At 35.7% G+C, this 144,179-nt stretch overlaps 1 protein-coding gene and 1 long non-coding RNA gene across 5 annotated transcripts; one reads left to right on the top strand and one right to left on the bottom strand.

Moving 5' to 3' along the window:
* Window positions 1-32,424: 32,424 nt before the first annotated feature.
* On the top strand, window positions 32,425-141,150 carry LOC123565271 (deleted in malignant brain tumors 1 protein-like). Of its 2 annotated transcripts, none has more exons than XM_053550153.1 (43): window positions 32,425-32,812; window positions 46,059-46,216; window positions 52,680-52,845; window positions 58,732-59,067; window positions 60,543-60,670; window positions 61,557-61,746; window positions 62,235-62,393; window positions 63,657-63,821; window positions 70,559-70,873; window positions 72,169-72,354; window positions 72,888-73,025; window positions 73,431-73,584; window positions 75,273-75,433; window positions 75,959-76,123; window positions 76,608-76,772; window positions 77,662-77,829; window positions 78,228-78,371; window positions 78,873-79,058; window positions 80,896-81,033; window positions 82,428-82,736; window positions 83,107-83,289; window positions 84,090-84,224; window positions 90,308-90,706; window positions 102,022-102,177; window positions 102,883-103,044; window positions 103,566-103,898; window positions 104,625-104,915; window positions 108,335-108,439; window positions 111,924-112,133; window positions 113,294-113,434; window positions 114,070-114,252; window positions 115,585-115,917; window positions 116,790-117,122; window positions 119,763-119,881; window positions 120,584-120,800; window positions 122,852-123,211; window positions 123,665-123,850; window positions 124,852-124,980; window positions 126,798-127,127; window positions 127,948-128,295; window positions 128,905-129,078; window positions 134,500-134,646; window positions 138,300-141,150. In XM_053550153.1, the coding sequence occupies exons 1-43, from the start codon at window positions 32,734-32,736 to the stop codon at window positions 138,734-138,736; spliced, it is 9,021 nt and encodes a 3,006-aa protein (XP_053406128.1). In that variant the 5' UTR covers window positions 32,425-32,733; the 3' UTR covers window positions 138,737-141,150. The 2 variants fall into 2 exon arrangements, with proteins under 2 accessions (XP_053406128.1, XP_053406129.1); XM_053550154.1 differs by lacking the exon at window positions 90,308-90,706 and adding an exon at window positions 85,286-85,660.
* Window positions 39,441-41,820, bottom strand: LOC128559096 (uncharacterized). Of its 3 annotated transcripts, none has more exons than XR_008372162.1 (3): window positions 41,716-41,820; window positions 41,147-41,256; window positions 39,441-39,502 (listed from the first exon to the last, which is right to left on the bottom strand). It is a non-coding gene; the product is annotated as an uncharacterized LOC128559096 (long non-coding RNA). The 3 variants fall into 3 exon arrangements; XR_008372161.1 differs by lacking the exon at window positions 41,716-41,820 and adding an exon at window positions 41,516-41,674; XR_008372160.1 differs by lacking the exon at window positions 41,716-41,820 and having other exon boundaries at window positions 41,147-41,698.
* Window positions 141,151-144,179: the final 3,029 nt, after the last annotated feature.

Raw genomic sequence — 144,179 nt, 5'->3', positions numbered from 1 at the left:
ATCTACATTGTAGAAAAAATTCTATTCGCGAAAATGTTACGAAAATTGTGATTTTCCCATAGACTCCCATTATGAAAACTTGTGTGATGTCCCAATTTTTCAAATAAGTCTAGCAGAAAAAAACAAGCACATGACCCTATCTTTTTTATTAGCCGAATTTTCTAAGTATATTCTGAAGTTTTGAAAAATCGGGGTTTAATCAAATTCTACATTGTAGAAAAAAAATTGATCCAAACGTGCAGAACTACCTTAAAGGAACTTTTGCCACGTAGAGTGTAACAATTCTTGTATGTTATTTCAGTCAACTTTTTTCTGCTTGTAGCATTGTTAAACATTAACATTTTACGATGGGAATCTATGTAACTTTTGTTAAACTTGAACAATATTTATGTCCGGTTAAGAAATGCAGACAGGTAAGTTGCATTACTGTTGGTCGCAGATCTGTTTTTGTGTGGTTAAGAAAGGTTTTAATGTTATACTATCTTAAAAACAGCTCACTCAATCTGGATGATATTTTAACCCTTAGCCTGCTGCAGGCGAATTTAACAGCCTTTGCAAACAGCTTGCAACCAGATCAGACGCCGATTAAATCGGCGTCTGATCAGGTTCCAAGCTGTTTGCTACTATGACAATATTTCTTCCAATTTTGGAGCAAATTGAATGAACTTTACAATTGTAGCAGACGACATTTCCAGCAGACGACAATTTATCTAGCATGCTAAAGGTTAAAGTACGGATAACCCGTTTTTGCTCAAATAGGCGATACTTTTTTATATAGGGGTGGTGCAGTTAAATAACAACAATTTGGATACTAATGCATCACTTTTACATCTCTCCATGTATTGTACTATTTATTTGAACTGTCAAAACATGTTTCTGGCTTTCATGTTAATCTTATATAGGTGTGAACAGAATATAATGAAAGCCGGGAACATGTTTTGACAGTTAAAATGAATAGTACAATATGAAATTGATTAATGAATAATCATCTGCTTGATTATTGTAAACGTCCCCTTTTTATACGTGGATCTTACCCGTGCAATCATAAGTAATGATCAATAAATCAGATCTGCAAAAGCGAGACATCATATTGAAATCTGCAATGAAAATTATCATTATGTTACCTATTGAACCCCTTTGAGTAGAAGTACTACCGTTGTCATCATTCTACAAAATATGCAATTATGTGAACATGGCCGTTATGGAGTTATTATTTGTAAACTCCGTAAGATTCTTGGTCATGGCAATTTTCCAATTACATTTGGTAAAATAATTAAACGTTTAATTACGACCCGATATATTTGCAGATACAGTGCAAGTTTGTTGTTCAGCCCCATTACAGCTGAACGCTGCACTTCCCTTTTAGATCGTGTCTAACAAAACAGGTTGAAGACGCAACGGTGTGTTCTTAAAGCCCATTTGAATTGAGCTGCTTTGATATTTGTCTACTGCCCTGTTTCGTCGGTCCTTAATGGTGGATCCTTAATAGTGCTTCTGCTGTTGCTCCTCCTTCTGCAACGCGTACATGCTTCAGTATCTTTAAGAGTATCAAAAGAATAAAGCAAGAGAACAGCAGACTCGGTTTGATTGAGTCTATTCTTGGGAAGTAAAGATATATGCAACACCCCTCACGCAACACCACCCACACGCCTATCACCGGCTCTTGTTTGTTTTGGGTTTAACGCCGTTTTTCAACAGTAATTCAGTTATGTAACGGCGGACAGTTAACCTAACAAGTGTTCCTGGATTCTGTGGCAGTACAGACCTATTTTCCGCAAGTAACTGCCATCTTCCTCACATGAATCAGAGGTGGGGGACGAATGTTTTCAGACACAATGTCTTTTATCAAATCGTCACGGAGAACATGATCGAACTCACGACCCCGCGATCCGTAGATCTGCGCTCTCCCTACTGAGCTAAGCGGGTGGGTATCACCGGCTCTAGCGGAATTCTATTATGATAATACTGAACGGACTTCATCATCACAAAGAACCAGACGTTATTATGTAGTTATTTACAACAGCAGTTCTGTGGTTTATATTATCATGCCATTAGCTACCATTGCATTATAAGGGATTCACCGGCCGGGGATTACTTTAACGTATACAAGGATGTAGGATGAAATTTTTTCTACAGTTAAGAAGTTTTTCAGACTCTGTGAGCTTGAAGAACATTAGTTTCTAAGACAAATAAGGACACAAAAAAAACAAGGGTCACCGCAAACGTTTTTATTTTATCGGGCATTTTCTTCACCCACTATTTAAGAAATTCTGAAATTAAGTAAAATTGAAAAAATGGGGGTACTTTATAACATATACTATCCCACTTAATGATAAAGGGATTTCAGGTCTTACAATTTAATAAGAATACAAGGTGATATCAGTATTATATAAGCATTAATGTCGCTAACAAATCTCTTTCTTTTTTACATGTTGGCATAAATACCCCACCCATTTATTTTTAATGGAAGAAAAGTATTTCAATTAAAATAAAATCTGTTAAGAATTAAGAATATTTTGCTGCTTCAGTGAACCACAGCAATGCTTGAAAATGGAACGAAAAAATGTTTGGGTCACCGTGCATCTAAGAAATATATTTATAAAAAAAAATTGAAAACCTAGTGAGTTCTTTTTGTTTTAATTTATTCATCGTAGATAAATTAAAATGCTATGTTGAAAACTTTTATTTCAGTTGTAGCCTATCATTATAATGATTATATAGATACATATATCAGTCAGAAAAATATCAGAACCAAACCTAATCTACATTTAGATATTTGAAATTACCAACCCCTACCCTATTGTACATCTTACGTCAAGTTTAGGCAAATGCCAGCGAAAAATAAGGGTGATTTTTTTCCGCAAAAAGTAGTATCTGTTTGCTTAAATGGTACATTATTAGACATCTGTTAATTATCTAGCATTATTTGTTTGGCATTATTTTGTTGGAAAGAAATATTCGAAGAAACTGTTTTCAAAATGGCGGATATCCTGAAAAAAAAAACGCTCGTACATATTTGATAAGAAGAATATCAAAACGATGTATCGACGTGAGAAAAAAAGTATTGTAAATTATGCGAATGGGATGCAACTTAGTTGAATGGATTAAATATTTTTTGAAGAATGTGAAATTAAGCATTTAAAGTACCGCAATAGTTTGTTTCATGACATGGTTTCTTTCTGTTGATTTCTTGAAGCACTATTTTCATAAATACGTAATAATTGTTTTTGTTTTAGACCAAGAAATAAGTTGTGGCTATATTTCTCGATTGTTTTCGAGCAGGGCTACAAATGGCATTGCACTATAAGATCGTCCTTTACGACGAGCACCTTAAAGGTCAAGAAAAACAGACTAAACTTCTTTACCTGCAAAACGTAAAATAGTAAATGAGTGACAATTTTATGTTATTCAGTTCATTAAACATTTGTTTTCCTGGAATTTTAAGTGCAACAAGACATTTGATATAGGCACGTTTTTGTTGTTTGTTTTTGTTTTTTTTTTTGCTTTTCTCACTGCCCTAGCCATGCTAACACACTAACAAAATTGCCAGTGTATATGACTGCACTATTTCGAATGCGTATAACTGTTTCATTTCTTCCCCGATTTCCATGAGCTTTTCGAGTTTCAGTATATCCTAAGGCGTCCTTGGGCGTTTATTCCCCGGATGGAATTGAGTCGAGTCGGATCACGTAGCTCGAGTAAAACGCTCTAACACCGGGAACCGTAAGTAGGGTTTACAGCCTTGTTTACGGTGCTTTTTTACATTATCGACGGGGGTAAACCAACATTTCTATAAAAGTAGTGTAATTTCTTCATTCAAATAATATTTTATTTGGTCATTTATTTATCATATGTTTATTTGCTCTGCAAATCGTGCACGAATCGTCTTCACCTTCTCATTCCGCCATATTGTTCTCGCATTGTTCGCGGTCCTCCCGATTAGGAGGTGGTGTGAAATTTTGAACCGAGAACAATGTTCTTTGGCCTTGTTCGTGTCATTAGGGCGATTCTATCTCGGGTCGGACACAGAAGAACAAGAAGAACGAAGCGCCCAAGGACGCCCCTAATACCTATTTACACGCACGTAGAAATTAACATGAAAATCATGTACTTGTGTATGAAAGGGTATCAGTAACAAAACCTTTTAAAGCAACCTCGTATAACAAAATAATCAATTAAGTTATATATTCCCATGCACTTAAAACTTTACAGCGCTTTACTGAATCTTTTAAAACAATACAAAGATAACAATGCTTTCAAAATTTAAAATATTTTATTGAATCCAGTAGTAGCCATGATTATAACATTTATTCTTTATAAATACATTGTATAGCAAATGTTTATTTACGTTCTGCAACACTCCGTTCTATCTTAAGGTACAATTTTGTATTACATGTTGCATCTTAACTGAAACCCCTTTTTTCTTTTTTTTCTTACCAAATTGTGCACTCTTCAGAAAAGTGACCGAGTAAATTAGAGTTGCAAGCATTGATACCTGACTCTAGTCGTGGAACTATTACTTGATCCTGTTTATATGTCTTACTGGTGATTAATTCACTTGCATTTAGGGTAAGCGTGAGGTAGGCTAGCAACAAATGCGTTTAAACCCCAAGTTCTCTTTGCAAAACTTTCTGACCCAGTGATCGTATTTTAAACTTTGTTTTAGTTAGGACTGTTTTATATGATATGAAAGTGGATGTGAATATTTATGATTAGCTACATTCCCGAGAAATCTGTATGTTGATTCCATAACTCTGAATTCCATGTTTTTATTTACATTACAATGTCAAGATGTGAGTAGCTCGGTGGGCAATAAATGGTTCTGGCTGCGTTTGAAGCGCTGGTTTCTCCTTGATTTAATTGTACACGTCTCGTTAACACCGTATTCTGCATTTATTTATGGCTGCATAATTCATAAAAATATATCACCTGGTGAAAGAGAGTTCTGTCTTACAGTTCAACAAAGAAAACACCATCCATGAAAAATTATTTCCTGCTAAAATATAGCATATTAAACATCAGGTTTCGCGTTAATCTCAGAGGGTGATACTTGGATTAAAAGAGACGAATACGGTTTGGAATGTTTACCCCATGACTTCTATATGCATGTGGCCAAATATTTTCAAAATCCAAGTCACGCTTTGAAAACTCATAAAAAATACCTCTTATCTATTTCCAACATAATTTTCCATCGAAATAAGACCGATCTGTGTAAAGATAATAAGCTTTTGGCATGGTTTTTAATAAAATCTGAAGCCTGCCAATGATGGAGTAAAGCAAATTGTTTTTCTGTAAATAAATTATAATAGCCAAGACGGTTTAATTTATATTTATTATTTGGAAGATTCTGATAAGTAATAACGGGTACATACTATGTTTTATTTAGGAAAACCTACGTCTAGATATGACTGCCATTCATCGGCATACCGTCTTCTCTTTAAGAATGTTTTCCATTTTAAGAAATAGTTACAATCGCCGGCTATATGCATGCTTTGTGGTACAGAAATTGGCATTTGAAACTGAATCCGATAATGTTCTTGGCACCAAAATGATTACATGAGAGAATTGTTTTCCGCCTTAGAGAAAGAGAGTATATTATATTCCCGTTGCAAGAAAAATGAGTTTGAATCAGCATCTGGTTTTAGAAATGCAACATTATTTTTTAGAAATTGCAATATTTGAGAGTCTGATTTAGGACCATAGTAACAAGCATACACCGGTACAATGATCTACCTCACCTCACCTCACCCATATCATATGGTGACTTTTCATGGTGGAGGAATACCCCAAGTGCCCCTCTGGACATTATTTAATCCCGGGCGGACATCTGGGTAGAACCACTGACCTTCCGTAAGCCAGATGAATAGTTTCCTCACATGAAGAGTTCAACGTCCCAAGTGAGGCTCGAACCCACATCGGTGAGGAGCAGGTGATTTGAGTGTTCAAGAATTATGTATTAAATGAACGCTTAAGTTTTGAAAGTTTTATTCCCCATTCTCCGTACCCCCTCCCCTAACCGTCCCACATTCTTGAGTAAGCAAAACCAGACTATCAAATCAAGGTTTAGAAAGACTAACTTGCTTTAAAAATCTTAATGTACTAGTTGTGTACAGACTGTTTTTAACACTTTATTCCGTTACAATAGATTTAAAGAAGTCTGCTGTTTGTACAGAATTGCAAACTATGAACTCTGGTATAGTAAATGATAAGCTTGATAGAGTGGTATCTTTTCGTGACAGATGAAACATTGTTGATTTAGAAGAAATTTACATATTCTAGAGAAAATGTGTACGTATGTTTTGGAGCAAGAACATTACAATTTCTGTAGATCAACACAATTTATGTAACGAGTTTGTTGCTTCACCTGAATTAGTTGGACAAACAATATACCCATCTTTAGAAGGTACATGCATTTACATCTTTAGGAATTTTTAAATTTCAGCTTGTCTACCTGTTAACCTTGTTTATTTTGTATATTTTGTTTATTTATTTTATTTTTTGCTTGTTTGCAATACGCTATGTCATCCTCTGTTTTATGCTAATAAAATGATCATGGGAAACATGAAGATCGTCAAGTAATTAAAGTTCTAAGGTCAGTGTTATCAAGTATGTATTACGCGGGCTTTCATTAAACCCAGCATATTCCTTTTTAATAAAATTGTGAAGACTTTTTAGCGAATGAACTTCATGTGTTTTCATTAAACGAAACTGTGCTTGAAGTATGAAATGAAATGTTTTGAAAACCCTTCTTTAAGATTTTACCAGTTGTATACTAGTAAAAGTACTTGTAAAATAAATTGAAATTACGACAAGTTTTACCTTTTAATGTGACTTGTCCATTGGGTCAGATGTATTTCTTGGATGTTAAGTATTTTCAAACAAGAAGTTAATAATTATGCACAGGTCACTATATAGAGGATATTCAAGGTTTTTTTGCATGAATATGGTTTTTACGTTCATCTCATGGTATGAAAATAAAATATTTCAAGAGCGGCGTAGCCATGAGTGAAATGTGTGTTTTTTCAAACCATGAGATGAAAATAAAAAAAACGACATATCCATGCAAAAAAGCTTGAATTTTCTGTTAACTATATACACAAATGATTGAAAACGTCGTCTGTTTACATTTAGAGCGAGCGAGCGACAACAACAATAATACATTTTCGAAATAGCCGAAATTTAGTCTTAGTTTGGAAATCAACTAAAAAAGTTACATTTATAGCATCCGCGAAGATATTAAATACGAAAGTGTAGCTGTACGAATAGTGTACAAATAATTTTGAAATATAGTTGCGGGTTTTTTTTTTCTGGCGTTTTCAAACGGTCTCCCGAGTATTGTCCCTTTGCGGAAGGTTAAATGCCTTGTACATATTGCTCCTCTATCCATATACAATTTTTTCACTAAAAATGAAACCTAAGTTACTGCCCAAGAATACTAAAATAGTTCTGAAAAAAAAACAGTGAAAATATAGAAAAATATGTTTCACTGCAGTGAAAAATAAATACTGTTGAATATATGAATTATATTTCATCTGTATTTCTCATATTTCATTATAAAGTACATAATAAAACAAATACCTTCCTTCCTGTACGGCAGAACATTGAGAAGTGCTAACAACTGAGCTATAACAAGACTAGTGCGTCAGTCATTTTATTGAATAAAAACAGTTCACACATGACATTAAAATGGAGTCGTCTAAAGATGTAAAATGATTGTCCTGTTGTTTATATATCATCTACATAGAATAAATCAACAGTTTTATGTCAAGTACAACACTTAGTATTCTATTATTAAGTGTTCAAAACCGCTATTTGTGTTTAAGAAGGTAATTTGAATACGATAATTCAAGGCAAAATGACAGTAGTCTTGCCTGGAACAATCGCATAGAAATAATGGGTTGGATATGGGAAATATAGCTTTAAAATTACAAGACACACATGTGTAATAGAAAATATTACCTTGCAAAAAGAGGGGATGTCTAAATACTTTTATGCGTAACTAATGGAAAAATACAGCTTTAAGTTACCTAAACTTGTAATTGTAATGGATGGAAAAAATATTGCTATACTAATATAGGACAATATTTAGTACATATTATATTATACCAGATTTATATTGCACCCTTTTCATGATAAACACGTTCAAAGGCGCTTTGAATACAATGGTTACTGCTCAGGGCGCCAAATTCATCCTCTACTAGAAGACACAAAGCGATCTGACCAGAGAAAGCCTCCAGAAGAGAGAGAAAAAAATCAATTAGATACAGGTCTGGCCGCTAATTATGTCTAGCTCTTTGCAAATTCTCAAACGAGCCCGATGTGTAATCGTTCTTAGTTATGTGGAAGACACTCGAGAGCATTTCAAAAACATTTCAGTACCTGCACTGGGATACTAGTATAACTAACAGAAAACATGTAATTTTATAATTCGCGGTTGAAGTTATTATACATAAGTGATAGACAGACAAATATATAAGATGATGATAAAAGTATAAAGCCAATCTGATAAAAATTTGTATTTATACACTGACAATTTCATTTTACTAACCGAACTGTGTTTTCAATGTAACATTTATGAAAAATAATTCTAATGTTTTTTTACGTTTATCATCATGTTACTCTCTATCACAATTACCAGAGTACTATGTGTTAAAGGCATTTATTATATCTCAATTTTATCTACAATGGTAAAATCCCATTACCAGAAAAAGAGATATATTGACTATCAGAAACATTTTCAACATTTTTGACACGTGACCAAGCCGGAGTGACTGTCAGGTCATGTGACCACACTGATATTTTGAATGTCATATAAGGGCAAATAACTGCTTCAGGTTTTTAGTCAAATGATTGCCTCCCTTGTACACAATGTCATATAGTAATGACGTCACTATATTAAATGTGTACACAGGCGATTACCGCGCTTAAGATGAAACTGTTTAATTAAATGAATTAAACACATTTTTTTAAAAAAATTATGTGCTTAATTTTGTTCGGTATAATAAAATATATATCATATGGCAGCGTGTGTGACATTGATATTGTCAACCCTCGAAACAGAATGTCACCACTCGGCTTTCGCCTCGGGTGACATTCTGTCCTCGGGTTGATAATATCAATGTCACACACGCTGCAATATGATATTTATATAATGTCACTCGGTTGGACCAATACAAGGAAACACTAGAGGGACATTATTAATTATTACTTCTTTTTTCTTCTTTAAATATGAGTAATTACTTGTCGGTGATTACTAATTAGCTATACTTTGAATATTTAGCGTTATTTTGAGTTAGAATTGTTTTACTGCTAACATTAGCCTGGTGGAATACTCTTACTTCGCAACACGATATCAGTAAAATTACATTGGAAGTCCTAAAGGATACATTCAAAGCCGGATGTGTGCCTGGATATGGAAATGATATCTTGAAGAAGAAGCCTAAATTTTAACTTGTGTACTTAACAAACAGAAACGGAAATTAAATCGTACAATGATAGCAAGTCTGTTTACTAGTTATTTTATTCTGTTGTGTAATCATTCATCATTTACACAGTTCATTTATATCACTTGACATTAATAAACCGTTTTTATTTTATGCTTTCCAGTGAATTATAGAGTTTTCTCAGTGAAATAAAAGTGATAATCCACAGTTTTGAAACAGTAGATTATCATTTTTATTTTTCACTGTTTTGCCGAACTAGTTCCGGTTCTCCGTCGCAATTGACGTCAAATTGTATACCGAGCGTTATGAATACCGGGGACCATAATGACGATGACGTTGTTAAAATGACGTCATTTGTGTTATGCTTTCTGTTGACCTTTCCCGCGATTTTCGACATTTTATAAATTACGCACAAAAGTAGAGTTTTACACATGAAATAAAAAGAAAATTTGTTTGTGTCAGTGAAATATCAATTTTATTTCACTCATGAGCACCAAAAACGTCATTTTCACTCGTGGCTACGCCACTCGTGAAAATATCAGTTTTTGATGCTCACTTGTGAAATAAAATTGGTATTTCACTGAAACAAACAAATATGCTCTATGTATCAGCTAGGATTACAGAAAACTAATATTAACACTTAATTAATAAGCTAGAACTACAGACAGCACTGCACTCACAAACCTATGTTCAGAAAAACATGCCACTCCACTGAAGTTTTCCAGTTAGTTAGGCACATAAGAAAAAACACTGCTAAAGCAACCTTGACCATCAGTGCTCAAAATACAGTATGTACCACATTTAAAATAATAATCAAAAAAGAAGAAACATCTTTGTTTCATCAATATTATCTCCTGTTCAACAAACGTTATTCTTGATCTCTAGTCATGGCTTTAGCCAAAATAAAGGAAATGAAGCTGAGAAGTCAATGGAAATGACTTCAAAAGAAGAACAGGTCAGGTGTTATAATACTTGTATCTAAAAGTCTAAGAAAACAGTCATGCAGATTGTATTTTGTATTTAAAATTTAATGTCTGCAATTCGTGACTGTGAACTACCGTGTCAGATATGATAAGCTAAAGCGCAGTTACAGTAAGCAGTTGATTACAATATAATCTGGCAGTCCAAAATTTCCACAAAGTGGCTTTTTCTTGTGACAGATGATGAAAGCTTTTCGATTAAATAGAAAATAACGCATTCTGGAGAAAATCTGTCTGTAAATAGATGAACAAGTATAGATCAATGTTAGAAGGAAGCCTGAGAATTCTATAACGAGGATGTTGCTTCAGAAATTACTCTAGTTGGAAAAACAATATCTGCATTTAGGCAAAGATACATGTATTTTCCTGCTCAAGAGTGTTAAAGAATTCTAGCTTTTCTTTGTTACAAGTCATTAACTCGGCCATTCAAAGAATAGATAGAGGTATTGGACTCACCCATGCGTCCCGATTTGGTTAAGTTTTTGTATGTAAGCTGGTATCTTAGTAACCACTTGTGGGAATGGATCACACACTCATTCACAGTGATAAAATGACTTACACTGCTCAGGCCCCGTGTTCACAAAACATTTTCAGTCTCAGCTGAGTTTGATAATGAAACTTTATTGTTCATTTATATCTAAATAGCACGTGAAATTTAATAACTATTTTCAAGTGACTATTTACTACTGATTGCCAGTCTCATTTGGAATTTAACCATGTAGATTTAGTAAAACTGATATTAAAATTTCAAACTCAAACTCAGCTGAGACCGAAAAATGTTTTGTGAACACGGGGCCAGGTACTATAATTTTGTTTTATCTTTTTACAAAATTATGCCTCTTTTTCGACTTTGGTTAAATTAAATTAAATTTTGGTTAAGGTTTTGTATGTAAGCTGTATCTCAGTACCCACTAATGGGAATGGATTTAAACTTGACACAGGTTCCATAAATCTGCCTTCCATTTTTACAAAATTATGCCCCTTTTTCAAGTAACAGGTTTGGGTTAAGTTTTTGAATGTAAGCTGGTATCTCAGTACACGATGACTGAAATGGATTGAAACTCACCCACTTGTCCACTGCCATGAGCTGATATGCATTGTACAAGTTACATAAACGTGTTTTGCAATTTTACAAAATTATGCCCCTTTTTCGATTTTTATATTTATTCACAATTAACAAGGCTGTTGAATAGTCGAGCGTTGCTGTCCTCCGACAGGTCTTTTTTTATATTCTAGATATCTTACTTGTATGCAAAATGCTTTGCTATCCTGATTTAAGGTATGGCCAGTGTAATAGTGTTTCTCCTTTTTGAAGAGTATTCAATTCCTACAATAAACCTACTTTAACTTAAAGTTTTCACGCGGGGGGGGGGGGGGGCATAAGTTCAAGCCCCACAGGGACCAACTTTTTACCCCTTATTTTTCTTTTTTCTAGTAAGTTTTTACTTTTTTCAAGACTTGTTATTGATTTATTGTACAAAAGTAAATTACACGCGGAAAATTTCTCTATATTGCCTTTACTCTTTAGATTACATATTGTGGTAGAAATGTAGGTAAGTTTTACTTCTGTCCCAAAGTTATTTTTGAATGAAGTGAGCAAAATTTAAAACTGTCCCACATGACTCGACCTTAAATGTTCAATGTTGGAGTTAGAATTCTGTCTCATTAAATCCTTTTACTTGAGGCACCCTAGAAAAAATGATATTCACAGTTTTATTTTGTGTTTTATAATTGTTACCAATAGTCTGAAGTTTCTTTTATCAAAATTGATAGTATAATGAATTCTCTGCAAAGCTTTTGGACAGTGGCCATCACTTTGAAATTTGTCAAGACATATCATGAATGATGCAAAATTTATAATAAAAAACGGCACGATAAAAATTGTTTAAATTTTGCATACAAGTCTCTCACTGGATACAGTATATTGCTGTTACATTGTTTTGAACATTTGAAATATTCACCATTAGGTGGGTCATACCTTAATTCAGATTATCTTAACAGTTGCACAATTATAACTGGAAAACATTAAACTATGATAAGAAAATGTTTACGTTTTCAATGAACAAAGGTCAGTGTTTTTTAGTATATTTAAAGGGGTTTATTTTTTTCTATTTTTATTACACCTAGTGAACTTCTGTTTAACAAAATCCTGGCGGCATTATAAAAAATCATTGAAATATAGAATTGTAAGGCTTTTGAAATGAAATGAAATGGCTTTGTACAAAAACTCTGAAAGCCCTTTTCTATATTTAAGCAGCTGTATCTTAGTTAAAAGTTCATATACTGCAGAACAGTAAGAATTACTAACAACTGAGTTATAACAATACTATTATTCTATTCATTTTATTGATTAAAAGTTTCAAATAAATTAAAATGGGGTCTTCAAAATACATTAAATGTTATTGCTTTTTTTTGTCATTTACATAGAAATAAATCAAATATATTTAAATTTTAACCACAGAAATAAATCTAAACTCATTAATAAACAGAAACTATCTTTGAACGTAGCTTCTCTGTATTAGTTACGTTGCTTGATTACGCCAGTTGTGAATAATTGATTGACCAATCGAGTTATAATGTCGAATTATGAAATAATTCAAACGCCTTCGTATAAAAAACATAGAATTTACTGAATGACCCTCCACTGAAATTATGCAAAGCTACCATTGTGACACCATACATTTTCTTAAAAAAATATATTTGATTCAAATATGACTTCATGCAACCTTTTAAGAATAAAGTAAGCGGCAAACAATTATTACAGTTTTATATTTGTGCATATGAATAATTACGGCCAAAACAAAAACTTTAATCTGCGAATGAATTTAATATCTGAGGTTTCAAAATGTACGAAATGTGTAGTAAAACTGGCATCACTGATGTACAATCAAGTTAGATTACAGAACTGTATTCTCAAAGCAGATAAGCTATAATGTTATATAATGATTATCACGGAAGTATCAATATTGACACATTAGTAGAGAAGAGCTCCATCAACTGTTTTCCACATGGGCAGTAAAATATCAAGTACACTACTTAGTACTGTGCTAGAAAGAGTTGAAAGTCTCTATATGCGATTTAGCGAGGCAATTTGAATATAGATCTAGCAATTCCAAGACGACAGTAGTTCAACCGAGAATAATCGGCGTATGGAAAAAATGGGCCTGAAAACGTAGCTTTAAAAAATAAAAGCCAGAGTTACCAAACACTTTTTAGGATATTTACTAAATGGGACAAAACTTCTTTCTGATTCTAGAAAGGGAAATAGAACAATATAGCTTAATGAATAACAGCAGACAATACTGAATGTATGTAATAGATAAAAGACATAAATAGGATGAACCTGAAAGAAATATACCAAAATCAATTCATATTGTTACACCGACAATGTTGTTTCACCGGCCGGACGCGTTTTATTGTTTATTAAAGTCTCATCAAAGAACACAAATCAATATTAAAATATCATGAAATTCTATGAGGTTGTACTTTGCCACTCTTTGATAGAGTTATAAGAGACAATTAAAGACATAATATATAGAGAATAATAGGTTAGTGCCGTAGATGAGAAAGTTTATCAGGCGAGGTGGAGGAGATTATCGTGTGAGCCGAAGGCGAACCTGATAACGTCCGGAGCCGAGCCAGATAAACTTTCTCCATCTTAGGCACTAACCTATTATTCTATTTATCTTGTCATTACTTCATTCCGATATTTTACGGAATTCCGTTAGGGCCATCGCCTTTGAATGTGTTGATCTGAAACGCGATACTCGATAGTACGATGGTGAAAACGCGAAATCACGAAACTACGATAACGAAAACGCGACAACACGATGATGATAACGCGATACTACGATAACGAAAACGCGATAATACGATAGTACGATGATGATAATGCGATATACTATCGCGTTTTCACCACCGTACTGTCGTGTTTTCACCATCGTACTATCGCATTATCGCGTTTTCGTTATCGTAGTATCGTTATTTCGCAATTTCATTATCGTACTATCGCGTTATCACCATCGTACTGTCGCGTTATCATCATCGTACTGTCGCGTTATCACCATCGTACTTTCGCGTTATCACCATCGTACTGTCGCGTTATCACCATCGTACTGTCGCGTTATCATCATCGCACCATCGCCTTCCGGTGCGCATGTGCATGCTAAAAATTAGAAGATTTTAAGTTATGGCTCAACCCTTGCGATAGGGCGATATGCAGATTCGAACGCGGGTCCTCGTGTGTAAAAATCATGATTTTATTGATGATCCTACTATAGCCACAGCTGCTAGTTAACCAAAAGCAACATTGTTAACAATTTATTTTGTACCGGCAACTTAAAAGACATTTACAGAGAATGAATTTAAGGAGGCGAAGCGTGTGCCAGGGATGTTGATTGTTGAACAGGTTCAAAATGCTATGCAGATATAATTCGACTGCATTTCTCATTCCTGTAAATCCATTATTAAAATTTCTAAGTAAAGGGGCGTTAATTCTGTCACTTTTGGTTGGAAACCGCTTTATTTTTTATTTTGACAAGTGTAAATCGAAAATGAAATGCTATCTATCTTTGCAGAAAATTGCCAGACTTTGATGCCTTAAAATGAAAGTATATGCCATGAAAACTGCAAAAAAAATATTTTCGAATGGTGTCTTCGATGCTCCGATTTCAGTAGGGTTATGCGTCTTATGGAACTCAACATCGATGAGTTGAGATTTACAAGGCGTTCTTTTGCTTCAATTTTCAGTGTAGAAATAAAAGCCATCATACTTGTGAAAATATTCATCATCATATTTGTGAAAATATTCATGTCAGACAAAAAAAAAAACCCTCTGATCATGATACAAATGAGATTCTCTTTTGTTGTTGTTAATTTTATACTATATAGAAAACTCAAAGCGATTGACCTGCAGAGTTTTTGCCAAATTACATATTTGGTTTTACCTGAAAAACGTTTAACAACCCATGAAAAAGCGATAGATATCATTTTGAATTCTAACAGTATTTAAATAACAAGACAAATAGAAACCAGAACACTGAAGGGGAAATTCTTCTATGCGCATGGGTACCGGAAGGCGATAGTACGATGATGATAATGCGACAGTACGATGGTGATAACGCGACAGTACGATGGTGATAACGCGACAGTACGATGATGATAACGCGACAGTACGATGGTGATAACGCGATAGTACGATAATGAAATTGCGAAATCACGATACTATGATAACGAAAACGCGATAATGCGATAGTACGATGGTGAAAACGCGACAGTACGATGGTGAAAACGCGAAAGTATATCGCATTATCATCATCGTACTATCGTATTATCGCGTTTTCGTTATCGTAGTATCGCGTTATCACCATCGTGTTGTCGCGTTTCGTTATCGTAGTTTCGTGATTTCGCGTTTTCATCATCGTACTATCGAGTATCGCGTTTCAGATCAACACATTTAAAAGCGATGGCCCTAACGGAATTCCGTAATATTTGGCAATTTATTTTACAAAAATAAGTGTGCGACAACCGCTTTAATGACGTCATATTCGTAATGACGTCACTTATATAATGACGTGATTACCGGCAAAATCGCAAAAACTTCTTCGTTTTTGAATAAAAACTCCTTATTTGACCACTCATTTTCTTAGTTCGGACATTTCCAACACAATGATGATGGTTTCGTTGCAAAATTTCTTATGACAACTATATCGATCATAAGGTCACATGATCAACTGACCGTATATCACTGGTCACATGATCAACTGACGGTATATCAAGAAAGATATACGGCACCCTGATATCGGGTCGAAAATACTGCAAGTGACAGGATAAAATACTATTACAGTTTTCAATAATTACACACACATTTAAAGAAAGACAAAAAGGTATTAAAAGCTGCTTCAATGGAGAAAAAAAAACACCTAAGAAGAAGTTGAATTAATAACCAAAACCCCTCGTAGAATTTGAATATAATGCAGGGATTTTTAAAACCCAGAATTTGATTAACATGTAACATATATTACATATACTACAGTACACATTATACGCGTATATTGTTTAAAGGGATTAAATATTATATGTTTACTAAAGGCATAGTTTGACTATTGACATTGTTTAAATTGGATATATTTTGAGTTAAAAAAATGCAAAATCTCGTTCATGGTTTCCCTAATTTATATACATATCATTACAAGGGAACATAATTATATTAATATAGCAGACCATGTTTATATCAACTGCAACGATATTTCCTACAATTTATAAACATTAAATGTGCGACAGTGTTTTCAATTTAACAAAGCTGAACAGGTTTCCGCAGAAAATGTAAATATGTTTTTTTTTTGCGGTTTACCGTCATATTATCTTTTGTCACTACAACCACTGTACCACGTGATATTCTGTGACCAAACTACGGAAGTCCTGAATGGACATTATTAGTTATTACTCCTCCTGTCATTTATTTTAAACATTAGTTAAAAACTCATCATTTATCAATGATCAGTTTTTAGTCATAACGTAACATTTTCCATTACTTAGAAAGAGTACTTCATTGAATAAGATAATAATTAATACCCCGAAAGGTTTCCTCACATGCTTTGACAAATATAGATAAAACAAGAGCTGTCACTATTTGTGACAAATGTCCCCGAAGCGTGCCCAAGAATGATACAGTAACTGTTGTCTGTGCATTATAAATTAACTCATTATGGGGAACAATTTTGCCAAGTAATTTTAAAATCCCTTGATAAATGGCCGAGTTATCGACGAGATAAGAAACATACCATGTTAACCTTTGACTTCTAAGCGTGACCTTGACCTTGGAGTTAGGAGTCTGGGTCTTGCACAAGACACGTTATCTCGTTATAGGGAACATTTATGCAAACTAATTTCAAAATCCCTTGATGAATGTCAGCGTTATGGACCGGACAAGAAACAGGCCATTTTAACATTTAACCTGTAAGTGTGACCTTGACCTTAGAGCTAGGTCTTGCGCATGACAGGCCGTCTCATTATGGGGAACATTTACGACAAGTAATTTTAAAATCCCTTGATGATTGGCAGAGTTATGGATCGGACACAAAACAGGCTCTGTTAACCTTTGATCTCTAAGTGTGACCTTGACTTTGGAGCTAGGGGTCTAGGACTTGGGCATGACACGTTGTCTCATTACCGGGAACATTTATGCCTAGTTATTTTAAAATCCCTTTATGGATGGCAGAGTAACAGCCCGGACAAGAATACCCGGACGCACAGACGCACGCACGCACGCACGGACGGACTGTCCCACCTTCATGGCATAAGAAACTAGATATTATTTTGTATCATAGTTACACTTCATGAAAAACTATCTGAACATTTTTGGCTTCTAATATATTAGGGCCGTTCCAAGAGAAATCCTGTATTAATGTTGAGTCACGGCTGCAAATAAATATAACAAATGGAATTGTGATGTCAATGAACACGATTTCAAGAGAAGAACAGGTTGGGTGTTATGTTGCTTGTATCTGAAAAATCTAAAATATAACAGTCATGTAGATTGTACTGGCTGACCAGTCCTAGCTATATCTTCTTAATGCTGAGCGCCAAGCGTGGAAGCTACTAGTACCATTTTTACGTATTTGGTATGACGCGACCAGGGATCGAGTCAACGACCTCACGCACTCAAAGCGGACGCTCTACCACTAGGCTACCGAGGCGGTACTACCCTGTCGAATATGATGAACTTAAGTGTATTTTCAGTAAATAGTTGATTACAATGTAATCTAGCAGTCCAAACTTTCCACAGAGTGGCCTTTTCTGGTGACACATGAAAGTTCCGGAGAAATTTTGTCTACAAATAGTTGCAAGTACTTAACAATCTCTGTAGATCAATTTCAGAAAGAGGACTGAGAATTTCATTTCTATACTGAGGTATACTGAGATTGTTGCTTCAGATACATTAATGTCCTCAGAACTTATTCTAGTTGGAAAAGCAATATCTGCGTTTAGGCAATCATGTTTATAAGGTGTTGAAGAAATCTATCTTTTCTGCTTGTCAGAACTGAAGACATTATTTCTCATTTTTTATATTCTAATTATTTCACTTGTAAAGCAAAATAATGTTTTTGCTATCCTGATTTAATTCAAGTTATATTAACGGTAGCACGATTACTCCTGGAATTTTTTAATCTATGACAAGAAAATGTTTACTTTTTAAATGTTCAAAGGTCAGTGTTATTAAGTGTATTTAAGGCATATTTTCTCCATTTGTATTACACTCTACGAACTTCTCTTTAACAGAATCCTGGCAGCTTTATTACGAATCATTTAAATATAGTATGGTAACGATTTTGAAATTAGAATGACGCTGTTGTTACAGGCGATGCTTTTGAAATGGCATTGTAAAAAATCTTTGAAAGCCATTCTCTATATTCAACCAGTTGTATATCAGTGAAAAAAATCAAATACTGCAAAGCACTAAGAGTTACTAGTAACTGAGTTACAACAACACTAGTCATTTTATTGATTAAAAGTTTCAAATGAATTAAAAATGGCGTCGTCGAAGTGCATGAATTGTTCCGTTTTTGTTTTGGGTTTAACGCAGTTTTTCAACAGTATTTCAGTTTTATAACGGATGTCAGTAACCTAACCAGTGTTCCTGGATTCTGTACCAGAATAAACCTGTTCTCCGCAAGGAACTGCCAACTTCCCCACATGAATCAGAAGTGGAGGACAAATGCTTTCAGACACAATGTCTTTTAACAAATCGTCACAGAGAACATACGCCTCGCCAAGGGCACGAACTCAAGACCCCGCGATCCATAGATCTGCGCTCTCCATATTGATCTCAGCGGGTGGGCTGAATTGTTTCGTTTTTCTTCCATTGATTATGTAGTTTTTTGGTAATTTACATAGAAATAATTCAAATATATTTAAAATTTACGTTTTTCTTCCATTGATAATGTTGTTTTTGGTCATTTACATAGAAATAAAATTTTACCACTGAAATAATTTTAAACTCAGCAATAAACACAAACTCTAGCACTGAACGTGGCTTCTCTGTATTTAATTTGTACTTTAATAATGATTAATCTACAAACAAATTTGTAATGTCGAGTTATGAAATGATTTAAACGTGTTGATATACATATAAAAAGACATGGAATATACTGAATAACCTTAAACTGAACTTATGCAATACTACCATTGTTTCGCCAACTTTATTATTATCATCATAATAAGTAAATAACAATCTCGAACAATTTATCAGATAAGGTTTTGTTTTGGCTGCACAAATGTAAAACTGTATTCTTGCATAAAAAATACTTTTTTCACTGGATCCGCCCATGTATTAACAGGAGAAAAATCGTGTGCAAACAAGGCAATTCACGTGCTGTTAATACATGATTTTTATTTTTGAAATGCTTTGCCAGGGACATATGTATGTATTTCTGCGCAGACTGATATCTGGCATCTGCGTTTTGTTTCTTCCATAATAACCTCTTCTTGTAGCATTATAGATACAATGTAATCCGTAGTATGTTTAGCTGTATCAGTTTCCAGCCCCAAACGTACTGCCCCCATCAATGTACGCTCTCGCCTCTCTTAGAGTTCACTCCCTTTACAAAGCGTCTGTTCAGTTGTTATAGATATCGCGTGTAACATGTGCTATTGTTCGTTTTTATATTCAGGACCCATTTTAAATGTCTGTAACCTACATTTTCTTGAAGAATATTGTCAGTGCTAACTAAAAATCAAAAGAAAAGTGGGGGTCATGTTTGATGCAAGAAAAATATTTTCAGTCAAACACACAAACTGCAAAATCAGCTAAAAAAAATGAGACCCCAAATTATACTGGTGGTGTATGATCTATGTTTCCATGAAAAAAAATGTCATGTTGTTATTTCATTATGAAAATGCTACCTACATGTCAAGCATAGATCTGCCATGTGATTTTAGCAAAAAAATGCAAAGAAAGTAAGGTAAAAAGCTCTACAGAGCAAAAAAGCTGAGGACTATTTGTATCCGCCATTATGCGATACCATTTTTTTTTCGCGCCATTTTTCTATTTAGTGTCTGTATGCCTATAATAAACCTTGAAAGCTAGTCACTACCTTCGTACTCATCCATACTCTAAATGTGTTCGTACTCAAAATAATTCGAATGTAAAGTTATTATTCTTAAAATTTGTTGCTGTTTATCAAATTTTTAAGTAATATGCTAAATTATGGGTAATGTCATGTTTGTAATAACGAGAAATAAAAATAAAATGCGCAAAAATCTTCAAATCATGCTTTTGGTAGTGTTGTTGATATGTGGGTCCTGGTTATGGATATTTAAAAAACAAAGAAAAATATCAAACAGGGAATGCCACGCACCAAAACCGCAGCCTCCCCAAAACGAAACCAAAACACGTTTACCGTTTCCAAGAACAACAGAATGGTAAATAAAAAATGTACCGGAATCGTTAGGTCATCACATATGAAAACAATAAATTTAGTCATCGTGTCATGTTTTTTATGCAAGAATAGCGACAATACACGTTTGGTTTGTGTATTAGCGTCAGCAGAAGCCCTTGGGATATGTTACAAATAATCCCGCGGGCTTCTGCAGACGCTAATTTTAATACACAAAAAAACGTGTATTATCCCTACAGTAAACGTTTGTCACTATCGTTTTTTTGTGTACAATTTATCTGTAAAAGGTCTCATAAAGTCAGATTTGAATCAGTATTGTTCGAGTATTTAGTATTCTGCTAAAAATAGTTGAAAGCCTGTGTCTGCGAGAGTGGGTGAGGTAATTTGAATATAACCGTTATTTCAAGACGAGATGACAATAGTCCCGCTGACAGCCATCGTGTGGAAATAAGAGGGGAATAATACTAGTACATTTAAAGCGAATCTGAAAGGAATGTGATAAAGTCAATTCGTACTTTTACACCCACCATATTGTTCCACCAGTCCAACGTGTGACAGTGTCTTTAATTTAACGTAGTTGAGCAGGGTTTCAAAGAAAATGTAATTATGTTTTGTTGCGGTTTACCTACATATTACCTTACGTCACTATATCCACAGACACGTGCTGTTCAGTGACCGAAGTCCTTGATGGACATTATTAGTCACGACTTCTCCTGTCATTTGTTTTAGATATTAGTTATAAACTTACCATTTATCAATGACACATGTTTGTCATAACGTAACACTTAGCACTATTTTGAAAGATCTTGAATTATTCTACTTTCGTAAGTAGCCCTCTGAATCTTCTTTCTTGACAATAAAATGTTGAGTCAGTAAATATACATTGGAAATATCATAAGGTGCATTTAGATCCGGTTGTGTGCCTGGATTTTGAAGAGAAAATGAGACCTAAATACAGAATCGGTAATTTAATAAGCCAGCTTTCATTCTGGTGATATCCATTGTCTTAATTAAATTGGTCTTTTTTCATTGTTAAAGGAGGAAATGCAGCTACAGTGATAACGTATAATGAATTGTCTTACAACTTTTTATTCTGTAGTGTAATATCTAATCTGTTACACGGTTCAGTTCATGTGGCTAGACAGGACAAAAACTCTTTCAGCAAAACTTTACAATGAATTCGAAAAGGAAGTGAAATTTCCCCACAAACATAGTTAAATCATCAAAAATCATAATACATCATTTTGCACTGTTATCATTTTTGTTGGTTTTAACGTCACAGTGAAACAATTATTGGTCATATATGGTGCCATCGCAGCTGGTACTGCCCTTTCGTGCATTGTTTTAGTCAAGGTCGGAACTACCGACCTTCCGTAAGCCAGCTGGATGGCTTCCAAACAGAATTCTTCACACAAACGAAGTTTCGAATCAACAGTGATGAGGACAAATGATTTGAGGTCAATCGAAGTCAGTGGCCTTAACTACTTGGCCATAGAGGCGTATTAGTATACCTTTTTGCTTTGAGTACATTTACTTAACAAAGTGTCCGCATTTTACTTTGACATGATCTTTTATTACCTTTAACTTTTCGTACTTACTTATGTGACCGCTTTTTGTGTGGCCAAATATAAAAAAAAAAATCCCAAACTGTGATGTCTGTAAAAACGGCCGCAAGACAAGAGCAGACTGTGTTTTTATTAATTGTATTTAAAACATTTAACGTTTTTGCGTAATGAAAAGACAACATTGATTACATCATTTCATATTTGACATACGATCAAATGGCCATATGACCTATATTTATATCGGTATGACGTTAAAGCCAACTTATGGGAACGAATATGCATGAATTCCGGGTTATAAATATATAACTATGTTTGAAGCTTCACTAAAATATTTAAAATATTGTGTATAATGTTATGAAAAATATTTTTGAAATGGAGACACTGCATTAACCAGTTTAGCTAGAAGAGAAATCCTGGATTTTGGGCCTAATCTTGGTAAGCCGGACAAAAGCATTAAACTTTCGAAGTTGTACTTATGCATTGAAGCTAACTAACTCCAACACAGTGTTACTTCCCCTTATCGGTAGAGTAGACAATGTCATTACGTATAAATTAGACTGAATTATATTTTCATTATTTTAAATTTTGTTGTACTAAGTTTGTATCTTAATAAACAACAAAATAAACTAAAAAATAATACAATAATACTAAAGTTCTGTCATTTTTTTTATTAAAACAGTTTAAAATTGACATTAAAAATGGCGTCAGATGTTTCTGCATACGTTTTTTTTTTCTTTCTTTTTTTTTTTAAGCCCGCCCGCTTAGCTCAGTAGAGAGAGCGCAGATCTAAGGATCACGGGGTCGTGAGTTTGAGCCCTGGGCGAGGCGTATGTTTTCCGTGACGATTTGATAAAAGACATTGTGTCTGAAATCATTCGTCCTCCACCTCTGATTCATGTGGGGAAGTAGGCATTACTTGTGGAGAACATGTTTGTACTGGTAAAGAATCCAGGAACACTGGTTAGGCTAACTGCCCGCCGTTACATAACTGAAATACTGTTGAAAAATGGCGTTAAACCCAAAACAAAGCAAAAAAATATCAGAAATATTTAGTAAACTAAAATCAAATATAACTAAATTTTAACACTGAATTTAGTTTTAGTCTTAATTTATTAATAAATACAATTGCTTGTGCCAAATATAGCTAACGGTAATTAAGTTAAATAGTGGAACTGCGTCCCTCGTCAATAAATTCCAGAACTAACCCACGATTTCATTAAGTCAAATTGGAAATACATGTAATTGGACAGTTTTGCTTTAAGTTGTACAGCTTACTTCTGATTGAAATCTGTAAACAAACGTCATAGTAATGACGATGGTTATCCTTCCCATACCGGAGAGAATCGGTCAGGGGAAAATGATAACGAATAAGACCAGTGTGCAAAAACAACAACATGCTGAATTTACTTATCAAATAGTCAAGAATTTAGGTTATTTATCGTCTGATTTACCATGGTTCATGGTTCAGATGCGCAGAAATTGAACCAAGAGCGCGTTAACATCTAAACGTTAAACAGTGGTAAATCAGACAAAAGAACAAAAGACATCCTTGTCTATTTTCATTCGCATACGCTAATTGAAATGTATTGAAAAAATATTATGTTGAACTTTATCTATTCTAGTTGTAATAAAATAAAAAGAGGAGGTCCTGTGATTATTTGATTCATAAGTGACGCCGTAACGTTCTCTAACCGGTCCGCGCCAGAACCGTTGTTTATGTTTATCTCAGAATATAAAATGCCTGTTTTTCTAATTTGTTTAACTGAAAACGATATCTTGTCATGTTAGATTTCACATTTATTTTAAAACGAAATTTATGCATTGCCATCATTCTATCACAAGATTTTCAACGTCAGTTGCACATAGTTGGGACTAATAGCACTTTAACTATTATTACGAAACCGCGGTTATACAAAACGTGTCTTTTTAAAAATATAAGACATGCAAAATTACTGTTCTATATCTATGCATGAAACTAATTTATGCCTACACAAAATCTTTTTATATGATAATGAATAAAATAGCTGAGGTTTGATAATACATAATATCGGAATAAAAATCCTGTATTTTCATTATTTCCCTTGATAGCAGAAAAACACCTGCAGTTTTCCACAAGAGGTTAAAGGTCACTAATGCAAATCCTTTTTTGTTTCATATAGAAAACTACAAATCCACGCCTTATTTACATATAGTTATACAATATCACTTTTTCCTACACCTACTTATCATGAAAATTTTATAATAAATTAAAGAAAGAAATGGAGCGAAAATAGAGGAGTGGATGGTTTCTAGAGTGAAATGCCAGTCAGTGGTGGTCTGCTTCCTTAAAAGTGACGCATGATTGCTCCTATCTACACATTAAAACATTACTATTGGAGTTTACACATAAAACAGTCCCTTTTTCATGCAGAATCATTCTAGCAGTGAAAACGTGTGACTGAAGCACCCGTTCTACACGTGCAAAAAAGATAATATTTTCGACAGAATTACTAACATTATTCACATTTTGTTGATTCGCCTTTAACGTCAAGAACTTAACATATTTGCCCTTTCAAATTAGTACGCAACGGATGTAATTTGAACACAAAAATGTAACCAAGAAATTCATGACAAATCCAGAGTAATCCCGCTAAGATTGGTCGTGTGGAAAACATGATAGTATCATCACCGTGTCCAACGTATACGTCGCATTTACGGCGAGTACGCTACATAAACGGTATATTGTACGCTCCATTACCGGCATTTCCTGTTGATTTTGTCAACATTCTGTATGGTGAGGTAAGAAACACTACTTATTTTCATTGAAGTTCAACGTGTTTAAAGAAGCGATATATTCAGTACGAGCTGCAGATCATTCACGCTCCCCATGGTAATGTGGTTTTGGCCAGTAATTCTCTAATTACTTCAAACATTCGAGTAAACTGAGGTGAGAAGTCGGTTTCGAACTCGGACGTTCACTTTCAGGTTCATTTTCTGTCTCTTAAAATCATTCTGTTAACTTCACCTGTTTAACGCGAGAATAGTATAACAAGTTACAAATAAAAATACATATCATGGCGTAAATTCATGTTTTAGGGGAGCTTTATGCCAAAATTAGCGATGTACGCCCTATAAAACGGCGCGTCTACAGAAGTACGCCACATAAAAAGGCCGTTACCTTTATCTAAAATGCAACAGTTACTATCATTATTGTAAGGATTTTCCGGGAAAGATATGTAAACCCCACCACTGCGTACTATGACAAATTCTTAGCAAATAGTCTGTTTTAAAATATTAATTTTAATATCGAGTGTTATCAAATAAACTTGACTCAATATATGAAAGAGCTACATTCACAATAAGATATCGTGTATAATAATTTTCAGTCAGTTGTCAATAATCATTTACCTGGCACTCATTAATCTTCGCCAATATTTTCGGGCGTTTACGTTAGCTTACGAAAGAATCATATCCTGAAAATAGTTACATTTGTAGAAAACACATTACACGATGGGGTAGTGGTGTCTACGCTCGATACCATGGGTTCCAAATTACCGGCGTGGACCATTTTATCGGCATTGATTTTATTCTAAGATTATTTCACGTACATGTAATATTTTTTACGAATTTTAATTGTTTTCTATTGTAGACTTGAGCTGCGCCATGAAAACCAACATAGATCCTTATTTTTCCATTTTTCACGCATCTGCGCGTAAATCGGGGGTCAAATGGGCATTATTTCACTCGTGGAATGAATTGACATAAAATAGGACACTTTTCATGCTAATATTCGCATATTTTCGAGTTGTTTCTTGTGTAGGGTGTTTATTCTGCAAACCGCTTTCTGAAATGCGGAAACATGAGGGTACCTGACTTAAGTTGACTTGTATTTCACTGCATACTTTTCAATACCCCTTTTTCTTTTTGTTTTCAAATGTATGGATACCTTATGGAAAAAAGGTCAACGACGGAGTGAAAATCTAGAAACTGTAACAAATTGTTCTGAAGTAGCTGAATTTTATATGAAACAAAGAACAATTTCTTTTATTGGTATATAGCCAGCATGGATACAGACCAGCCTGCGAATGCGCGCATCCTGGTCAAGATCCATGCTATTCGCTAATGGTTTTCTAATTGCAATAGGCTTTGAAAGCGAACAGCATGGATCCTGACCAGACTGCGTGGATACGCAAGCTGGTCTGGATCCATTCTGGTCGCAACGCAATTATGTTGGTTTTCGCATGGCGCGACTCATTTTATTTTCTGGAAATACTTATGATATAAAATCTGTCATTCATTTTTTCTAAGATACTTTAAAAGAAAAATCGACAGTTTCTTCTACGGTTATCTTGAATACAAGTGTTATTCATTCAGGAAATAAACAAGAAATGATGATTATTAGTTGATCAGGTAAGTAGGGGAGAACGGTGTTGAATGTGCCATGGGTTGGTAGTGCCACGGATGACTTCCCATCTTTATTGAAGAGCTTAGACGTCATTTGCAAATATTTTAATCGCGCCATTTTTCAAATACATTTCTTTGGAAAGCACAGACATTGTAAACAAAAGGACAACGAAACTGTGTTTGAAATACCGATTTGGACCACTATAAGTAATTTTTGACGTAATACACATTTGTGTTCTGACAGTTCGTTAAGATGTAGATATATCGACATAAGATATATTATAAATTCAGCATTTGAGTTATGTGAATTCAGAAATACGAAAAGGTAAATGCCATGTAGTTTTTAAGATGCTTTACCATACTGTAAATAAGTGTGTAGAGTTGTGACGTTTGACAGGCCATGTTGACACTAGCAGTATTCTTAAACTAAAGATTATATCCGCTGTTGTTACATTTCATTTTTTAAACGGAAATGTTATTTCATGTAAACATAGTCTTAATTTACTGATAAACTGAAACAGCGCTTGAGAAGAAGGCAAAATGTGAAAAATGGCACATTCAACCTCCCTTATGAGAATTTTCTTTCCTGTTAAGTCTGCAGATGAAATTTGAAAAAGAGATATGGTCAGATGTAAGCACCAAAAACAAAATTGCGAAATTAGGAGCGAGAAACGTTTTGTCCGCACTGCTACCTGTATATTCAACATTGTGTTACTTGTGAAATACATTTTCAGTTTTTAATTCGTTTTAGGTTCAGCACACGAAGATAAATTTACGAAAATATATGGAATATTCATGATTACCAGGTAAAACTCTATACGTACTGTTTATACATAACGAGCATGTTTATTTTATCTTCCGAATAATAATATTACTGTTATATTATGTAATTCCAAAGCCAATTATATATTTAAAAATGTAAATAAAATGAAAAAAGATGCGAGTGAAGACATATGTAATCAGCTGCTATAAATTTAACGGCCTTTTTATGTGGCGTACTTCTGTAGACGCGCCGTTTTATAGGCGTACATCGCTAATTTTGGCATAAAGCTCCACTAAAACATGAATTTACGCCATGATATATATTTTTATTTGTAACTTGTTATACTATTCTCGCGTTAAACAGGTGAAAAGTTAACAGAATGATTTTAAGAGACAGAAAATGAACCTGAAAGTGAACGTCCGAGTTCGAAACCGACTTCACGCCTCAGTTTACTCGAATGTTTGAAGAAACTAAAGAATTACTGGCCAAAATCACATTACCATGGGGAGCGTAAATGATCTGCAGCTCGTACTGAATATATCGCTTCTTTAAACACGTTGAACTTCAATGAAAATAAGTAGTGTTTCTTACCTCACCATACAGAGTGTTGACAAAATCAACAGGAAATACCGGTAATGGAGCGTACAATACACCGTTTATGTAGCGTACCCGCCGTAAATGTGACGTATACGTTGGACACGTTGATCATGTTAATAATATAAGTATTTGGTGAAAATACAGCTTTAGAAATGGAGGTCAGTTACTTAAAACTTGTTCTATTAATTGTGTTTGATGGCAAATGGAGACTAGAAACATAACAAGATATTAGTATGAGTAATAAATAGAATAACGAGGCTTCAAATAAAAACAAAAAAGACCAAGAGCACCGCAATGCGAAGCAATATACGCCCGAAGGTATGACCTTTGACCCTAAGTGTGACCTTGACCTTGCTCTGGACGCTGTCTCGATGTGGTGAACATTTATGTCAAGTTTCTTAGAAATCCTTCAAGGAGTTCAAGAGTTACAGAGCGGACACGAAATTGCTAACGGACGGACAGACGGGCGGATAGCGGGGGTATAACATAATACCTCCCTTTGGGCGTATAACAACAGTATTGCCTTTAGCTTGTGCATGGCCATACAATCCGTTTTAGTTTTGCCTTTAACTAGTCCCTAAGCCATGCCATTCTTTTTTGACACATGTAATGTTAAAGGCCAACAAAAAAGCAAGAAATGTTACACCAGCCATCTAAACAACAGGAGACACTAGTTTCGGAGAAAAGCGTTTACTTATTTTCTTCCGTTGAGGTTTACTTTCGTATAACATTATAACTTGTTATACGTGTACGTCTACATCTACTTCGCCAAAACACAAAATTACGCCTAAAATGAATTTGTCTTCTCAGGGAGATTTCATTAGGGTACTCATATGGTAAACGATTTTTAGGTGTTACAGTTATTTGTTAAAACGCATATGTACACATACTTTGACATGTCACGTACACCTAACACAATTCTTATCTGATAACTTCAACATTTCAGATATTCATTTTACTTTAGACACTTTTTCGTATGTATCTTACATCTAACTGAGGTTGCAAATTTGTTATTTACAGGAAGCGTTATAAATAATCGAAAGTTTCAGGTCAAAATGATACTTTTTATATCAACACTAAATCGGTGCTAGATGTACAGTACATGTACTTTTTAAATCCGTTACTTAATTGCTTATTTTATCATTAGCTGTAAACGTTATGACCAGTTTATAAATGCTTCAGATCAAAAATAGTTGAAGCATCTATCCTTTCATTGCTACTTCGAGTATTCGTTATTTTTTGATTTGAGGATTTCCACTTGGTCTACATTTTCTCGAGCACAGCCCCTGGATACTAATGCTAAAACATTCTGATCAGTTTGCTTAATATTGAATTATGTCATTCCCTATTGTGTTTGTTTGTGTGTTTTCAATATAGGTTAGTAATATTATCAAATTTTAATTCATTTATTTCATATATATTTTATAAGATGTTCCAAATAACAAATCAAATCTATAAGAATATCCTTACTAACCTATATTTACCTATTATAAAATGCTGATAAATACTGTGTTAATGTCAAGTAATATGCACAACTTCGATAAGAATATCATCCTCATGTAGCTATGCAAGTTGGGTACACAATGCAAAGATCAAAGATCACGGTTACAACACCTGTAAGTTTGGCATAACAAGTAACCAGGATATTGATTTTAGAACATTTTAGAAATAGTGTAAAGAAAGTCCAAAATATAGCATAATTATGTCTTAACCAAGAATGTCATTTCACAGATTAGAAAAAGAAAATAACAAATTGACTAATATACTAGAGGATGCATACTCTTTTATCATTTAAATTCCACATATACTGAATAAAAACGTCGGTATTTTAGAAAACATAATTTGTTTCATCATTTTTATAGTAACTGTATTGAACAGATTAAATCTAAAATGTAAAAATAATCAACTTTTGTATTTGATGCATTTGCTTTTCAATTATTTCTTTAACTTTTATTAAAATGTGGCAGTGATAGCTGATGAGCAGTGCATTAGGATACTAACATCAATCGTTTTACCTTCAGCAGTCTAAAATGCGACACCCGGGACAGGAAAGACCTACCTAACTTGGTCAGCCCAGCCAGTTACTGCCTTAAAGACCCAGTTAGCCAAGGTCTGGTTCTATATCTAAACACTATGAGTCAGTTTTACGCCGAGTTTGATAACTGATTTGGGCTACTTCATCGAGAATTTTTTCTATAGGCGTATAAGTTTCGTTATATTAAAACAAAGTTCCGCGGTATGATATTTCTTAAAACACTTATGTACTATAACCACAACCAAAGCTGGGTTAAAAGACAGTCATTCATATCAGTATGATTGACGTGCAACGTATATTTTGAGAAGTTCGAGTAACATGTGACATTAAAAAATGAAAATTAGCCATAGTCTAATGGCAGCTAGACAGCAAATATAGTATAAAATGACCGTCATATTGTAAAAGGCATTATTAGTTGTACTGATCAGTTTAACACATAATGTGTTAAGTATTTCACAGCCAAATTAACATTTTTTAACAAGCGCTTCTTGATAAGATCACAACAAAATAATTTATAAAATGCTGAAATATTTTTAATAATAGAGCCGTGCCATGAGAAAACCAACATAGTGGGTACGCGACCATCAAGGATCCAGACCAGCCTGCGCATCCGCGCAGTCTGGTCAGGATCCATGCTGTTCGCTAACGGGTTCTCTAATTGTAATAGGCTTTGAAAGCGAACAGCATGGATCCTGACCAGACTGCGCGGATGCGCAGGCTGGTCTGGATCCTTGCTGGTCGCATACCCACTATGTTGGTTTTCTCATGGCGCGGCTCATATGTAACAGGGTTTATAAATATAAGTTCGTTTCCTCAGTGTGTTTATTCGACGTTTTATTGTGTAAGTGACATTGACTTTCATATCGACTAATATATAGTAGAGAAATTGAGATTTCATATTTTAAGAGGTAGTAGTATGTGTAGGATGCTCTTCTGTATATAAGTAATATGCAGTCGTACAAGTTTAGCTGCACCAGTAACACCGTTACTACACGTTTTAAGGTAATGGACCCGTAATGACAATCCAAAAAAAACGTTATTTCGATATTTTTCGGTATTTACGGAAAGTTGTGTGCGTTGAGTCAGATTTTACGGCCAGAGAGTTCCGAATTGCTTATCGAGAATACGTAATCACACGGAAATTGCCGATTGTCATTACGGATCCACTACCTTAAACGAGTATTTTAACACTGATTCATTCTATTGGGCAATTTTAGCAGCCGCTTAATATTATGTAACGTACGCGTACATATACGAGTGTAAGATTGTAACGCCTGTTTACTTGTTTGTTACTGGGATCTACGTTGGGTTTAGACCCTTGCTTTGGGTGTAGAGATTCTTCATGTGGGGAAGCAATCCAGCTGGCTTCCGGAAGGTTCTTACCAGGTGCCCGGCCTTGTCTTAAACAATACTTGGAGACGCAACAGGGTTCTTCCTTCACCACCAACAGATAAAAGAATCGCATATGGTGCCGGTGTGACTCTTAACCTCCACCCCCGCCCCCGCCCCCGCCCCCACCCCCACCCCCCAAAAAATGGATAAAAGAAATAGTATTTGTTTTATTACTAGAAAGCGCGCAAAATGCCAGAAGATATCAGGCCAGACACGAACAAAAATAAAAGTGCACAGCGCAAAATCTGTTACATTTTCTTGAAATATTAGAGCGACAAGTAAACCTCCATTTCTTAAAAAACCGATCCCAGAGAAGGATGTCTCATAGAATGTAGATGTTTTTTTTTTCTCATATGGCGAGCTACGTTGACAGCTAACAATTTTTATTTCAAGACAATGCACTAATATTTAAAGTTCACAGTTGTTGGAAGTTTCAGTTACAGCGAAATGGCCTTTATGTTAATGCCCTTGAACATCTTTACCGTCATCATCATCATCAAAAACAAATTCATTCGGTGTTATTTCCTTTTCAATCTTTCGCAATCCATTTTGTATGTTTTCTTCCAGTTTTTAAAATGTTTAATTTAAGGAGATTCGTTGTAATAAATGACAAAGATATAGAGCAGCTAAAGGCTTAAAATGCTGCAATCCATCTTCATTTGCGCCGTTCTTTTTCTTCGTAAAAAACTTTGAAACAAAAACGTTTAGAATATGAATTTGTTTATAATGTAATTACAAACGCGCATTCAAATGGAGTACCACGCTGTAAATCTGTTTTGAGTACACGGAACGTTTTACGCAACGTTGCCTCCGTAAAACCCTGTATGAACTAGAATGTACTTAATATAACGCGTGCATACGCCATTTCAGACGTTTTTGTTAAGCGTAAGACGTTGACATATGACAGTGTACAACTGTGTTCAGCTAGAGTCATTTGTCCAGGTTTTAACAAGTATATGGGCATATATAGTTGTTACACAACTGAATGACTTTACATGCCTTAAGCTTTGATATTTTTGTTTGTGTCTGCTTTTCTTCAACGGAGTTCGCCAAGGAGGTGTTTTTGTTCGTGTGTTGTTTTGTGTATTTAGCATTCTTTCTGGATGTATCCATTTAAAGGGTGATGAATAGATAATTGTTTGAAGTTTATATCCGAGTGAGTTTTCTCCTATTTAAGAATGTCATCGAAATCCAAAATGGGTTATTTAATAATTCCGGCGATACTTTTAGCAAATTGTCGGATAATTATGTCTGCAGGTTAGTAAAAATTTGGTTATATTTTTCTTGATATATATAAATAACAGTCATCATCTGTACTTTGTCTGTTTATTTCCATGTAGCAAAAACATCATCTGGTCGTTGTCGAACAAAATAGCAACCGACCAACAAAAATGTAAACATGTATCATTACGCATTTGTGGTGGACGGATAGCTCAGTGGTTTGCACACTGGCCTTCCAATCCTGAGGTCGGGGATTCGATCCCCGGCAGCTACTCGGGAATTTTCAGAAACGCTTTTCAGTGTTTCCCACCCAGTCCTTGCGTGTATCAGTGCTATACACTGGGCACGTTAAAGAACCAGGCTGTCTATTCGCAACGAGCTAGGCTAAGTTAGCCGGACAAGCCTGTATCTGATTTCTGATCTCTCTGTCGTGGGGGCTTTGTCTCACTCTGTCCCTCTGGTCAGATCGCTCTGTGTCTGTACTAGTAGAGGATGAATTATGCGCCCTGTGTGGCTGCATTTGAACTATGTAAAGCGCCTTTGAACGTGAAATTGATCATGAAAAGGGCGCTATATAAATCTGGTATAATAATAATAATAATAATAATTTCCTTTATATCGCGTTTAACGCTGTTTTCTGGTAAGTGTATAAGTTTACTGCTTGTTTAGACTACCATCTAAATGCGGACAACCAGTTTTTTGTAAATGTAATTTTGGCAAAGAACATTTATCTTGAAAGGGTAATTGGATAGTCCATCTTAGAAAAGTGGACCGGTAATTCATTCACCTATTTTTACCTGGCAAAGCGGAACGTCTTGTTTCACAACGTAAAATGGGGATTACTAGTCTCCACTTACAGATGTAGGGATAACAATTACAATATCACATGTGTATTGTGCAACCAATGTTAAAAATATAGCTCTATGTAACTTAAGGAAAGGGCAGCCGCAACTGAATGTTAGAACACAAATGAAATTAGTTAAACTGTTAAGGAAAATCTTTGTTTAATCGTTTCTAGTTTAAATAGTGAATACATCCTGTCAGCAACCAGGCATTTCCGAATTATAGATCACTTATCGGTCCCAATTCGCTGCGCTTCGCTTTTGAAAAACTTAATTCTATTAGAAGATCAGTAAATTATGTATAACGTATACGTCCGAACGCGTTAAATGATTCTGGGTCACATTGATATGCAGTTTTCGGATATATGAGCCGCTACATGAGAAAACCAACATAGTGCATTTGCGACCAGCATGGATCCAGACCAGGATCCATGCTGTTCGCTAACGGTTTCTCTAATTGCAATAGGCTTTGAAATGCACTATGTTGGTTTTCTCATGGTGCGGCTCATTTATTGACAAGCGCATAAATCATACTTTTTCACTACTGTGATATCTCGCCGCTGTATCTGGTCGTTATTATTGTTTTAAGGGAAAGAACAATAGGTTAGATGATAGGGATCTAGCTGTAAACATGTCTTGATGAATGTGTTACTTCAAAACCTGGACATTTGAATTTACAGTCAGGTCTTCGTCAATCGCCCAACAAAATTAACTACAGCTCCTGAACAACTGTTTTAGAATTTTACGACATAATTTATGTCAAAGAAAATAAATGAAGATCAAGTTTACGTTTGACTAAACCTTAGACCATATAAATGGAAATTACGGCTCTGTTTTACGTGTTCAGAAACAAATAAACGTTTGTACTTACAGCATCTGTTCGACATCTTACCAAACAATACGAAAACACTAATGACGCATGCTAATTTGTGCAATAAAAATGTCAATGTCAGTAGTGTTTGTTAGCGTAAAAACAAAAATGATAATATATTTATTATTTCCCATAAGTATATCTCATTCACTTAATACAATGTATAATGCAATGATGCGTTGCATTATACTGACATTAATTGTGTTCTTTGATAGAAAACAGTTTTTGAAACGGAAACAAATCCTTTCAAGGAAAGTGATAATGTATTTGTTATATTGCCATCGGTTACCGACTAAAGTTTCGCAGCAGTTCAAGTCAGCTCAATGACTTGTTCGTCGGTATCCGGTTCTCAAGAAAATATATACGACACGTCCCATACATCCTGGTGCAGTTTTGTAAACGGTAAGCCAACATTTTTAAAGCAAGAGGAATGGTAAAGTTTAGATGAGTTTCCGGTTTAAAGAAAATTCAGTCTGGGTAGAGACAAGTGTTCTTTTTCGACGGATTTTTGCTTTTCAAGGTTTTCCACTTTTAAAATGTTTCAGCTTTTCTGTAGTTTCCGTTTTAGAGGTCTTTACGCTTTCCATGGATTTTCAGTTTAGTGGAGTTATCGCTTTTCAGGGTGTCCGGTTTAGAGAGGTTTCCACTTTTCAGTGTTTCCCGTTTAGAGGGGTTTCCATTTTTGGGTTTTCTAATTTAGAAAGGTTTCCACTTTTCAGGGTATCCAGTTATGAGAGGTTTCCGTTTTACAGGGTTTCCCATGAAGAGGGGTTTCCATTCTCAGGGTTTCCAGTTCAGAGAGTTTTCTGCTTTTCATGGGTTTCCGGCCCGAGGTGTTCTACTGTAGATTGTTTACGGCCTACTTGTGAAGTATTAACCTTAACTGTCGTACAATGAGTTTCTAATATGATTACTATGGCTAAGGCTTAGGGCTTCTGCTGAACGGTTATTAATGCGTTTTGCATGAAAATAATACATATTAAATATTCAATTACCATAAGAAAAACCTGAGAAAGTGATTTGCATGAAAATGCATCTTGCAGGTATTTAATAATGCATTTGCTGATAGCTTGATAAGTGAAAGATAAGCATGAAGTTAAGCTGTCAAACTATCATAGCTGTATGACAATGGTCTGTTTCAAATAATTAGTGGGCACGCCTGTCAAGAATATATCCATACATCAGTAAAAATGTGGTATATACACACTATGAGACCAACAAATGGTGTGGTTGATTCGTGACGGCTTTTTTTAGCTCACCTGAGCTGAGTTTTTCTGATCATTCGATGTCCGGCGTCTGTCTGTCTGTCGTCTGTCTGTCCGTCAACATTTAGCTTGTGTATGCGATTGAGGCTGTATTTTTCAACTGATCTTCATGAATTTTGGTCAGAATGATAACCTTGATGAAATCTAGGCCGAGTTCGAAAATGGGTCATCTGGGATCAAAAACTAGGTCACTAGGTCAAATCAAAGAAAAACCTTGTGTATGCGATAGAGGCTGTATTTTTCAATTGATCTTCATGAGTATTAGTCAGAATGATAACCTTGATGAAATCTAGGTCGAGTTCGAAAATGGGTCATCTTGGGTCAAAAACTAGGTCACTAGGTCAAATCAAAGAAAAACCTTGTGTATGCAATAGTGGCTGTATTTTTCAATTGATCTTCATGAATATTGGTCGGAATGATAACCTTGATGGAATCTAGGCCAAATTCGAAAATGGATTATCTCGGATCAAAAACTAGGTCACTAGGTCAAATCAAAGAAAAACCATGTGTATGCGATAGAGGCTGTATTTTTCAATTGATCTTCATGAATATTGGTCAGAATAATTGCCTTGATGAAGTCTAGGCCGAGTTCAAAAATGGGTCATCTGGGGTCAAAAACTAGGTCACTAGGTCAAATCAAAGAAAAACCTTGTGTATGCAATAGAGGATGTATTTTTCAGTTGATCTTCATGAAATTTGGTCAAAGTGATTGCCTTGATGAAATCTAGGTCGAGTTTGAATATGGGTTATCTGAGGTCAAAAACTAGGTCACTAGGTCAAATTAAAGAAAAATCTTGTGTATGCGATAGACTGTTTTTTTCAATTGATTTTTATGAAATTTGGTCAGAATGATTGCCTTAATGAAATCTAGGTAGAATTTGAATATGGGTCATCTGAGGTCAAAAACTAGGTCATTTGGTCAAATCAAAGAAAAAACTTGTGTATGTGATAGAGGCTGTATTTTTCAGTTGATCTTCATGAATTTTGGTCAGAATGATTGCCTTGATAAAATCTAGGTCGAGTTTGAACATGGGTCATCTAGGGTCAAAAACTAGGCCATATCTAAGAAAATGCTTGTTTTATCGCAAGAGACCAATTTTTTGGTCCTATCTTAATGAAAATTGGTCAGAATATTTGTTTCCATGAAATCACTAGGCCAAACATGTTTTACACTGTTATGGTGTGTTTCTTAGGTGAGCGACCTAGGGCCATCTTGGCCCTCTTGTTTCGTTTATTTGTGTTTTTTTTTTCTTCTTCTTCTTAATGCATGATATCTACATACATCATATTTATATTTCACATTATGACAACTGTATAAAAGTACATAACAATTCTAACATAATTTGACGGGACAATTTACAATGTTATATTGATATAACTCCCAACATTAAATTTATACATACTTAAGACTGGAAAATGTTTGCAAATCTGTTTATAAGACTGCCGTAAAATAATGAATAGTATAAACTGCTTTATTTTATTTTTTTTTTTTTATAGTATAAAAACAATCGCATAAATGCGCAAATTAAACTGTTTTAGATTCTGTTCAGTTAAGATTAGATCTGAAGCCACATCTAAATGACATTCACTGAACTTAGTATGGATCAATGCACGTTAGAGAAATGCTTTGATTATTTTTGTCTTACTTTAGCAAACCACCATACCTTTGAATTTGTAATGATCATTTATACTAATTAAGCATGCAAAATTTTATGACGTCTTTAAAGTGTTTGTTATATAGCTAATTGGGGCATTAATTTGCCCAAAGACAATTATTCAAAATAACATATCAATAAAATGTGTACTGTACGTCCGCTTATTTTCATGCTAAAAAACATTTTTACTGGATCGCGCTAGTTCACATTTTTATTTCATTTTTATTAGGACAATTAATTTGTTTATTAAATGGAAACAAAACTGCTCTAACGATATAAAACAGCTGTGAGAGGAAATGAAACAACGCAAAATCTGGAAATGGACCTCCAGTAAGAAAATATGAGACCCCACCATTAGATAAGGTAGCAGGGTACACCGTCAATATTTGTTATAATTAGAACTTCGTGATTTTGGATGTCTGTAAATTAAGGTGAGAGATAATGATTGTTAATTCTTTAGAAAATTTATACAGTCGACACATGTAAAATTCCGATGTCAGTTGTAAAACTAACTGCTGGTAGCTTTGTATGAATCAATGAGGCACCTTTTCGCGGAAAATTCAAATCACGGAAGGGTTCTGTGCTTGTTGATTGATACTCAGGAACATTTTCGCTATTTTGTGGAAAAAAAATGAGCTGGATGGGTCCCCATTCCGTTTATATCCCGAAGTTCAGTAAGGACTATTAAATTGAGAAATGCAATATAATTTGGTATTGTTCTTGCAGTGGAATCATTGCAGGCTGTTCAAAAAGTGCAAAATTGATGATTTTGGCATGCTATTTTTCATGGATAGTGTAACACTTTCGTTTTGATAACTTTCTTTATTCTTGTATGAGAATCCTGATCTTGCCATTAATTAAAAGTACAAAACATGCACGCAATTTATAAAATGGCCACCCTGATTCTGCCATAAGGGAAGTGTAATATTGCGACTCGCGACATGTAAGACTGTCCGTGCCAAAAAATTTCGAATCTAAGTGCACCCTGCTACCTAAAAACGAAAATACGAGTTGTGTCCGCTGAAACAGCCTTCCCTCCACGTATGTTTATTAAAGACGGGTTAGGGGCAGGATCGGAAGGGTAAAAAATTAGATCCCCGGATGAGGTATTTGAACCTTTTTACAGTTATGAATTGCGTGTTATTTAATGTTCTGAAATTATTTTGTGTGTGAAAGTTGTCACATTATGTGTGATACTGTTATAAGAAATCTAATAACACAAAGTAACCAATTAACGGTTCCAAATACCTCGTGCTTATGGCGATCAAAACACGTGCACAAATAAGTTAGTTGTCTTTGCGCATAATGGCTGATTAAAATAGATTTCGAGCTGAATACCAAAGTTTGCATACACATTTATAGTTTATTATTTGACCAATTTGCTGAAAACACACACAGTTTAAAACTTTCATTTCTATAGTGCAATGTTAAAGAAAAGAATTCGACATATTGATGCATTAAACGCATTTCTATTATAAACTGCAACTGTTGTGGGATTCGGGTTCATGTTTGAACTTGATGCTTATGGACATGACGGTGACGTCACTTTGGATCCTGTTGACAATGCAATATATCAGAAAAAAATAGCAAAAATAGCAAACGTTGTAATATATCTAGATAGAACCCGAATAACAGGATAGTGTTAGACCCAGGATGGTGAGTAAGCATCATACCGACATGTTGGAGCGTGTAGTAGGCATCATATATTGGACATGGCGTTTGATAGACTCTTTGGCTTTCGAAAAATTAAATTACTAATTTTTACAATTAGTGTTCTATGAACTTTTTTCACTTGTTCATCTTTTTCTGTTTTCTTTCTTTCCTTTTATTTTGGCCAAATATCAATAAACTAGTAAACGATGAACGATAGTAAAGATGCAAAATTGTAAAACACTTTCATGTGAGAAACTGCAATTCCGAAAAACTAAACACTGTACAGTTTGAAGACTTGGGATGACATAAAACACCTGCCGAAAGTAGACGTTTAACAAGCGTTTTAACTAAGGTAGCAGATGGCGGTTTTTTCTAGTACTTCAGACTTCCGAGCGATGTGGCCAAGTCAGACGGCTTCCGATATCTTACGAGATGCAGACCTGAAAATAAAAAGATACCGGTTTACATCTTACTTGAAGAAGAAATAAAATACATAGTAAACTTCATACAAAGCATAGATTTTTAAATCCACAAGCCACCTGAAAGATAATTTCAGCCCGCGAAAATACATGACATTTCAGCCCAAATTAGCCATATCTCCAACTGGCCTTAAAATGTTAGGGGAATGGATAGAGACAAATGGCCACTTGCATTCTGTACTCAGTTTCAAGTATTACTTGCAGAGCTGGACAAAAATACCTGTCAACCGATTACTTTTTTCACTATTTTCAACTGTGTGAGGCCTATAAGACATTTGACAGTTCACGAGACGCTCAATGCTGATAGTGGCATATATGCATTTCAAGCAGTTATATGAAAATGATGCCATCAAGCTTACATTCGCATCTGCCAGAATTTCTGCAACATACCATTCTTAAACTTGTTAATCACAAACTCACATCAACAAATATTTCAAACATCAAAACTGCCTTCACTTCAAGGTTTTATCTCTAATGACAGATTTTGACCCTGGCCAATTCGAATCTGTGGCTGGAAACTACCAACTGCTACCTTAAGGACCAAGACATGCATCTCCATGGACTGTCTGGCACCTGATTCTAAGAAAATGATCTATGACAAATAAAATCTTACCAATATTTAAACAATGCTTTGTTCTTCTTGCAAATTGCACATGTCCAAACAATGTCTACAATATTGTGGATTTGGCCCCATTTTACACACATATTTCTTACTGCATCTATCTTTCTGACATTAAAAAAAAGACTTACCTACTATTACATGATGGCCATAAATGTACTGTATTAGCATTGTGCACAGCCCTGCATACTTGAGGAACAGAATTAAAAGCAGCACAGCTTACTTACCCAAGACTAACTGTACTTCAAATCCGCAAGCTCAGGAAAAGCCGCCCCTGTTTACAAGTACTTTTTCATATTACCTTACATACAGTAAGTATAAAATAGCTTTAAATAAATATTTTACAATGCACTTTTGTTGTTGTTGTTGTTTTTGTTGTTGTTGTTGTTGTTGTTGTTGTTGTTGCCAAACTTACCTATTTTAACGAATTCGAGCAATCTCCCAGTACATCTCCGAGAAACCGTATCTTCTCTTAATTAAAAACAAATATCTGCAAATGTTCCCTCACTCCAGGACCTTAAATGCACCCAAGATGTATCCACTCTCTACACTTTTCTTCTGTCGTCATGTCCTGACACCGATAAAGCCACAATAGAAATTTGTAAGAACTAAAATCATACCTGCCACTCGAGAAATATCTTCGAAAGAAATATCACCACAGAATCCAGTTCCGAGCCTTGTGAAACAGCCATGTGTTTACAAAATGCCAAAAAGTTGCACCTATATTTCCTTTAAATAGTCCTTCTTCCTTTAAATTTGATATAAACTACAAAAGAAATGTGTTTCCCGCTAGAAATTTTAAGAAAACCCTACACTACAAACAAAAATAAGATTTACTTACCCGGTAAAATCAGAGTTACCTCCCCTTAACTTCTACCATATCAAACAACATCTGTCTATGTTATGAATCCATTCAGCTCGGATTTTTAAATAACACATACTGGAGAGCTTGAACAACACAAAAGAAAGCATGAAATAGTACTTACAAAAATTGACAAATGTCTTAAGGTAGCAGATGGCGGTTTTTTCTAGTACTTCAGACTTCCGAGCGATGTGGCCAAGTCAGACGGCTTCCGATATCTTACGAGATGCAGACCTGAAAATAAAAAGATACCGGTTTACATCTTACTTGAAGAAGAAATAAAATACATAGTAAACTTCATACAAAGCATAGATTTTTAAATCCACAAGCCACCTGAAAGATAATTTCAGCCCGCGAAAATACATGACATTTCAGCCCAAATTAGCCATATCTCCAACTGGCCTTAAAATGTTAGGGGAATGGATAGAGACAAATGGCCACTTGCATTCTGTACTCAGTTTCAAGTATTACTTGCAGAGCTGGACAAAAATACCTGTCAACCGATTACTTTTTTCACTATTTTCAACTGTGTGAGGCCTATAAGACATTTGACAGTTCACGAGACGCTCAATGCTGATAGTGGCATATATGCATTTCAAGCAGTTATATGAAAATGATGCCATCAAGCTTACATTCGCATCTGCCAGAATTTCTGCAACATACCATTCTTAAACTTGTTAATCACAAACTCACATCAACAAATATTTCAAACATCAAAACTGCCTTCACTTCAAGGTTTTATCTCTAATGACAGATTTTGACCCTGGCCAATTCGAATCTGTGGCTGGAAACTACCAACTGCTACCTAAATAATATACATACCAACAAGTGAACCTAGTCTAAAAACTGGTTTACGTTAACTAACAATTAGCATTTGATTAATCGAAAGACATCTGTCATTTGAAAAGACACAATAACAGCCGTGATTACGTTAGTATCCGCTATCGATCAAAATATTAACAATTCTAATTAATTTTGTTGAATTTAATTCTAAAACTTTTGTTTATAATTTCTGCATATATTTTGTGAATATATGTGACACAGAACACACCCAAAACGAAGAGTTTGAACGGTAGAGTCCTTAGATAAATGTGTTTGTGACGCTATTTAGGTTGGGCCAAGGTAAAAGAGATGTTTGATTCCAAATTTCAATTTTATAGTTGCGCACTAAAACTATCATGAAGGTGATGACAAAAATATCCTTTATGTTTGTTTTATTCATAACCGAAGTATACTAAATGCTATTAAATATTGTTGTGTATACAGTCATTATTTATTTTTGGTGTGAAGTAACTTTCTAATATGAAAAAATGCTAATTTCTCTTAATTAAAGCATGACCCTATACTGACACCATGCCAGCAATACAGGCACCGAGAACGAGTGATACATTTTATATGCTGTTCAACATTTTCAGAATCAAAATGATATAGCAGAATTCTGCGGTGATTATCAAATAAATCAATATGAAAAAAAAAACAAAAAAAAAACGATTGCAAATGTAAAGAATAAAAACTGTGATAATGCAAGAAGCAGCTGGAAATGAAAGGCGTTCATGATGACATTCGGCCTTAACCCTATTAAGATGTACCTATATAACCACAGTTTATTCCTAAAGAAGAAGTGCATAATGTTATAACTCGGTTAAACATTAATATTTGCTAGTACTTTGCAGCATGATCAGAGACGCACCCACTTGGAAAAATATTGTTGGTGATGTTTACTCTGAAGTGGCAAATGTACTAACAGCCACGGAAAGGAAGTATATCCTCACCAAAGGTGTCGTCTGCAGGGGTTTTATTTCCTGTAATATTTGTTTCGAATTTCGAATTTTGTTTACTTCACTTTTTGACCTTTCTTTGTGCTAAAATGTATATGCAAAAAGAACGCCGTTGACTTTAATTGTGAATGCATTTCTAAAGCAAAAAGTATAAATTTTTGACAATGTTATGAATTACATTTAAGTTTGTAAACATAATTAGAAGTCCCGTCACGTTTAAGCCTCTTCGGCTGAAATATGATTGATAATCAGGTTGTTCTGAACTTTTCATTTTAAAATTTTAACTGATGATAAATTTACCCTGCAGATTTAGAAATGTTCATAAAGATTTTGTGCACATTCAAATTAATCTAGTGATTTGCTTACGTCCGCCAGTTCGTCATCACGCGCATGCCTGAACATTTTGTATGTTTAAGTTCACAAATATTATTATTCACAACCATTATTTACTGGAACTGAATTTTTTTTTCAAATGTGATCCCACACGTTGTGCATATTTACACGGAGAAGGCAAATGTTGCCAGGGTCAATGTTTGCTGTTAGTTTTGTGGAGGGCGTCCTTGTTCATGAATACTTTTCTAGTTTATTTCTTATACTTGGTCTCTTACTTTGAACAGCCAGGTCTAGGGGTCCGTTTCATCACCATTCTGGATACTTTGAATCAAGAGCGCCATATTTTCAGTTTGCAGTATCTAAATATATATTTCTAACTCTATTCTGTCAGTTATTTTCGGAGCTGTCTGTATTTGTCGGAAACACATTCCTTTAAAATTTCATCCGAGTAACACAAAAAAATTCCACCTTGAATCAGTCGAAGTCTCTTATTACCATGGAGATTTCCAAAACTTTCAAATATCAAACACACCATACAAACTAGAAGCCAGAGAAAAGAATACCATAACATCACAGACACGTTCTAAAAGATTCTCACAGTCGAAATTGCAGGAAGTAAATCATCTAATCGTGGTGCAGAGAAGATCTGACAAGTTTGATGTGACTGAAATACTGGATAAAAAAGAAATTGACGTTTTGACAGATTAACCCGATTAAAGTTGTACAAAGATAATAATAGGACGAGATCAGTCAATGACATGAATAAAACAATAGCTGAGTATACACAGTAGGCCGAAAATAATTAGAGTGGTTAAAATGGAAATGAAAATACTTTGAACACTCGCTACCATTTGCATTTTGATTTTTTTATTCACTGTATTATGCTGCTTCGTATGACCACATTCATTAAGTTACACGTGTAATAATTACCGGCTTAATTATTGAATAAGTAATTAAGTATGACGAAATATGCTTGTATTGTTTACTTTGTAGTCTGGTTATTAACTAAATATTCATTTAATTCTAATCTTAAAATATTTTCTTGATTTCTATTTTTAAGATCACTTTTAATATCCCCTGACTCTGATTACGTATTGCATTTTGAGGGAAAAAATGGGCATAATTAAAGAAAATCTTATAACATCCTGAAATTTCTCTTATGAACAAAACTCAAGCGTCACATGATGCACGAGATTCAAAGATAACAGTGCTTTATTTTGAACACTACATATCAAGATGTGATAGTGTGTTATTCATTCTAAAAACCTTCCCTTTTATTACACTTGATATTGAAATAAACATCCAGGTGACAATACCCGGAGGCAGTAGATGTCGACATCGCAATACCGGTCACCTGTTAACAATATATGTTACCAATACCAAATAGCTGTTGTCTCCCCTGATATCGATTTTCTGCAATATCGGTCATGAGGTCAATTCTTCCTCATGCCATGAGGCGGCCGTGTTAAGTCGAGTGCTCCAGTGATTTGTTCCGGCAACTGTCACTGAGCACACTTTTTATAATAATACCCCGGGTAATTTTCAATTCCAAACCCCTGTACCGCGACAAGCGTTCCACTGAGTCCATCTAAATCAAATGAGTTCTTTCTATTCCAGCATTATACCCCCTTTCGAAGAGAAAAAAAAAGAACGTGGTATTCTTAATAATGCTAACGTTGTCATTCGGTAATTTATCGGGGTGTGAATTTGGGTATGATAAAACAAATTTCGCAGGCCTGTTTGTGTGGCATAGGATATTGTCAACTTTCAAAAAAGTAACACTCGGTTAAAACCTCGAGTGTTATTACTTGCATCAGGTTGACTATGTGATCCCAAATCTGCCTCTGCCTGTGTTATTTAAAAATTAGTCACAAAGTCTGCTGGGCATTTTTGCGAATTAAAGTCACGTGATGACACAAAATAAATGCCAAGTAAGTTCAAGAATTCGGTTTATTGTAATTTGAACACATTTATCATACTAAAAGTAGTTTTGATACTTTTTGCAATTTTTTTCTTATGATATTTATTAAAAGCGCCATGATGTCGGTATTAACTTAAAGAACGCAATGTTAAAGCGAAAATCATATGTCACTCAAAACTTGCGTTAAAAGAAAAAAAAATGCATACCAATTTATTTGTTAAATTTACAGCATGCTCCTTGCACAGCAATACATCATTATATAACGCAAGACTAAGCAATATGACATATCCTAAGAGCAAACGCCTAGCATTTTTTACACATTGCTGTTTAGAGTTTAAAATTTATATGCCAAAATGATATCAAAATTAATGAGGTACTGTTGCTTTACTTAAGTTTTGACAGTCAGTTGAGGGTCTTACATTAGCAAACATGGCAATGGCAAGTGGCTACTATGCAACGGTTACGCTATTTTAATTCCATGTCAGTTTCATACGTATTCGTAAGAAGTTTACATTAACCCTTACCATGCTGAACTTGTCCATCTTTCAATTCGGACAGTACCTTTAACTGTCAAAAGAGGTGCTTATCCAAAAGATACTGGCTGAATAGTGAATAGTGCAGATCATGATCAGACTGCACGGATGTGCAGGCTGATCATGATCTACACTGGTCGCAAAGGCAGAACCAGTCGTGTCCAGCATGTTAAGGGTTAAAAATCTGCCAGATATTCATCCATATTGTAGTTTTGTATTCTGTTGTAAAGAAGAAAGAAAACTTCTAAAATCCATGTTTAATAATTGCAATAATGTATGTGTAAGTGATTCGTAAATTAAAGAAAGCTATAGATATTTTAGATTCAGTTTTGATCTTACGGGTAATCATTGACCAAAAGCGGTCCCTTGAAATATCGCTACCGACAGTCAGGGCTATGACCGATATTTTACACCTGTCTAAAGTTTTATTGTCTAAGTGGTTTTTGTTAATTACTTTTGCCTTCTTTTCAGCAAGTATCGCACGTTTAAGAGGTGGTGTCGACGGCCGGACTACTGGTCGGGTTGAAGTCTCTAGGAATGGAACGCACTGGGGGACGGTGTGTGATGATCTTTGGTCAGACAGGGAGGCTCAAGTTGTGTGCCGGCAACTTCACTTTCAGTGGGGAACTGTAAGTTGTCGTAGTGTTCTCTTCTTTATCCTTAAATGAAGCTTATTTCGATAACACATTATGATAATTAATCTAAATCGGTTAAAAATTATTTATTATTATTATACCAGATTTATATAGCGCCCTTTTCATGATCAATTTCACGTTCAAAGGCGCTTTACATAGTTCAAATGCAGCCACACAGGGCGCATAATTCATCCTCTACTAGTACAGACACAGAGCGATCTGACCAGAGGGACAGAGTGAGACAAAGCCCCCACGACAGAGAGATCAGAAATCAGATACAGGCTTGTCCGGCTAACTTAGCCTAGCTCGTTGCGAATAGACAGCCTGGTTCTTTAACGTGCCCAGTGTATAGCACTGATACACGCAAGGATTGCCTGGGTTCCTGACCAGTACACCTCTAGTTGGGTGGGAAACACTGAAAAGCGTTTCTGAAAATTCCCGAGTAGATGCCGGCGACCGAACCCCCTACCTCAGGATTGGAAGGCCAGTGTGCAAACCACTGAGCTATCCGTCCACCAGTTAAGACGATTCAATTCCGTGAGCGACCATTCATACGTAAGACCAGCAGTTAAGACGTTACGAAAGCCTGTACTAATTGTTTTGTTTTCGACAATACATACACATTATGCCCCCAGCCATATATCTTTTTTCAACAGCCATTGACAGTCATGCTACAATCTGTGTTATGGTAGGCCAATGCTGTCGTCTGCGCCATTTTGTCCGATGGAAATTTGATGTTGTTCTAATCCTGTTACCTTTTATTATTTATTTTGGTAATGAATTGAATACTTTTTATCACTCATGAATTATTTAAGACAAACCTCTTTAACTTGATCATGGGGAACTGTGAACTATACTTGCATAGTGACTTCCATGATTGTTTGTAACACCAGTGTGGCATCTTACCATGCGATCATGCGAAAATGCGCACTTTTTGAAAAAAAGTAACAATATACATTACATAGAAATTCTGACCAAAGACCATGTAAACATGTAAACTGATCAGGGTTGCACGAATTGTTCGTTTTCTAGATATCCCAGTTCACTAAACTATATTCACTCTAATAGGATGTAGTACTGTAATGGCGTTCCATAAGGTGATTTTATTGCAGAGGTTGTAGTAACTGCCCGGTTGTCCAGGATCAACCTTGGGACAATGTTTACTTGTTTTTGTTATAACCCCAATATCACTGTCACTCAAGCAAGCTTTGAACTTAAATCTTTACCAGGATAATTTGTGAGACTATTTAGGCCTTTTGTTATGTTAAGCTATAGGAGTTTCCTCCATGTTTCTACAACTGTTTGAGTGATAGAAATATATAATGTCAATATGCGGAATTTGTTTTGTTGTCTTCATCAAGGTAAACTCCTTAAAGTTTGCTGGTTTTTTTGGGGTTTTTTTTTGTTTTATTTGTTTTTTTAAATTATTTTTTAAAATAAGTCATTTTACTCTCGTCTGAGTTCCTTAAGGCACTTTAGCTCGGCTATTGGAGCTATTGGACTCGCCTATTCGTCGGCGTCGGCGTCCCGATTTGGTTAAGTTTTTGTATGTAAGATGGTATTTCAGTAACCACTTATGGGAATAGATGGAAACCTCTGTGAAGAACTACTTACATTGCACAGGTTCGATAACTTTGCTTTGCATTTTGCAAAATTATGCCCCTTTTTACTACCTGGCAATTTTTGGTTAAATTTTTGTGTGTAAGCTGGTATCTCAGAACCCGCTAATGGGAATGGATTGAAACTTCACACACTTGTTCACTGTGATGATCTGACATGCAGATCATTTTTACAGATGTATGTCCCTTTTCCGACTTAACAATTTTGGTTAAGTGTTTGTATGTAAGCTGGTACCTCAGTACCCGATGATGGGAATTGATTAAAACTTCGCACTTTTGTCCACTGTGATTATCTGACATGCATTGTACAGGATCCATAAATATATTTTTTTCAATTTTACAAAATTATGCCCTTTTTTGGACTTATATTTATTCTGTTGACAAGTCTGTTGAATTGTCGAGCGTCCTCCGACAGCTCTTGTTCCGACAACTCTTGTATATACTCAGTATACTGTATACATATATAGATATAATATCAATTTTGTTTCGCTTTCCGTACCATGCATATGTCTAGTATAATGTGGAACTTATCTAAATTGTTTAATGGATAGTTAATAACTATATAAATCACATACCTTTAAATGCAAAGTACAAAGCTACTTCGGGTTAACCTTCAAATGAGCAAGATTCATTGATTTGGTTTCCTCTATCGGTCATAAATTTTGTTACTGAGAGAAAAAATACAGTTGTCATCATACTGCATCAAGTGAACTTCACAATTTATATCTATTGATGCAACCTCTGAATTTTCAACACCAGTGTGCCCCAGTCAGTACACAATAGTGGGAAAATGAATCTCCATATCGTCTGAGGACAGAATATGGTAGTTGTGGAAGCGAGGCAGGGATGTGGGTGGGAAGCTTGCAGTAACCCTTAGAATAGATTCTAGTTTTTTTTTTGCATACCAACTGGAAAACTCCGTCTTAAACCTCGGGTGTAAGATGACTCTCGTGCTGTAAATGACGTATAATGTACTACATCTGTATAGTAGATTTGTTTAGTAATAATTATGTTTACGTAAAATAGAATAAAATCAGATACATTGATAGTTTCTCTTTGATCTTTACAATATTTCTCGATTAAAAAAAAAAAACACGTCATTTTACAGAATAAACATAACGTTTCACTGCAGATGATAAAACAGAACCGGAACTATTACATTGTTTTCGTCTTTGTAACGTCATGACGTACTTCCTGTTTACGCTACTATAAGAAAAAAGTGCTGTAGGACAATCATTTGTTTGAATTTATTTTTACTATCATTTGTTGACTATGGCATGCAAGAAAAAGATTCAGTCACTGGTGGTAGGTGCAGATGGAAATACTCGGTTCTCGGGTAACTGTTTAAGCGGTAACTCGGCAGAACCTTACCAGTTAGCCTTGTTACCGCTTAAACAGTTACCCTCGAGCCGGATATTCCCATCTGCACCTACCACCAGTGAAGGAATGTAACAGTTATAATACTGGAGCAGAATTCTACTGCTGGTAGATCCATACGATTATTCGTGACGGACAACTAAATACCTTGACAGGTTTCTAATTCAAAAACAAAAACTCAGGCTGAAACTTTCATGCATGACTTAAGACAAGAGGAGAATTGGAAAACGCTTGAAGATAGAAGGCGCGATCATAGAATTATTATGTTTTTCAAAATGTGCAGAGGCACCGCTCCTTCGTACCTGATCAGTCTCGTCCCTCCAGTCGTTAATTCAGTTTCCAACTACAGCCTTCATAATTCCGATGATCTCCGCTCGGTGGCATCTCGCACATCGCAATACTTCAATTCCTTTCTTCCTTTGACTGTGCACAAATGGAACGATCTTTCGGATGACATCAAAAATGCACCGTCGCTTAGTCAGTGAGTTAAAGAGGCGTCTTAAGGCCGACCAACGTCAAACTCCCTCTTATTATTACTGTGGAAGTAGAAGAGCACAAATTCTTCATGCTAGACTTCGTATGAAATGTAGTGGACATAGTTATCATCTGTTCTTACGAAATATTATTAACGCTCCGCTTTGTCATTGCGGGCAACCCGAGACCAGCTCACATTTTTTGTTTGAATGTAGACTGTATTACCTTCCTCGGCATGTTATGTTAACTTCTATTGGTAATTTCACCCAGTCTATCACTGTTAACACCTTACATTATGGTGATACTTCTCTGTCTGATACTGACAACAGACAAATCTTCACAGATGTTTAACAATTTATCCTTGGGAGCCATAAGTTTACTTGACTTGCGATCTGAACCCAACACTGTTCTGATAAGTCTCTCTCTCCAGACAACAAAACTGCTAAGTATATAAAGCTAGGAGTGGTTTGGGGCAGCTGAGCTTTTCCTCTACATTTCTTCTCCCTTCCCTTTTATTCTAATGAATATAGTTTCTTATGCAGTATTTTATACCGTCACCTTTATGGTTACCTAATTTTGCTAAAATATTCTAAATACCGATAAAGCAATATACTAGTACTTTAATTCCATCTTTACCTTCCATTTTTGTGCATTTTGTTGTGTTCGCTTTTTTTTTTGTTTGTTTTTTTTTTTGTGTTTTTTTTTTTCCTTTTTGCTTTTTCCTTTCCATGAACATTCTCATGTTCCATGAATAACTAAGCATGTGTTACACATAAGTATATCAGCCATCCATAAGTATTGTAAATATTATCTTTCCGGAGGTTGACTCGATAAGTATTCCTATACTTAATAATAGGTCAATATCATATTGCTTGTCAACGGTTGTTATGTCTGTATGTATACTATATGTATAATTGTATCTTGTGTAACATTTGCAATAAAATATTCTTAAACTTAAACTAAACTTTCATGTTTACATTTATGATATAGCATATGCAAATATTCAATTCAGGGTTTCTTGGGTTAGATAACACCTATTAATTGAGCATCTTGATATTTGTCTGTAAGATAATTAAGAATGCAAACACACGTAGTGACCTTTAACGTTTGTACAATAAATGAATGTCAGAAGAAAATGTGTGTATCACATTTTGCAGACATGACTAAAACAGCAGTTAAACTAAAAAGTATATATCAAAGTGTCACTTCAAGCAAACGTGTCTTTACATTTTGGCCTAAAATCACAAGCAATGTTGATTTGTCGACAGCCAGACCAGGGGCCGTATTCATAAAGCATCTTAAGTATAAGTTTTTACTTAAGTTGAAGATTGTACTTAAGTTTGTGGTGATTTCAGCTTAAGTCTAAGTAAAAAACTTAAGTCCTATTCATAAAACGGCTTAAACTTAAAATACGTAAGAAATGACTTAAGTCAGAAAACTAAATAGCGTCGTGAGTACGATTAAAGTGTTGTTTTTCAGATAAAAGCACTTTAAACATAATTGTGCATGCTGTATCTGTCTGAAATTAATGTTATTTTCTTTAATGTTTTCGTCCACAATAAAAGCCAAGAATTACTTATTAAGTTGTTTTATGAATAACAAATATACTTAAGTAAAATAAATTTCTTACTTAAGTAATACTTAAGTAAATAATCAATTTCTTATACTTATACTTAAGATGCTTTATGAATACGGCCCCAGATCTATGGTCCTTGACTTAGGCAAAATATGCATAAAAAGGGTCTAGAAGTTCGTGTCGCAAAAAGCATTTGACCTAGGATTATGAAACATTACATGAATATTATTTAGCATGTGAAGTTGTACATCTTGGGTTTTGTTAGAGATTTCATTTAGTCGGAGGTGTCATTTAGTCATTTAGTTAGAGGTGTGGCCATTGACTAAGTCAAAATATGCGTAAAAGGACACAAACGTTTGTGTCGCATGTATCTTTAAACGTATTTGACCTAGGGTCTTGAAATATAAAAGGAATTATTCAGCATATGAAGTTGTGCATCTGAGTTTTGTTCGGGATTTCTATCTGTCAGCCCAGAGCTATATATGACCCTTGATTAAGTCAAAAATATGCATAAATGACACACAAGTTTGCTTTGCTTGTAACTCAAAATGTATTTGATTTAGAGTCACAAAACATTAAAGGATTGTTCTATAGCATATAAATTGAAATTGTGCACCTGATGTTTTGTTTGGGATTTCACTCGGCTAGACCAGAGTTATGGTCCTTGACTTAGTGAAAAATACACATGAAGTGCTTGAAAGTTTGTGCTGCATTTGTCTTAAAAATATTTCACCTATAGAGTCATGAAATCATGTATAGTTTATACAGGAAGTGTGTGAATCGGTATCCTAAGGACACACATCTAGCTCGTATATTCACCTATATAATAGGGTTATCATAATAGTAGCGCGATCTGGGATGCTGTATTCGGCTTGAGTGGATTTTTGCCAGATCGGATCTCACGAGGCGCGCAAGCGCCGAGTGTGACCCAACCTTGCAAAATCCACGGGAGCCGAATACAAAATCCTAGATCTAGCTACTGTAATAATGACCCTTTTATTATATAGCTCCACCTTTTTGTTTGTTGTTTTGTTATTTAAGGAAATCTTCAATGTTTATCGATGTTAAATTGGAACTTAGTGAAGTTTTTATGTGTGCTATTTATAGAACTGTGTCAGGTCATGCATATTAATGAAAGTAGTCCGGTAACATACAATACAAAAGGTACAATACGGATTTTTTTCTGCCTGTTCATATTTACTTGTGAAAAACAAGCCGAATTTTTTACAGAATTTATATAGGTATATAATAAATACGCATATTGTCAATCCGGTACTAATACCAACATTCAGAGACCATAATACGCCTATTCGTAAGAAACCTGATTGAAAGCCTATTACACACGGAGGTCCGTACTATTTTAACAGCTTCAGTCAGTTTGCACATGTATATTTTACATATACACTTACAGGCCTTTTCTGGAGCAGCTTTTGGCGAGGGGCAGGGTGATATCTTCCTCGACAACGTGCAATGCACGGGCACCGAATCAAACCTCGGTGATTGTCAGCATAATGGGTGGGGTAACAACAACTGTCGACATTATGAGGACGCCGGCGTTGCTTGCTATAACAGTTCAGGTCAGTAGCAGTATTCAAATCTACAACTGTTTTGGAATGAAAAAACTATTTAAAGCATGCAAATATCAAACTAGTTTCTAGTAACTCTGTCAAATTGTTCATTTTGTTTGATGACTGTTGTAATCCTGTTACCTGCGCCGATTCATTGAATGAAAAAAACAACAACACTTCATGAACATTTCACAAAAGCCGAAAGGCGGAAAATAGTGCAGAGAATGTCCTTCCTCTCCATGAATGAAAAATCGCTGTCTCCTATTTACATATAGTTAATCATATAACTATTTTCTGGTTCATAAATCTGTAAGGAGTGTGAGATATTAACACATCAAAAACCTGTTAAGTATTGTTGATTGTCATATAACAGGGCGGTTGTGAGTCATCATATATGGACACCTTTATATAACTTAAGTGTAGTCACATCGTTTATTGACCTGTTAGGCATCATTTTATACAATTACATATTGCCGTAGTGCGAATATAATAATAAAAATGATAATAATAACAATAATAATAATAATAGTAAAAAGAAGAACATTAAAGAAGATTTTTGTTGTGTGCGCCAGAATGTCAGCGTTGTTTGATCACGTTAGTCAGCCTCGTTTCCTTTCGAATTAACTGTTATTTATACGTTTACGTTTTTTTTTTTCACGGAATGATCACACATAACAAGGTGTGTAGCGTGAGCTCGAGAATCCCACTGGTAAAATACGTTTTCTCCCCCCCCCCCCCCCCCCACAAGAAACAAAAGCAGCAGTTTTATGCCGGCTAGAATATAAAAATAATCTTTGTACAACATCCTCGACTCGCGTTTCTAGACACTGTCAAGTTTAAAGTGTGATAACATATATTTGAAAACAAGCTTAAATTTCGCTGGCCGCATTTCACATGATGACATTAAGCATGTGACCATGTAACATTAGAGCAAGCAGCAGCCTTTGATTATCATACTTTACCGTCTTGCCGGTCATTAGTCAAAGATCGAGTGACAAGCAAACCATTCAATGATGTTTAATAATATGAAGCCTCAAATAAGATTTCCCAATTACTTCAAGTTTTGACTTAAGCCTAACATGTTATCCGGCGAGTGGCATCAATTCTTATCATAGATCTTTATGACTGGTAAATATGAAAACATTTTTTTCAAGAAAATACCTTTCTTGGAGATAAGGGGGGTTAACGTCACACCAACACAGTTACAGTCGTATCGCGACTTTCTTGGGTTTTGCGGTTGGGGAAGACCCCATGAGCCTCTCAGTCGTGCATTACTTCTGGCATGGACGGCCATCAGAGTACAACCACTGAGAGACAATAAGCCAGCTGGATGGCTCCCCGACATGAAAGAATTATACACATCAATTGAGGTTTCGAAAAATAAGCTGTGGTGAGGGGGGCTGCGTGCTTTGAAGACCTTTGAGGTCACTAAGGTTCAGTTAAGAACATATCAACACTTGAAATGGATGTAAAGTCTTTTCTAGTGGAAATGAAATTAAAACAAAACAATCAAGGGGACCACGGTATATTTATTATAGCTGATCATTTTTAAACAAAGTTGCGTCCCTTTAGAAAAATTGCTAATATTACAAATGGCGTACTGTATATAATGTAACACGTTATTTCCCCTGTATTTGGCGTCTGGTAAACTTCCTAGATAGTTATAAATTATAAACAGGTTATAGTAACTCTTTAAATCACATACAAAATACATATCTGGATTATATTTTCACTTTCTGTTTATTAAATGTCAAAAGGAATAGCAGATTCGTTCAGAACTGATTGTAGCATTAGAATTCGCGACATTCAATCATGCATTTGCCATATTTGTCGGTATATGATTTAGATATTTTAGTTTGAGACCATTCACTGAATCACATGTATTCACTCATCCTTCTAATATATCTTCACTTGTGTAGAGACTAATGCTGCTGTCAATCCTCCCGTTATCTTTTCTCTCCACTAAGTACACATCATGCAACTTTCTGGCTAAAAATAAATCAGTTTCAAAGGTATTAGATGTCACGGTATACCAGGGATTTTTTTACCATTTAGAAACTGGGGCCCGGGGCCCATTCAGTTGGGAAAAATGGAGCGTAAAACCTGAAAATTGGGAAATACAAAAAATTAGTTTTACCATCATACGACCTTTATTTCAGCATTGTTATTGTTTGATGTCATATTACAAGTCTTTTGTTTTATATTTTTTTGTCTTTTGAAAGTGTCTACTAAATTTTATGGTTTTTCTTCAGTGAGAAACTCGCAGACACTCAACGGTCAGTAAAATTTTGGAAAATTTAAACCTAAGAATTGGGAAAATGAGCAAATTTTTGCAATTGGGATGGGGCCCATATTCGGCCCCAAAATCAGCCTTAAAAACTTGACTTGAATATTAAAATGGGGAGAAAATGTGTAGGCAGCCCGGCTAGCTCAGTTGGTAGAGCATCGGAACGGTATTCCGAGGCCCCTGGTTCGAGTCCTGGTCTGGCTGCACATTTTTCTCACTCTGTGACATTTGTCACCCAACGGGGGACCATGACTGAATATACTCTGAGATCATGTTCACCTTGTTCTCTGTCCCGACGAATTTCGTATAGCAGGGGAGTATGTCACGGTATACTATAGGACTTGAATATTAAAATAGGGAGAAAATGTGTAGGCGGCCCTGCTAGCTTAGTCGGTAGAATATCGGAACGGTCTGGCTACACATTTTTCTCACCCTGTGACATATATACAGTTACATATCACAAAAATTCTAATATTTCTAAATAAATTCATAAATATCAAAAATGCTGATCTTGTTATTCAAAAATAACCATGTGCTACACATGAGCTTCACGTTAGGTCAGCAGTTTCTCACGGGTCAGTGAGCAGATGTCGTGGATCGACATTTGTTAGGTAAGCAAATGGGGTTAAGCCACTACTTAATGGGCACGACCATCAGAAAATAAAAATAGTTTTAGTTAAGTGGTGGTAGCCAGAAGTGTGATTGAGTGAATGTACCATAAAGAAGAGGATATGCAAAATTCTTTTTATTTCCTGTGTTTTCGTTACTTTAGCTTGATATTTATAGGTCATTAGATTTGTATCGAGAAATATACATGAGTTCTGCAGCGAAAATACTGCAGGACTTTAGGAGTGCAATATTATTCAGCGAAAAAACAAGTACATATTTCTCGATGCATCTCTTTAAATAACCCTTACAGAAGCAAGCCTCTGTGGCGTACATGCTGCGTATTTGCTGTGTATATGCCGCGAACACAGTAGTACGCCAGAGGAGTACATTTTACATACACCGCATGCCGCGTACATGCCGCGTACTATTTCAAGGAGTACACAGCATGTACGCAGGAGGTCACTAGTACACTTAAAGTACGCAGCACAGACTCTGAAAATTTAAGGAGTACACTGCATGTACGCAGGAGGGACTTGTACAAGAAAATAGTACACTGCATGTACACCGCAGATACTTTGAAATTTGTGCAGTACACTTCATATACGCGGGAAAGACTTGTACAATTTCTTTTGGCATTTATACTTAGTTTTTTTTTATAAGTTAAAGTCTGAAGTAAACTTCATATACGCGGGAGGGACTTGTTAATTTTCTTTTGGTGTTTATACTTTGAATTTTTTTAGGTAAAAGTCTGAAGTACACTTCATGCAGGAAGGATTTGTACATTTTTTTAGAAGCAAGAACTTGATTTCCGAGTAACTTTTATCTTAATAGCATAGAATAGTTCAGATTACCGGTATTCTGAACAATGAAAATTTGCCAAACTATTTGCAATGTTCATTTGTGAAGCTTACATCTTAGTGATTTCTGAGCTGCACCTTGCATGCAGTGTAAAAATATATTCTTTTTCATTTTGAATTAATCCTGGAGCTTTCTAACTTGGATAATTGAAAAGCCTTATTTGAACTTCGTTGCATTACATTTTGTAATACATGAAATAATTACCAAGATAATGCCTCAACAGGGCCCGAATGAGAAGAATTAATAGCTCTCACTGTTATTTGAATACTCTTAAGCAAAACACCATTCTATCATGTTTTATAAAGGCTTTAATGCTCATTATGTTAACTCATTAAGGCCTCACCAAATTAAAAAGTTGTTCATCGGATTTGCCGCTCGTATATTTTCAGAACGTTTTTGGCTAATTGTGCTCGCCCCATTGGAAAAAATCAATCCAAAATTTTTTGGTGCGCTACTTTTTACAGACGTAAAAGTGTATAAATGCTTATATAATTCCAGTCCTAGATTGTTCTCAGATGGACTTTAATCAAAATAAATACATACTACGCACACATCGTCTATAATAAATCATAACACTTATATTTAGTTGCATTAAAGTTGTTTCCCCTTGATGCAGTTACGCCATTTTCTTCAAATGTTTACCAAATTACATGCTACAAAAATTGATGTATTTCATTGAAAAGTGGATGAAGAAAAGCATACTAATTTATTTGATAACATCAATCTACATTATTTTGGTAAGGGTAAATACTTATTGATGCATGTCACTTATCTTTTTTCTGTTTTTTTCTGTCCAAATGATCAGCATTTGCATACGAAAGTTGGGGGGTAAGGAATTTACATTATCACAGCAGTTTCGCCACAAGAGTACACAGCATGTATGCAGCAGGAGTACACAGCATGTACGCCGCAGGACTCGGGCCAGGAATACACAGCATGTACGCCGCAGGAGTACACAGCATGTATGCCGCAGGGGTAGTACACCGCAGGCTCATTTGCATGTGAAAAGTGTATGTGCCGCGTACATGCTGTGTACTATTTCCCGCATACTAAATTCCTCCAGCGTACATCCTGTGTACTATGTAGTCCACAGCATGTACGCAGCAAGTAGTACACGGCAGAGCTCATTTGCATGTCAAAAGTGTACTACAAACGTACTATCGGTGTATGTGCGGTGTATATCCTGCGTACTATTTAAAGCCCTTGATTTCAGTACACATCACGTACGCATCATATACGCTGTATGTACACAGCAAGAGTACGCAGCAGGCCTTTTTCTTCTGTAAGGGAAACTAAAACTTTTAATTGCATACACATTTATACTTATTTATTGCTGACACATTTATACTTAAAACTATTATACAAGATGTCAGTGGCACAGTGGTTAGCAGGTTGGACTACAACGCCAGCGGTCTGGGTTTGATTCCCAGTCGCGGCTGATATCCTGACTAGTGTTCAGTGCTGGCTGATTTACTTAAATTGGTACTGTCTCCAGCAGTATCGGCCTAGACTGGATGCTGGGGAGGTAATTATGACACCTTTTGTGGGCTCGGCTGGAAATAAGTTGTTCCAGGTGGGGACTTTCGTCGACCCATGTTAAACAAGAAACTTTACCTTTATCTTAAGCCTGAGGGAAATTGAAAATATCGTCATTAAAGAACTTTTAAATGCGATAAGATACATGAAACTGACGTCAAACTGACGTCACAAATAACATCACTTACTCGATATGAAATTTGAAAATCAGTATGTAAAAATATTGACATTTTAGGTTCCATTGAAACTTAACAGAGTTTATAAATGTAATAATGTGATTTATCAGCTGCTTTTAGACCCAATGAGGGCACTAATCAAAATATAATACATTCTGAATTATAGCTACTGAAGTTCTAAGGGATCTTTGTATCAAGAATAGGATACTTCTTACTTGGTCATTATATTGAAATGATGCATTGAATTTTACATTACTTGCTTGAGCATTGATAGATTTGGATCCTGGCCTCACTTGCAATTTTCCTGATAATTCCAAGTTTGAACTTGTTTTTGCTCATCACGGTGCGACCTCAAGCAGTCAGTGGATTACGTAATCCATATTTCGAAGGTGAATGTCTTATAAAACTATATATTTGATTCTGTTTCAGTTCGATTGAAATCCAGAGGAATGACAAATGTAGGTACTGTTGAAATCCGTTTGAATGAAGGTTGGGTCGAGGTGTGTGACCAGGACTGGGACAATGTAGACGCTAAAGTATTATGTCGGGAGATGGGCATGGTTGATGGCCTTGCCCTCTGTTGTTCCACTCTCGGAGTAGACCAGTCGGACTCGAGCCCCAATAAAGCTTTTACAAATTTCAACTGTGAAGGACCAGAAAAAAGTTTGCTGAAATGTCAAAGTCAAGAGCTAAGAACAAAATGTGCATCAGAACACAGAGCCTCGGCTATATGTTATAACACCTCAATCAGCCAAGTAGATATGTGTAAGTAAGCGTGAATGCTATCTCTTTAAGATGAAGCAAGTTAACCCTTACCCTTCTAAATTTCTAAAATGGACTGGTCCATCATTCAATTTGGGCAGTACCATTTATTATTTGGAGGGGTGTTCACTGAAAATTTACTGACTGAATTAGGAACAGTGCAGACCAATTGATCAGTCTGCACTGATCACAAGATCAGTCTGCACTGATCGCAAAGGCGTAAGCACTTGCTGCCAGCAGGCTTAGGGTTAAGAAGTATAACTTGGATATTTTGGATTCACTGTAAAGGTCCAAAATAAGTTTTTCTCAAAATGCATGATATACATTGTACATTTATGAGTATCAAAAATTAGCATTCTGTGTAAGTGTAATTCAGTCACAGTAAAATACTTTTTGTACTTCATAAACAATGGACCTTGTCTAATTTGACAAAGTGTATAAGGTGCTTGCCCAACAATTGGGTTGTCATAGGTTCCAGCCCTGTCAGATGGGGGTCTTGTTACAGAAGAGCAGTTCATGAGTCGCTTGCTTGATAAATAATATATGAATCTTTCACTGGTTGAAGGTATGGATGGAAATATCTGGTTCAAGGATAAGTGTGTAGGCAGTAACAAGGCTGTGCCGAGTTACTGCAAAACAGTTACCCTTAGAGCCAGATATTTAGATATTTCCATCAGCACCTTTTAAGTGATAGATTCTTTTTCTTGCATGCCATATTTCTAAATTAATAGAAGGAAATAAAGTAAAACTAATGCCTTACTTTTCAGCACTATTTAATAATACTGTAGCGTATGAATTTACGCATTAATTCATAAATTACCACATGTGAGTCATCTTCCACCACTAGTTTTTCCAGCACCAGCAGAATCACAAGAAAGTCCTGTCTGGCATGAAAGAATGGCTACTGATTGTCTTCGTGCCAGGGCATGCAAGAATGGCTACTGATTGTCTTCGTGCCAAGTGCCTTGAGTTACAAAATTAGAATCGGGGAGTCATGCTGTTCAGTGTCTTATAAGCCAAGCATGGCTGACCCTTCTAGTAGAGGCGACACTATAACAAACAAACACTTTACTTTTATATTCAAATCGAATATATATTAAAAAGCAGGTTGAGCAGGAAGTGCAGATTTAGGCATATTATATAAATGTTTTATAGGATTAGTAACTGCTGTAATATAAAGAGAATGATCATGTATTTTACTTAAGACTAGGACACCCCTTGACTCTTTATTTTAAACATTTTATTAAATGGTAAATGACCATTGTCGGAAAGTTAATTTTTAATCAGACTTTAATTAAGTCAAACAATACAAATATAAACTGGTCACTGAAAATGCATTTTGCTATAAATTAACATATGTATAAAAATAATCGATACCTACTTTCCTAAAATTACCTTTACAAAAAACAATGGGATGTTCCAATCTTCATTTTATATAAAGTTGAAAGCTTTACATGTATTTTCAATTTTAATTTCAGCATTTGCTGTGCGGCTTGGAAATGATTCAAAAATGAAAAATTACTGGGGTGAAGTGAATGTACGACATAAAGGGATCTGGGGACAAGTTTGTTCTTTGGGAGACAACTGGAATGATAAAGCAGCTGGAGTAAGACTTGCTTTCATTAATATAAAAAGGTTTAATTATATCACCTGCCCTTTGATTGTGTCAGGTTACATTGGCTTTGAGATTGAAAAGTTACCTGATCAGTTACTTGAGAATGCTTTAGCCCACTACCTTTATACTTCATATTGCTTGTAGACAGTCAGTGACAGTAAGTGAATGATTAAGGTCACATTGACCTTGAGACTGAATATTGTTTTCGCTCTGACAATAACTGGAAATACATATGAGCTGCGCCATGAGAAAACCAACATAGTGGGTTTGCAACCAGTATGGATCCAGACCAGCCTGCGCATCCGCGCAGTCTGGTCAGGATCCATGCTGTTCGCTTTCAGATCCTATTGCAATTAGAGAAACTGTTAGCGAACAGCATGGATCCTGACCAGACTGCGCGGATGCGCAGGCTGGTCTGGATCCATGCTGGTCGCAAACCCACTGTTGGTTTTCTCATGGCGCGGCTCATATTACTTTGGTCTACAGCCACAAAACTTTATAGGATATTAATCTGAAGCCCTGAGATGTACCCAATTATTTGAGTGTCAAACGTCAAGGTCAATGTGACCTTGAGGCTGAAAACTGTTTCCTATGATGAAGTAGTATCAGTAACTGGAGAAGCTTGGACTATTAGCAGACAAACTTTATATTAAGACATCCTGTGGTCAGTAGGTGACCCCATTTTGTTTTCAGGGTCATTTAGCTAGAGGTGATGATCATCCACAACTAGAGATTGATAATAATACTCCAGTTACCTCTGACAGACATATGCAGGGAGTTTACATGTTTATCTACTATGTGAAATGTAAGCTTGACAAGATACATGTATTATTACCCTTTTTGACTGTTTAAGGTATCTGCTTTTGTACCTTTACAGATAGTTTGCAGACAATTAGGATTTAAAGGCGGTGTAGCATATGGCACAGTGAATGAGACTTTCATGCCAAGTTGGATTGTTGATATGAACTGTACTGGAACAGAAAAATCTTTAGAGCAGTGTGCCAAGGGGCCATGGGGTCAGCCGGTTAGATCATGTAAACCAGCATATGCTCTCTGTTATCAAAGAGGTAATTGAGTTTATGTGTTTTCTTGATAATTTATGATAATGAATGAAATGATTCATTGCCTTCTCTTAAAACGAGTCATAGAACCTTATTCATCAATATTTCATTTCAGAAAGTCAGCTGAGTCACTAGAATGTAATTTTTATACAATGTCGAAACAGTACTGCATGTTCTGTCCAGTTGTTATGACTTTTACAAATATACTTTATCATTAATAGAAGATTTTTTAATGCTGTGCACAAGAACTTCAATACTGGCTTGAATAATTTTAAAATAATTCCATCTTTTTGTGTGTGTTTTTGTTTTTGTTTTTTGTCTAGAAAAGAAATGGTGTCTTTCAGACGGCATTTTGTCCCTTTGCAATGCACCTACTCAAAGATCTAGAAATCTGCACAAAAAGTTGCAATAGTGTTGATTTTATCACTTCTGATATCTGCTAAGTTTCTGCATATGTAATTTACCTTTGACTTAGTATTCATTCCTTGCTACAGGTATCAGTGTAGCACTGAAAGGGGGTGGAGAATATTATGGTCGTGTAGAGTTGACACATGACCAGCATACTGGTACAATATGTGATACAGCTTGGTCAACAAGTGATGCTCGCGTGGTTTGTAAGCAGCTTGGTTATGCTGATGGTGATCCAGTTACAGGTATGGCACAGACTTCAATATTGACCTGTGGCTTGAAATATTTTTTAAAATGCCATTTTCTCTACTGTTAGAGTAAATTTTTAATCAAAAGAGGAAGACATTTTATGCAACTGGTGTCTAGGAGCTACGAGGCATAAAGTGTTTACACTGTCCATCCATCATTTCCTATTTCAATCCATCTGTCTATCTTACTTTCTTGTGTACTCCACTCCTGCGCACAAAATCATGTTTGGTCAGTAATTTTTAATTAAAAAGACTTGGCAAAAGCATTCAGCATTAAAAACCATGCCATGTGCAAAACACAGACCCGTACCTTAAAGGTCAAAGTCACACTTAGAGGTCAAATGTTAAAGTTAATTTTTTTGTCCACTCTATAACTTTTCTTTGTATGCACAGATATTCAAATATCTAAGAACAAACATTTACTTAAACAAGATGAGAAATGTCTCATTCAAGACCAGGACCCCTACCTTAAAGTTCAAGGTCACACTTAGGTAATATGTTTAAGGACAATAAACTATAGAGTCGAGGTCTCTCTAAGAGGTCAAAAATTTAAAGTAATTTTTCTTCTCTGCTTTATTACATTTTATGCCTGCATGGATATTCAAATAACACACATTCATTACAACAAAATGATGTGTTGCATTCAAGACTTATCACCCTACCTCAAAGGTCAAGGTCACCTTAGAGGTCAAAGATTGAAGGTCAGATTTCTTACCCACTCTACAACTTTTTTTATACATGAATAGATATTCAAATAACTTAGCACAAACATTTACAATAACAAGGTGATATGTCTTGTCTAAGACCTGTTCTGTATGTTAAAGGTCAAGGTCACACTTAGAAGTATTTTGTTTACATAATTTTTCATGTCAGGTCTGTAACTTCTATGAGTGGATGGATGGATATTCCAGTAACTAGACATTATCAGTCGCCATAACTGGGGGAGACCTTGAACCCTAGCTGAAATCTAATAACCCATATCATGCTGGACACGATTAATTCTACCTTTGCGACCAGTGTAGATCATGATCAGCATGCACGTCCGTGCAGTCTGATCATGATCTGCACTGTTCGCCATTCAGTCAGTATCTTTTTCTTTTTTGCTGTCTAAGTTGAAAGACAGACAAATTCATTATAGAAATTTAGCAGGATAAGGGTTAAAACATTGCAAAAATCAGTCCCCTGATTAATTTAATGACTTTACTGTCCTGTAAAGCAAGAAAGTCCTTGTCATGCAGACGACAATATCTTTTTCAACAGGTTCATATTATGGAAAGGGTAAAGGTCCAGTGATGATGAACGGTCTTGGTTGCTATGGTTCTGAAAAAAACATTACACAGTGTAGAAACAAGGGATGGATGACTTATAATGGAACAAAATGTGCCAATCACTCGAATGATGCATCTGTCGTCTGCTACAAAAATGGTAAGATCTGTGACAGTTTTCTTACAGATTAAATTGAATTGTGTGGTAATTTGCATTGTACATTGCTGTATTTTTTATGCATTAATGTTTTATGTCAGTTTCATTTTTGAGTTATATGATGAATCTTTCAAAGTTATGTCAGTTAATCAGTCTGCAAAAAGTTGAAATCTGGAAATACTAAAAGTAACATAACATCCAACATAAGTTTTAAAAAAGTGCTTTAATAAGCATTACAGCCACAAAAAATTTTGTTGGTAATATTTGCACTTACACAATAACTTGAGAATATCAGACAGGGATGCAACTCAATGGTCTAGGTTCATAAATATAACCAGGTTCAAGTTGCCATTTCTTAACAATACACTATTGAAGCTAAAAAAATATATTTAAAGATTTTCTTCCTAGAGCTAAGGATGGTGTAAAAGTCTATGCATATTTGTTTATCAGAAATACACTCTTGCATAACAACAAACATCTCAGACTGTATAATGACGTTGTTGCACTATATGAATGATGTTTTATGAAAATCTGTTGACAGCTTTCACAAGAAAATCTAAAATTATGTAAAATTTTAAATTCAAGTAGTGTGATATATTTCTAACTTCTTATATGACGTATTAACACTGTTTGATAAATATTTTATGATCTCAGATGTCATAGAATACAAATGAGAAATCCCAGCTGCAAATTAAATTTTCATATTATCTCTGAAGTCTTAAGAAAGTGTTCTGCATATTACATAGCATTTTAGCTTGATTATTTGAAGTGCAACAATATTAAAGGCAACTCTTTCCCGCCCGCTTAGCTCAGTAGGGAGAGCGCAGATCTACAGATTGCTGTGTAGTCAGTTCGATCCCCAAGCGAGACGTATGTTCTCCGTGACGATTTGATAGAAGACTTTGTGTCTGAAATCATTTGTCCTCCACCTCTGTTTCATGTGGGGAAGTTGGCAGTTACTTGAGGAGAACAGGTTTGTACTGGTACAGAATCCAGGAACACTGATTAGGTTAACTGCCCAACATTACTTGACTGAAATACTATTGAAAGACAGTGTTAAACCCAAAACAAACAAACTTTCCCAGAGACTGACTGTGCAGTCTGATGATCTTAAAAAAGATATCTTTAATTAAAATCTGGTCTGAAAGAGAGAAAAAATTATCTTTGCAGCAAGCTTAAAGGACTGAATGTTAGTTCTGGTGAATTTGGATTGATTAAACAAAATTGGGACCTCTTGAAAATTATCCAAAAAATCCGTTATGATTCATGAATTCGCAAGCAGTCACAGTTAAGTTCATACCCATTTAAATGCATAAAGCGTATTATTTAATTTTGAAAAAATGAGCTTTGCACAAATCTTTATAATAAGACCTTTAGGAATGTCTTCATTTTAATTATTTTTTTGCAAATATTTCTACAATTGAGATTTCATGAAATTTTCTAGACTGCTTATTCCATGTGATCATATCAACTGAAATGTATAAGGTAGTTTGCCTGTTTTTGATAAATTTGCTGATGTTTAAAGACAAGCCTTTCAAACCATCTTGATTTCTGTATTCTTTGTGGAATATTGTTACATACCTGTTCCAATTAATTTACTTTTACTTCAAAAATACAGTTAAGTTACCATTCATATCAATAAATATATAAATTGCTTTCTAGCCTAATCAAGATACTGGGCAACATGCAGTGTCACCTTAAATGGATGTGATATGGACATTATTTGAATATTAATACTGACAGTTGTTATGATAATCAAACTTGCCCTTCCAGAAATACATATTTGATTAATGCATTTGTTTATATCATTGTTGTGTCTGCACTTTTCAATGTTTGAAAGATTACTCATGAAATTTGAACTTTAAAATGTGGGGAAGTATTTGCAACAACTGGTTTTGGTGTGAGATAGTACTTAGACTAGAGTGTAGTTTTGTAATTCCAAACATGTATCAAGTACTGATCACTTCTTTTGTTTGAAAATATTTGAACTAAAATTGAGATTTTCAGTTTCGTAAAGAATGAAAATGCCTTAAACCAAAATAAACCTTCATTATGATTTCTCTCTATGAAATCAACTTTAAATAATATCACTGAAATGTGCCTTCAGTGATTCTGTAGCGGGTCACTATCAACACTTCTAGCATGTGGTGAAGAATGTTTAGACTTTCATGATATCTAAACTTACTAACACTTAAAACTATTGCTCACATTCATTTAAATGTTTGATTTATTTGAATCTATCTTTTATGTCTGAAGTTATGATGAAATATTTAAACCTGTCCGATTCACCAATAGGGGGTCACTTTTGCCAATAGAGGGTCACCTAGTTTATCATTTTTTCTATCCATTTAAAATAGTCTTTTTTCTGACAAAACATGACTGTGGTATTGGAAAGAAACATTTCAAGGCAGAATATAATGAGAATCAGTATGTTTACATTTCAAACAGGAGATACTAGGTAAAAGGAATATAGCGCTAGTTTTCACAGTTGTATTTCTAAGCATAATTAGCACCAACTATATCTAAAACAAAAAAAAAGTATTGATGCACAGAATCTTATTCATTTATCTAAATTTGCCAGTTAAAACCATTATTACATCAAATCAACCGTTGATTTGTATTTTTAAGCAGAATAAACAATCTTTTGATTATCCCTGATATGGGTGACCCTTTATTGGCTACCCTTACAGAAGAAAAAGGCCTGCTGCGTACTCTTGCTGTGTACATACAGCGTATATGATGTGTACATGATGTGTACTGAAATCAATAGTACGCAGGATATACACCGCACATACACCGATAGTACGTTTGTAGTACACTTTTGACATGCAAATGAGCTCTGCCGCGTACTACTTGCTGCGTACATGCTGTGGACTACATAGTACACAGGATGTACGCTGGAGGAATTTAGTATGCGAGAAATAGTACGCAGCATGTACGCGGCACATACACTTTTCACATGCAAATGAGCCTGCGGTGTACTACCCCTGCGGCGTACATGCTGTGTACTCCTGCGGTGTACATGCTGTGTACTCCTGCGGCGTACATGCTGTGTACTCCTGGCCCGAGTCCTGCGGCGTACATGCTGTGTACTCCTGCTGCATACATGCTGTGTACTCTTGTGGCGAAACTGCTGTGATAATGTAAATTCCTTACCCCACCAACTTTCGTATGCAAATGCTGATCATTTGGACAGAAAAAAAACAGAAAAAAAAACAGAAAAAAGATAAGTGACATGCATCAATAAGTATTTACCCTTACCAAAATAATGTAGATTGATGTTATCAAATAAATTAGTATGCTTTTCTCCATCCACTTTTCAATGAAATAAATCAATTTTTGTAGAATGTAATTTGGTAAACATTTGAAGAAAATGGCGTAACTGCATCAAGGGGAAACAACTTCAATGCAACTAAATATAAGTGTTATGATTTATTATAGACGATGTGTGCGTAGTATGTATTTATTTTGATTAAAATCCATCTGAGAACAATCTAGGACTGGAATTATATAAGCATTTATACACTTTTACGTCTGTAAAAAGTAGCGCACCAAAAAATTTTGGATTGATTTTTTCCAATGGGGCAAGCGCAATTAGCCAAAAACGTTCTGAAAACATACGAGCGGCAAATCAGATAAACAACTTTTTAATTTGGTGAGGCTTTAATGAGTTAACATAATGAGCATTAAAGCCTTTATAAAACATGATAGAGTGGTGTTTTGCTTAAGAGTATTCAAATAACAGTGAGAGTTATTATTCTTCTCATTCGGGCGCTGTTGAGGCATTATCTTGGTAATTATTTCATGTATTACAAAATGTAATGCAACGAAGTTCAAATAAGGCTTTTCAATTATCCAAGTTAGAAAGCTCCAGGATTAATTCAAAATGAAAAAGAATATATTTTTACACTGCATGCAAGGTGCAGCTCAGAAATCACTAAGATGTAAGCTTCACAAATGAACATTGCAAATAGTTTGGCAAATTTTTATTGTTCAGAATACCGGTAATCTGAACTATTCTATGCTATTAAGATAAAAGTTACTCGGAAATCAAGTTCTTGCCTCCAAAAAAAAAAAAAATGTACAAATCCTTTCTGCATGAAGTCCCTCCCGCGTATATGAAGTTTACTTCAGACTTTAACTTATAAAAAAAAACTAAGTATAAATGCCAAAAGAAATTGTACAAGTCTTTCCCGCGTATATGAAGTGTACTGCACAAATTTCAAAGTATCTGCGGTGTACATGCAGTGTACTATTTTCTTGTACAAGTCCCTCCTGCGTACATGCAGTGTACTCCTTAAATTTTCAGAGTCTGTGCTGCGTACTTCTTGGTCTCAAACTCAAACTCAAACTCTTTTATTCTCTCAATTCATGGCATACATGAAAACATGAGGTAAAACATATAACATTTTATAATCGAGGCTCTTTATATAAACAGTTATATTTATGTGTATTTAAGTAAAGAAAATATTCACTACAACAATGATTGAAGTGTACTAGTAACCTCCTGCGTACATCAGGGTTTTCCCTCGGTTTTTTTATTTGGGAGTCCATGGACTCCCATGGCTGCTAATTTAAGGGTCCCTAATAATTTTTGGGGGTCCACAAATTATTGATCTTGAAAATGCACATTATTACTAAAAAAATTTATCCTAAAACCGAATGAACTTGTATCTTTTTAATTTAGATAGCAGCTGATTCAATATTTCGGAATGGTATCTGTCAAAATGTCATGAGCTTCTCAATCCAGACTGATAACAAAAGGTGTGACAGTCTTTTTGTTATCATCAACTAGCCAGTAATTACCGGCAATTAAGTGTCACCTCGTGTCAGTTATGTTGTTCACAGTTTGATCTCGGTTAAAGATAATACTCGATCCTTAATTAGTATAATAATTTTTGTGATTTATTAATATTTTTTCATCAAAATACTTTAAATTTATATGAAATTAATTTTGTTTAATAGAAAAATAAACCATTCGATCTTTTACGGAACGTAACGGCAATCTTAGATTTTAGCGGTGTCAGTTAGCGCGGAGAGTAGTTTCCCTTTACCAAAATGGCGAACATCGGTAACAAAACTTGTTTCGAAGTTGGAAAATCGTCTATACCTGTGTATAATGAGCACCCACGATTCGGGGATGGTCCCGGTGGTAAAAAACTGCGCATTTTATGTGGGTATCTGCGCAAAGGAGGCTTCAGTGCAAAGGAGTTTCGTGACCGATTTTGCGGGTCCAGTGGACGCAGAGGCACTACAAAATGCGAGTTCAAAGCAGTCAAAGCGCGTCAGGGACGCAGAAAACCTGCGTCCGGGAAAACCCTGGTACATGCTGTGTACTCGTCGAAATAGTACACGGCATGTACGCGGCATGCGGTGTATGTAAAATGTACTCCTCTGGCGTACTATTGTGTTTGCGGCATATACACAGCAAATACACAGCATGTACGCCACAGAGGCTTGCTTCTGTAAGGGTAAACGGCCGCCTCTGCTTGATGGCACTTTTTTTCATCAAAGTCAATCTTGATTTCATAATCATATTATTCCTATGAAAGTGTGTGTTTCTCTCTTCAAAATGGTACCAAATTTGTGTGGTTTTATCTAAGAAACTGTGAGGTATGCTCAAAAATATTCTACTTCGAAGAATTCAAGAGTGCTAAAATCCAAGTCAGGAAACTGGTTGCAAGAGTTATCTATTCATGGAACTCAAACTCATTAGATTAGATCCATCTTCTTTTGTGTAATAATTGCTAAGTGATAAGTTTATATTACTGGATACTTAAACATTGTATACTCTAATATGTATTAGAGAGACTCACATTTTATTTTCAAATGACCCGCTATTGGCAGTGATTCTCTGTTGGCGAGTTGACTGTATTAAAACCAATCCCTGTGTCTTAAATATTTTTTTAAACTCAGCAACATGTTTGTTTTCAAAATTAAATAAATTCAGAATATAATTGAATAAGATAAACTTCTAGTAGTAAATTACCTGAAAAAAAAATCATTTATCATGTATTTGAAAATCTTTGAAAATGGTCTGAAGTAAGCAACTGTTGACAGGCCTTCAGATATCATCGTTAATTTGTTTTATGTTATATAGGGTGTTTATCTCAATGAGACCTCTCTCACACTGTTGCTGCTATTTTTGTTTTCTATTTGCACAGTGCGTTTGTCCAGAGGAGATCACTCTCATGGTGTTGCTGCTATTTTTGTTTTCTATTTGCACAGTGCGTTTGTCCAGAGGAGATCACTCTCATGGTGTTGCTGCTATTTTTGTTTTCTATTTGCACAGTGCGTTTGTCCAGAGGAGACCACTCTCATGGTGTTGCTGCTATTTTTGTTTTCTATTTGCACAGTGCGTTTGTCCAGAGGAGATCACTCCCACAGTGTTGCTGCTATTTTTGTTTTCTATTTGCACAGTGCGTTTGTCCAGAGGAGATCACTCTCATGGTGTTACTGCTATTTTTGTTTTCTATTTGCACAGTGCGTTTGTCCAGAGGAGATCACTCTCATGGTGCTGCTGCTATTTTTGTTTTCTATTTGCACAGTGCGTTTGTCCAGAGGAGATCACTCCCACAGTGTTGCTGCTATTTTTGTTTTCTATTTGCACAGTGCGTTTCTCCAGAGGAGATCACTCTTATGGTGTTACTGCTATTTTTGTTTTCTATTTGCACAGTGCGTTTGTCCAGAGGAGATCACTCTCATGGTGTTGCTGCTATTTTTGTTTTCTATTTGCACAGTGCGTTTGTCCAGAGGAGACCACTCTCATGGTGTTGTACAGATCATGGAGGAGAATTGGTCAGTACTTTGTGGTGAAGGTTTTAAAGACAAGGAGGCTAGGATAGTGTGTACTCAGTTAGGTTTCCAAGATGGTATGGCCCTTGCTATGGGCTCATTTGGCACATTCTACGGGAAATATGTGCGACCAAATGTCTCGTGTAATGGGACAGAAAAGTCAATATTGGAATGTTCGTACGATAAATTCCGAGCATGTCAGAAAGATTCTTTCCTTGGGTATGCAGTGGTATCCTGCTTCAACGGATCACTAAGCACAAGTGAGTGTAACTTTTCTTTAACATTTTAATGATAATTATTCATACTTATTTAATACATAAATATTCATGATTCTCATTAAACAAATAATATAAACTATTATGGACTTGCCAAAACAAAGTGTGCTCAGAATTTTCAATATTCAGCTGTTATGATTGGCCTGTATATACAAAATCTCTTAAACCAAGAGGCAATTTTTTTAAATTGCACATTTAGCTTCGAATTCAAGAGAATTTCATAGGCAAAGTCATGAGCTGGCTTTGGACAGCAATGTTTAAAAGTGCACTTCTTGATTGAGAAAAAACATGGACTACTTTTCTGTATATTTAAATGTGGAAAGAATTGTTTAAACACCATGTAAACCGTTTCACTTCTTATTCAATTTCTGGTAATTTTCATATGCCTGTTTTGAAAAAAACAGACATATTATTTGATGGCATGTGTGTCTGCCCATCTGTCTGTTGTCTGCCCCTCATAATTCTTGTCAGAAGCATCATTCAATAACCATTCAAGGTATTGACTCTAAACATGCATGTAGGTAGGTGGTGATGAGAAGATATGCAGAGCTCATGAACCAGGTCTAAAAGTCAAAGGTCAGGGTCACAAATGGAGCTCAAATATCAAATTTTACCCTCACAGTTGGTGTCCGAAGCATAACTTAATAAATATTCAAGATATTGACTTTAAACTCGGCATATAGGTGATGAGAGGATATGCATAGCGTATATGCCAAGTTGGTAGGTCAAAGATAAAGGCCACAAATGGAGCTCAAAGGTCAAAATTGTCCTTCATATTTTGTGTCCGGAGCATAACTAAATAACTGTTTAGGTATTGACTTCAGTGGTGGCATATATGTAGATGGCAATGAGACAATGTGCATAGTGCATGAACTAGGCCTGTAGGTCAAAGGTCAAGGTCACAGCAAGGTCATATCTGTCAGTCATATTTTGCCAAGAGCATAACTAAATAACCATTGAAGGTAATAACTTCATACTTGGCATATAGGTAAATTGTGATGAGACGATGTGCAGAGTGCATAACTCGATAAGTAGGTCAAAGGTCAAGGTCACAAATTGAGTTCAAATCTGACCTTTGTATTTTGTTTTTAGAGCACAACTTCAAACCTATTCAAGGTGTTGACTTTAACTTGGAATATAGGTGGGTGGTGATGAGATGATTTGATGAGTTCACGATAGGACTGATTTAACCAAACAACAAAAAACTGAAACAGTACTTTATTAATCTGTCTTGAATACTATATAATGAAACATTGTATATGTATGTATTCATTCTATAGAGAAACAAATGAAACTAGAAGGTGGTGAAGGTTCAACAATGGGCAATCAGACAGGACGGGTAACAGTACAGCAGTATGGTATCTGGGGCCGCGTTTGTCCCAATGCCTGGGATGACAATGATGCAACTGTTGTCTGTAAGATGCTGGGATATCTTGGTGGGGTGGCCTATAAATATACATCAGCAGGTAGACTACATTCCATTTTTTTTCTTCTAATTTTGTGTTATTCATCTGTGTTTGTGCACTCATCTCTGTGAACATAAGTATTTAGTTTCAATCTTTTGTTTTATTTGGAAGATTTCTTTGATAACAAATTACAAAATATCAAAAATTGTGCATGATGTTAGTAACGTTGAGACCAAGACGTAGGAGGATATGCCTGAAGAATTGTTAATTTCTCCAGTATTAACAGATTAAACACCTTGATTTTGTAGTGCGCATACTAAGTAGGGTATGAGGATGAATGTATTTACTAGTAGCTGAAATCAGTCATGTAAACTCCATTCCTAACAATGGCTTAAATAAGAGCATTAGTTTCCATTAAACATAGGGTCGCTCAAAAGCTCTACAAAGCTTATGTTCATTGTTTCACAAAGCTAATGTAAATAAAATATACCTTACCATTTAATGGGAATCAGAAAAATCAAAACACAACAAATATACACACTGAAGCTAAATTAATGCATTTGTATTTATATAGGGTTTTTATTATGTTCCAGGATATGGACCTTACACACTTGGTAAAGTTGGTTGCTATGGAAACGAATCATCACTATTTGACTGTCCAGTGAGTAGTGGACTATGTGATGCTAAGTTCTCATCAGGAGATGCTGGTGTTTTGTGTTATACAATAAAAAGTAAGTACAAATCCATGTTTTGATTGATAAAAACATGTAGATCAAATTTATCCCTCTATTTTCAGATACTGTACTAAGCAGTTGTTTTAATCCCATCAGCATTAAAGTACATTGTTTTGGCCAAACTTTCTGTTTTATAGTGACAAGAATTCATTGATTTCAAAAAATTATGGATAATTTAAAATGTGAAATTTATTCATTGATTTTGTTGGTCAAAGTAATATTGAAATTCAAAAATTTAGTGCCCAATGAACAAAAATGATTTCAAAATATGAATTTTGCAGTGAATTTAATTCTTACTTTGGTGTGAAATAGGTTAAAATCTCACCTCTTTACCCGGTAATACATATGTGTGAAACATAACTAAACTTTATGTGTCATTCAGTCATGACTTTGTGTTTTTAGAGCCGGCCTTGCGTTTAGTTGGATCTGCAAACTCGGGACATTTAGAAATCATTCTGGATAGTTTCAAAGGAACAATCTGCGACTTTGGTTGGTCACGTTATGATGCTAGTGTTGCATGTAAACAACTCGGATTTCAAGATGGTGAGCCACGGAGGTAATAATCTTGAGTGTTAGCAGCGATGCAGTTTTAGCTTGACAATATGAAGTATATGGGCAACTATGCTACTCAACCCTGTATCAGCATCTGCATCGGCAGCTAGTTTAAAACTTGAAGCACCTTCATTTTATCTCAGTTGTTACTTGATTGATTTATTTCAAACTTAATACAGTTCTTTTATTCATCATCACCCACATCATATGACAGATTGGTCGGAACTGTTGCACCAAATTCTTATGAATAATGCACCTTGCTAAGACTTCTGAGGTGCTGCCCTCTTTCTCTTGTGTTACAGGCTGAATATACTTCAAACTTAACAGTTGTTACACATCATTACATACATTATATGACACAAGGGCCATAACTCTTACACAAATATTTCACCGAGTTATTGCCCTTAGATTATTCAACAATAGTATACTATAGTACAGTTCTTGTCCGGAGTATTTCTCTGCAACCACTGGTTTGAATTTAGTGAAACTTCGTAGGAAGTTTCACTCTTAAGAGGAGATGTGCATGTTATCTTTGTGTTCTGGCTCCATGATTTTTCACTGAGTTATTGCCCTTAGATTATTCAACAGTAGTATACTATAGTACAATTCTTGTCCATAGCATTTCTCAGCAACCATTGGTTGGAATTTAGCCATGCTTCACAGGAAGGTTCATCATCAAGGGGAGATGGGCATTATTATCTTCTTGCATTTGGAATATTAATCACGCCACTGATATCTCTAATGTCCTCTGATTTGCCCTGTTTCACTATGAAGCATCAAAATAGTCCAGCGGGCTGTCTCCTCTGACAGTTCTTATTAAAGTTAGAAGTTATTCTTTTAAAATTTGGGGAAAACAATTCTTCCACATTATATTGTTTGTCAAAGTAGGTATATTATGGTTAAAATAATTATTTATTATTTTATCAATTATTCTGCATGTAGGCATTGTAATGCAGGGGCACTAAAGAAAGTACTAGTGGTAGAAATAACTATAATCGTGCAATAACATATTTTTTTTTAGGTAAATTTGAGGATTGATCAAACTTGGAAAAGTAATGTTTACTGAGGGTTGAACCTGAGGTTAATATTTTTCCAGAATGATAACTGTCAAGCATTAATTCCAGTAACTAGCAGAGTTTTTGTGAAAAGTGTATCCCATCCAAACATTGGCAGAATTTGGAAGATTTTTTCTGTATCATTTGATGTCTTAACTTGTATGATATCACATCGCCCTGAAGTCACTGCTGAATTTTGCTGCTTGTGATTCACACACCTGTTTGAAGTGTCTTGGCCCAACCTACAAGTTATTTGTTATAGTGTATTATTGCTACTCATGTGACAGTGTGTAGACCAATAGAAATGAATGAAAAGATCCACTGTAGATTGGCTCTGTCCATCTGCTTATGGTTTGCAAAGTTCTTGTAAATACTGTGAAATTATTTCATTTGGTGGGCATAATATTTTGTGAGATTGGCAAAAGTCAACATTTTTGGGAGGCTTGAAATTATATATTTCAAATTTAAAGAGAAAAGGACAGGAAAATTTGCATATTCTTCAGGATTAAATGTCACAGATTGTCATGTCAAAGAAACCTGTAAAAATTAGTCCCTCCAAAAAAAAAAATGATTTCACAGAATAAGGTAACTTATTTTATATGAAAATGAAAATTAAACACACTTTTTGTATTGCTAGTCACTATCCTTCTAATGGAGCTACAGTGGTGATGTCATCAATGGGTTGCTATGGTGAGGAAAGTTCTATATTCATGTGCCGTAACCCAGGTTGGCAGAAAAATATTGATGAGAGGTGTTACGAGGCTAATAGAAATGCAGGGGTCTTCTGTTACAATAACGGTAAGATTGATTTTAAAGCCTTTTCTTGGATAACTTAAAGAAAGTATAGACATTGTTGTTTCCTTCTTAAAGAATGCTAAAAACAGAATTTTAGACACATGTACCACGAGCCATTGGTTTAGATCCTGTGACAGAGGTAATTTGCTTGAAGTCTTCAAAGAAGCAAGTAGATAAGATCTATAGCAATGTTTTTATTTTAGCAATGGGATAGCAAAATACCATTCTCTTTAACTTTGAATGTTAAAGTTCTTGCAAGTAAGAATCTTTTTAAATTCTTGCATGAGGTATTTTACAGGAGATTGCATTATTGACGAAATATAACCCTGCATTAAGCAGCCAACCTAGGAAGCTACATCTGGCACTTAAGGCAGGTGGCTGCTTTAGACAAGTTAAAAACTGAACAAAATTCAATATAGAAAGTAGTCTGACTGCTTAAGGCAAGTGTCCACTTAATACAGGTGACTGCTTATAACAGGTGACTGCCAATGCAGGTTGAACTGTATTATCAAACTTACACTATTGCAGTGCGTATATCTGGTGGGCAGAACAATGAGAATATGACTGCTGGGAAAGTTGAAATGTATAGCCATGGCAATTGGGTAACCATGTGTGCTAAAGGATTTGATGCTAAAGATGCTCATGTTGTCTGCAGAGAACTGGGCTTTCCAAACAGCAAAGATCTTGTACCAGGTAAGGTTTTTATATCTCTAGGTACAAGGTATATTTTGGCATAAAACTGTTTTGGTTTGTATCTGAAACAGACACACACAGTACTTATACTTATACACTGTTCATGAGTTCTGTTCCCAGGGAACTGTTCAAAGGAGTCATATTCTTGAAGCATCTTAATTTTAAGCTATAAATGACTACTTTTTATCAGACTCTTATTAAAAACATTGAGGCATTATTATTCCAGCAGAATAGAGTTCTTCACTTCTTACAGTGTTGCTAGAGATAGGCTTCAATTACTGAAAGTTTGAAACAAAATTCTGGTCTTAGAGAACATAGTCATGTAAATAGAGCAGTTTATCCAGAAATCTTCTTTATATGATATTAATAATTATATAATATTTTCTAGCTGTATTAAGTAAAATGACCTTACACAGAAAAGCATTATGCTATTTGTAGCAAGTCTACAGTTTCTTAATCCGGAATATACATTACTTTTCCACAGGAGCATTTGGCAGGAGGTATTATTCTGAATATGTTCTTGGGTTTAACTGTACTGGCAAAGAGGCGACAATAGCTAACTGTGGGTATGAGGAGACAGGAGAGTGTAAAGACAGATCATCCAACTATGCCTCTGTACTGTGTTCTAAACTAGCTATAGATAATTCAGGTAATTGTGTTTGTTCAGGTTTTGTACAGACCTTGAATAGTCCTTGAATTAGATGGAAGTCCTTAAAAACTACTTGAAAATTACTAAAATTACTAAACAAAAAATCCTGAAAAGTTGTTGAATTTTAAAAATACTGCTTGGATTTTACCCGCAACTCCTTGAAAAATATTCTGTCATGGACTTGTTTTGTGTTAAGAATGAATCTTTCAAAAAAGAAACAAAAAATGAAGATAATTTGAAAGAAAGTTATCTGTTGTTACCGTAAAATGCATAACATAACAATTAAAATTTTCATTTTATGGAAAAAATAGCGTCAAGATTTAGTGAATAATGATGATTAGGAAAAGCAGATGTGTGTACTTGAATAAACTGAACACCAATGAGACCATAAACCTTGGCAAAATAAATTTAAAACTGACAGAAAAAAGTGCATATGTTATTGTAGGCATAAAATGTTATGAAGGGGGATTGTGTACTGAAAAGCCTCAGCAACAGCAGTACAAATCTTATGATGTGATAATGTCATTATTTGTACACATTTAAATTACGTATACATTTTACAATGAGGATGAATAAAATCTGTTTGGAGTATGTTGTTTCGTGAAAAGTAGTTCTTGAAAATTAAAAAAAAAAGAAAACTTGAAAAGCTGTTGAAATGTACTTGAATTTTGTCCCTGTTTTTGAAATATACTAGTAAAATAGTTCTGCAGAGTGGATTTTAGGGAAAGTATAATTATTTAAGGCATATTTTGGCATTTCACAGATATTTAGTATTTTCTCTTAAAAAAGCAAAATTAAAATCTTAAATTGACTGTTGCTGTGATAAGAAATTGTCGCTTAAGAATAGTTGATTTAAGGTAAAGACGTTATCCTGTTGTGACTTTTTCAGATATAAATATTCTGCCCTTCACCAATTTCCCGGCAACAGTTGTGGTAGAGAAGCACGGAATGAATGGTACGATTTGTGCCGAGGGATGGGACAATAAAGATGCAGATGTGTTATGTCGACAGCTTGGCTACTCTGGTGGTGGTGTTTCATTTGGACCATTATACTCTGGTAAGAACATTTCTGTTAAGTATTACCCTACCCAGTTACTGTAAAATCATAAGTATTATTGCAGGGACTAGTGTTTGTGGATTTAGTGGTTACATAGGTCCACAAAATTCAGCCCCAGCGAACATGCAAAATTCTCATTCATTTTATCCTCAAGACTTGAAATCCACAAAGTTACATTCCAGTGAATAGCCATTTTGGCCAAAACTACTAAATGTTATGCTCATGAACTTAAATGACTTGTGTATATACATAGCCCGTGTCAGTAGCCTCGACTATCATGACATCGTGATATTGGGAGACAAAATATTAAATAAAATGTTTTTTAGAAAATTGTTTTATTGCAATTCAATTTTCAATATACATGTATACATATTTTATTGTTCTATTTATTATTTCAGGATCAAGTACCCCTATCTGGATGACCAGTGTGGAATGCAAGGGCAATGAGCCCAGTATACAGAAATGTAAATTTAAGGAAACGCCCACAAGTGGTTGCTTATCCAATCATATGGCAGCTAGGGTCTACTGTTATGAAGGACCAGGTTAGTTATCTGGTATAAATTATGTACAGTTCAGTTTTAAGATGTCAGGCTATGATAGAAGTGGTCAAGACTTTGACTTTAGTCTCTGCCAAAATTTTTCTAAGTCTTACTTATAAGACTTTAAACTGAGGCCATTGTTTAGTGTACCAAAGAACAAGGGAAGATTCTGGAATTGGAGCATGCAACTGACACCTCTTGATGTAGTGTTTTTAATACGAGAGACTAATTAGCATGCAAGTTTTGTAGTACTTGGCATTAAATTGAACAAGCTTCAGCCATTTCCTTACGGTATTTTAATTCTCATTACTGAAAAAAGATATTTGCTAAATTTCCACTAGGAAGAAGTTAATGCCTTGGTATAATGGGATTATTTGTTCTGATGAGAATTTACTAATGTATTTATATTTGGTAAACTCATACCTGCTAATCATTTGCAAGAATAGACAGTGACAAAGGTTTTAAAATGAATATTGTATTAGATTTAAACATCTGGATTTACAGGATTCCAGGTGAGGCTGGTGAATGGCAGTTCTCCGGCGGAGGGGCGTGTACAGGTGTCATATGGTGGAGAATGGGGTACAATCTGTGACTCGTACTGGGCAAATAATGATGCTAGAGTTGTTTGTCGACAACTGGGGTACCTAGATGGCGTTGCTCAGCCAAACTCTTTCTATGGTCCAGGCACTGGTAAGAACATCATACTTGAACCATTTTCTCAAAAACAGAGGACTATGGGTAAAGTTCATTTTGCCCTGTGTGTGTATATGTCTGATACATACCTCGACACAACTGTTACCCAAGCTTATATAGCATGACTTACGATTTTATGTTTGATTGGCTTCTTGCAGAGTAATTTACCTCACAACAGTTTAAAGAATTAACTGTTTCTGTTCAAATTCTTTTTCAATTATGTTTTAGGATTGAGAGCAAAATAGGCACAAGTGCTTCTTAAAACATATTCACTTTGACCACTTTCACCCTCACCCCAGAAGTTTATGATTAATCAATGTACTATTTAGTTGGGTGTATTGCTCCTTTTTATACGCCCGTTTGAAAAACGGGACGTATTATGGGAACGCCCCTGGCGGGCGGATGGGCGGGCGGGCGGTTGGCGTCCACAGACCTTGTCTGGAGCATATCTTCTACATGCATGAAGGGATTTTGATGAAACTTGGCACAGTTGTTCACCCTCATGAGACGGAGTGTCATGCGCAAGAACCAGGTCCCTAGGTCTAAGGTCAAGGTCACACTTAGAGGTCAAAGGTCAAATTCAAGTAGGACTTTGTCTGGAGCATATCTTTTTCATGCATAGAGGGATTTTGATGAAAACTGGCACAATTGTTTATCATCATAAGACGGAGTGTCGTGCGCAAGAACCAGGTCCCTAGGTCTAAGGTCAAGGTCACACTTAGAGGTCAAAGGATACAAGAATGAAAACTTTGTCCGGAGCATATCTTCTTCATGCATAGAGGGATTTTGATGAAAGTTGGCACAATTGTGCATCATCATGAGACGGAGTGTCTTGCGCAAGAACCAGGTCCCTAGGTCTAAGGTCAAGGTCACACATAGAGGTCAAAGGATACAAGAATTAAAACTTTGTCCGGAGCATTTCTTCTTCATGCATGGAGGGATTTTGATATAACTTGGCACAAATGTTCACCACCACAAGACAGAGTGTCATGCGCAAGAACCAGGTCCCTAGGTCTAAGGTCAAGGTCACACTTAGAGGCCAAAGGTCAGATACAAGAATGACTGTCCGAAGCATTTCTTCTTCATGCATAGAGGGATTTTGATGTAACTTGGCACAATTATACACCATCATGAGACGAAGTGTCATGCGCAGTTCCCTTCTTTAGAATTACTTCCCTTTGTTGTTACTATAAATAGCTTATATTGTAACTTTTTCATTACTAGACATAGGGAAAAATCGAGACCACTTTTCTGTAGTACAACATGCATGTTACATCCAATTTTGAGGTGTATTTTGACCAATCTCTACCTGGTAAGGATTTTTGTGTGGACTTACAATTTTTTTTTTTGGAATTTTTTTTTTTTTTTGGAATTTTTTTTTTTAAATATTAACTTCCCTTAGTTGTTACTATAAATAACTTATATTGTAACTTTTTTATAATTGACCGTAGGGAAAAACCAAGACCACTTTTCTGTGGTACAACATAGTTGTTACTTTCTAATTTTAGGTGTATTTTAAGGTATCTCTACCTGGTTAGGAGTTTTTTTGTGGACTTAGAAAAACAAAAGAATTACAATGATTACTAAACAACCACAAAATTAAAATTACATCTGCAAATACAGGTGCTAGAGTAAAGAAATTTGCTGTGACGGGCGTATATTGTGACATTCTGGCACTCTTGTTTAACAATACAATTATGCTTTTATCATGTAATACAGTTATGTTTTTATCATGTTTTACCATTTTGATTCATAACTTTTATCACAAATTGTAAAGATTGAGCCAGTATGGAACTGAAGATCTGTGAAATCTATTTTTGATTAAATATTCTAGGACCATCCTGGCTGTATTATGTACGCTGTGACGGGGATGAGAAATCTATATGGTCATGTACAAATTCAGGATTTAATGTTAGTCATACTACATGTAGGAATCATAAATATGATGCCAGTGTATACTGCACAGACAGAGGTTAGTTGTTAATTTTCACTCATATCACATGTAGGAACCATAAATATGATGCCAGTGTATACTACACAGACGGTGGTTGATTTTTTATGCCCCCGAAGGGAGGCATATAGTTTTTGAACCATCTGTCGGTCTGTCAGTCTGTCCGCAATTTTCGTGTCCGGTCCATATCTTTGTCATCGATGGATGGATTTTCAAATAACTTGGCATGAATGTGTACCACAGTAAGACGACGTGTCGCGCGCAAGACCCAGGTCCGTAGCTCAAAGGTCAAGGTCACACGTAGACGTTAAAGGTCATTTTTCATGATAGTGCATTCGTGTCCGGTCCATATCTTTGTCATCCATGATTGGATTTTCAAATAACTTGGCTTGAATGTGTACCACAGTAAGACAACATGTCGCGAGCAAGACCCAGGTCCGTAGCTCAAAGGTCAAGGTCACACTTAGACGTTAAAGGTCATATTTCATGTTAGTGCATTTGTGTCCGGTCCATATCTTTATCATCGATGGATGGATTTTCAAATAACTTGGCATGAATTTGTACCACAGTAAGATGAATTGTCGCGCGCAGACCCAGGTCGTAGCTCAAAGGTCAAGGTCACACTTAGACGTTAAAGGTCATTTTTAATGATAGTGCATTCGTGTCCGGTCCATATCTTTGTCATCCATGGATGGATTTTCAAATAACTTGGCATGAATGTGTACCACAGTAAGACGACATGTCGCACGCAAGACCCAGGTCCTTAGCTCAAAGGTCAAAGTCACACTTAGACGTTAAAGGTCAGTTTTATGATAGTGCATTCATGTCCGGTCCATATCTTTGTCATCCATGGATGGATTTTCAATAACTTGGCTTGAATGTGTACCACAGTAAGACGACGTGTCATGCGCAAGACCCAGGTCCGTAGCTCAAAAGTCAAGGTCACACTTAGACGTTAAAGGTCATATTTCATGATAGTGCATTGATGGGCGTGTCCGGTCCATATCTTTGTCATTCATGCATGGATTTTAAAATTATTGGGCATGAATGTGTACCACAGTAAGACGACGTGTCGCGCGCAAGACCCAGGTATGTAGGTCAAAGGTCCTAAACTCTAACATCGGCCATAACTATTCAAAGTGCCATCAGGCATGTGTCATCCTATGGAGACAGCTCTTGTTTTATTGTCAGTCGTAAAACATACAGTATTTCTGTTTTCCATATCTTAACACTCAATTTTTAGTGATAATATATTTTATTGATGTTTATTTGTAACATATATTTTCAATTTGTCACAATGTTCAGCAAAAATAAGAACACATTATTCATAGGTTACAAGTATCATAAGTAACTGGACTGAAGTGTAACTTCAGATTTGACAAAAAGTTCTCAGTTATCAAATTTCACTTTGACAGTGCGACTTGAACCCAATGTCACATACGGAGCTGTGGAGATTTGGAATGATGATAAGTACCAGCTAGTTTGCGCGGATGGATTTGACGATATCGCTGCCAAGGTTGTGTGTAGGTCAGCAGGATTCCAGAATGGAATTAGCGTATGCTGCTCAGCTTTCGGCAAGATGGATTATGAGATTAGTTACCATAGCATCAATTGCCAAGGGGACGAGGCATCTATACTTGACTGCAAATATCAGTCTGGCATAGACCGCTGTCCGAGTAAAAAGTATGCCTCAGTGGCATGCTCTGATCTCCCTGGAAGTGGAGGTAGGTCAAACAATGGTTGATATCTTGTGCTTTGTTAATTTATAAAGACTACACATACATATACATAAATGTATTCACATCAGATTGTGATATGAGTATGTTTTATTAACAGGGCCTGTTTATGTTTCTGAGTTCTGATTTGTCAATAGGAAAGAAAGATAGATATTGACTGGCTGGTTCCAGAGCTTAAAGTGAAACTGTGTGCTTATAACACTGTTAGAATGATTTTAATTTGCAAAGAATATTTATATGAAATGTGGACACTTAGACTATGTAAATACAAATGCATGTACCATAACTTGTATCCTTTGGTAATCATCTATCCTAAGGCAGACTTGACTGTATTTTACTTGCCAATTTTCTTTTACAGAATATGAGTTAAGACTAAACAGTCATAATCGAGGAACTGTATCGATCCGTCATTTTGATATCTGGGGTTACATATGTGCAGACGACTTTGACGATGCAGAGGCTACAGTTATATGCAGGGAACTAGGGTTTCAGGGCGGGTTTGCTTACTTCCAAGTGCGATACAGCAATCCAAAAAATATAGGTATGTTTATATTCCATTGATTATTTTGCTATTTTGTTTAACTATGTCAGTAGATATTGTTAGCTTCCAGTTATTAGAGGTGGACTGGTTTTGAGGTTATAAAACTGAGTTTTGAGACCAGTCTCAGAATTCAAGCGTGCTATTGGTCAATTCAAAGAGCTATAAAAATAAATAGATCTGCAACTTGAAAGGCATATAGAGCAAATCTCACCAACATCAAGTGGGAACTGAATGAGATCTCGTTTTACCGGTGTATGAAACAGACAGCCGAAGGATAAAAATTTGTGTTGTGAAAAACTTTCTATCAGATTGTTTGTTTATAATGATAATGGTGTTTTTTTTTAATGTTATTAGTATTTTCTACACGGGGAAGGAATGAATTTATGATTGGAAGTCTGAGAAGTCCACAGTAGTCAAATTGCACCCGATTTGGTTTATAACGTGCCGGCCATATCGCAAGTGTAATACTTTAATAAGCGTCTGTTGATTTGATCATGATTGATCAAGTCGGTTGGCAAACGCTTCAATAAGATAACGAGCTTACGCGAGATTATCTCCTGTTGCCATTCTGTGTATTTTATACTTCTTTGGTCAATTTTCAAAATTTTGGCCAGAATCAGCCAATCAGAAACTGGAGTGTTCAGACTGGTCACCAAGTTTTATAATATTTGACCCTGATTTTTGCATAGTTTGACTATGGTGTACATTTATTTATCACAATCAGAGATATTGTATCAGAAAGCCATTTATAAATGCCGTTAACAGGAAGAAAGAAGTAAGCAAATTGATATACATTTCAGGAATTCCATGGTTGTCAAATGTAAATTGCACTGGACAAGAAAGTTATCTAGGAAAGTGCGGAAATATTAGATGGGGTTCGGTGGACCGGTGCAAGTCAGATATAGATCCGGCTGTTTATTGTTACCAGAAAGAAGGTAAACTTATCATGGTTTTGATTTCAAACACATTCTGATAATTATTGAAATGAAAAATATCTTTAGTCAGGGACATAGCCTGTACATATAAGGGTATCACTCATTTAAAAACTGAAAATAGAAACAGCTTACTGTAGAAAAATTCAATAAAATTCACAGAGATAGGAAGGTAGATAGTAAGAGTGTGAAAGAAATCAGTTTTCTTAAGAATTCAGCAAGATTTAGGTTGTCTAGGTTTGTTTTTATACACACTTGAAACTGGCACATAGGCAATGGGCAGGAAAGTGATGCCTTAAGAGTTGTCCACTCGCTAACTTGAGAAGGTCTTCTCCAGTATTCACAAAACTTTGTCAGAACTTTAATGGACATATTATATTATATCTTATCACATTTGACTACCAGCCACATGGTCTCCAGTATTACTGGAGTTATGGCCCTTGAATTACTCTTAATTTTCACAAATTGACTGTGTCCTACCAATTATCTGCCCTAAGCAGTTCTTATCCATTAGTCACTGAACAAGGCAAGACTGTGTATTAGCATAATATCTCAACTAAGTTCAATAACTAGCTGGTTCTTCCCATTTCCTTTTGAGTTACAGCCCTTGAATAACTCAAAATTGCGAAAAATTTACCGTGTCCCCTAAATGACTAGAGTACTTCTTTCTTGATATCAACCATACTTACACCAAATGTATATCTTCAAGATCTAGTTCAAGTGTGATGACCAGCCAGTTTAGATATTTAGTATCTCTAGAGTTACGGTTGTATTTTACGACAATTTGGTATTCTCTTCAAGGAGTACAGATGAAGATCAGTTAGATTAATTTAATTATATAAAAACAAAATTTTAAAAATGAATATTTTATGGGTGTATTCACAGTAAGTATTACAATTTAGTTTTTTATTTGATCTGGTTTTATTTCTCAGAGTTTGAAATTTAACCTGACTGCCCTATGATAAAAAAGTTTGTTGGAGAACAGATATTTGAAATAGATGAAAAACATAAAAGTTGATTGATTATTAAGATTTACTTTACTATGATATTACATTACATATTAGGGTACAAACTTAGATTAGCAAATGGTACCAGCAAAATGTCAGGAAGGGTGGAAATCTCGATCGATGGAGAATGGGGTACCGTTTGCGGAACTTCAAAATTTGATGATGAGGCAGCCCACGTTCTTTGTAAACAGTTAGGATACACAAGCGGCCGTTCCCTTACAAATGGTTACTTTGGAGAGGGTAAAGGAAAGATTATGATACCGTACATAAGATGTGCTGGAAATGAGTCCTCTATCTTAAAATGCGGAATCAAGATAGAACCTAAGGAAGCCATATTTGGAGGCCGAGGAGGGCTGAACTTCGCACTAAGGAGTACTTACTACACATGTAGAACTCACAGACAAGATGCTGCTGTACAGTGTTACAACAGAGGTATGAATATGCAGCAAGCGAAAAAAGTAGTCCCAGAAGAAATAGGTCCTGGCCATTTTTGGTGCATGTGGAGTTTTTACCCTTGGAAAAATTATGTTTTATGCTAAAAGGAAAATTTTTCTTTTGCAGGAATGGTGATGGTTTTAAAGTATTGCATGAAAAAAAAACCAACATAAGTACTTAGTTATAAGTAAAAGTCTTTACTTTATTAAATGTTGTTTTACAACTGAACCATTGGCTTATATACTGTAAAATCAGGCACTTTCACAAGGGTTCCACATTCGCATTATTTGCTAACTGTCCATATGTACAAAATAAAGTCTGTCCTAAGTGCTACTTCTGTTTTTATAGTCTTTTATGTTTCACAAATTGACCATATTAATCCTTATATAATTCTACAAATAACAATTTCAGTTTTAAATAGAAGGGAATTTTAAACCTTGTAGAAACATAGCTGATTTTACAATACAATATGCCTTGCAAATAATACTTTTTTTCATAGCCCGCCCACTTAGCTCAATAGGGAGAGCACAGATTTATGGATGGTGGGGTCATGAGTTTGATCTCGGATGAGGTGCATGTTCTCCATGACATAATTCAACCTCCACCTGTGATTCATGTAGGGAAGTTGGCAGTTGCTTGCAAAGAACAGGTTTATAATGGTAGAGAATCAAGGAACACAGGTTAGGTTAACTGCTGGCCATTACATAACTGGAATACTGTTGTAAAATAGCATTAAACCCAAACAAACAAATCAATTTATGAAGGATTTACCAAGTTTGTTTTAAATGTAGACTTATAAGCAGTATAGATTTATGACTTTGTATATTATAGGATAACTCCAATAATACAGTTATACTAATGCTTCATTTTTAATTTCATTTATGATATAATATTTGCGCTACATATATTTATATCATTCAGAGAAGAAACAAGATTGCTAACGTGACTGTATGTTCAGCGGACATGCAGTAAGAAGAACATTTTCTTCAGAGCTTACATTACTCTTTAAATTATTTTGTAAAAAAGGCCAGAAAAAAAATAAAGTGAGGTTATTTGAAAATTATACTTCCTCTATACAAAAAAAAGGAAGTGACATATTTATCAAAGTATGGAAGAAGACCAGCAACGCTACTACTTTTCATTGTACATATTTTCATCAGAATTTCTTCCCCTTATGTGAAAAAATACATGACTGCATTATTTCTTAAGATCAATGTATTCATGGTTGGGAGGATAATGTTTTTGTTTGTATTGAAGCATTTTGCAACCTTTTGTGCATATTTGAGCCGTGCCATGGGAAAACCAACATAGTGGCTTTGCGACCAGCATGGATCCAGACCAGCCTGCGCAGTCTGGTCAGGATCCATGCTGTTCGCTAACAGTTTCTCTAATAGCAATAGGCTTTGAAAGCGAACAGCATGGATCCTGACCAGACTGCGCGGATGCGCAGGCTGGTTTGGATCCATGCTGGTCGCAAAGCCACTATGTTGGTTTTTTCATGGCACGGCTCATTTAGGTATTTTGTTATGTTTTGGGTCCATATTCATCAGAAGTCTGAATATTAAGAATGGAAGTTTTTCATTTTGCCATAATTTTGTTTATAGCTTATCCAGACCAAAGAAATTTTTAAGTTATTTGTAAACTGTATAATAAACATTCAGTACAATTTTTATTACTCTTTGTGTGAATTTAATAATGGACAATGAAAAACAAAACTTAGCATTTTAAAGTCAAATACCTTTCAGAAATTACACATTGATGAATACAAGCCCAGAATTTCATTGTCTTACAGTTATCCTAATGATGTTGACAATCATAATTGTGCTAAATGTTATCTGAACCACCCAGATCACATATTATGACATTAAAGACAAGCATATAACTATTAACATTGATTGAAGGCTTTATCACTTTTTTTGCAAAGTTTATTGTGGAGAAATGTAAGCGTTTTGTAGAAAATTTTAGCTTTTCGGAGAAGACTGTGAGAAATTTTGGAGAAATTTGGAAGTTTAATAGAGTTTTTTTTAAAGAGATACCTGGATTTTGGAGAAAACTGAAAGTTATGGAACAATTTTGAGGAAAGTCTAGAAGAACTGGAGAAAGCAGGAAATTGTGGAGCAAACTGTGAAAATACCTGGAAGATTGAGAGAAAATAGGGAAGTATAGTGCAGTCTGAAATACCAGTAGCACTTTTCCAGATTTTACATTATGGATATTGCAAAGAAGTGAATAATTTCACAGAAATTATTGAACAGTTTACTCAAACTGAAGAACTGTAATGAAGTTTTGCAAGTTTTTGAAGAATCCAGAGCAATTTCACTGAAAATAGGAAATAGTTTGCCAGTTACTAAGAAGCATAGTGTGGACTACTACAAAAGATTGAGGACTGAAGAGCTATATGACTCAGTTGGAATAAAGTGAGGCTTGTTGCTGTCAGTCTGTACAAGAGATGTACACATTTCTAGTATTTAGTGTATTAGTGCCTAGTATATGAGGAAAAGAAGTAGAAAAAAATTCTAAGTAACCATAGATACATTTTACCTATGCATTTATTTCAGAAGTTTTTGCCACCCTCTTTTTAGCTGACCTGAGCCAAAGGCTCATGGTGAGCTTTTGTGACTGCTCAATGTCCGTTGTGTGTCATGCGTCGTCCGTCCGTCAACATTTTCTAAAAAAATCTTCTTGAAAACCACTGGACAGAATTACACCAAACTTTACAGGAATGATCCTTGGGTGGCCCCCTTTCAAAATTGTTCAAAAAATTGAATTCCATGGCAACCGAAAGGAAAAACTTTGAAAATCTTCTTGTCCAAAACCACAGTTCATAGGGCTTTTATATTTGGTATGAGCATCATCTAGTGGTCCTCTACCAAGATTGTTCAAATTATTTCCCTAGGGTCAAATATGGCCCCGCCCTGGGGGGGTCACATGGTTTACATAGACTTACACAGGGAAAACTTTAAAAAATCTTCTTGTCCAAAACCACAAGTCCAAGGGCTTTGATATTTGGTGTGTAGCATCATTTAGTGGTCCTCTTATAAGATTGTTCAAATTATCCCCCTAGGGTCAATATGGCCCTGCCCTGAGGGTCACATGGTTTACATAGATTTATATAGGGAAAAACTTTGAAAATCTTCTTGTCAAAAACCACAGGGTCTAGGGCTTTGATATTTGGTATTTGACATCATCTAGTGGTCCTCTACCAAGGTTATTCAAATTACACCCCTGGGGTGAAAAGAGGCCCCGCCCCGGGGGTCCCAAGTTTTACATAGACTTGTATAGGAAAAAACTAAAAATCTTCTTGTCTTAAACCACAAGACATAGGCCTTTGATATTTGGTATGTAGCATTGCCTGGTGGTCGTCCGCCAAGATTGTTCAAATTATTACCCTCGGAGTAAAAAGAGGCCCTGCCCCGGGGGTCCCAATTTTACATAGACTTACATAGGAAAAAAACTTTAAAAATCTTCTTGTCTAAAACCACAAGACCTAGGCCTTTGATATTTGGTATGTAGCATTGCCTTATGGTCCTCTGCCAAGATTGTTCAAATTATTACCCTGGGAATAAAAAGAGGCCCTGCCCCGGGGGTCCCAATTTCACATAGACTTATATAGGAAAAAAACTTTAAAAACCTTCTTGTCTAAAACCACAAGACCTAGGCCTTTGATATTTGGTATGTAGCATTGCCTTATGGTCCTCTACCAAGATTGTTCAAATTATTACCCTGGGTTGAAAAGTGACCCAACCCCGGGGGTCCTATGTTTTACATAGACTTATATAGGAATTTTTTTTTTTAAATCTTCTTGTCTGAAAGTTCAAGGCCTAGGCCTTTGATACTTGGTATGTAACATTGCCTAGTGGTTCTCAGGTGAGCGATCCTGGGTCATCATGACCCTCTTGTTCTATTTACATGACAATGTTTATTAAAGGCACTGGCCTCCAGATTGTATTACAACAAAAAGGAGACAAATTTTTAGGTATTCGGAAATTATTGCTATATTTCTTAAGAAAGCTTTGAAACTTAATTTCTGACTGACTATATGCTGTGGAAACACATGAGAATTACATGTAGTTCTTTTTACTAATTTTTACACTGAAAATTGAAAATGTTTGTAACGCTTAACTTGAGGCTAAATGCCTTAATTTTAAATATCTATATCTAACACTCCTTAAATACCAGTACATATTCCTCCGTGGTGTATTGGTAAAAACTGCGGGAAAGTTTTTCTTGCAGTCGCGGCTCGGGTTCGATTCCTGACTCGAGCATTTTTTTTCTTGATTTGGCATTTTTAAGACAGGTTAGAAACCAAAACTCATATTCTAATGTTCATAATATGACCAAACTTCAGTTTTAAAGAAAGAGCATTTACAGCCAAAATCAGAAGGTCAGTGCCTTAATAATCAAAAATAAAAGAAAATTGTTCATAAAAACCCCAATGATTTAGGGTCTTAAAATGAGGAACTTACATATTTACTTGTTTCTACTTACGTTAAGCTTGACCATGTTTTTGTCCAGGATTGTTTCACCTCTGTTAAAGATGTTTTGCTTTAAATTTGAGCCTTCAGGAAGTACATGTATGCAAAATTGGTAACTTATATGAGAAAGGCTTATTTTTAATGAAAAATAATTTTTTGTCTGGCTTAGGTCTGAAAATCGAATTGGTAAATGGAACTACCCATACGAATGGACGAATAAAGATTACATTAGATGGAAAAGTTGGCAGTATATGTGGGTTCTCATACTTTTCTGATAAGACTGCAGCTGTTGTCTGCCGTCAAATGGGTTATAAAGGAGGACGGAGGTTGAAGATGGGGATTTTTGGGGCCGGAGATGGAAAATTTTACTTAAACAGCATGAGATGTCATGGAAATGAGTCAGCCGTAACTGAATGCCCAATGCTGATTGAAAAAATTGGGGACATTAGCGATACTGAAGATTTTCAGATTGTGCAGTTTCGGGGACGTGGCATCTGGTATCGTAATTACCATCGTAACTCCTGCTGGATGCACAAAGATGATGCTGCTGTACAGTGCTATGACTCAGGTTAGAGCCTTGTATGTTCCATGAGTGGGAACCAGTATAAAATGATGCACTTTGTATGCACCTGTATTGTGGAAACAGGAACCAGTTGCACCAGTTGACACTCATTAGCTATATTTAGCTGCACAGAAGTAGGAACCAGCGCATACATATATACATCTTGCCACACAATGGGTACAAGCTCTCTGTAATTACTGTACTTTCATTTCTGTGGAATTGGGAACCAGCTTGTAGCCATTTGTTTAGCCACATTTCTGTTTCTGTGAACTATTTGAATTTTGTTAATGCTGTAGATATATAAATGTTTAGAAACAGGAAATGGCAGTAGTTGTGTTTAGTAGCATTTCTGTTCCTGCACAAGTAATGGTGAGCAGCTAGGTTCCATGGAAATGTAAAAAATCAGGCAAAAAGTACCATTATTATAAAAAGCCTTTAAAATTTAGTAGAGACATATCATTCACATGCACTGTTTTTGTGTGTAGAAGCTTTTGTTTGTCAGTAGAAGATTTATTTTCTTCTGTATGTAGTATAGAAACGGTTTGGATCTTTTTGCAGGTTGTGATTTAATGCTTAGGAGTTCTTGTAATATAATTATTGTAGTATATTTAAGCAGTTATTTTTGATACAGTCAGGAGAAAAGAAATGAAATATGTGATGAAATAAGATTAAAGAAGTCTGTCACATACAATGGTGCATACGACTCAGTATTTGTGTATTGCAGCACTAGTATTTGGTCAGGACATGAATGATGGCATTTTATTTGGCCATAGAAAATGTAGTCTATTTAGGTTTAGAATTTGAGTTGTAAATTACTCAAGCATTTTGAGATACTGACTTCTAGGTAAACCACCTTGCTATTTGAAATGTTGCTTAATGCAGTGTGTAGAAGCACTTTGTGTAGAAGCATAGTATGAAGGAGAATTATATGTAGAAATACTTTTTGTAGAAGCATAGCGTGTAGAAACTCTATGTGTAAAAGCCCTTTGCATAGAAGGTCTATGTAGAAGCACTGTGCATAGAAGCACAGAGTGTAGAAGCAGTGTGCATGGAAGCACCATGTAGAAGCACAGAGTGTAGAAACACAGTGCATAGAGGGTCTATGTAGAAGCACTGTACATAGAAGCACTATGTAGAAGCATAGAGTGTAAAGCAATGTGCATAGATCGAAGCACCATGTAGAAGAAATATGCATAGAAGCACCATGTAGAAGCACAGTGCATAGAAGCAGAGTGTAGAAGCAGTGTGCATAGAAGCACCGTGTAGATTTACAGCAGAGTTACAGCAAAACCAAGTGTTAAGACCCTACTAGTCGCCTCTAATGATCATGCCAGGGTAAGGCAGTGGTTCCAATTCTTTTCATACACAGATCGTCCCAGAACCACATGGGGCGCACCATGTAGAAGCACAGAGTGTAGAACCAATGTGCATAGAAGCACTATGTAGAAGAAATATGCAAAGAAGCACCATGTAGAAGCACAGAGTGTAGAAGCAATGTGCATAGAAGCACTATGTAGAAGAAATATGCAAAGAAGCACCATGTAGAAGCATAGAGTGTAGAAGCAATGTGCATAGAAGCACCATGTAGAAGAAATATGCATAGAAACACCATGTAGAAGCACAGAGTGTAGAAGCAATGTTTATAGAAGCACCATATAGAAGCACAGAGTGTAGAAGCACTTTGTAGAAGAAATATGCATAGAAGCACCATGTAGAAGCAATGTTTATAGAAGAACCATGTGGAAGCAATGTTTATAGAAGCACCATGTTGAAGCAATGTATGCAGATGCACAGTGTGTATAAACACTGTATTTGGACTGATTATTACATAATTATAATTTCTTTATACTAGGATGCATTGGAGGTTTAGATTTGTAGTTTCATGTAGTTGTGAAAAACAGCAATAGTTTTGGACATGCAACAAATTACATTTGAAGTGATAATGATTGTGAAGATTTGTAACCAGATATGTTTGTGAATAGAAGTACTAGTTTCCAGATTTTCAACAGGATGCATTTAAAGTGATGGTGTTTAGCCAGGTGTGTCTGTGAATAGTAGTACTAATTTTTGTATTTGTAACCAAAGTGAATTTTAATAGAATAGTTGTAGTTCTGTATTTTTGTTTACTGATTCTGTAGTGTTTGGATTTTAACTAGGTGTAATTGTGAATAGATGTACTAGATATTTTATTTGTACACAGGTATTTTCTTTATAAAACATTATTCTTTGGATTGGTACAGATTTGTAACTAAGTCTTAGGCGTATTTGTCAGCAAGGAAGGTTTGTTTCAGTGGATGAGGTAGACTATGTCATGTGATTAGTTTGTAGTTTTAGAAAGTAATTTCAGACAGGATGTAGTGATGTTTGATCATACAAAACTGTAGTTAATTTTATTGTAAATTGAGCACCAACATTTCACCTTTTATGTTTTATCTCACTCTTTTTATTGCACCAAAGTATAATCTACTTCAAATCACTTTTTGCACACTAGCATATCTCTTTATATACTCTGTGTACTTTGTAGATGTAGCATAAGATTTTTGAGCACCAAAATGTAATCCCTTTATCAAGCACCAAATGATTACGCCAGTTTCAAATCATTTTCAGGTTTTGAGTTGTAACTTGTGTATGTAGCATATGACTTTTGAGAACAAAAATATTGTTTTACTATGTTTGTGTCAGATCACTTTTTATCCCCCGACGAAAGTCGGAGGGATATAGTTTTGGCGTTGTCCGTCCGTCCGTCCGTCCCTCCTTCCGTCCGTCTTTCTGTCCGTCCGTCCGGAGCCATATCTAGGAAATGGTTGGGAATATTTATTTAAAACTTCATATACATGTTCACCACTATGAGTTCTTGCGGCCCGTCAAGTTTCAGTCAGATTGCCCAAGTAACACCAGAGTTATGGCCCTTAGAAGTTTCTAGTGTTAACTATATAGGGTACTATAAATATGGCAATTTCTGCATCATAACTTTTGATATATTTGACCTTGAACTATGAAACTTTAACAGAATTTAGAGGACTATAATGTGGTTGTGCACACACAATTTTGTATGGATTTCTTTTGTAACTGCAGAGTTATTGCCCATTAATTGTCTAAAAATCCACATATTTGTACATAACAAACTTGCCATTTGGCAGAATTTCTTTAAATTTCTTTCATTCTTTTCTGTGAACATTTATTATAAACATGCAAAGTTGCGCACCCACACCTGGTCGCCCACTTGCCTTGGTCACCCGGGGTGACCCCGGGGTCAAAATTGACCCCGCCCCAGGGGTCACTTGATTTTACATAGGAAAATCTTTAAAAATCTTCTTCTCAAAAACCAGAAGCCCTAGAGCTTAGATATTTGACTTGTAGCATTGCCTAGTGGACCTCTACTAAAGTTGTTCAAATCATGACCCCGGGGTCAAAATTGACCCCGCCCCATGGGTCACTTGATTTTACATAGGAAAATCTTCAAAAATTTTCTGAAAATAAACCAGAAGGCCTAGAGCTTAGGTATTTCACATGTAGCATTGCCTAGTAGACCTCTACAAAATTTGTTCAAATCATGACCCCAGGGTCAAAATTGACCCTGCCACAGGGGTCACTTGATTTTACATAGGAAAATCTTCAAGCATTTTCTAAAAATAAACCAGAAGGCCTAGAGCTTAGATATTTCACATGTAGCATTGCCTAGTAGACCTCTACAAAATAGGAAAATCTTCAAACATTTTCTAAAAATAAACCAGAAGGCCTAGAGCTTAGATATTTCACATGTAGCATTGCCTAGTAGACCTCTACAAAATTTGTTCAAATCATGACCCCAGGGTCAAAATTGACCCTGCCCAAGGGGTCACTTAATTTTACATAGGAAAATCTTCAAAAATTTTCTAAAAATAAACCAGAAGGCCTAGAGCTTAGATATTTCACATGTAGCATTGCCTAGTGGACCTCTACAAAATTTGTTCAAATCATGACCCCCGGGGTCAAAATTGACCCCGCTTCAGGGGTCACTTGATTATACATAGGAAAATCTTCAAAAATTTTCTAAAAATAAACCAGAAGGCCTAGATCTTAGGTATTTGACATGTAGCATTGCCTAATAGACTTCTACAAAATTTGTTCAAATCATGACCCCCCCAGGGTCAAAATGACCCCGCCCCATGGGGTTACTTCATTGTACATAGAAAAATCTTCAAAATTTTCTAAAAATAAACCAGAAGGCCTAGAGCTTAGATATTTCACATGTAGCATTGCCTAGTGGACCTCTACAAAATTTGTTCAAATCATGAACCCTGGGGTCAAAATTGACCCCGCCCCAGGGGTCACTTGATTTTACTTAGGAAAATCATTAAAAAATTTCTTAAAATAAACCAGAAGGCCTAGAGCTTAGATATTTCACATGTAGCATTGCCTAGTGGACCTCTACAAAATTTGTTCAAATCATGACCCCTGGGTCAAAATTGACCCCGCTCCAGGGGTCACTTGATTTTACATAGGAGAATCTTAAAAAAATTTCTAAAAATAAACTAGAAGGCCTAGATCTTAGATATTTGATTTGTAGCATTGCCTAGTAGACTTCTACAAAATTTGTTCAAATCATGACCCCCGGTGTCAAATTGACCCCGCCCCATGGGGTTACTTGATTGTACATAGAAAAATCTTCAAAATTTTCTAAAAATAAACCAGAAGGCCTAGAGCTTAGATATTTGACATGTAGCATTGCCTAGTGGACCTCTACCAAATTGGTTCAAATCTTGACCCCCCAGGGTCAAATTGACCCAGCCCCAGGGGTTACTTGATTGTACATAGGGAAATCTTCATAAATTTGCTAAAAATAAACCAGAAGGCCTAGATCTTAGATATTTGATATGTAACATTTCCTAGTAGACTTCTACAAATTTTGTTCAAATCATGACCCCCAGGGTAAAATTCGCCCCGCCTCAGGGGTTACTTGATTGTACATCGGAAAATCTTCCAAAAAATTTCTAAAAATCATCAGTTTGACATTAGAAACATGTAGCTCATATTACTCTGGTGAGCGATCCAGGGTCATCATGGCCCTTCTTGTTTTTCATTTTTAATTTTCCATTAATATTTATAATCAACATGTGAAATTTTGTTTCCTCTCCCGTTCCCCCACACCCCAACACCCTTAAAAAATAATTATATATACATATATATATTTCCATTCCTTTTTTTTTTTTTTTAAATGTTCAAACCTTCAACATGTTAAGTTGTGACTGCACAAGCCTTGCCCTCAGTCATGTTCAAGATATCTTACCAGTGTTCTCATAAGGACATCTGTTTTTTTAAGTTCAAATGTACATGTTAAACAACAACACCTGGTGCCAAACCACTCAAAGACAATATTTCGTTCCAGTTAAACTTCAAGCTCATATTTCAATTAACTGCATTTTATTTTAAAAGCTAAGCTTATTACAGTAAGCATATCCCATTCAAAATAAATTCTTTAGTCAGGATCAAAGTATCATACATTTATTATGTACTCTTTAATTAAACATTTGTTTTCTGTTAAATTGATTTTGACAAATGAAATTATTTGCTTCTTATTAACATCCTTAACTTTTTGCCGGATATATTTTTTTGCCATTCCTCACCACAAACCCTTTCGGCGGGGAATACCAATTCATCGAATTTGCTTGTTCAGCAGGATATTATGTAATCTCAGTATATAAGCACCAAAAATGAATGAACAATCTCACTATTTGAGCACCAAATTGTATGCACAGTCTCACCATATGAGAACCAAAATATAATGTGCAATGTGTAATGCTATTTTTGAGCACCAAGAAGTAATGTACACCTTTTGTAAACCAATATATATTGTATTTCCTCACTTTCTGGGCACCAGAATGCAATATCTAATCTTTCTTTTTTGAGCACCAACAGGTGATTTGTATCATAGGTACTTTGTGTGTGTCAGAATATAATGTGTAATCTTATTAAATACCAAACTGTGATGTGTAGTCTCACTTTTTGAGCACCAGAAGGTAATGTGTAATCTCACTTTTTGAGCATTAGAAGGTATGTGTAATCTCACTTATTGAGCACCAAGATGTAATCTTAATTTTGAATAATACCTTATTTTTATCATGATTAAAGTATGTAAACTTTGTAATTTTAATCTCTGCCACTTTTTCAGCGAAATGGATTCTTTATACAAATATCTTAAAGGGTCATAATGTCTTTTTTGCAATGAGGCTGACACGTTGTTTTGGTCAACGTAAAATATAATAATAATTTCTTGTTACTTCCTGGTTTTTGTTAATTGTTATCTCAGGAACTTATTAAATGTATGAATATTTAATTACGTTAGTAAAAAGTATTTTTGAACCCATCATTCTTGATTACCTCCCTTTATGGCTGTAGCTAAAATTCTTGTAAGTTATGATGCATATTCCCTATTGGGACATTTACTTTTACTGATTTCACATAAGATTCAAAGTTTAATGAATCCTTAAGTTTAATGTTAAGCTAAAGATATAATTATTTAATCTACTTAGGTGCAAAAATGATCTTTAATTGTGATTAAGTATTCTCATAATAGATGCCTATTTTTTTCAGTAAATTTGTTGGCATGGAAGGTGATGGTTGTGAGTGGGTGCTTAGATTGTTATGATTGTACCTCTGCTTACAAGCCTTGACCTGTGTACAGAGGTGCATTCATTACAGTTTTGCTTTTTGCATGTTAAATTTTAAGGCTACTTTCTCAAATTTGGGGTGAAAAAGTTTGAATATCTTTTATGTAAAATTTGTATCTTGCATTGAGAAATTTGAAGACTGGTTTCAAATTATTAAAACACATGTAAGATATAGACTTATTCAAGTCATTGTAAAGGTGACTCAGATGTATTGTAACCATTCTTAGCTCACCAGAGCACAACATGTTTAAAATGAGCTATTGTGACCAATCCTGTCTGTGGTCCATTGTTTGGATGTTCAATGGGTGGTCCACTTTAAGAATTATCCAAATGGTTCAGCATGATTGCACCTGGGAGCCACCAGACCTAAAAATAGAAAAATCTGCAAACAACATCTTTGAAATTGGTTGCAGGAGAGGGGGCTAGTTTTCCCTATTGGTTGATAAATCTTCTCGGAAACTGCAGGTTCTGTTTTAGAATAATTTGCCAGCAATGTTCCTTTGATGACAGTCTACTTTGATCTTTAAGATAATTCTGATTTATTAAAACTAAAACATTGCCACTATGGTTAGTTTTTGCTATATGGCTATACTGAAAACTTTAAAAATCTCTTCTGAAACCACTTGTCTGGTTTCAAAATTGACAGCAATGTTCTTTGAAGACAATCTACCAAACTCCTTCAAATCATATTTCTGGAAACTTGCAAAATCTTCTGGTTAGAAAACACTGACCTATTTCAAATAAAAACTAATTATACAAGCTGTGAAACTCAGGTGGGCAATCAAGGACCATCATGACCCTCTTTTTAGCTCACCTGTCACGTAGTGACAAGGTGAGCTTTTGTGATCACCCTTCGTCCGTCGTCCGTGCGTGCGTCAACAATTTCGTGTCTGCACGATAGTGGTTTTGTTTATGATTTTATTTTAACCACACTTGCACACAACTTGTATCACCATAAGATCTTGGTTACTTTCTTGAACTGGCTAGATCCCATTATGGGTTCCAGAGTTATGGTCCCTGAAAGGGCCAAAATTAGCTATTTTGACCTTGTCTGCACAATATAAGCTTCATTTATGATTTGAATTTAATCAAACTTACACAAAACTTGTGTCACCATAAGATCTTGGTCCCTTTCTTGAACCAGCCAGATCCCTTAATAGGTTCCAGAGTTATGGCCCCTGAAAGGACCAGAATTAGCTATTTTGACCTTGTCTGCACAATAGCAGCTTCATTTATGATTTTGTTTTAACCAAACTTGCACACAACTTGTATCACCATAAGATCTTGGTTTCTTTCTTCAACTGACGAAATTCCATAATGGGTTCCAAAGTTATGGCTCCTGAAAGGGCCAAAATTAGCTATTTTGACCTTGTCTGCACAATATAAGCTTCATTTATGATTTGAATTTAATCAAACTTACACAAAACTTGTGTCACCATAAGATCTTGGTCCCTTTCTTGAACCAGCCAGATCCCTTAATAGGTTCCAGAGTTATGGCCCCTGAAAGGACCAGAATTAGCTATTTTGACCTTGTCTGCACAATAGCAGCTTCATTTATGATTTTGTTTTAACCAAACTTGCACACAACTTGTATCACCATAAGATCTTGGTTTCTTTCTTCAACTGACGAAATTCCATAATGGGTTCCAAAGTTATGGCTCCTGAAAGGGCCAGAATTAGCTATTTTGACCTTGTCTGCACAATAGCGGCTTCATTTATGATTTGAATTTAATCAAACTTGCACAAAACTTGTGTCACCATAAGTCTCGGTTCCTTTTTTAAACCGGCCAGATCCCTTAATGGGTTCCAGAGTTATGGCCCCTGAAAGGGCCAAAATTAGCTATTTTGACCTTATCTGCACAATAGCAGCTTCATTTATGATTTGATTTTAACCAAACTTGCACACAACTTGTATTACCACAAGATCTTGGTTCCTTTCTTGAACTGGTCAGATTCCATCATGGGTTCCAGAGTTATGGCCCCTTAAAGGTCCAAAATTGGCTATTTTGGCTTTTGCAGCCATATAGATACTTCATTTGTGGTTTTATTTTATAAAAAATTCCAAAATATCTTCAACAACAATAAATCTTGAATTCCATGACAAATCAGATCCAATCATAGGTTCCAGAGTTATTTTATATCTGATTACCTCCACTGATTGTAATCAAAATGGATTTATATCAGTAAGTACTTATAGGACTTATTTGAAATTTCATTATTGTCATTAGTTGGACTGAGCCAATCAGGGTAGATAACTATGGACTGATTTTATGTCAAGTTACCTCCTTTTATTTCAAATTAAAATGGGTATATTTCTGTAACTAATGAAGATACTGATCTGAAATTTCATTTATGTCAACAGATTTATTTGGCAGATCCTTCTTTTGTTCACTTACAATATATTTTTTCAATTACTTCCCTTTTACGTTACTATAAATAGCTTATTTTTAGTAACTTTTTTATTATTGGCCGTAGGGAAAAACCGAGGCCACTTTTCTGGGTACAACATGGATGGTACCTCCAATTTTTAGGTGTATTTTGACATATCTGTGCCTTGTAAGAATTTTTTTTTTCTTTTTGGTTAAATTTCTTTCCTTTGTTGTTCCTGTCCTTTGGACTTAGATATTTTTTCTGAGGACCTTCTTGTCCTCAAGTGCAGTGATAACAGGTGAGCGATATAGGGCCATCAAGGCCCTCTTGTTTTCCTAATATGACAGAGTAGAAAACTTGGAAAATTTTCTCCCCTGAATCCGCAGGCCAGTTTTCAAAACTATTTAACAAGAATGTGTTTTGTTGGAACCTGTTCATCTACATCTACGGGGATACTCCCAACAATCAATTTCTGATCATAACTGGGAGGTCGGGACATGTTGCTATTTTACATGATACATGATATGCGTGTGTTAAGAGAGTAAGAGCAGTAATATGTACAGCTTTGTTAAAAATAAAAACAGGTTGATGACATTAGTACATATGCGAGTCTAGGTCAGATATGAAGCACTGAAGGTTCACACTGTCCTTGATGTAATAAGGCATGTTTGATCATGGTCCATTTGTTTTATACTTTATAGGGATACTTTACCAAACAAAAGCTCTACTATTTGAAAAATTTCAAATGTTTGAGCTAAAAATGTGAACAGTTGAACCTGCCTATGCAGCCACTTTCATCAAGCAGCCGTCGGCTAACTTCCCACATCAACTTCTGTTTTGACTTGTTTAAACTTGTTTTGAATAGCCACCTGTTTCAAGCAGCCAGACAATGTTGTAGATAAAAAATTTCAGCTCAGAATTTATTTGCTGTTACGGATCTCTAAAATTTCAGCTCAGAGATGTTTATACCGGTATGCTGTTATGGATCTCTGAGCTGAAATGAATTCTGTACTGAAACCTAACCAGAAATCATGACAAAGGCTGTCACGCTATAATTTCATCAAATGAAATGCAATGGACTCGCCTTTTACTTTAAAATATATCTAATCCATTTTTTCTTTTGATCTGACATAAAATAATCCACGCAACATAATTTGAACACAAGTTATACACACAAGTTTCAAATGGGTACCCTTGTCTGCAATATTTTGTCCAATATTGCAGTTGTCACCTGATCAAGGTACTCTTCATTTTGAAAACCAATAGGCGATATAGAATCATTATTTATTGACCATTTCTGAGACCTGGAACCTTCTTAGGTATGTTTTTTATAAACTTTATCGAAAATGGTTATGTTTATGATTAAATCAAATTCATAAATATACAAAATTTTGATCTTGATTTTCAAAAATAACCACCTGCTCTGAACTTTTGTATGACGTCATCAGTTTTTCATGAGAGACTGTGCGAGATGTTGCGGTTTGACACTGGTTAGTTATATTCACCATAAGTTAAAGGATGTGACCATCAGAAAATAAATACAGCGTCAGTTAAGTTATGTTAGCCGGAACTAACAATTTGCTGCCTTGGCTGGTGGCTGAATGCAGGTTTGACTGTTTGTCAATAAGTTTATTTAAGGCCAGTTTTACAAAATGCAACATATAACAGGTTTCAGGAGAAATTTGCAGTTTTTACCTAAAATACTTGAATGAGTAGCTTTAATTAGATATTTTTTTCAGCAACATTGTCAGTATTTTTTTCACATTTTAACATATTGTTTGTCTCTTCAGTTACTAACAATACTGCCGCAAAATATAATGGCATATTTATTATCATTTAAAGATTAGTTAAGTGTTGATATTAAATCTTAAGCAATATGGGATTTACATTGTTTTAAAAAAAAAACCAGGAAATGCAGACGATAAATTGAGAAATCTATATAAAGATATAAGTACCTTTTATGGCATACTGCGTACCTTATATCGTACTGATACATTTCACTGTATTCTGTATTTAATATTGATAGAAAATCTGCTACTTGTAAACTCTGCATTAAATGTTAAAAGAAGAATCTTAGGCACATTAAAATTTATATTATCACGTGTCTTTCACATAATTATGATTTTAGTCCAGAAATTTTCATGTAAATAATGCTATAAAATAAAATATCAGCTGAATTTATTTTATGGTTCTTTGTTTTAGTAATACAAAGTTTCTGTAATTTTCTGTGACAAAAAATAATTGAATTTTTGAATTTTGTTTTTGCACTAAAAGTTAAAAGTTTTGTCTTTGGTATTACAGTACGCCTGTCAAACACAAATGACTTGAATTATGGTATCCTGGAGATGTATGACGAGAAAACAAAATGGTCAGCTGTCTGTGACCAAGGATTTAACCAAGTTACAGCACGAGTTGCTTGCCGACAGTTGGGATATGTTGATGGAAAATTTCAACCAGGTAGAGTCAACATTTAGATACTGTAGATTGGGGAACCTTTGCTTATGTTTAATTTAGGAATTTCATGGTTTATATTTGCAGTGTAAAGAATTCCTGAAGCATGTGTGTTTGTGTTTTAGGATGTGACACAGATTTATATTCATAAATATTTTAAACTTGCAAGATTTAGTAGCATTATTTGTGAATGTTAGCAAAAACAAAACCATCATATGAATATTTCCCAGTCTACAGTAATGGGCATTATATCAGGCATGTGAGGGCTCTTGGGTAAAGGCAACAGTTTTCTGCGATCAAGACAGAATTCTTCATCTAAACTGGAGTATCGAACCAGCAGTGTCTGATTGAAATCTGCAACCTTAACCACTCGGCTTCAGAAGCTGGTGTTCTGATCAAACAGAGAAATGCTGCAAACTGATTCAGTATCAGGAAATTAAATACATTCTGATTTTATCAGTATATAACTTTGAAACTGGTATTGTGCACTGAGTTGTTAAATTGATTTAATTGATTTAAATTTATCCCGAAAAAAAATTTACGATGGGCAAAAATAAATCCTTTTCATTGTTAATGTACTCAAAGCATTTTACCTGATCTATTTTAGTTAAGAAGGATTTTAAAATGTCACATCATGCACATGGTACGCTTGGTATTAAATCATTCTTTACACAGATTTTCTTAAACAAAAAGTATTGTCTCTGGTTACAGGCTCTGTTCTTGGCACCAATGAGAGTGAGCAGATATCAATAATTGGACTGAGTTGTAATGGAGGTGAAAGCAGTCTTGAGAAATGTAAATACACACGTGGAAATTGCCCAACAAACAATTATGTGACTGTGTATTGTAATGAGTCTGTGATAAAGATAAAAGGTATGTTCAGGGAGAATTATGAAACTATACAGAATATGCTATAAGGATTTAAGTATATGCTATATTAATACTTATAACATGATTACAACAAGTAGGCTCTGTGACAGTCATTCCAATCTATGCATTATTGTTTCAATGTATTTGAAAAACGTGTAATGGGAGGACAATGTAAGATTTTTTTAGTAGCATTCCTGGTCCAATACAGCCTTTCAGTTCTGTTGACATGTAATTTTAATGGGACCATTAAAATGGAAGTAAGTATGCTAACAGTAGGTATTTGTTTCAAACAAGCAAGTTTATTTGATTGGTTTGTATTTAATTTAGGACTTTTAAAAGTGAACATGTATTAAAATGTTTGTTTTCACAATGGCCAAGTAATAGATCTTTGATCTGTCTATGCAGCCATGGGTCTGTATGACAGACCTCTGTCTATAACAGATTTTTGTAAAAACAGATTTTTATTATCAGTTTAGTGTTACTATATTTGTTATATTTTCCTCCTATATTTTTGTTTATTCCAGAAAACCTTGAACTCAGAATTAAAGGGGGTCTGTATTATGGCTCCCTAGAAGTAAACAAATATGGCTTCTGGGGTCCAGTTTGTCCTATTAACTGGACAGACTCCACTGCAAACGCAACATGCCGTCAACTCAAATATGTTGGAGGAATGGCATATAATGGAACTAGTCGTCTAGACTCCCCTATGGCGCTTGGTAAATTCAAATGTAAGGAAAATAATCGAAATCTTAGTTCGTGTAGTTATAGCGGGTTCAATCAGGATATCGGGTGCCAGTATCCAATCAAGGGACGTTATCAACGACCAACTGCAGGAGTGCTGTGTTACAACCATGAAGGTAAAGTTTGTTAAATGACTGCAATTGTTTTTCAGTCATACTCATATATTTCTTAAAAGTTCAGGTGTTATTTCATATAATTCCATTAAACATTTAAATTAAGTTTCTTACAATCATTTTTTTTTTTGCTATTTCACAAAACTCTTTTTAATGGTCCAACAGAGATTCGACTTGAAACATGCTGAAGGAACTAACTGAATACTGACACATTGTTATGTCCCTGAAAAATAAAAGATACAGGGGATATTTCTGGTAGAGACCATCACATCAGTTTTATATACAGTACTGTACATGTATATAGCCTATTCTAACATGGCTCGAATTGACTGCCAGTTAAACAAAGAAGAAAGTCCAACTCTGTATATTCTGCGATAAACAATGGCTGACGCGGAGACCGGGATGTCAATTATGATGTCAGATTACTGCAAGACGTTTGCATAATTTTTATCCAAATATTTCAGTGAACATGTAAGAATGAAAACAATCAAGACCTTCTTGTGGTTTGTTGTCTAATTTATCACGGTTCATCGTTCAAATGCTTGGATATTAATGCACTTGGGCAAATGTCCTCGTGGTTCAATTCCTGCGCATCTGAATCTGAACCATGTTTTTTTAAGCCCATAAAGTATGCAAGTTTTCATTTTAACTGAAAAATAGCTTTGCTTTCATTCAGGAATTAGTACATAACAGTTATTTATGTTGAAATTTGTTTTTTGTCTTGATCAGAGGGAGTTAAGTTCAGAGTCGATGGCAAGGGACGTGTACAGATTATGTTTAATGGAGAATGGGGCCGCGTCTGCAATAGCAGTTGGGGTGACAAAGAAGCAGGAGTTTTATGTCGACAGTTGGGGTTCATTGATGGCATAGTAAGCACATTTGACAGTCGCAGCAAAGGTCATGTGTGGATGAATTATATAGAATGTGATGGGCATGAGAAGTCTATTCTAGAGTGTAGTAATACCTGGACACCAGGCTCAGCTAACTGTGATGATGCTGGAGTTGTCTGCCTTAAGTCTGGTGAGATTTCTTGTTTGTTTGATTTATTTTATTTACTACCTTTTTCCAAGAGTATTTATACCCACCTCCACTCTCCCCTCCCCCCAAAAATAAACTGGTTAGAGGGTATTTTGGAGTTGTCTTATGGTTAGTTGTTGTTCAGCCTCTTGCAAAAACTTTGTGGAGCAAACTACTTCAGCAGTTTTAAAGGGACATCAATTTAAATTTATGTGAATACCCTGTCAGTGAATTGTAGTTTTGCAGGATATACCTTTGGTTGAATGACGCCACGCAAGTGATCACCTCAAAAGTGTAATTGTGTGTAACATTTATTCCCTTAGTGGACAAAAGTAGTGGGGCACTGGGCACCCATTTCCCCTAAAACTGCAAAAGGTTTGTGGAACGAACTATCTCCTTAGCTTAAAAGGGACTCCAGTGGAATTTCATACAGGTATTCACCCTGAAGTATGGTTGTGGTTACATACTTTTTTCTTGGGGTGGACTAAGGCACCAATACCCCCTCAGATTTGCATAGACTTGAACAATTCAACAGTTTCTAAGGGATATAGATGAAACTACATACAGGTGATCACCAAGAAGTATAGATTTGTGCGACTTTTTTGTCTTGGATAGATGAAGGTGGAAGGGCGCCCATACCCCCTCCAGTTTGTGGAGTAAACTACTTTCATAGTTTTAAGCAGTTTCCAATGAAAGTTCTTACATATGTTCACCATGATGTATAGTTAGTGTGACACATTTTTATGGGGAAGACCAAGGAGGGCTGTGTTAGTAAGAAACTTTGTCTCCTGCTAGATATTTTTCTTAATTTATATCTCTTCTGGTAATTGTACCCCCCGAACAATGTTGTAAGGAGGGTATACTGGTTTCAGGTTGTCTGTCCATCTGTCCATAGACACAATCTTGTGCGCACCAACTCTCCTCATCTCCTTGACACAATTTAATGAAACTTCACATAAGTGATCAGTAACAACAGTAGTTGTGCATGGTGCATGTTAGATTCTTTCAGAAAAAAATTCTGCACAGTTATGAGACTTTGTTTTTTGTTAATATACTATATACATACAGTCTGCATATGCAATCTTGTGCATGCCTAATTTCCCGAACCCCTGCACACAATTTAATGAAACTTCACACAAGTGATCAGTACCAAACTTACTTGTGCATGGTGCATGTTAGGTTCTTTCAGAAAAATATTCTGCAGAGTTTGGGACTTTGTTTTTTGTTACTATACTATATACATAGAGTCTGCATATGCAATGTTGTGCACGCATAATCTCCTGAACCCTTGCACACAATTAAATGAAACTTGACACAAGTGATCAGTAGTAACCCTAGTTGTGCATGGTGCATGTTAGGTTCTTTCAGAAAAAATTTTGCGGAGTAATGGGACTTCGTTTTTTGTTACTATACTATATTCGCGGGGGCCTCCATGGCTGAGTGGTTAAGGTCACTGGCTTCAAATCACTTGCCTCTCACCGATATGGGTTTGAGCCTCAGTCGGGGTGTTGAAATCTTCATGTGAGGAAGCTGTCCAGCTGGCTTATGGACGGTCGGTGGTTCTACCCAGGTGCCCACTCGTGATGAAATAATGCACGGAGGGGCACCTGGGGTCTTCCTCCACCATTAAAGCTTGAAAGTTGCCATATGACCTATAATTGTGTCGGTGCGACTTTAAACCCAACAAAAACAAATACTGTATACATGCAGTCCACATAATTTTGCCATCTTGTGTGCGTCAAATTGCAATGTACTGTGTGAGTGCGTGAGGGGGGTACATTCATCACCTTCAGTGATAGCTCTAGTTTATGAAGGTCAAGTTTACTTTGGATACCCACTCTTATTAACCCCCTTCAATTTGTTTGCTCAAAATGAAATCCTTCCTCTGACAAGGTGGTATTTAGGAGTATTAATCATGTTTAGTGATCATTTAGTGGTTCAGTTTGGTTAATCCATCCAGTGTTTCTGCATTTAGTACCAGTAGTTACACAATGTTTTCTGTCAAATCCTCACAGAGAGCATACTCTACACTCTAGGACAAATACATGTCCTCTAGATTCATATACTGTCTTGCACTCTGCTGACTTATAGTACCAGGTGACATCTAGATTTTCATGCCCCATGGCATATTAAAATCGCACTGTCCCTCCGTGTGTGCTTCCGTGCATCCATGTAAATTCTTGTCCAGGCTGTAACTCTGCCATCCATAAAGGGATTTTGAAATAACTTTGCATAAATGTTCACCATAATAAGACAACTTGTCATGTGCAAGACCCAGACCCCTAGCTCCAAGGTCAAGGTCACACTTAGAGGTCAAAGGTTTACAGGGTCTGTTTCGTGTCCGATCCATAACTCTGCCATCCATGAAGGGATTTTGAAATAACTTTGCATAAATGTTTACCATAATGAGACGATGTGTCTTGCTCAAGACCCAGACCCCTAGCTCCAAGGTCAAGGTCACACTTAGAAGTCAAAGGTTAACAGGGTCTGTTTCGTGTCTGGTTCATAACTCTGCCATTCATCAAGGGATTTTGAAATTACTTGGTATAAATGTTACAAGGTGGGCATATTAAAATCGCACTGTCCGTCATGTGTATCCGTGTAAATTCTTGTCTGAACTGTAACTCTGCCATCCATAAAGGGATTTTGAAATAACTTGGCGTAAATGTTCCCCATAATGAGATGACTTATCATGCGCAAGATCCAGACCCCTAGCTCTAAGATCAAGGTGACACTTAGAGGTTAAAGGTTAACATGGTCTGTTTCTTGTCCGGTCCATAACTCTGCCATTGATGAAGGGACTTTAAAATTACTTGGCATAAATGTTCCCTATAATGAGACAATGTGTTGTGCGCCAGACCCCTAGCTCAAAGATCAAGGTCACACTTAGAAGTCAAAGGTTAACATGGTCTGTTTCTTGTCCGGGTCATAACTCTGCCATTCATCAATGGATTTTGAAATTACTTGGCATAAATGTTCCCCATAATGAGATGACGTGTCTGTTTAGCTAGAGTAACAACTCTATCCACAAATGTTAACCTTTAGTCTGCTGACAGCAAGTGTTTCTGCCTTTGCGACCAGTGCAGACCAAGATCAGCCTGCACATCTGTGCAGGTTGATCTTGGTCTGCACTGTACGCTATTCAGTTAGTAAATTTTCAGTGAACACTCCTTCGAATAATAAATGGTACTGCCCAAATTGAATGCTGGACCAGTCCATTTTAGAAATTTAGCAAGGTAAAGGTTAAGGTATTTTCTGCACTAAAGGAAGCTAGTTACCTTACGATGTAAATTAACCAAGGTGTTTTAGAGACGAAATTATGTAGAAATACTGTTTCTAAAAACAATTTCTGCCTCATTATCATGTAATGATTCTTTTAGATGCATTATGTGGTACCAGTACATGTTTTTTGTATATTTTAGTGATGTTAACAAAGGGTAACTTTGTGTCCCATGGAGCTGTTGAGGTGAATATAAACAAACACTGGGGTCTTGTTTGTAATGATCACTGGGACCAGAAAGATGTTGGTAAGATCTTTCACTTGTTTTGTTTACAAACATTTTGTGCACTTCCACCATTCTTAAAATGTCACGATTCTTGCTGGCATAAATTTGCAAATAATACGGCTGAATTTATAAATTTTCACAGAAAATTGGTAGAAGTAAATTATGGAAGTTAATGGAAATTTCAAAAATATTTCCAGTTTGTGATATTCGCATTTTCAATTCCCTTTTTCACAAAAACATGCTGTTTTTGTTATCTGTCATGATTTAAAAATCTGTTAAAGTCACTTTTTATACGCCCGAAGGGACGTATTATGTTATGACGCCGGTGTCCGTCTGTCCGTCCGTCCATCCGTTAGCAATTTCGTGTCTGCTCTGTAACTCTTGAACCCCTTTAATGATTTCAAAGAAACTTGGCACAAATGTTCACCACACTGAGACGACGTGCAGAGCGCTTGTTTCGGATGATTAGCTTCAAGGTCAAGGTCACGCTTAGGAGTGAAAGGTCATATATGACTTTGCTGTGTCGGCTCTGTAACTCTTGAACTGCTTGAAGGATTTCAAAGAAACTTGGCACAAATGTTCACCACACTGAGGCGACGTGCAGAGCGCATGTTTTAGATGACTCGCTTCAAGGTCAAGGTCACACTTAGGGGTCAAAGGTCATATATGACTTTGCTTTGTGAATATTGCTCTGCATTGCAGTGCTCTTGTTTTTATTTGGCAGATCCCTTTTTTGTTCTCTTACAATAATTTTTTTTTTTGTATTACTTCCCTGTTTTGTTACTATAAATAGCTTATTTTGAAACTTTTTTATTATTGGCCGTAGGAAAAACCAAGACTACTTTTCTATGGTACAAAATGGATGGTACATCCAATTTTTAGATGTATTTTGACATAACTTCACCTGGTAAGAATTTTTTGTGGACTTAGAATTTTTTTTTGTTGGAATTTCTTCTTTTTGTTGTTCCTGTCCTTTGGGCTTAAACAGTCAAGTTCTTTAAATTTTGCTCCCATCCTCTGGTGTAACCCTTCGGGTGTATATTGCCCTGCTTGGCAGCGCTCTTGTTGTCAATTACTGCCAGATCTGTTGCAACTTTGCTCCCCTTTTTACCTGACCATTCTCATGTAACTTAAATTTTATAAAAGGTTGTTAATGTTTTTTTCATGTTTTATGTGTAATGATTTAAAATTAAAACAGTATTATGAACTTAAGTTATTATTTAAACATATGATTTCCACACAAAAGTTAGCCATCCTGTATCTATACACTAAAGCTTCTGTTTGACAGTTGTAACATGCTGTCAGTTAGGTTTTGAGACAGGAGTACCTCAATGATGTTTTCTATTTTACAGATGTTACTTGCTGTCAGTTAGGTTTTGAGACAGGAGTACCTCAATGCTGTTTTCTGTTTTACAGATGTTACTTGCTGTCAGTTAGGTTTTGAGACAGGAGTACCTCAATGCTGTTTTCTATTTTACAGATGTTACTTGTTCTCAGTTAGGTTTTGAGACAGGAGCACCTCAATGCTGTTTTCTATTTTACAGATGTTACTTGCTCTCAGTTAGGTTTTTTGAGACAGGAGCACCTCAATGCTGTTTTCTATTTTACAGATGTTACTTGCTCTCAGTTAGGTTTTGAGACAAGAGCACCTCAATGATGTTTTCTATTTTACAGATGTTACTTGCTCTCAGTTAGGTTTTGAGACAGGAGTACCCCAATGTTGTTTTCTATTTTACAGATGTTACTTGCTCTCAGTTAGGTTTTGAGACAGGAGTACCTCAATGATGTTTTCTATTTTACAGATGTTACTTGCTCTCAGTTAGGTTTTGAGACAGGGGTATCTCAATGCTGTTTTCTATTTTACAGATGTTACTTGCATTCAGTTTGGCCTTTTGAGACAGTAGTACCTAAATGCTGTTTTCTGTTTTACAGATGTTACTTGCTCTCAGTTAGGTTTTGAGACAGTAGTACCTCAATGCTGTATTCTATTCTACAGATGTTACTTGCTCTCAGTTAGGTTTTGAGACAGTAGTACCTCAATGCTGTTTTCTATTTTACAAATGTTACTTGCTCTCAGTTAGGTTTTGAGACAGGAACACCTCAATGCTGTTTTCTATTTTACAGATGTTACTTGCTCTCAGTTAGGTATAGAGACAGGAGTACCTCAGTGCTGTTTTCTATTTTACAGATTAACTTACTCACAGTTATGTATAGAGACAGGAGTACCCCAGTGCTGTTTTCTATTTCAAAGGTGTAACTTGCTCTCAGTTAGGTATAGAGACAGGAGTACCCCAGTGGTGTTTTCTGTTTCACAGGTGTAACTTGCTCTCAGTTATGTATAGAGACAGGAGTACCCCAGTGCTGTTTTCTATTTCACAGGTGTAACTTGCTCTCAGTTAGGTATAGAGACAGGAGTACCCCAGTGCTGTTTTCTATTTCACAGGTGTAACTTGCTCTCAGTTAGGTATAGAGACAGGAGTACCCCAGTGCTGTTTTCTCTTTTACAGATTAACTCGCTCTCAGTTAGGTATAGAGACAGGAGTACCCCAGTGCTGTTTTCTATTTTACAAATGGAACTTGCATTCAGTTAGGTATAGAGACAGGAGTACCGCAGTGCTGTTTTCTATTTTACAAATGGAACTTGCATTCAGTTAGGTATAGAGACAGGAGTACCCCAGTGCTGTTTTCTATTTTACAAATGGAACTTGCATTCAGTTAGGTATAGAGACAGGAGTACCGCAGTGCTATTTTCTATTTTACAAATGGAACTTGCATTCAGTTAGGTATAGAGACAGGAGTACTGCAGTGCTGTTTTCTATATTACAAATGGAAGTTGCATTCAGTTTGGTATAGAGACAGGAGTACCCCAGTGCTGTTTTCTATTTTACAAATGGAACTTGCATTCAGTTTGGTATAGAGACAGGAGTACCGCAGTGCTGTTTTCTATATTACAAATGGAACTTGCATTCAGTTTGGTATAGAGACAGGAGTACCGCAGTGCTGTTTTCTATTTTACAAATGGAACTTGCATTCAGTTAGGTATAGAGACAGGAGTACCGCAGTGCTGTTTTCTATATTACAAATGGAACTTGCATTCAGTTTGGTATAGAGACAGGAGTACCCCAGTGCTGTTTTCTATTTTACAAATGGAACTTGCATTCAGTTTGGCCTTTTGGACAAGATTTTGCTGTTTCTATTTTACAGATGTATCCTGCACTCAGCTAGGTTTCGAGACAGGAGTACCCCTTTACAGATGTAACATGTTCTCATTTAGATTTTGAGGCAGCAATACCTGTGTACTGCTCCTATTTTACAGATGTAACATGCACACAGTTAGGTTTTGAGACCGAAGTATTCCTATTCTGTTTCTATTTTACAGATGTAACATGCACACAGTTAGGTTTTGAGACCGAAGTATTCCTATTCTGTTTCTATTTTACAGATGTAACATGCACACAGTTAGGTTTTGAGACCGAAGTATTCCTATTCTGTTTCTATTTTACAGATGTAACATGTACACAGTTAGGTTTTGATACTGGAGTACCATTGTGCTGTTCTCCATATGGCTACATCAAATCACATGGAACCATGGAAACTGTCAAATGTAAGGGAAATGAAGCTCAACTAATTGATTGTCCTCATGAACTGCCATATGGTTCAATGTGTTCCATGGATTATGCAGCTGCAGCCTGCTACAATGGAAAACTGCCTACAGGTAATGTCCACTTTGTTTTAAAATCCTGTGCTATCCCTTCTTCAATATTCCTGCAAAATTAAAGCTGTCAAGGACTATGTCTTGTCTGGCATATTCAGTATTTCGTTCCATTTGAACAGAAAAAACTTTAGAACCATAATTCAAAAATATAATTATTGCAAGAAGTGTGCAGTATTTTACAGCATCTGAATAGAAACGTCTACTATTTTAATGCCAAGAATAGAATTAAGTATGGAAATTACTTACCGGTAATTGGCAGTATGGAAATGATATTGAAGTAGAAGTAAAGATTAAACCTGCCTGACCTTAGAGTGTTTACTGTTACTAAAAGTCTGAATGCACAACTCGATGCACAGTGAAACTATTTTAGAGATGACACCCATTTAAGTGGACATAATTGTATTTGTTGGTCTTGAGAGTTAGCTGACAACTGTTAGGTTGGTTAGTCAGGAGTCAAGGTCACAGTGAGATTGAATCTATAAATAGTTTCTGATCAATAGCTGGAGCATGTTTGGAACTATCAAACTTTAAAATGTGATTGTTTATGGTCTGTAGATTTCCCCTATAACTTTCAGGTCAGGAGGTTAAAGGTCAATATAATAGTAACCTTGAGACTAAATTTTGTTTTGGATTTATTCTAGGTGGAGAAGGCTTTGGCCTATAAGCGAAAAACTTTTTAGCATGATTATCTATATTTTTGGCGGTCATGGTAATAGCATACTTTTCACCAAAAATTACACACCCACTTACACAGGCCATCATGGGGGACATATGTGTTAAAATTACAAACAGCTCTCGTGAAACTGAAAATTGATTTTCGCTGTGGCAGAGCTGCCAGTACCAGGAAAAGAATTATTTTGGTAATTTTGAAATTTTTAGATATTCAACATGTATTTTAATTCTTTAAACTCTGGTAAATGATGAAGTTGCAGTTCTGATAATTAATACCTGATATTCAATAAGAATGATAGGGTTAGGGATTCATGATGCTGTAGGAGAGCATTTGATGAGTAACATAGACCTTATGGGTTCGGATGCTCATTAGAAATGGAATTCAATTGTGGTATATGCAATACCTTCCTTTTGAGACTTCTTTACAGATATTGTAAAATAAATTTGTTTAAATCACTGAAGAATAACATGTTATTTATTGTTTATAGAGGCCAAGGTTTCAGTAGCTGGGAAGAATGGTGCTGGGCCTGTTGTCATGACATTCATGAATATAAGTGGCCGTATCTGTGCAGATGACTGGGATGACAGAGATGCCATGGTTGTATGTAAACAACTAGGATATGCTAATGGTTTGTATTATATTCTTTCTGGAGAGATTTACAGTACAGTGAAAACACTGCTGGAGCATCTTTAGATTGAGTACAAGGGTTAAACGGTAAAGACCTTGATTAGATCAAAGTATTTTTTCCTACCTTTGCTTTTATGGATGAATGAAAAAAAGATCTCTGTATAATTTCTTTTCATGTTATCACAGGAAGACAAAATATAGTATTTGGGACATGATATGTGCCAATACAAAATAACTCAGGCCATTATTTGAGCATAAAATCATAATTGAGTAACCCTGGGCAGTGAACAGGTTTCAGTATAATAAACATTTTAGAACAGCTTGTGAGAAATCTGTAACACAAATATAGTTTTTTCTCAGTTTTCTCAAAAGTACTCTTTTCTTTACTTTTAACCTTTATTTATTGGACGTCAGTATAATGAATGTAAACATTATGAATGTGATATTATACATAATAAAGCACAGAGTGTAGGATAGTATTACATGGACATGAACTGCATGTTACAAATAAATGGAGTGCATATTGTATGCTGCATATTTGCAAAATAAGGGGACTATATTGTTCCTTTAGCTGTATGTTTTAGGTATATGTTGTTTTGTTGTATGATACATTAAAGGGCTCATTCACTGTTTCAGGTCAAGCTTACTTTCATTATAAATGGAGTACTGGAAGGGGAGATAATGCACCATTCTGGACATCTAAAGTAAATTGTACTGGTATGGAGCGAACTCTTGATGAATGTCCAAAGACTCCATATGGACATGTACAAGACTGTGTGGGAAGACATTATGCTGGAGCACATTGTTTCCAGGCATTTGGTAAGTTGATCTATAATTCCATGTAATTGGTAAGCCTGCTCACGTTTTTCCAGGCATTTGGTAAGCCAGCACACATTGTTTTCAGGTATTTGGTAAGTCAGATTATAGTTTACCTGTGTTCGGTAAGCCAGCACACATTGTTTCCAGGCATTTGGTAAGTCAGATTATAGTTTACCTGTGTTTGGTAAGCCAGCACACATTGTTTCCTAGGCATTTGATAAGTCAGATTACAGTTTCCCTGTGTTTGGTAAGCCAGCACACACATTGTTTCCAGGTATTTGGTAAGTCAGATTATAGTTTCCCTGTGTTTGGTAAGCCAGCACACATTGTTTCCAGGTATTTGGTAAGTCAGATTATAGTTTCCCTGTGTTTGGTAAGCCAGCAACACATTTTTTCCAGGCATTTGGTAAGTCAGCTGTAGGTTCCTGTGTTTGGTAAGCCAGACACATTGTTTCCAGGATTTGGTAAGTCAGATTTGTTGCCCGTGTTTGGTAAGCAGCCACATTGTTTCAGGATTAGGTAAGTCAAAGTGACAGTGTTCCCTGTGTTTGGTAAGCCAGCACACATTGTTTCCAGGCATTTGGTAAGTCAGATTATAGTTTCCCTGTGTTTGGTAAGCCAGCACACATTGTTTCCAGGCATTTGGTAAGTCAGATTATAGTTTCCCTGTGTTTGGTAAGCCAGCACACATTGTTTCCAGGCATTTGGTAAGTCAGCCTGTAGGTTCTAAATGTTTGGTAAGCCGGTACACATTGTTTCCAGATGGTTTGGTAAGCCATGCATGTTGTTGCCAGGCATTTGGATTGCAAGTGCACATTGTAAATACAAGACATAAGGTAAAACAAACAGTACACAGTGTTACCAGACAGTTGGTAAGCCTGTGTGCATTGTTCCAGGCATTTGCTAGTAATCATTGTTTCCAGACATTTTAAGCCAGTGTACATTGCTTCAGGCATTTTGGTTAGCCAGTGCACAATGTTTCCAAACAATTGGTAAGCCTGAACATATTGTTTTGATGCATTTTGTAACCAAGTGCACATTGTTTCAAGGCATTTGGATAGCAAGCACACATTGTAAAATTAACGCATTTGTTAAGACGGTGTACAATCACCCAGGTATGTTGTAAGCACATGAGGATGATACAAACAATGTGAACCTTTACAAAACAATGTTAACCTCAGTTATTGCTTTTGCTACATTATATTTCTCAGGTTTACAATATCGCTCTCTGGAAAATATTACATCATACTTTAAGAAAGGTCTATTACACCAATGTTCAAGTATATTTCTTGTTCCATTCTATTGTAGACATTTGTATTATAACTTTTCCAGGTGTTGCATACAGAATGGTTGGAGGCGAACATAACTACGGCAGAGTTGAAGTTTCAGTTGACAAAGTTTGGGGAACAATTTGTAACCGCTACTGGGATGTAAATGATGCTAGAGTTTTGTGTCGATACTTTGGCTATGTGACAGGATTCCCATTGTATACGGGGAAATTTGGCAAAGCGCCAGAAAAAGTGTACGAGTCAAATCTTCACTGTAATGGTTCAGAGGAGTCACTGCAGGACTGTCCACATGAGGGCTGGGAGCAGCCTGACCCCCTCAAACATAAACATTGTGCCGACCATTCTAAAGATGCTGCTGCTTATTGTTATAATTCAGGTCAGTGTTTTTTCTTGGCTTATTGTAAGGCCAGTAATCAGTTATATATCCCATTCAAAAATGTTTCTTTAGCCCAATGTTTTGGATAAAAAGATTACAATTTTATTTGTTTAACAAAGAAGTGGAACTGGCATTGACTTTAATCTTTAATTTTAATCATAACAGGACTTCATATTGCAGATTTCATAAGTCTGGCTTTCATTTTGACAAAATTATTCTGCTTTGTAATTAAAACAAACTTTAAGACAGTTTTGCATGTAAAAAGGTTTTAAATAAATATTCACTTCATTTATTTGAAACTCTTCATTAGTCTTCAGCATCATGAAATGACCACCAGGTTTCATAATTCTGAAGTAAAATTTTGAAAATTATTCCCCTTTCTCAACTTTAATTTGGGAAAAATTTTGCATGTAAGCCAGTATTAGGTAGAATGGTTTAAAATAGTCTAGGGAGCTGTCATTAGACAGCTGTTGTTGATGGAATTCAATGGTGAGTAAGCTGGGACTGAAAATACTGTATGAGTTGATATATTCATGGGTAAAGAAGTTTGTGAATTGCTAATTCCAGATGAAATATTCACAAATCACCGAAAACTGAAGTGCCAAAGCTTAGTTTGTTTGTCTTTATTTGACCATGGCTGGTGATCTCGGTAAATATGGAAATTTAAACTGGCTGATATTTTTCGCCATTTTTTTTTTATTTGCAAGGTTCACAAACATTTCCCCATGGCGAAATCACCTTCCTATACAGTACCACATCTTTACAGTCGGAAGGTTGAAGAAAAAAATATTTTGTTGAACCTGGAATTTATTAGTATATATTTTAAACTAGTGCATTGAATTACTAATGAAATTTGGTGTTTCATTTTTCAGTGAAGCTAGGATCTGGTGTAGGAAAACATATTACCCATGGGCCTGTGTTATATTACAATGCAGAAAGGAATAGCTGGGAAGCTGTTTGTGATAAAGGCTTTAATGATTACAGTGCCAAACTTGTCTGTCAGGATCTCGGCTTCGAGGAAGGAAAATCTATCAGTGGATCCGCCTACGGAAAGATCTATGAGGATATACTTGAAAACAAGACATTATCTTGCAGTGAAGAATCAAAATCAATAGACAGTTGTTTATTAGATGGTCCGTGTAACCAGTCAGATTTTTATGCATCAGTGTCATGCTTCAAGAAAAATGATTTACCATTGAGTGAAGGTAAGTTTAGGTTTTTAGCTCACCTGTCACATAGTGACAGGGTGAGCTTTTGTGATCGCCTTTCATCCGTCTTCCGTCCCTCCGTCGTCCGTCCACAATTTCTTGTGAACAAGATAGAGACCACATTTTGCAAGCAATTTTGATCAAACTTGTACAAAACTTATATTGGCATGATATCTCAATTCCTTTCAACAAACTGGCCAGATCCCATCATGGGTTCTAGAGTTATTGCCCCTTAAAGGGCCAGAATTTGCTATTTTTGTGCGTCAACAATTTCTTGTCTGCACGATAGCAGCTTCATTTATGATTTGAATTTAACCAAACTTGCACACAACTTGTATCACCATAAGATCTTGGTTCCTTTCTTGAACTGGCCAGATCCCTTTATGGATTCCAGAGTTATGGCCCCTGAAGAGCCAAAATGAGCTATTTTGACCTTGTCTGCACAATAGCAGTTTTATTTATGATTTGATTTTTACCAAACTGGCACACAAGTTGTATCACCATAAGATCTTGGTTCCTTTCTTGAACTGGCGAGATTCCATTATTGGTTCCAGAGTTATGGCCCCTGAAAGGGCCAGAATTAGCTATTTTGACCTTGTCTGCACAATAGTAGCTTCATTTATGATTTGATTTTAACCAAACTTGCACACAACTTGTATCACCACAAGATCTTGCTTCCTTTCTTCAACTGGCTAGATTCAATCATGGGTTCCAGAGTGATGGCCCCTGAAAGGGCCAGAATTAGCTATTTTGACCTTGTCTGCGCAATAGCAGCTTCATTTATGATTTGATTTTAAACAAACTTGCACACAACTTGTATCACCACAAGATCTTGCTTCCTTTCTTCAACTGTCCAGATTCCATCATGGGTTCCAGAGTTATGGCCCATTAAAGGTCCAAAATTGGCTATTTTGGCTTTTGCAGCCATATAGAGACTTCATTTATGTTTTATTTGATACAAACTTCCAAAATATCTTCAACAACAAGAAATCGTGATTCATGACAAATCAAAACCCAATCATGCTTCCATTATTTTTATTCTGATTACCTCCCTGATTGTAATCAAAATGGATTATCAGTAGTATATAGGACTTATGAATTTCATTATTGTTATTAGTTGGACTGAGACAATCAGGGTAGAAACTCATTGGACTGATTTATTGTCAAATTACCTCCCTTTATTTCAAATTAAAATGGGTATATCTGCAGAACTAATGAAGATACTGATCTGAATTTTCATTTATTCAACAGATTTATTTGGCAAATCCTTCTTTTGTTATCTTATAATATTTTATATTAATCGTATTCACTTTATGTGTACTTAATATATAATTTTTATTTAAATCTTTTATTATTGACTGGCAATCGGTAGGGAATAAACTATGGACACTTTTATGTAAATGTACTCTTTTTTCAATTAAAGATGGTTTTATAACTAAGAAATGTCTGAACAATTTATTCAAAGGATTTGGCAAATCTTGATCATTTGTCTCTAATACTTTGTTTTAATTACTTCCCTTTATGTTACTATAAATAGCTTATTTTTAGTAACTTTTGTATTATTGGCCGTAGGGAAAAACCGAGACCACTTTTCTGTGATACAACATGGATGGTATTTCCAATTTTTTGGTGTATTTTGACATATCTATACCTTGTAAGAATTTTTTTTTCTTTTTTGGTTAGATTTCTTCCCTTTGTTGTTCATGTCCTTTGGACTTAGACATTTTTTCTGAGGACCTTCTTGTCCTCAAGAGCAATGATAACAGGTGAGCGATATAGGGCCATCATGGCCCTCTTGTTCTGTTTTCTGACATTCCCTGCTGTCCTGTTGAGCAGCCATGCTGACTGTTTTTAGTGAGTTCATTTATATTCAGATGTAATATCAATAGACATTTACCTTACCAGTAGGGGGCATTTTATTGCAGGACAATGTTCTTTCAGCATCATGATTGGAAAAAAATAAATTTCAGAAGGTAAGTTGAGAGAAAATATAGTATTTCTTCACTTGTCAACCTTGATATGTATCAGAAGCAGAGAAAGTAACTGTCTGTGACCACATTTTACTAAATGTATTGGAGTTTACATGGATCGCAGCAGAGGTGTCTGAAGCTCAATCAATAAAATACATATGCAGGTTAGATCTCTTTTATATTAGGTGGGTGGGGTATGGTAATGTATATATCTATTGATAGAGCTTCAAGCGTCTGTGATCGCAGTTTCTTAATTACACCATTTTTGGAATAGTTGATAAAAATTTGTTGGGATCAAGATTTCAATACCTGATTTTAAGAAAAAGAGTCCTTGAAAAAATAAAGAGGAAGTACTTTAAAAGTCCTTGAAAAGGACTTGAATTTTGTCTTAGAATGTTCTTTCATGCCCTAATTTTCTTTACTTATTTGAATTTAACTTGTCAGTTGCACACATAAATATTTTGTTTCCTCTGTCAAAACATTTATTGCGGGGGTATTAATCACTTCAGTGATAGTTCTAGTTTCATGTATGCCGTATTTCATTATCCAGCATGGAATTAGTCTAGTGTGCTGTCTCCTCTGACTGTTCTTGTTAATACTAATTAACAGAGAACTTCAGGAGAATTATTTAGTACTATTATCATTTTATGCTTTTATATTTATACAGAGTACAAGTTTGATCTAGATAGTAGTGATGCAGGGGACTATTCGGGTAGAGTGAAGGTTATGCATTATGGCCGATGGGGTAGAATTTGTTCTACAGGATGGGATGATATTGATGCTATGGTAAAAATTTCTTTATTGTTACAAATTTATGTGAGGAATACAGGCTAACATGTCTATAAAGGCCATTCAGTAAAAATATCTATAGTGGCCTAGTGGGCAGTCACATTGTGTCTTTCCCTTGAATGTCTGCTTAATAAGGTTTAAATGTATTTTACTCACTTCTAGAGAGTTTTATTAAAACCAAAGATTCATAGTGAGCTATAACATAGCTGGTCAGTCCAGTGTCTGTGGCCCTCCTGCTATAATTTACATAAACATCTTATTTCTGAAACGTTGGGCCAGAATTGCACCAATCTTCTGTAGCGCTCTCAAGTTTGTTCATATAGTTTCCATTAACTGCAATTAGGTCGCTGGAGCTGAAAATATAAAAACTTCAAGCAAATTCTTATTAATGGATTTTCATCAAACCTGGTCAGAAGCATCTTGAGCAGACTCTGTAAAGTTTATTTAAGAATGTCCCCTTGACTGCAATTAGGGGACACCAGAGCTAAAAATAGGAAACAACTTCTCTTGAACCTCTTTGTGGATATTCACTAAACTTTGTCTGAAATGAGGTCAAAAGGTCAAGGCTAGTTTCTGTGACTTAGTGCCTTCATGGTTATCTTGTTGAAATGTTTAGGGAAGGATAAGAAAACATCTTAGGTGATACTTCCGCTTCTCTTAGTTGTAGTTTGAAGATATATTAGTATTTTAAACTTTCAGGTGTTGTGTAGAAGTATGAGTTTTCAGCATGGAATAGCATATTACCAGTCAGACAATGAGTTCTCTCCCTTGCTAGGCCGGGGACCATACTGGATGGGGGATATTCATTGCCAGGGAAATGAACCATCTTTGAACGTCTGCAAATATAGTAACAGACTTGTCTCGAAAAATTGTACAGATCGTACCGATGCAGCCGCTTTGTGCTACAATGACCAAGGTATGTTATGTGATTTCTTACAACTTCACTGCATATGAGTTTTAGAAATACCCAGTGGTGTTCAGACTTTGTATGAAAAACTTTTCAACAGTTAAAAGAAAAAACAATATAGCAGATTAAAGACACATTTACGCAAAGAAAAAAAAGCAGCAGAATCAAAATTGACTGTTTCCTAATGAAATCATGTATGACAGGGATCTTTACTACAAATATTAACACAATTAGATTTTTTAATTTTTAGACTGGTCTTCAAGCTGATGTTTGTTACCTGGAAGCTGGGTGCAAATGTTTCTTACACATCCCCTTCTCAAGCTCATCAGAAAAGATATAGCCCACTTAGCACACTGATTTAGACATATATATAATTATGCTCTGATTTACACCATAGACTTATTTAGTTTTCCATTTGAACATTAAAAATACCCCATAACTACCAACTGAATGCAAAATGCAAATTCATGGAAAGGCATATTATAATTAACCAAATTCCTCATGGTTTCAGTATTTCAAAAGTACCTTCCTGGTACCTATAATTTTTGTTGTCAGTGGGCATGTCTTTGCCTTTACTGTTGTGACATATAAAGGTCAAGTTTGAAGGAGAAAATCGACATTAACATTTAAGTAAAAGTAAATAAAGAGATTTCATTTTTAGCTCATCTGATTTTTTGAAAAAAAATGATGAGTTATTGTCATCACTTGAGCGGTTGTCGGCGTCGGCGTCGGCGTCTGCGTCGGCGTTGCCTGGTTAAGTTTTATGTTTAGGTCAGCTTTTCTCCTAAACTATCAAAGCTATTGCTTTGAAACTTGGAAGACTTGTTCACCATCATAAGCTGACCCTGTATAGCAAGAAACATAACTCCATCTTGCTTTTTGCAAGATTTATGGCCCCTTTTGTACTTAGAAAATATCAGATTTCTTGGTTAAGTTTTATGTTTAGGTCAACTTTTCTCCTAAACTATCAAAGCTATTGCTTTGAAACTTGGAATACTTGTTCACCATCATAAGCAGACCCTGTACATCAAGAAACATAACTCCATCTTGCTTTTTGCAAGAATTATTGCCCCTTTTGGACTTAGAAAATCAGTTTTCTTGGTTAAGTTTTATGTTTAGGTCAGCTTTTATCCTAAACTATCAAAGCTATTGCTTTGAAACTTGCAACACTTGTTCACCATCATAAGCTGACCCTGTACAGCAAGAAACATAACTCCATCCTGCTTTTTGCAAGATTTATGGCCCCTTTTGGACTTAGAAAATATCAGATTTCTTGGTTAAGTTTTATGTTTAGGTCAACTTTTTCTCTTAAACTATCAAAGCTATTGCTTTGAAACTTGCAACACTTGTTCACCATCATAAGCTGACCCTGTACAGCAAGCAACATAACTCCATCCTGCTTTCTGCAATAATTATTGCCCCTTTTGGACTTAGAAAATCATTTTCTTGGTTGAGTATTATGTTTAAGGCAACTTTTCTCATAAACTATCAAAGCTATTGCTTTAAAACTTGCAACAGTTTTTCACAGTCATAAGTGGACACTGTACATCAAGAAACATAACTCTATCCTGCTTTTTGCAAGAATGATGGCCCTTTTTAGACTTAGAAAATCATGGGTAGGACAATATTTCTATTATACAAAAAAAATCAGATGAGCGTCAGCACCCGCAAGGCGGTGCTCTTGTTTTCATTAAAACAGTAATTATGTCTCCCACCACACAGTGGTGTGGGAGACATATTGATTTACTTGTGTCTGTCACTCTGTCACAAAGCTTGTCCGCACTTTTAGTCGAACATTTCTCATCCAATCTTCATCAAACTTGAACAAAATGTGTTTACCAATAAGTCCTCGGCCAAGTTCGATAACTAGCCAAATCGGCCCAGACTCTTCAGAATTATGGCCCTTGAAACTTGTTTTTGATAATTAAAACACTCAAAGTCTGATACGGCAGTTGAGGTCTTGATGCATGGTTGACTCAAATACTACTATTCAGATGATTAGGCAGTTGTGGGAGACATGCGCTTTTCTCAAAAGCATCTTTAGTTTGTTTATATTTTAGGTATTAAGTACAGGATAATTAATGACAAGAAACCCGGAAAGGATAGTGCCTTTGGCCGTGTAGAGATTTCCCTCAACAATGTATGGGGTACAATTTGTGATGCATCATGGGATGACAATGATGCCCGCGTCTTGTGCCGAGATAAAGGGTACCATGATGGCTATGCATTGAAACAGGCATATTACGGTCAAGGGAAGACCAGTCCTATCTGGCTCAGTCACCTGAAATGTACCGGCAGGGAGTCAAAGCTTCATAAATGTGCTCACAGAGGATTTAATAGTGGGATTGTTGATGGAACAGTTGGCTGGTGGAAGTGCAAATCACATAAAGATGATGCTGGTGTATATTGTATCAATGATTGTAAGTGTTTTTCAGTCATTCCTGTCTTGAGATAGCAGTTTTTGTTTCTTTTATTCACCTTAACGCAGAAAACTGCCACTCATCTCTAGACCTCATTATTTTTTTATTACAGAAGTCATATTAATTCTATTTAACATAATCAGTATATATATCTTTCCATTTTATCTTCAAAAGTTTAAATCCATGAATTCATGTCCCCAGGAATATTAGCTGTTTGGGCCAAAACCACAGAATTGTATTCCCACTAAATTTAACCTTTAGTCTGCTGGCAGCAAGAGATTTTGCCTTTGCAGCCAGTGCAGGCTGATCAGTCATAAAATTTTCAGTGAAAACCCCTTTGAATGATGTGGTACTGCTCGAACTGAATGATGGACCAGTCCATTTTAGAAATTTAGCTGGGTAAAGGTTAATTATTTCACACTATACTGACTATGGACTTTGCTTCTGTTTCAGTGAAATTAAGTGGTAAATATAATACATCAATGGGTGCAGTTTTGGTTTACCATGACAATGAGTGGCATGCTGTTTGTGACAAGGACTTTGACTCAAGAGATGCTCGAGTTGCCTGCAGAACGCTTGGCTTCTCTGATGGTAAAGTCATACCAGGCTCTGCATTCGTTAATCTCTCCAGTTCAATAGGTAAGACAAATATCCTTATTAAACTTTTGGATTTAGTATAGCTTCACCGGAGTAAACACAACTAGCAATATGTTGAAATATGTTTGTTGTACAGAGAGTTTGATTTTTTCCATTTGTAAAGAAAATATCTGTTGTTGTAGGGAGACATTTTCTCTACAGAAATGTCACTACTGTATAGCAGATCTGATGAAATTACCTACAATTTTCCAGAACCAGCAGATTGGGTGTTCAATGCCTTACCCATTAGACCAACATTACTGTAAAAATAACATTTGAGTATACTTTAGCAGTATTTATGGATTATCAGTATTGTTTCAAGGCACCAGTATTTCACTGAGTTATGTTGAACCTTTGATAGATCACTGTAGAACCCTGCTTTTTTTAATTTCTATAATTTTTCTGGTTGCTAGGTGTTAGTATTTTTGGTTGCTAGGCAGTAGTATTTCTGGTTGCTAGGCAGTAGTATTTCTGGTTGCTAGGCAGTAGTATTTCTGGTTGCTAGGCAGCAGTATTTCTGGTTGCTAGGCAGCTGTATTTCTGGTTTCTAGGCAGTAGTATTTTTTGTTCCTTGGCAGCAGTATTTCTGAATTCTAGGCACAGTTTCTGGTTGCTAAGAAGCACTTTTTCTCGTTTGTAGGCAACATTATTTCTAGTTCATTCTTGTGGGTGACATTCATTGATTGTTTCTTTGATTCTCGATACTGCCTTGGCTCTTGGACAGTATTTTCCATGCAGTACTGTAGGTTCTAAAATAGTGTTTGAAGACCAGTCTCAGTTAGCAAATCTCCCTAGTCAGTTGTTGGCATTTTGAGGTTAGTGTTCCATGTCAAATTTTAGAAGCTCTTGATGAGAAATCAAGGATTTCTTCTCTGATTCACTTCAAGTAAACAGTTGTAACCTACAGAGCCCTGGTTTTGGTAATCCAAAATAAATAGAAATTATAATGCTCATTCAAGTAATATTAAATTCTTGTTAACTCCTTTCATTTATATTTTTTCAAGGTGTGAATTCTGTTCACTGTGATGGGGATGAAAGACATTTCAAGAATTGTACGATGAAGTTTTCATCAAAATGTTCGTCTGGAGAGTATGCATCAGTATACTGCAGTCACTCTGTTATCGTTGATACAGGTAATCCTACTTTTACCTCAGCCTGGCATGTTTTTTGCTGGGGCCCATGACATATCAACATTTGAAAACAATTACAGTCCTCGAAACTTTATAGATTCTGCATGGAGAGCAAGATTTGTGAACAGTATATGAATATATAATACATTAACAATTTAGGCAAACACGGTGCATGAAAATATATTAAATGCAATACCTGAACACTGTCTGCACAATAGCAGCTTCATTTATGATTTTATTTTAACCAAACTTGCACACAACTTGTACCACAATAAGATCTTGATTCCTTTCTTGAACTGGCGAGATTCCATCATGGGTTCCAGAGTTATGGCCCCTGAAAGGGCCAGAGTTAGCTATTTTGACCTTGTCTGCACAATAGCAGCTTCATTTATGATTTGAATTTAATCAGACTTGCACAAAACTTGTGTCACCATAAGATCTTGGTTCCTTTCTTGAACCGTCCAGATCCCTTAATGGGTTCCAGAGTTATGGCCCCTGAAAGGGCCAAAATGAGCTATTTTGACCTTGTCTGCACAATAGCAGCTTCATTTATGATTCGATTTTAACCAAACTTGCACACAACTTGTATCACCACAAGATCTTGGTTCCTTTGTTGAACTGGCCAAATTTCATTACGGGTTCCAGAGTTATGGTCCCTTTAAGGTCCAAAATGGGCTATTTTGGCTTTTGCAGCCATATAGAGACTTCATTTATGGTTTTATTTGATACAAACTTCCAAAATAACTTCAACAACAATAATTCTTGGATTCCATGACAAATCAGATCCAATCGTAGGTTCAGAGTTATTTTTATATCTGATTACCTCCCCTGATTGTAATCAAAAAGGATTTATATCAGTAAGTACTTATAGGACTTATTTGAAATTTCATTATTGTCATTAGTTGGACTGAGCCAATCAGGGTAGTTAACTATGGACTGATTTTATGTCAAATTACCTCCCTTTATTTCAAATTAAAATGGGTATATCTCCATAACTAATGAAGATACTGATCTGAAATTTCATTTATGTCAACAGATTTATTTGGCAGATCCTTCTTTTGTTCACTTACAATAATTTTCTTTTAATTACTTTCCTTTTACGTTACTATAAATAGCTTAGGCTTAAAAAAAAAATTGTTTGTTTCCGGTATCCCGACCTACCCTGAATTTTTGGCCCAACCCTAAATGTTTTTATGGCCTTGGAGAATATTTTTTTCAACTTTTTAACAAAAAGATGCAAAACTGTACTTTTTATGCTTTAAACATGGCCAGTGATGTTAGAAATCAACTTACTGATGCTCTAAAGGCATAACCCCCTTATTTGTAATCATTTTTTGACAAAAAAATAATTTCCGAAAAGTCTCCCTTAATAAAAAAAAATTCCAAAAAAAAAAAATTCCGACCTACCTACCCTAATTTTTTTGAGCATGTTACCGGAAACAAAGAATTTTTTTTTTTAGGCCTTATATTTAGTAACTTTTTTATTATTGGCCGTAGGAAAAACCGAGACCACTTTTCTGTGGTACAACATGGATGGTACCTCCAATTTTTAGGTGTATTTTGACATATCTGTACCTTGTAAGAATTTTTTTTTCTTTTTGGTTAAATTTCTTCCCTTTGTTGTTACTGTCCTTTGGACTTAGATATTTTTTCTGAGGACCTTGTCCTCAAGTGCAATGATAACAGGTGAGCAATATAGGGCCATCATGGCCCTCTTGTCAACAGTATTTCAGTTATGTAATGACGAGCAGTTAACCAAACCAGTGTTTATAGATTCTCTTATAATATTTACGCATATTCTTCTTTCTATTTCACTTAAGGATTCCATGTACGAGTGAAACCAGATTACAATAAAGTATCTTCCAAGTTCCACGGTTTCCTTGAAGTTCATCTGGAAGGTGTATGGGGCAGCATCTGTGCAGAAGGCTGGGATGACAAAGCTGCGAATGTGGCCTGTCGAGAGCTTGGCTACGCTGGTGGACAGGCCTACAGACCACCTAAAAACTTCTCAAGTGCAATTTTAATGGACAATGTAAAATGTAAAGGCAATGAATTGTCCTTGAAGGATTGCCAATACACAAGATGGAGCAGATTAAATAGTTGCAACTTTTACAGTCAAAGGGCTGGCGTTTTCTGTTATAATGACACTGGTAAGAATTTTACAATAGAAAAGTTGCAAATTCATTACTTTTAAATGTACACTTATGTGTGTGTAAAAATAAGCATCTACTGAAATTTCAGGTATTTGGTTTTGTAAGTAAATGCACATTGAAATTGTGTGAATAACTTGCAGTAGTCTGAATTTTGAAATCTCAGATAATTACTGAAATAAAGAATGAAATCCAACATGTACACATGGGTACAATTATGAAATTGCAAGTCCATTTCAATCCATTTTTTATTTTCAGCAGATTTCTGTTACATAAAAATGGTTGGTTAACATCTTATAATAGTTTTGATAAGATAATTACAATGAAGTTTTTGCCTTACTTTTTGACTGAGTTTACTATTGAAACTAATACAACTATCAACGATACTAATGTAGACCCAAACATTGCAAGTTAAGTTTATTTACTGATTAGTTACTCAAACAGCATTTGAAAAACTATTTCTAATGGCCGATCTAGGTAAGGGTGCATGCTTGTAGAGTAAATTAACCTTTAACCTGCTGGTGGCAAGTGATTCTGACTTTCCATGCAGGATGATCATGGTCTGCACTGGTCGCTATTCAGTCAGTAAATTTTCAGTGAACACACCTTTGAATCATAAGTGGAACTGAATGATGGACCAGTTCATTTTAGAAACTTAGCAGGGTAATAATGAAACCTCAAAATGAAACCTCAAAAAATGATAACTGGATCTCTGGCAAATCTCTGTTGTAAACAGTACTGTATGCAGCTATAAAACTGTTATCCTCTATTCTCCCTTTCTAATAGCTTTTAGTTCTTAAGTATGAGTGTATAATTTTAGGATTAGAATTCCGACTTGGAGGTGGTGAAGGCGATCGAGGCCGTGTGGAAATGAAGTATAATGGCGTATGGGGCAGTATTTGTGACTGGTTGTGGGATTCGAGGGATGCTAAAGTGTTTTGTCGGAACATAGGTTACGTAGATGGACTTGAAGTTGTCGGTGCTAGATATGGACATGTTAACGGACCACTTTGGTTTACACGTGTAAGTTGTAAAGGAGACGAACAAAGTGTATTGCAGTGTCGACATACAGGTTTTAATAGTTCAGATGAAATGGAAGGAGTTTACGCGGGACTTTGTAGGACAAGGTCACATGATGCAGCAGCTAGATGTTTTAACAGAAAATTAGGTTTGTATTCAATAGATGATTTTAAAAAATGTAGCATTAAAATTTTGAAAAGGTATTTTACTGTATTGTGACAGAATTTTTTTTTTAGGCCATAGCGGCTTGATTTGTTGCCAGATCAGAGAATATATATTATACCAGATTTCTATAGCGCCGTTTTCGTGATAAACACATTCAAAGATGCTTTACATAGTGCAAAAGCAGCCATTGAGGGTGCCAATTTCATCCTCTACTAGTACAGACACAGCCATCTGACCAGAGGGACAGAGCGTGAGAAAGTCTCCAGAACAAAGAGAGAGAAATCCTTTAGATAAGGCCTGTCCAGCTAACTTAGCCTAGCTCTTTGCTAATAGACTGTCTGGTTCTTTAACGTGCACGTTGTATAGCTCTGATACACCTGAAGCCATCTTTTCTGGGAAGAACCAGGAAACATCTAGAATCAGTAATTTGTGAACTTTTTGACATAAGAATATATCCATTTATACAGTATCAGTGTCTCCTGTAGTTCTAATCACAAAGATGTATATAATGTGATTAGTTAATATATGACTGGAATATATCATAGACTTACTTTCTCTCTTATACAGTTATGCTCTTTTATTTGCTATACAGAAATAACAGATATTCGACTGGTTAATACCCAGAATGACCCTACATATGGACGTGTGGAGGTTTATCTAGCTGGGGCGGAGCAGTGGGGAACTGTGTGCGATGATTACTGGGGAGATCTTGATGCCCAAGTTGTCTGCAGGCAGCTTGGATTTGCCGAGGGGAAGGGAGTTAAAGGTAATATTATATTGGAGGCTTATAGTTTAAATGATATGTACAGTCAAACAGCTTAGTTCAACAAAGTCCTTCATGCTGCCTTGCATCCATTGGCAGCCAAATCATGGCTTGTATTGGCATCTGCCTTATTAATTAGTTTAGCCCATCTCTGGCTGGATCACAGGAACAACAGGCAATTACACATATATAGTGCCTTTCAAGAAAGGGAATGTAGTGTATAGGCAGAGTGTCTGACTTCTGAGCCTACCACAAGTTTTGGATTTGAATCTTTATGATAGCATAATTTGACTGCAGTCTCCAAAATCCCTTCCTTGACACAAGTACCGTAAAAGCACATATTTTTGCTGGATCAAAATTTTGTGAATTTGAAATTTTGAGTATGTTTGAGAGGTTTAATATTTGCGAAATTGCAGTAATGGTATCCTACTTGAATCTGAAATATATTCATCGTGAATATTTACGCGAGGATTAATTTTCATTATTATATGTAGGGCCTCGGGAATAAGTAAAATATAAACCCTCGCGAAAATTTCTGCTTTTACTGGTCAGAAGTCAGTGATTGAGTGTTGTTAACAAAAGTTATAAAAATATTCTCTTTAATTGGTATAAAATGAGTAAGTGTTTATTTAATTAAACTAAGTAGTACCTTCTAAATTAATAGTTGAAAGTGTTTATTGCCATTGCGTCATTTATATCTGCAGTTGAATCTCCATATCTCAAATTACAAAGGATTGAGCATTTTACTTTGAGATAACCGAAATTTGACGTAGAATGGTATTTTGTGCATGTGTTTTGGGACATGACTTGAAAATGTTTTTGAGATAGCTGGAATTTTGGCTAGGCTAGTTTGAGATATTGAGTTTCAACTGTATTTGAAATATGAATGATGAGAATTGATATTGGCTTGAGTGATTATGAGCCTTCTTGCTTTGAAGATGACTTTTAAGTACTGTATTACCATGTAAAATCAACAAGCCCAAACCCTGCCATGTAAATGCCCCAACTATTTTTTACCCAAAAAATAGTTTTTAGCTCACCTGAGCACATCCCTTACAGAAGAAAAAGGCCTGCTGCGTACTCTTGCTGTGTACATACAGCGTATATGATGCGTACATGATGTGTACTGAAATCAAGGGCTTTAAATAGTACGCAGGATATACACCGCACATACACCGATAGTACGTTTGTAGTACACTTTTGACATGCAAATGAGCTCTGCCGCGTACTACTTGCTGCGTACATGCTGTGGACTACATAGTACACAGGATGTACGCTGGAGGAATTTAGTATGCGGGAAATAGTACACAGCATGTACGCGGCACATACACTTTTCACATGCAAATGAGCCTGCGGTGTACTACCCCTGCGGCGTACATGCTGTGTACTCTTGCGGCGTACATGCTGTGTACTCCTGCGGCGTACATGTGGTGTACTCCTGGCCCGAGTCCTGCGACGTACATGCTGTGTACTCCTGCTGCATACATGCTGTGTACTCTTGTGGCGAAACTGTGATAATGTAAATTTCTTACCCCACCAACTTTCGTATGCAAATGCTGATCATTTGGACAGAAAAAAACAGAAAAAAGATAAGTGACATGCATCAATAAGTATTTACCCTTACCAAAATAATGTAGATTGATGTTATCAAATAAATTAGTATGCTTTTCTTCATCTACTTTTCAATGAAATAAATCAATTTTTGTAGCATGAAATTTGGTAAACATTTGAAGAAAATGGCGTAACTGCATCAAGGGGAAACAACTTTAATGCAACTAAATATAAGTGTTATGATTTATTATAGACGATGTGTGCGCAGTATGTATTTATTTTGATTAAAATCCATCTGAGAACAATCTAGGACTGGAATTATATAAGCATTTATACACTTTTACGTCCGTAAAAAGTAGCGCACCAAAAAAATTTGGATTGATTTTTTCCAATGGGGCGAGCGCAATTAGCCAAAAACGTTCTGAAAATATAGGAGCGGCAAATCCGATGGACAACTTTTTAATTTGGTGAGGCCTTAATGAGTTAACATAATGAGCATTAAAGCCTTTATAAAACATGATAGAATGGTGTTTTGCTTAAGAGTATTCAAATAACAGTGAGAGCTATTAATTCTTCTCATTCGGGCGCTGTTGAGGCATTATCTTGGTAATTATTTCATGTATTACAAAATGTAATGCAACGAAGTTCAAATAAGGCTTTTCAATTATCCAAGTTAGAAAGCTCCAGGATTAATTCAAAATGAAAAAGAAAATATATTTTTACACTGCATGCAAGGTGCAGCTCAGAAATCACCAAGATGTAAGCTTCACAAATGAACATTGCAAATAGTTTGGCAAATTTTCATTGTTCGGAAATCAAGTTCTTGCTTCCAAAAAAAAAAAAAATGTACAAGTCCTTCCTGCATGAAGTGTACTTCAGACTTTTACCTAAACACCAAAAGAAAATTAACAAGTCCCTCCCGCGTATATGAAGTTTACTTCAGACTTTAACTTATAAAAAAAACTAAGTATAAATGCCAAAAGAAATTGTACAAGTCTTTCACGCGTGTATGAAGTGTACTGCACAAATTTCAAAGTATCTGCGGTGTACATGCAGTGTACTATTTTCTTATACAAGTCCCTCCTGCGTACATGCAGTTTACTCCTTAAATTTTCAGAGTCTTTGCTGCGTACTTGAAGTGTACTAGTGACCTCCTGCGTACATGCTGTGTACTCGTCGAAATAGTACGCGGCATGTACGCGGCATGCGGTGTATGTAAAATGTACTCCTCTAGCGTACTACTGTGTTCGCGGCATATACACAGCAAATACGCAGCATGTACGCCACAGAGGCTTGCTTCTGTAAGGGATAGTGCTCATGGTGAAGTATTGTGATCATGCTGTGTCCGTCATCCGTGCGTGTGTGTGTCAAGTCGTCTGTCATCAACAATTATGTTTAAATGACATCTTCTCCAAAACCACTCAATGGATTTTGATGAAACTTGGCCTGGATGTTGCTTGGGTGGTCCTCTACCAAAGTTATTCAAACAGTTCCGCTTGGTTGCACATAGGGGCCGCTAGAGCTAAAAATAGAAAAATCTGCAAATGACATCTCCTCCTAAACCGATGGTCAGATTTAGAAATAATTTCACACAAATAGTCCTTATGTCACAATCAACCAAATTTGTTCAAATTATACTGATTTGTCAAAAAACATGGCCGCCAAGGGGTGTTGTCACTTTTCCCTATATGTATATAGTGGAAACTTTGAAAATCTTCTTGTTTGAAACTGCTAGCACGATTTTGAAATAATTTTACACAAATGGTCCTTGTGTGGTCACTTTTTATATGCCCGTTTGAAAAACAGGATGTATTATGGGAACTCCCCTGGCGGGCGGGTGGTGTCCACAGACTTTGTCCGGAGCATATCTTCTACATGCATGGAGGGATTTTGATGAAACTTGGCACAGTTGTTCACCATCATGAGACGGAGTGTCATGCGCAAGAACCAGGTCCCTAGGTCTAAGGTCAAGGTCACACTTAGAGGTCAAAAGTCAAATTCAAGAATTACTTTGTCCGGAGCATATCTTCTTCATGCATAGAGGGATTTTGATGAAAGTTGGCACAATTGTTCATCATCATGAGACGGAGTGTCATGCGTAAGAACCAGGTCCCTGGGTCTAAGGTCAAGGTCAAACTTAGAGGTCAAAGGATACAAGAATGAAAACCTTGTCCGGAGCATTTCTTCTTCATGCATAGAGGGATTTTGATATAACTTGGCACAAATGTCACGAGACAAAGTGTCTTGCGCAAGAACCAGGTCCCTAGGTCTAAGGTCAAGGTCACACTTAGAGACCAAAGGTCAGATACAAGAATGACTGTCCAAAGCATTTCTTCTTCATGCATGGAGGGATTTTGATGTAACTTGGCACAATTATACACCATCATGAGACGAAGTGTCATTCATGCGCAGTTCCCTTCTTTAGAATTACTTCCCTTTGTTGTTACTATAAATAGCTTCTGTTGTAACTTTTTCACTACTAGTCCTAGGGTAAAATCGAGACCATTTTTCTGTTGTACAACATGCATGCTACATCCAATTTTGAGGTGTATTTTGACCAATCTCTACTTGGTAAAGATTTTTGTTTGGATTCCTTTTTTTTTTTTTTTCTTTTTTTTTAAGATTAACTTCCCTTAGTTGTTACTATAAATAACTTATATTGTAACTTTTTTATAATTTACCATAGGGAAAAACCAAGACCACTTTTCTGTGGTACAACATAGATGTTACTTTCCAATTTTAGGTGTATTTTAAGGTATCTGTATCTGGTAAGGAGTTTTTTTGTGGACTTAGAAAAACAAAAGACTTACAATGATTACTAAACAACCACAAAATTAAAATTCCATTTGCAAATACAGGTGCTAGAGTAAAGAAATTTGCTGTGACGGGTGTATATTGTGACATTCTGGCACTCTTGTTCCTATATGTATATAGTAGAAACTTAAAAAATCTTGTGTGAAACTGCTGGCCTGATTTTAAAATAATTTTACACAAATGATCCTTGTATTGCCCTCTACCAAGACTGTTCAAATTATTTTGATTTGTCCAAAAAATCGCCGCCTGGGGGCGTGGTCACTTTTCCCTATATGTATATAGTGGAAACTTTAAAAATCTTCTTGTTTGAATTTGCTAGCACGATTTTGAAATAATTTTACACAAATGGTCTTTGTGTGACCCTCTACCAAGAAACATGGCTGCCAGGGGGCATGGTCACTTTTTCCCTATATGTATATTGTAGAAACCTAGAAAATCTTCTTGTATAAAACTGTTAGCCCGATTTTAAAATAATTGTCTTTGTGTGACCTTCTACAAATAGTGTTCAAATTTTTCTAATTAGTCAAAAAGCATGGCTGCCAGAGGGCATGGTTACTTTTGATCAACAATTTCTTTAACTTTCTTTAAACAACATCTCCTCCAAAACCACTGTATGGATTTTGATGAAACTTTACACAAACGATCTCTGGGTGGCCCTTTTCAATGTTTTTCAAATGGTTCCGGTTCATTGAACATATTGGTCTTTTTGGTTAAAAATAGGTTTTCAGCTATCGGACTTTAAAAATCTTCTAGAGCTTTGATATTTGGCTTATTGCCCAAAGGTCAAAAATGGCCACGCCCCTGTGTATGACATGTACTTACTAAAGACTTATATATAAGAAACTTTGAAAATCTTTTCTCTGAATTCATAAGTAGTTGTTCAAATTATTGCCCTAGGTTCAAAAAAGTGTGTGACATGTATATAATATAGGCAAACATAGAAGAAACCTAACTCTGTACTTGTACCATTACGTTATACAAACACACTTGAAGCCTTGTACACAGGTGAGCGCTTTAGGGTCAATGACCCTCTTGTTCACTAATCTTGTTTTGTTTTAGGGGCTCAGTTTGGCAGGGGAAAAGGCCCAGTCTGGTTGGACAATCTAAGATGTATTGGTAACGAGTCAGAACTCCAGGACTGTCCACATAATAGTTACGCTGTACAGAACTGTAACCATGGAGAAGACGCTGGTGTTTATTGTACTGGTAATGCTCTTAAATTATGTCTTTGTTAACAATTCACTGGGTATTAGCAAGGTTTGTTATACCCCCAGATACAAAGTATATGGGGGGCTATATTGGAATCATAATGTCAGTTGGTGACTTCAAATCACCTACCCCTCATTGATTTGGGTTCGAGCCTTTGAATTCTTCATGTGAGGAAGTCATCCAGCTGGCTTACGGAAGGTCAGTGGTTCTACCCAGGTGCCCGCTCGTGATGAAATGATGCACGGAGGGGCACCTGGGGTCTTCCTCCACCATCAAAGCTGGAAAGTTGCCATATGACTTATAATTGTGCCGGTGCGACGTTAAACCCAACAAGATAAAATAAAAAATAAATAATGTCAGTTGGACCATCAGTCTGTTCATCCATCTTATCCACTCCATGTCTTCTTAATCTCTGTGAAGATTTTCATAAAACTAGAAACAGTTCAAGGTCACATTTAAAGGTCAAAGGTCAAATAGGTCACTTTGTATTTGTTCCATATTGTCTAAACTGAAGATTTTTATAAAAGTCAATGGTAAACCTCACCAAGACAAAATGCAGTCTGCAATGCAGGTCACTAGATCCAAGGTCAAGGTCACACTTGAAGGTCAAAGTTCATGACCACATCAATTCACTCTCCCTGAATCAAAGCAGGATCTGGGGGTAGTAATCCCGTTTGATATGTCTAGTTGGATTAAAAGAGGTTAAAAACTGGGTTAAAAAAGAATTTGTAACAGTATACATTAAAAGTAATACTGTATTTCTTAATGGATGTAATCAGTTTTCCTACAAACTACACTGATTTATTTCTATAGAGTATATTTGCTTTCAAACCATGAGCTTTCTTTGCATTTGGTACTAACTGACCTTTGTTCAAATAATCAGAACCGGCCTCTGTGGCTGAGTGGTTAAATTCCCTACATTAGAGTCACTTGCCTCTCATCCATTGTGTTCAAAACTTCACCTAGGGTGTAGAATTTTTTCATGTGAGGAAACCTTCCATCTGGCTAACAGAAGGTCAGTGGTTCTAGCCAGGTTCCCCCTTGTGTCTGTAATAATTCCTGGAGGAGGGAGGTGGAGGGGCTGCTGGGGTCTTCCTACACCATCGAAAGCTGGAAAGTCAACATATGATTTATAATTGTGGCGGTGTGCTGTTAAATTCAGCAAACAAACAAAAATCCTAGACCTTGTTATGACTTCTTTTGATACTCTGCGTCTCTAATTTCAAGGAACCAAGCATGTTACTTCAAGACTTATGCAATATTACTTTGTCCTCAGCCTTATGCAGAAGTAAACATGATATATATTTTTTACGAACATTTAGAGAGTACTAATTCATTTGAAACACATTTTGTTTAAGAAATAATATATCCCAAACAGTGATTTGTCATTGAATAAAATCATTGTTTGGAGTTTAGATGCGAAGGAATTATATCACGAGGGTGCAGCCCGAGTGATATAATCATATGCATCTAACGACAAACAATGATTTTATTCATGAGCAAATCACTGTTTGAGATATATTATTTCGATTCTAATACATTATCAATGATTATTATGTACGTCCTTGATGATATCCATCAAATATGTGTCTGATTTCTGTTGATCTCTTTCCCAGCACGCCGCTATGCCCTCTAACGTTATGACATAATAATTGTGACGTCAGAAAAATGAATTGTGAATAATGACACACAGTTTTCAGCATTCTTTGTATGAGCAAAACAATTCGGGTCGTGTTAGAATATTAGTTGTATTTGTTATATATTTGCATTGCTTAATCACACCTTTGTGTAGGGAACACCCTTTTTAGCTCACCTATCACATAGTGACAAGGTGAGCTTTTGTGATCAACCTTCATCCGTCGTCAGTCCGTCCGTCCGTCTGTCAACAATTTCTTGTCTGCACGATAGTGGTTTCATTTATGATTTTATTTTAACCAAACTTGCATACAACTTGTATCACCATAAGATCTCGGTTCCTTTCTTGAACTGGCCAGATCCCATTATGGGTTCCAGAGTTATGGCCCCTGAAAGGGCCAAAATTAGCTATTTTGACCTTGTCTGCACAATAGCAGCTTAATTTATGATTTGATTTTTACCAAACTGGCACACGACTTGTATCACCATAAGATCTTGGTTCCTTTCTTGAACTGGCCAGATTCCTTTATGGGTTCCAGAGTTATGGCCCCTGAAAGGGCCAGAATTAGCTATTTTGACCTTGTCTGCACAATAGCAGCTTCATTTATGATTTTATTTTAACCAAACTTGCACACAACTTGTATTACCATAAGATCTTGGTTCCTTTCTTAAACTGGCAAGATTCCATTATGGGTTCCAGAGTTATGGCCCCTGAAAGAGCCAGAATTAGCTATTTTGACCTTGTCTGCACAATAGCAGCTTCATTTATGATTTGAATTTAATCAAACTTGCACAAAACTTGTGTCACCATAAGATCTCATTTCCTTTCTTGAACCAGCCAGATCCCATAATGGGTTCCAGAGTTATGGCCCCTGAAAGGGCCAAAATAAGCTATTATGACCTTGTCTGCACAATAGCAGCTTCATCTATGATTTGATTTTAAGCAAACTTGCACACAACTTGTATCCCCACAAGATCTTGGTTCCTTTCTTGAGCTGGCCAGATTCCTTCATGGATTCCAGAGTTATGGCCCCTTAAAGGTCCAAAATTGGCTATTTTGGCTTTTGCAGCCATATAGAGACTTCATTTATGGTTTTATTTGATACAAACTTCCAAAATATCTTCAACAACAATAAATCTTGGATTCATGAGAAATCAGATCCAATCGTAGGTTCCAGAGTTATTTTATATCTGATTACCTCCCCTGATTGTAATCAAAATGGATTTATATCAGTAAGTCCTTATAGGACTTATTTGAAATTTCATTATTGTCATTAGTTGGACTGAGTCAATCAGGGTAGATAACTATGGACTGATTTTATGTCAAATTACCTCCCTTTATTTCAAATTAAAATGGGTATATCTCCGTAACTAATGAAGGTACTGATCTGAAATTTCATTTATGTCAACAGATTTATTTGGCAGATCCTTCTTTTGTTCACTTACAATAATTTTCTTTTTTATTTCTTCCCTTTTACATTACTATAAATAGCTTATCTTTAGTAACTTTTTTATTATTGGCCGTAGGGAAAAACTGAGACCACTTTTCTGTGGTACAACATGGATGGTACCTCCAATTTTTAGGTGTATTTTGACATATCTGTACCTTTTAAGAATTTTTATTTTCTTTTTGGTTAAATTTCTTCCCTTTGTTGTTCCTGTCCTTTGGACTTAGATATTTTTTCTGAGGACCTTCTTGTCCTCAAGTGCAATGATAACAGGTGAGCGATATAGGGCTGTCATGGCCCTCTTGTTAATTCAACACACCCAAAATGAATACTTACGACTTTGACATACGGGACATCAAATTCACTTCAAGACAACAGCTGTGTCTGAATTGACATAAGCAGAGTTAAAGTACATACACTATGAAGGAATTTTTACAGGACTTGAAAATTTCTTCAAGACTGTCTAAATTTTGTGCTAAACACTGGCTTGAGATTCTGAGTTTGAACTGTATTTTTTATGTAAATGTTACATTACCTGTGAGTAATTGATTGCATAAATTATTTCAGGTACGCGGACTACACCATCACCGGAACCGGATGAACAGAAAGCTAAAATGTTACCAACGGTTTTACAGGGCAGTAACACTATAGTCATTGCTGTGACTGTTCCAATTATTGTGATACTCGTTGTAATAATAGCCCTTGGTGTTTATATACTTTATCGCCGATCACGGCCTCATGGCGAGATTAAAAAGGTTTTAGTGCACAATGACATGAATGATCCAAATCCATCTGCCTCCCAACCTGCAGCAGACGGTCGAGTTACGCTTTCAAAATTAAAGGCTCATTTTTCGAAGTCGAAATTGAACGACAATGAAGATGAGTCTGAGCAACAACCAGCTGCTGGCGTAACAAATCCGGTGTACCAAGACGACAGAAACCGAGGAATCATAATGGAGGAAGCAGCTATTCAGCAACCACATTCAAATGGATATGATATCTAAATCATTGTTTCTATAGACTATATATATTTTGTGATGCTTGACCGTTCTTTAAGAATGAAATTCAAACGCTTTTTATTTTTTATGCTTGTGTTATTCTCCTGGGAAACAAGGCTTGAAACACATTAGAATTACTGGAAAACAAGGCTTAATGAAAGAATTCTTAGGAATATTTTTTATAGCTCTTTAGTATAGGGATTTCATCTCTTAAATGAATTAAAAACAGTTTGTCACAAAACTTTTTTTTAAATACTTGTAAACTATTCAGGTAGTTCTGCACATTTGATAAAATGGAAGTAATGGCATAATGTCATTTATCTGGATAATGTGGAATAACATCTGGACCCGGCATCCGGAAATGAAAATCATTTTATGAATATCAGGGTCCATTTCTACCTTGCAGAAAACGTTTTGACCCAAATGTGCAGAACTACCTTAACAGCAACAATCTGTTTCCTTTTCCCTTTAGTAAGCCTTTTTTTCCAAAAGAATAACACATTTTGTATGTTTGCAGTTGTTTCTTATTTACTGAACTGCTTATGTCAGATTTAGAGTATGTTCATAACTAGCAGTTATTTGCTCATAGCTTAAAAAAACTTGAAGATATCTTTGAAGGAAAGATGAGCATTTTATAGTTAATTATATTCAGTGAAAAAAGTGGAAATTTAGGAGAAAGTTTATGAGTTCTAGGATCACCTGTTAATCTAAAATTGACTAAGTCAGTCACATTTGAGCAACATTTTATGACATTTTTTCAGTTTGCATATATTTTGTTAGAGATTTATTTAAGGAACAGAACATTACATAGAATTAGATCCCTTCTCGAAATATATATTTTATTACTTTTCATGAAATTTTGTAATTACCACCTTTTAATGTAAAGTATTTATAAAGATGGACTATTTATTTAGATTTTAATATGATTTCTAGTTTTACATTAATTTTGCATTTGATAGATATTGGGATGTTTAAACTACCTGAAACAAAACAAGTTTTAAAACAGCATGTATCTTTGCAAATCATCTATTTTCAATCTAACTTGACTGCAAAACTGACATAGGCAAAGGGAGGTAATAGTAATTTTATGAACTTGCATTAATTTTGCATTTCTAATGAATTTTGGCAAAATATATACTTGTCAATGCAAATATGTGACAAACTTGATACAATAGTGCTTATATTCATATTATTCCTCATGCAAAATATGTTTATTAAATATGCTAAAATAATGCTAATGTTGGACAACCAGAATAGAAAAATCAAATTCTAAAAATACTTCCACTGAAAATTTAACATGTTCTAAAAAATCAGTGAACACAAATAAGTGTAAATAATTAGTTTGTAAAGTTTTGAACAGATTCAGGAGTTGACAAAAATCTGATTAACCACCTTTAAAATGCTAAATTCACCTATTGCTGTATCAATAATAGATCAGCATTATATTGTAAACTTTGCACCAGTGTGTCTTCTACAGCTACAAACAGCTCTGCAAAATTACAGCAAAGTAGATATGTTATACGAAAGTTATGGCAGTTTGACCAGATTCCATACTTTTAAACATTTATGAATACAAAACCTGGCTGGAAAAATGTGCCAACAAAGTTTGATCATTTTCAGATAAAATACAATAGAGTATCTTGTTTACATTAAAATACATTGGCTGCAGCAACTGACAGCTTGTGTTAAATTCTGCAGAAATTGATAAAAAAAAGCATCTACAAAAGCTTTCCATTTTTACATTCATATTTTCTTTTTTATAAGAAGGTTTTGTGTTACAGAGTGACACTCTTAGGAAATTAAGGTTCACTGGAGGGGTGTACAGCTCTGGTTAATGTCTTTGCTATAAAAATTATCTGCTGTTGAATTCATATTCTGATATGCTTGTTTCTGTTAAAACACGCTTACGCTAAAATGATGTCACGTTAATGTGCGACGTCGTCAATGTTTTTGTTGCGACCAAGGAAGAGCGCTACTATATTTTATCTGCTGTTTTAGATTAAGGGCATATTAGAGTCAAAATAATGTTAAGCAAAATCGTGTTTTACCTAAATTAATACACTCAAAATCGGTTATACATCGCCAGAATAATTCACTCGGGCTATGCCCTCTTGAAATTATTCCACGGACCTATAACCGCTTTCGGTGTATTAATAACATTAAAACATGGGTTTTCTATACATTATTTTTCATTAGTAGGTCTTGTTTAGATTTAATTATACAACAACAGGATTTGTGTTCCATAAGACTTATTTCATCATTGTATTACTAGTGGGACCCTGTGTATAAAATTTCATACCATATTTCTTGTTTAGTGCACGAAAACATTTTTTTCAACACTACTTTTATTATAACCAGTACTATACTACTGTGAAATTGCTTAATATGTATTTTACTGCAAATAAATATTTTGTCTCATATGTGTTTGCTGTAATGTTCAGTTATTATAGTTCTAATTTGTCATCTAGAATGATATCGTATCCAGGATTTTACCCAACATTTGTTCCCTAGTAAACAGCCAGAGTGTCCCATGATATTTGATATCATTTTTATGCTCCCTAAAGGGCGAGCATATAGTTGCTGCTTTGTCCGTCCGTCACACTTTTGTCCGGAGTATAACTTGAAAGTATTAATGGCATTTGATCACAACTTCACATAATCATAGAGGCCATTGAGACAAAGTGCAGTGTCAAAAAGTCATAACTCTACCGTACCTAGTTTTTGAATTATCTCCCTTTATAATACAAAATAGGGCTTGTCCGGAGCATTACTTGAAAAGTATTAATGGCATTTCATTAAAACTTCACAAAATGGTAGAGGCCATTGATGGGAAGTGCAATGTCAAAGAACCACAACTGTATCTTACCTAGTTTTTGAATTATCTCCCTTTATTATACAAAACAAGAGTGCCAGAATGTCACAATATACGCCCGTCACAGCAAATTTATTTACTCTAGCACCTGTATTTGCAGATGTAATTTTAATTTTGTGGTTGTTTAGTAATCATTGTAATTCTTTTGTTTTTCTAAGTCCACAAAAAAACTCCTTACCAGGTAGAGATACCTTAAAATACACCTAAAATTAGAAAGTAACAACTATGTTGTACCACAGAAAAGTGGTCTTGGTTTTTCCCTATGGTCAATTATAAAAAAGTTACAATATAAGTTATTTATTGTAACAACTAAGGGAAGTTTATCTTTAAAAAAAAAAAAAAAAAAAAAAATACAATTTTTTTTTTTTAATTCCACACAAAAATCTTTACCAGGTAGAGATTGGTCAAAATACACCTCAAAATTGGATGTAACATGCATGTTGTACTACAGAAAAGTTGTCTCGATTTTTCCCTACGTCTAGTAATGAAAAAGTTACAATATAAGCTATTTATAGTAACAACAAAGGGAAGTAATTCTAAAGAAGGGAACTGCGCATGACACTTCGTCTCATGATTGTGTATAATTGTGCCAAGTTACATCAAAATCCCTCTATGCATGAAGAAGAAATGCTTCGGACAGTCATTCTTGTATCTGACCTTTGGCCTCTAAGTGTGACCTTGACCTTAGTCCTAGGGACCTGGTTCTTGCGCATGACACTCCGTCTTGTGGTGGTGAACATTTGTGCCAAGTTATATCAAAATCCCTCCATGCATGAAGAAAAAATGCTCCGGACAAAGTTTTCATTCTTGTATCCTTTGACCTCTAAGTGTGACCTTGACCTTAGACCTAGGGACCTGGTTCTTGCGCATGACACTCCGTCTCATGATGATGAACAATTGTGCCAACTTTCATCAAAATCCCTATATGCATGAAGAAAATATGCTCCGGACAAAGTTTTCATTCTTGTATCCTTTGACCTCTAAGTGTGACCTTGACCTTAGACCTAGGGACCTGGTTCTTGCGCATGACACTCCATCTCATGATGATAAACAATTGTGCCAACTTTCATCAAAATCCCTCTATGCATGAAGAAGATATGCTCCGGACAAAGTCATACTTGAATTTGACCTTTGACCTCTAAGTGTGACCTTGACCTTAGACCTAGGGACCTGGTTCTTGCGTATAGCACTCCGTCTCATGATGGTGAACAACTGTGCCAAGTTTCATCAAAATCCCTCCATGCATGTAGTAGATATGCTCCGGACAAGGTCTGTGGACGCCACCCGCCCGCCCGCCAGGGGCGTTCCCATAATACGTCCCATTTTTTCAAACGGGCGTATAATAAGGCTTGTCCGGAGCATAACTTGAAAAGTATTAATGGCATTTCATTGAAACTTCACAAAATGATGGAGGCCGTTGACGGGAAGTGAAGTGTCAAAGAAACATAACTCTACCTTACCTAGTTTTTGAATTATCTCCCTTTATTATACAAAATAAAGTATTAATGGCATTTCATTGAAACTTCAAACAAGAGGACCATGATGGTCCTGAATCGCTCACCTCTTCCCACATGACCCAGTTTTGAGTATGACGTCGTTTTTTCTATTATTTGACATAGTGACCTAGTTTTTGAGCTCATGTGACCCAGTTTTGAACCTGACCTAGATATTATCAAGATAAAAATTCTGACCAATTTTCATGAACATCCATTGAAAAATATGGTCTCTAGAGAGTTCACAAGGTTTTTCTATTATTTGACCTATTGACCTAGTTTTCAAAGGTACGTGACCCTGTTTTGAACTTTACCTAGATATCAAGGTGAACATTCTCACTAATTTTCATGAAGATCTCATGAAAAATATGGCCTCTAGAGAGGTCACAAGGTTTTTCTATTTTTATACCTACTGGCCTAGTTTTTGACCGCACGTGAGACAGTTTCGAAACTGACCTAGATATCATCAAGGTGAACATTCAGATCAATTTTCATGAAGATCCATTGAAAAATATGGCCTCTAGAGAGGTCAAAAGATTTTTCTAATTTTAGACCTACTGACCTAGATTTTGACTGCAGTTGACCCAGTTTCAAACCTGACCTAGATATCATCAAGATGAACATTCAGACCAACTTTCATACAGATCCCATGAAAAGTATGGCCTCTAGAGAGGTCACAAGGTTTTTTTATTATTTGACCTACTGACCTAGTTTTTTATGGCACGTGACCCAGTTTCAAACTTGACCTAGATATCATCAAGGTGAACATTCTGACCAATTTTCATGAAGATCCATTCAAGGTTATGGCCTCTAGAGAGGTCACAAGGTTTTTCTATTTCAAGACCTACTGACCTAGTTTTTGATCGCAGTTGACCCAGTTTCAAACTTGACTTATATATCATCAAGATAAACATTCAGACCAACTTTCATACAGATCCCATGAAAAATATGGCCTCTAGAGAGGTCACAACGTTTTTTCATTATCTGACCTACTGACCTACTTTTTGATGGCACGTGACCCACTTTCGAACTTGATTTAGATATCATCAAGAGGAACATTCTGACCAATTTTTATGGAGATCCA

The sequence above is a fragment of the Mercenaria mercenaria genome, chromosome 8 (genome assembly GCF_021730395.1).
Source record: "Mercenaria mercenaria strain notata chromosome 8, MADL_Memer_1, whole genome shotgun sequence".
Lineage (NCBI taxonomy): Eukaryota > Metazoa > Mollusca > Bivalvia > Venerida > Veneridae > Mercenaria > Mercenaria mercenaria.
This window is presented reverse-complemented; position numbering and strand designations above follow the sequence as displayed.

What these genes read in the sequence shown, in the direction of transcription:
- LOC123565271 (XM_053550153.1), top strand. Translation starts at nt 32,734, where the DNA reads ATGTCATCGAAATCCAAAATGGGTTATTTAATAATTCCGGCGATACTT. An exon ending in AATCAGCCAAGTAGATATGT is followed by an intron (nt 59,068 to 60,542) that starts GTAAGTAAGCGT and finishes TTTTAATTTCAG; the next exon opens with CATTTGCTGTGCGGCTTGGA. An exon ending in CTACTGTTATGAAGGACCAG is followed by an intron (nt 78,372 to 78,872) that starts GTTAGTTATCTG and finishes CTGGATTTACAG; the next exon opens with GATTCCAGGTGAGGCTGGTG.